The 112,610-nt window shown below is 44.2% G+C and overlaps 2 protein-coding genes and 1 long non-coding RNA gene across 3 annotated transcripts; 2 read left to right on the top strand and 1 right to left on the bottom strand.

The window, feature by feature from the left end:
• The first annotated feature begins 11,075 nt into the window (after positions 1 to 11,075).
• LOC306790539 lies at positions 11,076 to 13,021 on the top strand. Its single transcript, XR_013772708.1, has 3 exons — positions 11,076 to 11,161; positions 11,827 to 11,924; positions 12,185 to 13,021. It is a non-coding gene; the product is annotated as an uncharacterized lncRNA (long non-coding RNA).
• Positions 13,022 to 14,985: 1,964 nt separating this feature from the next.
• Positions 14,986 to 93,253, top strand: LOC306790535 (transcription factor IIIB 90 kDa subunit-like). Its single transcript, XM_079286883.1, has 19 exons — positions 14,986 to 15,130; positions 16,594 to 16,802; positions 19,164 to 19,244; positions 21,434 to 21,607; positions 24,712 to 24,743; positions 27,499 to 27,571; positions 35,586 to 35,735; positions 38,156 to 38,249; positions 38,478 to 38,604; positions 39,683 to 39,722; positions 40,017 to 40,109; positions 43,527 to 43,850; positions 59,897 to 59,958; positions 60,504 to 60,585; positions 60,738 to 60,793; positions 62,683 to 62,948; positions 83,167 to 83,218; positions 90,114 to 90,273; positions 91,963 to 93,253. The coding sequence occupies exons 2-19, from the start codon at positions 16,619 to 16,621 to the stop codon at positions 91,992 to 91,994; spliced, it is 2,082 nt and encodes a 693-aa protein (XP_079143009.1). The 5' UTR covers positions 14,986 to 15,130; positions 16,594 to 16,618; the 3' UTR covers positions 91,995 to 93,253.
• Positions 27,795 to 32,104, bottom strand: LOC306790536 (BTB/POZ domain-containing protein 6-B-like). The gene is made up of 4 exons (XM_079286884.1): positions 31,204 to 32,104; positions 30,492 to 30,582; positions 30,178 to 30,296; positions 27,795 to 29,602 (listed from the first exon to the last, which is right to left on the bottom strand). Exons 1-4 carry the CDS (start codon positions 31,608 to 31,610, stop codon positions 28,570 to 28,572), a joined length of 1,650 nt encoding a protein of 549 aa, XP_079143010.1. The 5' UTR covers positions 31,611 to 32,104; the 3' UTR covers positions 27,795 to 28,569.
• Positions 93,254 to 112,610: the final 19,357 nt, after the last annotated feature.

Genomic DNA, 112,610 nt, shown 5'->3' on the forward strand with positions numbered 1-112,610 from the left:
ACTCTATCAGCACATGTTCAACACTTTCTTTACAGTTGCATATCTCACATTTATCCCACTCTGACTTTTTCATGATGTATAAGGTGTCATTGAGTCCTGTATGTCCTAACCTTAATCTACTTTTACTTCCATCACTTCTCACTCTGACTGACGTCTGGATTTTGTTATAATTTCTACACTTATTGTCATTATTCCACATTTCCTGCCAAGATGTAATAATTCTTCGCTGTATTACTGATTTTGCTTCTGACCTCCCAAAACAAATTTCTAAAATATAATTTTTGTTTAATGCTCGTTTGGCAAGTTTATCTGCAACCTCATTACCGAACACAATACGTGATAAACTATGCTGTGTTATGTGATTTTAATACTGAACACAATATGTGATAAACTATGCTGTATTATGTGATTTTAATACTTAACGCAACATGTGATAAGTAAACACGTTATATTTGCGATAATTACACATAATTCTACTTCCAAAATATTGAATGAGACCACTATGAACTGTGGTGCCTGTGTTATATTTGTCAAATATGGGGAAATTATGAAAATTATAACATAGTATACATCATACACTATATTACATGTGTGTTATGTGTCCTTACGTAATCACATATATTATTCTGATGTACATTGTATATCTAGACTTGTCTAGTCTTTAATTGCTATTGTTAAGTTATTTGACTTGTTGAAAATACGTATTTTTTATTTTAACATTTTCATACAAAAAGAACAGCATAACTTTTGAAGATACAACCGTGGTTTGACTAACTCACTCTGCTGAAGCATCGTAATAACTTCAAATCAATAAATCAATGAATGTAATACATATATTTTTTATTTAAAAGTATAAAGTAGCACAAAATGGACAAAACATTTCCTTCCTTCAAGGTGAGTTTAGGGGGTTTGTTCTCATTAGTAAGCATACTTCATAAGGATCCCCCCTCTTTCAATATTCCTTAACTCTTTATGTTTGTTTATTCAGATATTTTAGTGAAGGAGCCCTCTGACGTTCTGTGTCCGGGGCTTTTATTGTGAAGGCTAGAACGGAAAGGGTAAAAAACGGAAATGCGCTAATTTTGACGATATCGGTGGAATAAAGTTGTTTCCGTTGTCAGTGCTCGATACGTTCCAGCTGCCTGGTTCGTTTTTACGGGCACAAAAACGTGAGCAGCCGTGACTGAGTCGCTGCTCCCGGGCCCGTATAGTTCGAAGCGTCGATTAGCATCATAGCTAGGCTAACATTAGCGTTTAGCAGGCTGTAGCCAATCAGAGTCAGAGGGGCGGGTCTTCCGAGGTACTCCAACACATGCGCAGAACAGATCGGGCTTCTGGAACAGATCTGTCACTGACAGCCTCGGTGTTATTATCTTAATACTATCATAATATGTGCATCATAAGTCTCATACTTGTATTCATCTTTTCATTCTTTTATTTTTTCTTTATGCATTGTTTCTTATTTGTCTTGTTTATCTCTAAATGTTTTTCGTTTTTTTTGGTTAAAGTAGTTTAGTTTCACTTTTGCTTCTCTTGTGATGCAGTTCTTTTTCACCCTCTAAAGGTGTTGTAACTGGGTATTTTAAATGTCTTTATTAATATCACAACAACAAAACTAAACAGAACAAAACTGATCAGAATTTTCGTTTTTTGGAGGCGTTTAAAAATGTTTTGTTTTTATTATTTTTTTCACTTGACTATGGACAAAAGCTGAAACTCGACCTGTATTTATCTTTCTCTATTTTCTGAATTCATAAATCTATCAAATGGAACAAGTAGACCGTTACTCAAATGCACATATAACAAATCTAGAGTATGTGACTCCTGCAGATGTTGCATTGACTTGATACAACTACAGTCAGATCAATGAGCTCAGCTCGGGTTAAAAGTTGTTATTCTAGCGCTGATTGTTGAGTTAATGTGATTAAATGATGGAAATTAACTCAGTTGTGGACATTTAGAAAGCAAAGACTCACATTACCCGCTTCTTATTGGAATATAACGGTCCAGTTCTACTGGTCATGTTCTGCATTATAGCTCCATTCTGACTGGATTTACTTCTGTAGAGCAGGACCTGTTAACTCCAAGTCATACGTGTGTGTGTGTGTGTGTGTGTGTGTGTTTGTCTGTGTTCCAGACTGACCAGGACTCAGTATGTCTGAGAAGAACTCCTCAACAGACAGCTCTGGACTTCGTGACAAGGAGTAAGTCATTATACGTGACTTTATAATTTAAGTATCTGTGTTAGCTGACGTGCTGCTACGATATGTGACCTGTGTAGACGTTAGAAGAGTCATTATTGTTCCTCAGTGCATTTCTGGTTTAGAATCCTGCTTTCTTTTCTTTTTGCATTTAAATTTGTATGAGTCCAAACACACCAACACCATACACAGATACAAAAATGAGACCTTACAGACAGCAAAACAAAACAAAAATAACTCATTAACAACAATCAAAAGAAAAATAACAGCAGAGAAAAAGAAAATAAAAAAGTAAGAATTTAAGTAAATACATGAATCACTGAACTGAGCTGAGTCAGTAAAATCAACATCCTTTTCTGGAAGATCAAAACGACGACCGCACTTTCCGGGCGATAAGCCGCACCGGCATATCGGCCGCACCTGCGGATTTTTAAAAGAACAAGGGATTTTTCCACAGATAAGCCGCACCGGGCTATAAGCCGAAGGTGCGCAGGTGTCCCCGTTGAATGACAAGATGCTTTTAACAGTACTTGTAAAAGCCATTTTGTTGTTTTTGTTTATGTACAACCTCCCACCACATGGGGTGGTAGTGGCGCTGTGAGTCAGGCCACAGGTAATGTAATCAGTGGGGTCATTGGACACAGGTGTTGCTCATAGGTAGAAGCAAACAGTTTGTGCACGTGCAGATGTAACAAAGGCAAGTGTTATGATTTACTGGTTTAATGGAGAAATGCATGACTGGAAGAGAAAGTGGTGAACTCTGATTATGTGAGGAATAAAATACCTATATTCGAAACTGGACTATGTTATTTATGGCACACGTCAGAACAAGCATGACAGCAACCACAGTGACTTTTTTTTATTGGGAAGCAACGGTCACTACAATAAGTCAAACTGCTTAATTGAGGAGATCTCTGCTGGTGTTTGACTGCGTTGGAGGGCAGCTGGTGGAGGCTACTGATCATCTCGTCCGTTGGACCGGAGCTGCGGGAGCGCCAGAGAGAGTCGGTGAGCCACGGAGCTGGTTGGAGCTGTTGAAGCACCAGAGGCAGTCTGTGAAGCGGCGGTGGAAGAGCGCACCGGAGCTGTTTGGAGCCCACTGGAGCTGTTTGAAGCGCACAGGAGCAGATTGGAGCTGCGGTTGTCTCACGGAGGAAATAGAACGTAAGAACAACTCTATGCAGTTCAACGCCAAGGTATGTGTGTCGCTACCTCCAACAAAGGAATGGCCATCGTTGTAATTGTGTGCACACATGACTTTGCGCGTAAAATCCAATGGTATTTGGCATTTGGTGACAGTATACATGAACTGAGCGCGTATTCACAAAATTGAATGTGCGTAACTGACACTGAGGATCACGCTGCCGGTTCTGAACTCTTAACTGAGACAGAGCCTCGGGTTGAATCTGGTGTTATGAACTACACTGTAAAAAAGCGGACTGTTAAATTGACAGAAAAAGCTCTTATGGAAAAGATTGTCAACTTGCAAAAGCAAAGAGAGGGGAAATTCCAAAGAGCACACAATCTCAAAGAGATACTTGTTGATTTGATGGGTGATACAGGTTATGTAATAGAGGTAAACTGTACATTTGAAATATGTTTTCTGTGGTGAAGCAAAATAAATACATGAAACGTTGATGGGGTTGTTACCTGAAGAGGTGGATAAGCATGAAATGTGGTATAAACTAAAAATGCTCAGTGTCAATGACTTTATTGCTGATGTAAACAAACGGTGGTTTTGCTATGAAAGTCACCTCAACAGTGAAGGTGGTGATCTTCATAATGAGGGGGATAATGTGAAGCCTCAGGAAAGCATTTCAAACGCTTCCATGCCTGAAGAGAGAAAACACCCGCTCATTCTAGCCAAGGACCAACATATCTCGACTCTTATATTCCGTCGTATCCCAATCGCGGTTAGCATTTCCCCATTGGCGGTAATGTTACAATTAGCTTAGAAGCTAGCGAGTCGGACATGTTATGATGTTCAGAGTAGAAGACAACTTTAGTACTGTTAAAAGCATCTTGCCGTTCAACCTTTTTTGTTAACAGTCCTAGTGAGAGGTAGGTCAAACGTACTTCATCCATATTGTAGCGACCCTGTCAGTAGCAGAGGGGAGGAGGGGGTTAACTGTTCTGTGTCGGGAGCTAGTAAATGTTGCGTTAGACCGGAACCGGGAGTTGTGGTTGTGGAAAACACACTGTACGAATAATGTTCGAGGGAGTTGCTCGGCAATAAGAGCGACGGTTTCTGTGAATAAACCCCTTGCAAGGACCCTGTCTCCGACTCGTAAGTGGAACATTACAATATTTATGTTAAATGTGTTGGCGGCGCAAAGCTACGGGAAAATCCGTATACAAGCTGCACCGGTGTATAAACCGCAGTCTCAAAGCGTGGGGAAAAAAGTAGCGGCTTATAATCTGGAAAGTACGGTATTAAATGTCAGACCGTTGCACCTTTATACTCATCTAATAATTATAATAATAATTAAGTGAGGAGTACGGGGGAAACTACTTTAAAGAATGAACTTTTCCTGAACTTCTCTGATATGTCTGCTTGGTAGTTTGTGTATCCAACGGTTGCTGTGAGTGGATATCTTTTGTTGTATTCTCTTTTTATTGAGGAAAAGCAAACATTTTACATAGAAATAACAATCATATTTATCAATATAAACTAAAATACAAGAAATAATTTCAAGACATGATGCTTCAAACACACATACACACTTTAATATACAAAAATGGATATTGTTAAAGTCACTACGACTATTAAATGTGAGACCTTTGCACCTTTATACTAAACTAATAATAATTAAAGTGAAGAGTACGGGGAAAGTACTTTAAAGAATGAACTTCTCTGATATGTCTACTTGGTAGTTTGTGTATCCAATGGTTGCTGTGAGTGGATATCTTTTGTTTTATTATTCTTTTTATTGAGAGGGAAAGGCAAAACAATTTATCGTCTTCAAACATACATACATATACTCATCTGTATGCCAATACACTTGTCTCCATATTTACCCTTCAATCAATCATTTCGATGAAACAATGAAAGAAACAAAAAGCATATAGCTGCTGGTGAGGGTCTGGTTTCTGGGACATGAGACATATGGTTCGACCAGGAACCCGAAAAATATACATTGAGCAGCCGCCCTATGGGCCCACCGCTCGAAGGGATATGCGGAGGGCTGATTGGGTAAAAAGGCTAAAGGGGATTCTCTGCTGTGTGAGTTTTCATGTGTGCCTTTAGAGCTCCATTGCGATGAAATCCTTTATCACAAACTGAGCAGCTGAACGGTTTCTCTCCTGTGTGGATTCTCATGTGTGTCTTTAAATTTCCGCTCTGTAGAAAAGACTTATTACAAACTGAGCAGCTGAAAGGTTTCTCTCCTGTGTGGATTTGCATGTGTCTCTGTAAATGTGAACCACGCTTAAAAGATGTCTTACAAACTGAGCAGCTGAACGGTTTCAATCCCGTGTGGATTTTCATGTGTCTCTGTAAATATGAACCATGGATAAAAGATGTCGTACAAACTGAGCAGCTGAAAGGTTTCTCTCCTCTGTGGATTATCACGTGCATCTTCAGATTTCCTTTGGTGCCAAATGTTTTCTTACACTCTGAGCATTTAAAAGGTTTCTCACCAGCACTACATCTTGAATCACTGACAAGGACTTCATCAGGTTTCGCAGAGTTTAAACCTGACTGAGGTTCTCTGGTCTCCTTCCAATCATCAGTGTCATAAGAGTCTCCAGTCTTGTTATCAGTATCTGGTTCTGGACGTCTCTCTGGATGTAAGTTCCTGTCTGGTTCTGGTCCTCCACAGTCCTCTCCATCAGCTTCTGTTTCCATCTGTTCAGTTTGTCTTTGATGAAGCTGTGAGGACTGAGCTTCCTCTTCATCGTCACTCTTCACAGGAGTGAATGAGAACTTGACATCAGCCTCCTCCAGCCCTTGAAGCTGCTCTCCCTCCTGACTGGTCCAGAGTTTCTCCTGTTCCTCTTTAATGTGTGGGGGCTCTGGGTCCTCCTGTTCCTCTTTAATGTTGATGTGTGGGGGCTCTGGGTCCTCCTGGCCCTCTTTAATGTGTGGGGGCTCTGGGTCATCCTGGTCCTCTTTAATGTGTGGGGGCTCTGGGTCATCCTGGTACAGACTGGATCTCAACTCCTGCTGCTCAGGGGGAACCTCTTCTTTAACCACCAACAGCAGCTGGACGTCTGCAGGAAAACAGTAAACATACACAGAGATGTTACAAAGAAATATTAGTATTGAGCAAATAGTCTCCTGTACATACACCTTTTTTCCTGCCATCATTCCCTCTCACACTCCCTGTGCACAGTTACCAAACAGACATGCCAAATTGTGAAGACACAACACACCAGCAGCAATGAGGTCATTAATAGTTTGCATGGCAAAAAAGTGTGGCACTGCCCAACATCGTTAAGAAGTATTCAAAGAACCTGCATCAAGTCCGGCTGAGATGTGATCATGTGGGCAGTTATAGTTGACTACTGTACGTAAACCTGCCACCGTAGAAACAGTGGATAGAACCTTCAGAAGCAGCCACAACGTAACCGTGGACGTGCGTCAGAGGTGCGCTCCGTTTCTGAACCAATAGCACTCCACCTTGGTAGTCAGCCGCAGAGAACATCCACGTAAAGATGAAACTAAACTGACAATAACTGACACAATCTGAACTAATAAACTTCGTCTAGAGACTGCTCTCGGGAACCTACAGGTCAAGGTTGAACCCCCCCCCACCCCCTCCTACACACAAATGTATTGAATATTTTTTCAAATAAAAAAAAATCTTCTACATTCTACAAAAGCACATTTTTCTATAACTGTTGTAGTATAACCAGGAGGCAGCCATTGATGTATGAAATCATGTTGGTCATGCTTATTCCAATACAATTTTGCAGAAATTATGCAGAATTTCTTTCTAAAATTACCATGGTAGTATAACCAAGAAGAGCTTAGTGATGTATGAAGTGTATTTGGTTGAACTACACTGTGCGACAATGAAGATATTGAATATTTTTAAAGTATGTGTAGCGCACTGAAACATGTAATATCCTATTTCTTGCTGATTTAATATCAGTGTGTCTATGTAAAATAATTTGCTTTAAATATGTGTAAGTTCTTTAATATTGGTATTACTTCAGTAGTTAACATCACCAAACTGTATGCTTTCTAACTGTGAAGGGAAGAAAGTTGTTGTACTGACCCTTCGAAGAAAGCACTGTCTCTTTAAGAGTTTTTAGAGAACGTGATGTATGCAGGCTGAAGGCAAAATGTGCTTGTACTTAACCATGGGATTTGTTAATTAAAGTTGCAAAATGAAGATGAACGTGTTCTTGGACACTTCATTTTAAGGGTGCAACATGTCTTTTCAGCATTGATCTTTAGACTCTTCTCATGAGGATGTAGCTCGTTGTCCACCTTACTACGGTTACAGAGGGGCATTGTTTGTGTTTTAACAAGCCTGATTAGGCGCAACAGACGGGAGGTTAACGTCATGTTGCCTTAGTGGTATCAGAGTAGTACACAAGTACATCAGCACAGCATCGGACCCAATACACCAATACTAGTATTGGTGCATCCCTGCATTAGAACACAAGTAAATCTGAGCTATCAATGTGGTCTGATGTGATGAAATGTTTATACACAATATATAGAACTAAAGACATTACTAAGTATTATATTATCTGGTTCCAGAGTATCAATGGAACCAGATAATATAATAATTGAATCAACTCGTATGTGACCATGAACATAGGAACCACTTTAGAATTCAACAAGCTGCAAAATCGACGTGGTGTCATCAAAGAGAACAAACTTGTACTTTAAGTGTAAATATTTTCAGTCATCTAGAAGCTGAGAGAACAGATCAGAAGAAAAAGATTCATTGAATCCACAGTCTCACTTAGAGTGACCATATCCATAACACCAAAAAGGAGGACACTGCGGTATTTAGTGAAGCTGTGAATAATTGCATAGGACTCTGGCGTGCTCCCCTCTACAATACAACTTTGTTACACTTCAAATATATATCCATTTATTAGATATTTTCTCAATTCAAATGTATGACATTGAAATATCTCCGAATTAGGACAGTTAAAAATGTCTAATTTTCAGTATGGGCGGAGTCAACGATGTCCTCAACACATACATAGTCATTGTCTGGGCTTATTGAGAAAATAGTTTTTATAGCACCTTAAATATTGTGATATTACCCATTTTTGTCCTGAACATATATGCATTCGTCATTGTGTGGAATTGAGAAAAACATTTTTATAGCACCTTAAACATTTAAAAATTTGCCATTTGAAGATACAAATTCAGTTCAGAGTTTTTGCTTCGTAAAATATCTTAATTGACTGTCAGTCAGGTATTAACTTCCAGCAACCCTCAAATCAAAGTGACACTTTACACACAATTTAGGTGTACTTTCCCTCTTTCTGCATTTCTCAGGAGATGCAGGTAGCATGTTGTATACTTCATGTGAATATAATTAATTTAATCTCATTTCCATTATGCAATGTGTATACTTTGTTGGCATCTTATTCTGAAAACCGGATGTTAGTCTGTAGAAAACCGGAAGTCGTCTCACGTAAATCTTTCCGCTAACTTTGCAAAGTCCTTCGCTCGCTCCCGATCTGTTCAGTTTGGTTGCGTTTACCGTGAATTTTAGCATATAGGTGCACTAAAATGTAAGTGTCTGCTGAGTTGACCACGGAGATCTGAGTGTCTGCTGACTTGACCGCAGTCTTTCCTCTGAAGCGTCACGTGAAGCGACGTCGGTTTCTGATTATTGAGGCCGACTGACAGCTGTGATCAGCTGTCAGTCGGCCTCAGTGCGTAGATATGACGTAGCCAGCACGCGGAGCCTTGTTTACGTTTTTAACCAATGATATAGGGCTAGAACCTAACCTAAGCCTATCAGATATTTATTTGACAACGCTTTTAACCAATCATTTGTTAGACTGCGTTCCAGCCAAATATTCTATCGCGCCGCCCTTTAGGCCCAGTGGAACTCCAAAAAGGAGGACAAAGACGCCGGACAGGGCATTGAAAATCCGGACTGTCCGGCCTAAATCCGGACGTCTGTTCACCCTAGTCTCACTCCAAACTACATTAAAAATTATCAGCCGGAGCATGAACAGAAGAAATGAAGAGAACCAACCTGTTCTGTGTAACAGCAGCTGAGGGTTGTAAACAGCGTCCAGTAGTTTCTGTTGTCGCTCGTTCTGCTCGTTTAAACGAGAGAGTTCCTCCGCGTTCTCTGCCATCGTTCTTTCAAACAGACCAAATATCTCTTCAGCAGCCGCAGTTAGTCGCTGGTTGACTAAACATCTCAGCATTTGGACTTTAGACATTTTCACTGAACCACAGAAACGTTTCCTCCAGACAAACTCCGTTAAAAACACCGTTTATTCTTATTAACCTCTGACTAGCGCTGTGTTGATAACGTCCGTCCCCGTCGGTCTGTTTCCAGCTAGCATGCTAAGCTAAATGCAATCCCTTTGTAGGCTACCGGGAGATGAGTCTTCTTCTTCTGCTTCGTCTTATTCTTTGTTTATTGGCGGACTATAAACCAACGTTTAAGGTGCATGCCGCCACCTACTGGACCGGAGTGTGTAACATCATGACTTTATAATCATGTTATTTATAAATTAAATTAAATAAAAAAGGAAAAATGATGATAAACCAACCAGAAGTTATATTGTTGATTAAACCCGTTCCATTCATAAATTAAATGAAGCCCTTTTAAGCTGAACTTGTTTGTCCCCTATCTCTAACAGTCCTTTGATGCTCCACTCCCTTCCTAAATCTATCACTCTGCCCTTCAGTCTTTCTCTTTCCACACTGAACTTCCTCCACTCTATCAGCACATGTTCAACACTTTCTTTACAGTTGCATATCTCACATTTATCCCACTCTGACTTTTTCATGATGTATAAGGTGTCATTGAGTCCTGTATGTCCTAACCTTAATCTACTTTTACTTCTATCACTTCTCACTCTGACTGACATCTGGATTTTGTTATCATTTCTCCCCTTATTGTCATTATTCCACATTTGCTGCCAAAATGTAATAATTCTTCGCTGTATTACTGATTTTGCTTCTGACCTCCCAAAACAAATTGTTTAATGCTCTTTTGGCAAGTTTATCTGCAACCTCATTACCGAACACAATATGTGAAAAACTATGCTGCTTTATGTGATTTTATTCCTGAACACAATACGTGAAGTAAACACATTATATTTGCAATAATTACGCACAATTCTACTTCCAACATATTGAATGAGACCACTATGAACTGTGGTGCCTGCCTAGGTGTTATATTTGTCAAATATGGGGAAATTATGAAAATTATAACATAGTATACATCATATACTATATTACATTTAAATTATGTGTCCTTACGTCATCAGTCACATATATTATTCTGGTGTACATTGTAAATCTAGACTTGTCTTTAATTGCTATTGTTAAGTTGTTATTTGACTTGTTGAATATAACTCTTTTTCATTTTAACATTTTCATACAAAAAGAACAGCATGACTTTTGAAGATACTAACTCACTCTGCTGAAGCCTCGCATTAACTTCAAATCAATAAATATATTTTTTAAATTTAAAAGTATAGCACAAAATGGACAGAACATAAAGCACACTCCCTTCCTGTAAGGTGAGTTTAGGGGGTTGGTTCTCATTAGTAAGCATACTTCATGAGGATCCCCCTCTTTCAATATCCCTGTATGTTTGTTTATTCAGATATTTTGTTGATTTTCTGAGTGAAGGAGCCCTCTGACTTTCTGTGTCCGGGGCTTTTATTGTGAAGGCTAGAACGGAAAGAGTAAAAAACGGAAATGCGCTATTTTTGACTATATCGGTGGAATAAAGTTGTTTCCGTTGTCCGTGCCCGATACGTTCCCGCTGCTATGGACGTCGTGACAAGGAGTAAGTCATTATTACGTGACTTTATAGTTTCAGTATCTGTGTTAGCTGACGTGCTGCTACGGTATGTGACCTGTGTAGACTTTAGAAGAGTCATTTCTGGTTTTAAAATCATGCTTTCTTAGCTGAGTCGGTAAAATCAACATCCTTTTCTGGAATTATTTATTTCAAGATCCTCAAACACGTATACATATCCTCATCTGTATGCCAATACACTTGTTTCCATATTTGAATAGTTCAGTTTTGTATGCAAGATAACAGGTATCTTTATGCATGGCAGTGGCACTAATAGGCCATCACAGCTGACAAGGTATGTTTATAAATGGCAGTAGCACGGCCACCCTGCTCACTGTATCTTGCACATGTTTAAAATAAAAACATGAATATATGAACCTGTGTATTATTTGAACAGCTTAGTATTGAATGCACAATAAGAGGTATACCGGTACATGGTACTAGGCCCAGTTTGATATAAAACACAATTTTACACAATGTATATATTTGGGGGTCCCTGCTCCATCGCTCTGTCAGTTTGGGGGTCCTTGGCCTGGAAAACGTTGAAGACCCCTGATTTAGATTAAACAATGAAAGAAAAAAAGCACATTGAAAAAGTTTATTCATTCTCCTTTATATTGTTTTATAATTAATGTATTTCTCTCGTCTACCAGGCGGAGGATGGAAGGTGAAGGTTCCTCTACATCTGGTTTGTTGCCTGAGAAGAAGTCAAATGGTCTCATGCTGATTTCAGGAAGTCTTGGTCACAAAAGTAAGCTTTTAGTCACGATACAATGTAACTTCGTTCATTAGCATTTTACACACATGTTTGTTCAACTGGTTAAACACTTGAGCTGAGGACACAGTCTCCTCCTGATGAGGTGAAATATCAGCTTCCAGATTTGAGACTAAACCTGCAAAGGGTGGAATGCACTCAAATATAATATTAATAAGTATGTTTTCTTCAGTGTATAATCACAAAGAATCATTGTGTTTCTGTTACCTCAGAATAACACATTTATATCTACATAGGGGACATCTCCCTGGAAAGGCGGTCAGATTTCTAGCGGCCCAGAACGGATGAACCCCCCCCCCCCGGCTCCAGAGAGGTCTCCGGACTCCTCAAGATGTCTGAATTTGGACGGAGACGTCACCGAGGTCGCCGTCAGCAGCCGTCATCCTGCTGCTGCTTCCACTCATTCTAATCCTCCACCGCTTCCTGATGAGAAATAATCTCTTTCAACCAATTTAATCAAGTTAAACACCAATAATGATTTCTATAGTTATGAAACCTGCTTCAGGTTTAGCAGACGATACGATTTGGTTTACACATGCGTACATCAAATGGTATATATTCTATTCCTTTTATAAAAAATAAAAAATGGAAAACTATACATGAGAATATGGGAACGAAAGTTACAACATTTTAAATCATATACTATATTACATTTATATTATGTATTATGTAATCACATATTCTGGTGTACACTGGTGTCTAGACTATACTTGTTGGCTCACTTTATCTGGTAACGGTCTTTAATTGCTATTACGTTTTTATCTCTTTTATATATGTATATAGATGTATATACATATTTACGTATATTTTCATTTTCAACTTTTGAAGATTGGGTTGATTAACTCACTCTGCTGAAGCCTCATATTTACTTCAAATAAACCTTTAATACATTTTTTTTAAATTTAGAAATATAAATTAGCACTAAATGGAAAAAAAGTCAAATACAAATACTTCAACAATAGTGTGAGTACATGTGAGTTATACTTACAGTCCCCCACTTGTTTGATAACACAATGTATAAATCAACATGCAACAAATAAAGGTGATGTAAACATGGTGAATGTAAAATGTTCATAAAGAAACAGACACGTGACTTTATTTTATTGTTGGAATGCTGTTATTGAATATTGTTATCCTGTTTCTTTATTCCACTATTTCTTCCGTCCCCCTTTTTTTGAAACTCTTCTTCATTTTTTAAGCTACAGAAACCGTTCAACTATCAAAATGTTCAGCTCCTTCAGCTCATCACTGCTATTTCTAACCTTTAAACGTTTTGAATGATTAAGCTTTTTGCAACTTTTTTTTGAATGGGTTTCTAAGGAGAAGATTTTCAAATCCTCTTCAACTTCTTCAACTTTCAAATCCTTCAACTTCCTCATACTTTCAGCTACAGACACCATTTCAACTTCAAAATGTTGCCGCGTAATTCAGCTTTCCGATATCTTTTAAAGTTTTTGAACTGCAGCAATTTAACTTATGATTTTCAGCCCTTTTCTGACTTTATAATGGGTGTGTATTGCGCAGCTTAGAGTGCGTGATGTCACCGCTAGAGTGAAGAGCAGCTTGAGATTCTTGTGAAAAAAACATTTGTGTTTTGCCACTGTGTCCACAATCTTCACTCTTCATGCATCATTTCTGGATGTAAAAGTAGCTAATATTGTCCTTGTTGTAGAAAAATGACTGGAATCCCACAGATTTCCACATTTGACACGGAAGCCGTTAATTGAGAGGAAAACCAACTTTCTGCTCCATAGAGACCAATGTTAAATTTTACTTCAAAAACATCTTCCACAGAACACGGTACCCCATTTCTAGATCTTTCCTGTTTCTTTAGCTCAAAATTAGGCTTTTTTGTTGAAATAATGAATGCTCTTACTAATACTGCGACAACTACTACTGCTAATATTTCTAGTATTACGACTACTACTACTACTACTACTTCAACTTTTGCTACTATTTCTACTGCTGCTACTGCTATTACTGCTACCATAAATATTATGACTACCACTACTGCTATTACTACCACTACCACTACTATTATTACTTATACCACAACTGCTAATACTGCTATTCCTGCTACTATCAGTATTAATAACCAGTACTAATACTACTACAGCTATTAGTACGACTGCTACTAGTACTACTACTACTGCTACTTCAAAAACTGACTTTACTATTACTACTACTACTACTTATTATACTACAACTACTGTTATATAAAATACTACGACCACTACTACAGCTATTACTACGACTACTGATACTACTACTTCTAATTACTAATACTTCGACTACAACTTCTACTACTACTGCTACTACAAATATCACTGCTGCTACAGCTAGTACTTATTCAAATGCTACTAATACTTATACTGCAAATAATACTTCTACTACAACTTCTACTACTACTACAACAAATATCACTACCGCTGGAATTCTTTTAAGCTACAGAAACCGTTCGAATATCAAAATGTTCAGCTCTTTCAGGAGAGGGGTGATATGACTTCATATTTGTAATCTTTCAACTTTTTGAATTATTAAGCTTTTTGCAATTTTTAAAAAATTGGATATCTATTTTCAGCAATGTTTTTGAGATTAATTTCAGCTTTCAGCATTCCAACGCATTTTCAGCAGGAAATGCATTTTCTAGTTTTCTATATTCTACTTTGTTGTATTTTCTTCCTCATTGAACATAACAGTCTATTTAACAGCAGGGGCATAAGAGGTGCATTTATATAAGTAGGGGATTGCCGGTGTTAACTCTTTATATGCTAACTGTGTTGCTAATTTTACATGTCCCTAACTTTAAACATACATTTTAGAATACTAATCTCCCTCACGTTTTAAAAAAAAGAATCCACTTTTACTATTATTGCATAAATTAAACAACATCTTGTCACCGCGCCACCCCCTCCGGCCCGAGTTGGTCTCGTCCGTGACTCGACAGCATTAAACGCACGTGTTGGGTGTGTTGTGTTGAGGATTGCAGCGATATTACAGCATTTAGCGAACCTCCGCGCGCTGGCACGTCGCCGGTTACACTTTAATCACAACAGCGACAAGTGTCCCAGTCAATGAGAAACACCGTCACAAGCAGAGTAACGGCAGAAAACACTCTAGGTGTGGCGGGGTGACACGCGTGTTAGCGTGGCAGCAGACTGCTACCGTTCACCGGACTGAAGGTACGTTAACACCGACACACGTTATGTGTGTTTTTAACTTCATGTGAGGCTGCTGTGATCATTACACACTCATTCCATCATCTACCTGTCTGTCAAAGTGTGTGTTAGAGTCCGTTTAGGGGGCTAGCCCCGTTAGCTTCGTGTCCTCAGCTGTCAACGTGTCCACTGCTCCTTTTAACCGTTACCAGTTAACGTTAAATGACTAATAATATAAATTAAGATCCATGTAAGGGGTGAACACGTGGCACACTTCACGGCTGTGGTTGGTAACTTTAGCCCGTAAAGGACTCGTAGTTCGGCTAAAAGAGAAAACGCTGAGCTAGCCTCTCCCGGTGCATTGCCACGTACGTTAGCTAAAGCCGGCTAACGAGAGCAGATGAGCCGGTGAAGTTCTGCAGAATCACTGCGAACGATTCATGAGATGAACCCGCAGACAGCGGAGCAACGACTGTGGTACTTTAAATAAGTAAAAGTAGCAATAATACACTGTAGAAGTACTCTGTTAGAAATAAAAAACATGCATTTTGAGTCCTACTTAAGTATAAAAGTACGAGCATCACAATATACTGAAAGTACTAGTAAAAGTAGCAATACTACACTGTATAAATACTGTTACAAGTAAAAAACATGCATTTTGAGTCCTACTTAACGTAAGTATAAAAGTACTAGCATCACAATATACTGGAAGTACCAGTAAAAGGAGCAATACGACACTGTATAAATACTATGTTACAAGTAAGACACATGCATTTTGAGTCCTCCTTTAGTGTAAAAGTACTAACATCACAATATACTTCATGTACTAAAAGTAGCAATACCACACTGTAGAAATCCTCAGAGGTAGATGCACTTTTTACTCTTCTAAATCCTTCTTCTTCTTCTTCTTCAGCCAAATAAACTCTTAAGTCCTCTTGGATCATCTGGAAACACATCGTCACGAAGCTGAAAACAGCTGTTTGTTCTTTTTAGAGACACAAACGTGTGCTGATCTTACAGAATAAGATGCAATATAGTAGACAACAGGATATAACAGAGTTAAAATGTAACATACACATGAATGCAGCAGTGATATTAATCCAGAAACATAATGCATAACAGTGAAACACTGACATTTTACTGTAATAACAATACTTTACTTTAAGTACATTTAGCCTACAATACTTTTACTGAAGTAAGGTTTACTTTGTAGAGAAGTATCTTCACAGCGTTGTAGTAATTAGTAGTAACTACAGCTGTCAGATAAATGAAACAATGAAGTACAATATTTCTCTTTTTGAAGTTTAAAGCCTCGTGAAATGCAAATACTCAAAGTACAGATACTTCACTTTTTTACTTTTAAGTACAGTTGTTGAGGAAATATTTTGAGGTACATTCAACTAATGGAACAGATAAAAATCCATAAAATATCTCCAAAAAATACACCTGAGGATTTAAATTACTCTCATTTATTTTTTCCCCATCAGGCTTTGAGGCTCGCCGACTGACACCATGAGCTCCAAGGTGTGCAAGAACTGCGGCAGCTCGGACATCGACGTGGACCAGGCCCGCGGAGATGCCGTCTGCATGAGCTGCGGCTCCGTGCTGGAGGACAACATCATCGTGTCCGAGGTGGAGTTCGTGGAGACGGGAGGCGGAGGGTCGGCGGCCGTCGGACAGTTTGTCTCCGCTGACGGTGAGAGAGACGAACAAATGTCTCGTATTGTTTTCTATCAACGTAACCGAGTTCAGTTACACAGGAACTGTACTCGAGTACACATTTGAGGTACTTTTCTATTTCCATGTCATGACACTTTTTACTTCACATCCATCTGACAGCGTTACTTACTTTAAAAAGGAAAATGTAACGTCAAAAACACGAGGAACTTTTAAAATAAGATGCTAAACCATACATCAATTAATCAATTAGTCAATCATCACTCAACGTTTCATGGTTTCAGCTTCTCAGAAGTGATGATTTGTTGCTTTTATTTGTCTTAAACGATATTAAACTGATGAATGTTGAGGTTTGAACTGTTTGTTGGACAAAATGAAACAGTTAAAGTTGATACTTAGTATCATAGTTTCTATTTTAAGAATTTTAATGAACCAAGCAATCGGTCGATTAATGGAGAAAACAAACAGATGAATCCATTATGAATATAAATACTTAGTTGCAGTAAAACTCTGCTTTTACATTAACGAGTAATAATAATGTAAGATAATATTTAATAACGTTCTTCTACTTTTAAACTTTAAGTACATTTTCACGATTATACTTACATACTTTTACTGAAGAAACATTCTCAATGCAGGACTTTTACTTGTAGTAGAGTATTTTTACTGTGTAGTATTCGTACTTTTACTGAATTAAAAGATCTGAATACTTGTCCTTCCTCTGGTGGTAAAACATCTGTCTCATTGTTGCTCTGATAGAAACATTTAACAATATATTCGATGATAAAGACAAATGATCGGAAGTGTTTTTGACATATTTGTACTTCTTTTGCTCTTATTAAATTCTTAAAGGATAATTTGATGTGATTTACAATAAGAGAGAATACGTGGGTCAGAGGTCAAAGTTTAACAAGCTGAAGATTATCTGATCAGCTGAACCCTTCTATATTTATTGATCATCTGTTAAAGATGTATTTTACTGGTGTTTGTTCCTTTGTGGGCGTTGATTGTGTAAGACGGACGTTCTTCTTAAAGGAATACTTTACTCCCAGTGACGATTTGTACATCAGTTATTAAGTCTAAATAAATGATATAATTGTTTTATCTTGATGGCCGTCATCAAAACCCTGAATTTAACTTCAGTGATCGTTTATTGTGAAGCGCCCTGAGAGGAAACACTTGAGGCAAACATGAGACAAGTTTTAATAAAAGTTCATGAATTGTTTTGTTTTTAAAGCTCCACAACGAGCTGTTTGTCGTAAACTGTAAATATTAATTCTAACTATTTTATAATCCTTCTGATATTTTGTTTTAATTAATGCAACTTAGAATCTCAGATGATTGTAAATGATAAATATCACTTCCTGTCTGTTCTAAACTATTTCTGTTAAATTAGACTTTTAGTTAAATGTTGTTTTTATATTCTCAAAATAAGATAAAACTGTAAAAACAAATGTCAACAAATAATATCACCGGTTTCCTTTTTAAGTCCACCTCCAAACGATGACGTCCTGCAGCTGTTTCTAAGGAAAGAATTGATTTTAATCCTAAAAAACAAGTTTCTGCTTGTGTGTTTGGTGTTGAGACTCTTATCTAAACGCTGCTCTGAGAGTTCATGTTAAATATGTGTGTGTGTGTGTGTCCGTGTGTGTCCGTCCACAGCTGCTTATCCGTGTGTAACATTTACCTCCAGATTATCTTTAACCTTCAGCCTGCAGGATGTCTCTCTGCAGTCTTGGTTGTAGTTCCCTCTGACGTCCACTAGAGGGTGCTGTCTGATAACTCTTTAATGACAGTAAATAGGATATTATTTGGGTATAATGTATTATTGTGGACTCAAACAACTGTTTTGTTTAAGTTTGAATACATTTCATCGACAAATAACGATTCATGGAAGAAACGAAAACAGGAGATTTTTTTATTTGAGGAGTTTATTGTCCGGATCTGCTTTTAAATATCGTCATCATTAGTTCGGACCTGGACTACAGATTATTGTCTGTAAAACTAAAAATATGAAAAGAAAGTCCAATGTGAAGTCTGCAAAATGCTAATTCTACAGTTTGAAACTCTAAATATTAAATTAACTGTAATGTAAGAAGAGTAAAAACGGCAAAGTGACAGATTCAATGACTCAGAACGTTTTAACGCTTTAAAAGTGATTTAAAACAATAAATCATCCATTAAAACAGTTACCTGTTAATTTATTTCATTATATTGTTCATCTGTAATCTAAGTTTCAGTTCAGACTTTCTGCTGAATGGATAGAAAACAATGTTTTAATGTCTAGACGGGCCCAAACTAAGTTATTCCGGTTTTGTCTAGAGGAATCAGAATCTAGTTTTTGTAGTTCTAATGTGAGTCTTTGTCTCTTTGTCTCCAGCTGGAGGGATCAACCCGTCTTTTGGGGACAACCACTTCTCAGGTGTGGGCAGGGAGTCCAGAGCTCAGACGCTGCAGAGAGGTGAGTGACCAGCAGAGGGCGCCGCAAGTCTTCGTCACGTCTTCGTCAGTCTGTTCTTGCTAAACTCTTCAGCTTGTGTTAAACACAGACCTTATTCCAGACATTCATTTATATTCATCATTTTTTTAATAATACTTCGATGACTTGAGACAAGGGAACAGGAAGTGACTCATTTCCGGGTTTTTGGACTCACTTCTGATGCGTTGACGTGAGAGATGTGTTGTCAAGTAAAGCAGCTGCAAACTTCATTGGTAATTTTTCCGTCATCGCTTTGTTTTGAACGTCCTCACGCTGCTTCTCCGATGCTCCGGTGCTGTGATTCTCCCTTCAGCAGCAATCAATGAGTTAACTTTAAAACGGGTCGTTACAATCTGAATATTACTTTTTGTTTCTCCACGTTTGAGATAAATTGAACCCAGAACAGATCTCTCTTTTAGAAGCTGACAGCTGGACAATAAGACGACGCTCTTCGTGAGACATTTAAGTGTATAAATGAGGAGACTTTCTACTTCCTCCTCTTTTATTTGTTTTTTTTCTGTGTCTGCAATAAGCCAGTGTGAGCTGCTGACATCGTCCATGTCCACACATTTTCCTCGTTCTTCTGGGGGCCCTAGAGGCCTCGAGGGTCGTCTGGACCCCTGGACTCTCATCAGCTCGAGTATAGAAACACCACAACAACAACAACTCTGTAGAACAAGAGAAAAGATGCTCTTCTTGAGGTGCTGAAGATGCAGAGCTGTCAGACTGCAGCAGACACTGAGTTGTGTGTGTGTGTGTGTGCGAGCGAGCCAGTGTAGCGGTGGGAATAGCCTTGTCATGCTCTTTCTCTGTGTGGGTAGATTTATGACGGTTTGTGAGTCTGCAGGCGCCTCTAAGGGAGGAACAGCTCTTCTTCTTTCTGTCCTCCATAAACTTTCCCCAGCGGCCGTCTGTACCACCTCCTCCTCCTCCTCCTCCTCCTCCTCCTCCTCAGTCTCACCGCCGACTGATTCTTATCAGGGAGCACCGACCCCACCTCTTCCTGTGTTTGTGTTGGACAATAATGCATCACCAGTCCCTCATGTATCGGTGCATACAGTGTTTGGACGCTGTGACTGGAATTTAAATGTAGTTTAAGATTTACACTTTGTCTGAATCACAAAGTGGAGCTGCAGTAACACCCGAGTGTCAGATTCCCATAAATCCAGACGTAGAGCTGGAAGGTGTTTGAATACACTGCTATGAGGAAAGATGGCCTCTGTGAGTCTAGTTGTCTTAATATTAGCAGTGCATCAAGTGAATTGTAGTTTTTCTCAGCACGTCTCGGCCATGTTCACTTTAAAGTGTGAACATCTGCATTTCTGTGACACCTGGTTAGTTTTCATCTGCTGAAAGCTCCAGAACTACTAAATGGACGTCGTGGTGAGATTGTTTTCTTAAATGCCGCTTCGTCGTCATTCTGTTCTCAGCTCGAATGACGAGACGATTTAGAACGGGAACCTGAGACCCAGACGTGGTCGGGGCGTGTGTGTATGCGTCATGCTGATGTTGAAATCTGCTAGTTTCAGATCTGAGAGTTAAACTGAAACGGCATGACGAGACACGATGAGTTCCGAGCCGCACACACGCACGCACACACACACCTTTGTATGAGCTCATCTGAGGTCATACATTCTACTCGCACTCTCTGCAATTAAATTGACGCTTTGCTAAGTCCCGCCCCTATAACGCAGACTGGCCAGTCATAGCGTAGCTCCGACCAGAGTCCGACATCTGTCCGGTTCTGCTCCACCCACTCATCAATGCTCTCAGATTTTGTTACTCCATAAAAACCATTGGAGCTAGCTTTAGTGTCTAAAGGTGGAGCACACGTACGTGTGTTGACATAGTTATGCTGTTTTTCTACATTTGTGTATTATGAAACCCTCGTGTCTGGACTCGTTTATACGCTTGGTGTTCATGTGCTCGTGTAATGATGTCTGTGTGCATCAAAGACTGGTTCATGTTGGCATCGGACCACATTTCTGTCTTTCTAAATGGGCACAGTGTCAGATTAGATGAGCGCTTTCATGCATCTAGAAGATAAATCTCTCTTTGCCTAAATGTCTGCTTGTTCTTCCTCCTTTCTACCGATAAAAGCAGATGAGATTGTGAATGCTTGTCTGCAGCGTTTTCTGTGAACTGACCCGCTCTCTCATGTGTCTCTCCAGCGAGACTGAACATCAACACTCTGGGTCACCAGCTGCAGATGAACAAGCACTGTCTGGACACGGCCTTGAACTTCTACAAGATGGCGCTCATGAAGCACCTGACCAGCGGACGCAAGAACTCCCACGTGGTCGCCGCATGCCTCTACCTGGTCTGCCGCACCGAGGGAACGCCGCGTATCCTTTCTGATCATAGACTTGATGACCTAGAAAGTGCATTCAACCTTATGATGCACGTGTGTTTGTGCACAAAGAAGAACGTGCCTCATAATGATCAGCAGCGGGACGAGTATCTATTTAGTGCTGCGTTTTTTGTTTTTCCGTTTCTGGTTGATAAGAGTTGAAAAAGCTCCACTCGTCACGTTCACCTTTTACCCAGCCGTCCAATCACAAGGCAGGAGGGGCGGGACAAATGCCTCAAAGGAGCAACTGTCACATCACACGTGTACAACGTGCTGAACAACGACGATAATGGAGGAGAAATGAATACACGTAGATCGGTCCTCTCTCGTTACATGTGTCGACATTTTTTACTTCTGCAGATATTTCGTATCCTGTCAATCGGGATAAATGAAGTAATTTGCACAAAAAGACATTAGTACCGCGTGTTGTCACCTGCACCGCCACCGCTCCAGTTGCATGTCTCACCCCTCCCTCTATCGTGCTGTTCCTGGTCTCCCTCTACGCTGTCTGTGCCATAAACACGAAAAATCCGAAAAAACGGCGGACTCGGCGAATTAGATACTGTACAGCAAAGAGGAAAACTCACGTCTGAAAGGAAACCCAATCAAAGAAACGTGTTTCCTGCATGCACCAGGAGACGCTTTTCATTTGATCGCACGTCTTTAACGGCCGAGAACGAGCTTCACGTTAAAGTCTGTCTGCTGTTGAACTGGTGGAGGGCGGCACATCAAAGTGTGCAGGGGACGTTTGATGTGAGCCAGCGGAGGCCTTTTCTCAATGTTTCATAATCTGCTAACGGCAGCTTATTGACGTGGAGAGCGTTGCGTCGTCCTTTTTGTCTTGAGCAGGACGGCTCTTTTGCTTCGTGTCGGTTTTTACTCCTGACTCACTTCGCATCCGAGGATGATGGGGTTGCGTAACGGCAGCGCGGGGCGACCGGGATGGGTTTACCCAATGAAAGCAGGCCGCAGAGGGTGTAATGCCTTCCTGCTGCATTGTTTACTGTGTGTGTGTGTGTGTGTGTGTGTGTGTGTGTGTGTGTGTGTGTGTGTGTGTGTGTGTGTGTGTGTGTTGCTGGGGTAAAAATAGCTCTGCTCACTTCCTTTTCGACAGCTGAGTGAGTCTGTAATGTTTTCACAGCGGGAGAATCAGGGCGAAGGCAGAAGGAGAGCAGAGTGTAAAAGCAAACGTCCGTTTAAATGTGGAGTTTAATTTAAGGAGGTCCAGACTTTCATCTCCTCGATCAGGCTGCATCCTAACGCCTTTGCTTCCTTCGTCCTTCTATCCTTCTTCCTTTTCTGTCCGGCTTTTTTGCCTCTTTATTTGCCCATTCGTCTTATCCCCCAAAAAACTGGCACAACACAGTATGTATCCACAAAAAACATCGTACAAAACAAATGTCATCACTCGGATCAATCAGCTCATGGTCCAGCTGTTTCAGGATGTTCCCATAACATGAAACGATACCAGTTGACATGAAAGACCTCTCTTCGTTTCTCTCTGACGGTTCGATGACCGAGTCGACTTGCTTTATTTCCGGTACACAACCTCTTCTTCTTCTTCTTCTTCTCTGTTTACTGGTAGATTACAGCCATGCCGCTACAGTAGCCTCTCGTGCCAACATCTGACCTCATTCGCTCCAAACCAGTTGATGGAAATTCCCCATAATTTGCACTCCTTTTCCCTGTTTTACGGTCCTTTAAAATCTGCTTGACAATTGAATAGAAACACGACTAAAGTAGAGCCGGGATTATCTTTTCCATTTCATCTGCGCCGCCGCTGCTGCTGCCGCTGCTGCTGCCGCTGCTGCTGCCGCTGCTGCTGCCGCTGCTGCTGCCGCTGCTGCTGCCGCTGCTGCTGCCGCTGCTGCTGCCGCTGCTGCTGCCGCTGCTGCTGCCGCTGCTGCTGCCGCTGCTGCTGCCGCTGCTGCTGCCGCTGCTGCTGCCGCTGCTGCTCACTCCGTTGTGAAGCCCTTTTCATTTTATTTCAGAGGAGCCCCGCTAATCCGCGCCTGCAGCCCGGAGACAGGTGCACCCGTCCGAGCATGGGGGGGTTGGTCATTGTGGGGGGGGTCCAGAGGCAGTCGTGTGAGTGTGAGAGCCGTCTGGTCAGAGGTGAAGCTCCAGTGTCTCGTTAGCTTTCCTCTCACAGCTGCTTTTATTTCAGCTTCAACGTCAAACCGCTATAAACGCAAATAAGGTCATTAATAGTGTGTGTGTGTGCATGGGGGGGATTAAAAAGATTTGTAGCTGTAGAATTACATTTTCACAAGCTCAGAATGTTTTTAACTCTTAGTTTGCTTCCACAGCTGGAATATGTGTGGCAGTGGAAAGTCCTGAAATCTCCTTTAAAGACATTTAAATGTTTTTCTGTGAGAATGTCTGCTTGAGTGCAGATGATTTAAATGTTAAACGTGTTTATAAGACGTAACTGGATTCAGACACGGCTGAGCGTCGGATTATGTTTTATTGTCTGGTTAGTGCAAACGCTTTGTCATTTCAAAGGAGACGTGTAGAATAAAGTGTTCTATTTTAAATTGGTTGAATTTCTGACTCAAATGTTTGTCAGACACGATGTGTTCAAGGACCGTCAGATAATCGGATGTTGTTTTACAGCTTATGGCTTCGACAAACTGAATGTTTGGCGAGTTGTTAAAGAAAACAATATTTTTTTTGTTTTCTGAGTGTTCACAAACTTGAACAACGGAACAATTAACGAGGGTTATTTGTTCTTATTTGTATGAAGTTTTCAGTTTACTTGGAGCATCTGAGAATCCCAAAGGCCTTGAAAGCAGCTGCCCTCGTGTGTAAATCAGGTTTATTGATCCGATGGCGTAAAACTGGATCAATGTCTCATTATCTAGTCGTACAGAAGCGATTTGAATCATAAAATCAGTCTTTTAACACGAAGGCTGTGGCTCGCTGCTTCAGTTCTTACCAGGTACGTAAAGTTTATTTTCATCTTGTTTTGATTCAATGCGCCTGGAGTGTGAAAACTAAATGGACTTCATGTTTGTTCTGTCTGTCTCTCTCTCTTCTCTCCCAACTGGTCAAAAAACCGATTCTTGTGGTTTAGTTTCCTTAAGCGGTTCCTCTCAGACATGCTGCTGGACCTCAGTGATATCCTGCAGGTACGTTTCAAATCAAACCCACAGCTGTAACTTAAAAAGCACATTCTTGTCTTGATTTATCAGAAAATGGTGAAGGAATGTGATCTCGGTGGTCTACAAATGTCTTGTTTGGTCCGACCCGCAGTTCAAAAACCCCAAATATTCTATTTGGTGTCATGACAGAGGAGGAGAAGTTCTCACACTTTAGAAATCTTTATTTAAATACCGACTTAAATGATGAATCGATGATCAAAGTAGCTTCAGGTTCATTTTTGTGTTCAGACATATTGACTCATCGCTGCAGCCTTATTATAAACGCAGCTGAGTTTTACTCGTTGATTCAACAAAGGTTGTAAAAAGCTAAACTTAAAATAAGTTTTCCAGACTTTGAAGTCTTTAATTCTCATTTATTTTAATGTGTGGCGATGCCCACCCGGTTACAGCAGCCACTTAACTACACACTCCCACCCCACAAGTCCCATCATGCACCTCTGCTGCCTCACCACTCGGCCCCTGCAGCCGTCTTGCATCCAGACTTTGTTCCGTGTAATTAAACTGACTCGTGTGTCTTTAAATTTAGAAAGCCGTCTCCGTCCACCGGCATATTTAATAGCAGCCGATTCACGGTGAGTCAGGGGTGTGGTGGGACATTTCTCACTCACAGCTGGTCGGGCGGGGGGGGGCGGGGTATTTTTATGCACCCAGCTGTCCTGGAGGAGCCGGACGCCCCCCCACCCCCGTAGTCGTCCACACCCCGGCATGAGGAGGCTGGGAGTGGATTTGGAGAGGATTTTGGGTGGGTGGGGCTGCTGCTGGGACCACCAATCACTTGTTCTTATGGATCCACACCCCGGGGCCACTCGGGCTGCTTTGCATTGTTTGGATGAATGGGGAGCTTTCTGCAAAGCTAATGACGTAGATGATAAGCACATTGAGATCAATGCTGGAGGAGGATATCAGCTGTTTGTCATGCTGCTAATGTGATGAGCTTTTATTCACATTCAGTCGCATGCTCTGAATGACACACACACACACACACACACACACACACACACACACGCGCGATGCATATCTCTGCACACATGCAGATTTATTTTGAGCAACAGGTGCTTTTGAAAGCCAGCATGCAGAGGATGAACTCCACATTCAGAGTCTTTGTCTGTCGGGGTGTCCTCAGGCCACCGACGAGCGTTTACTGTGACTAAGATATATTATTTAAACTGTTGCCGGTGTACAGAATCCTCTCCTCCCAAAGAAAAGCACGTATTTCTTCATTTTCACGTTCAACAACCGTCCTAATCGAGTCGGATTGTGTTCAGACGATCAATTTGTGCACGTTTAACAAAACTCAGCCGTGCTGCGAGACATCAGAGCTGTGAATTCTGGTCGTGTGACTTCTGTGAATCGTCTGGTAGCGTGGGTACTGGAACGCACAGCAAGGAGTACATTTTTTGGGCTTGCACACAAAGAAACGTGGTGCTTGTCGCAGGTCGTTCACCAGCTGAAAGACACTAAATGGCGCCGTAGTCTGGAGAGTCGGTCTGAAGGAATGACGGACATCTGACCCGAGTTCACGACCTGATCCTGAACCAGCTTTCACTGCCCCTCTGCTTCTCTGCACCTAAAACTTGATTCGGGGCTGTAATGCTGATGATCAGTGCTGGAAGTGATGGATGTGGAGCCCCGTGGTCTTTGTTACTCAACAGTATTCATCAGGGGATCCTTTCAGATAGAGGATTTACTGCCAGGCCTTCTGGAGGTGTTGAGGGTAAAACACAATGAAACATCTGTGAGAGGAGGTGCCAGTCTGATAACCCCCCAATGACACACTCGGCCTCATCCACTGGCCTCCAACATCCTGCAACACACCAGGTCTCTAGTTCCTCCTCAGATCCTGAACCAGGATGTTTAAAGTGGAAACATTTCTCAAGTCTATCTGCCTACGAGGGTTTACTGTAATGTAATTCACAAGTCTCTAATATTTAAATCTTCTCTTCTCTGCTGTTGGCAGTAATGTTCCTCATAAAATGTTTTGTATCCGATTGCAGGCGGTTTGAAGACGTTCTGCACTTATTAAACCAACCGTGTGATTGTTGCAGCCGTGGGCTTTGCTTTAGAAGTCTTACTTTTGTGTCGTTTAAACCGGTTAAAGTCGTTGACCATCGTTTTTTCTCTTTCTGTGGCTCGAATAACTTTTTGTTTCACCTCAAAGCTCAGCCACTTATGAAAATACTGAAATCTTAATTGTTTTTGGTAAAACTGTCACTGCAGAGGTCTTCTAAAAGTCACACTTGCGGTGATTTAAATAGTGACGTACATGTAAATCCTCAACGTGGTCAGATGACTTCAACGAGCCAAAATAAATCACTATACATATCTAATATCTGAGTTAAAATATCAAGAAACATCGGTGCAGAGACTGTACTGTATCTGTCACATCTGTAATCTAGATACAAGAAATGTGCAGATATTTAGACCAGAGATCAATAGAAAGAGCTGCGAGTCTGAGATGCATGAGGGGAAAACATCCCTTCAAGTGGGCCATAGCTCAGCTTTAATCACACATCCTTCACCCTGCAGGTCGCTTATGCAACCAGAACACTTGACCTTATTTCACAGCCTAACGGCCTGTGTCTCATCCAGCATCTTGTGAGGTCTTAATGTCAGCCTGATGCTCCAGCTGTAACTCTACAAGTGGCTCTGAATGAGTCTAATGGCGCCTGGAGTCACTTGGGACGTACAGGATCATGTAAAACAACCCTGCTCTCCTCCACAGGTGAACGTCTACATGCTGGGAAGAACCTTCCTGGTGCTGTCCAGAGAGCTGTGCATCAACGCCCCGGCTATAGGTACACACTCACCTGCTTCTGCTGGATGCACTGTGCTGCACTCTGCGGAGTAGAGCTTTTAAACTTGTGGGTCCGCTCTTTGGCGGATGTCTTTCATGTAGATAAGTTAGTGTTCATGAATACGGCTGCAACTACAGAACATCAGCGACTAATCTCTCAATTATTTAGGAAGCGTTTTGTCTGTTTATTGCCAGAAAATGTAGTTTTTTACTGATCAGCTTGTCTGACAATGAACAAAACCTTACTGAATAGATCAGAATCAGTATGATGATACTCCATATGAAATCATCCACAGCTCAGGAACCAGGTGTTCTCATAGAAGCTCGGGTGTAGTTCCCGCTGCAGTGACCAGAGGGCGCTGCAGTCCCTCAAATCAAGACATGTATCTCCGATCACATTATAACCTTTTATGTTTCATCATCAGGTGTATCAGCATTCTTGTACAGAACACATCTGGTCATCTTTAACAGCATCAAGCTGCTAACAGGTTTCTTTTACAAAAGACAACGCTTGTGAGGCCGTCCTCTGAAGTGCAAAACAACTCTGCTTTCTGACAAGATCGCTACTTTTTTTTTTTTTTTTTGCATTTAGAATCTTAACACTACATAAAAGGTTGCTCCTGGTGTAATGTTGCTGCTCAGACTATAGTAACAACATTGCATATATAGACTTGCAATCACACAATTGTGAAGCGGTCCCTACTAGTTCCAGTGGCGGAGCTCAGCTTGATTACATAACTACAAATCACTGTATTAATGTTGTTCCTACAGCAGCCGCAGCCCTGAACACAGAGCAAATAACGTTAACTCAGTATTTAAATAAAAAACATTAAATTAAATAAGATAAAACCACAGCTCCTTGGCATTTTAAAATAGTCTCTCACTGAACTAACCAGGCCGTTTAGTGTGAGTCAAGTGTCTTTAATGCTACATTACTCTGAAGGCTGGGAGGCCAAAGGGAGGAGCCTCAGTTTGTTCCCGTCAGCAGTCCGGAGCGGCTCACGCGTAGAACACGAGCTCTGGGATCTGTCCTCCCTGTACTCCGGTCCCGTTGGTGCTGTCGGAGGAGCACTGGAATTGAAATGTCACCTTCCCACACTGCACCTCTGTCATGCCCTCCTGACCGAAATAGCTGAGTTCATTCCCGTCCAGCACGACGCTCACCGTGTAGAAGGCGTCCTGCTCCACCTGAACGGGGTGCTCGAACCCCACCGAGAACGTGCTGCTCGACCCGTCCGACACGAACTTTGTCAGGTTCTGCGCCAGCGTCACCCCTTGTCTCTTCAGTTCGATCTTGGCGCTGTACTCGGCCTTGCCGCCGCTCGACCCGTACAGCCCCAGACCGGCGATAAAGATCCTCTTGTCCACCGCGAACTGAATGCTGTCGCAGCGGCCGCGGTAGCGCCACTGGTTGCTCCGGTAGGCCGAGGACTGGAAGCGGTGGCACCTCTGCGGCACCAAACCCTGCCTCGCAGCCAGAGGGAAGTCCAGGTGGGGCTTTTTAGCCGCGGTGTACCACAGGAACACGTTGTGCGTCTCCTCCAGTGTCAGGATGTCGCATTGCGCCGCCCCGTCGGCGAACTCCTCCAGGCTCATGGAGGGGATGCGCACCAAGAACAGCGCCTTGCCGAGCACCTCTCTTCTGTTGCGGGTCGTCGGCCCCATACACTGCCGCTTGCACTCCGCGGCGGCCCAGTTCATGACGGCCTCAAACACCACCACCTCCTTGGTGTTGAGCGTCTCCCGCCGCAGGATGATCTCCAGCGTCTGCAGGTCGATCTCGCAGAAGCCCTCTGAGCACAGCGCGAGCTCGGCCTGGGCGTCGATCACCTCCCAGCAGCGCTGCGTCAGCTCGGGCTCCTCGAACAGGCGGCTCTGGGAGAGCAGCACGCAGGCGTTCTTGGCCTCCAGGCTCGTCTCCAGGAAGGTGACGCAGGCCTTGGCCAGCGCGGGGACGATGTACTTCTTGGCAGCGTACAGGGTGGCCAGCACCGTGTCCGCCTCCAGGTCGATCTCGTCGCTGTACATGTACCTGTGAGGCGGAAAATAACCCTTTAAATCGCTGAAATCAACTCACTGGCATGAAGAGACAACTATTACAAATAAGACAAGTTATGGGGAACGTTAGAACCACATTTATTCACTTTGGATCTTTAAAAACTCTGGGAAATGCTCATTTCCTCTTTTCTCATCTTAATTTCCACAAATAAATCAGTTTTTTTCTTCCTAAAGAGGATTGTGTAATGACTTCACAAAAGGCCCAACATGCAACAGTCCGTGGTGCTGGCTCAGCCAATGCTACTGAATGAGCAACAAAAGGCAGGATATTTATAACTACTAGTCTGCATACATTCCCCCCCCTCAAAGAAAATTGTCAGGCTGTGGATGACGGGGAAAAAAACGTTTGTAGTTGGACAAAGAGCGCTGAGAAAACCAGCAATTACTGAGCGCTGCTGCTGCCCTGCTCTCCAGCGCTCCCAGCACTTTGGCATGTGCATCTGCTGCTTAGCTTTGGATGAGTAATAATATGCTCTGAAGTGACACTGACTACGCTTGTCATCTCTCCCCTTCTGGTTTTGGCTGCGTGAGGGATGGCGAGTGGCTTACTTCAGCAGAATTAGAAAAGCAGCAGGTTCCACATCTGGGATATGGATCTCCGACTCCTCCTCCGCCAGATCGCTGTAAAACATGGCACAGAAGACCGAGCTTCCCACGGCCAGCACATACTGGGAGGGGAAGGAAGGGAGGGAGGAGGAGACATATGCAACCAGAATCACACTCAAGTTCAATAAAGGAGCAGGAGGAGCTCGTTCCTCCTTTTCAGTAGCGTCGTGCTGCAGAGACACAACTTCTCTACTCGCCTCAGATTAAAATGAATGGTACAGCTCTGCCTTCGGTCATAACGTGTAACATGTCCTTACCTTGTGTGCTGGGACCTTCTGAGACCCCCCCAAGGGACCCACAATGAAGTGGACGTCAGCCATCAGCTCATTGTTAAACATCAAGGCATTCCTAAAAGCAGGAGCAGGATTCACCAATAAGCCTCCATCAAGTATTGAATAACAGCCAGTCCTCCCACACTCCCTTTGCCCAGAGACACCGGATTTACAGCAGTAGGGCTGCAACTAATCATGACTTACATTAATAATCGACTGAGTTTTTGGTGTTTCTAGATGGATGTTACACTGAAACCCCACAGATACTCTATCTACAATCAAAACGTCACAATTAAGCAGTGACGTCTTTAAAACCTCCCTTTAAATGATGAATCAATTCATCAAAAATCATATTGATCTTTATTACAGCTCTGTAAAGTCAAGCAACCCTGGAAGTGTTTTCCTCACATGCACATTTTAAAACATTAAAAGTAGATGCTGCAGGAAGGAAGTTTCAAAATAAAACTCCACTATGGAGTGACTGCTGAGACTACAGCGCACTTTAAATCTTAATTTTTTATTCCCATCATATTAACACAGTGGCCCGTCGTTACTTCATAATGATAGTTAATGAACTGTTATGGTCATATATAGCTCCTCTATAAATCCTGGCAGCGACTTTTAAAGCTACTGCGCGCACACGTGATATTTACGACAGTTTAAGACATTCTATTTTCTTCATGTTTTCTCCAGTTACCTCTCTCTCAGTGTCGGGTGGCTGCACTGCCAGCTCGGCGGGTCCACGTTGTTGTTGTTCAGCTGGGTGGTCGGTGTGGTCGCTACGCTGCTCCCGCCACCACCGCCTGCCACCTGGCTCACCTGCACCTCCTTGGTCTTCTCGGTGTCCGCCACCGTGGTGCCGGTGGACAGGTTGGTGTTGTTGGGGCTGGCGGCGGGGTACAACTCCGCAGCCATCTTCTCCTCCTCCTCCTCCTCTTGCTGCTTCTTCTTCTTGCTCGTCAGGGACAGAGTCAGGATCTCATAACATACCGGCAGCTTGGCCACCTTCTTGGACTTTTTCAGTGTTTCTGGAAGTAGGAGCAGATAAGTCAAACACCTCATGATCCCGCCATGATGGAGCAACCTGCAGTCTGCCGTTGGCATCGGCGCAAGCTTTAATATCCGGTGGAATCGCTCGGTTCGCTGTAAATGAACCAACTGTACAGAGAGAGAGAGAGGGTTTCTTTCCGGGCTCCTACAGCGACGCTTTAAAACTGCATCGACAGTGAAGTTTACACGACAACATGTAAAATATCAGTTAGTCCCGTTTTCTTCCTCCGCTTCCAACTTTCGTACGCGGTCACTTTTACCCCCGTTTCCTAACTGTCACCCAACAGCCACCTCATCCTCTCTGAGCCGGGGAAATGTCCACGGAGCGTCGCTTGTTTTCCCTTTTCTCTCCAGTGAGTGGGTAATCCGGATAGTCGCAGCTGGTATTCAAGTCCTTCCCACACCCTCCTCTCCGTTAATCCTCACCGATGTTTCCCCGTCTTTATGCCGAAACCAACGGTCGACCGACACGGAGCTGCTACGGTGTCGCGTTCAGTTCTCCCCCGAAGTAAACACTCATTTGTCGGAGAGTTTTAAGGTCTGCTTCATTTTCTTCGGCTTTTTTTTTTTTTTTTCGTCGTGATCCTCTCGGACGCCCAGGGCTAGCAGAGGTCCAATCAGAGAGGAGTCAACCAGTGACGTCAGGAGAGCCGAAGCACCTCCCCCCGGCAGCTCCGCAGAGTGCGTCACCGGGCCAAACCGCTCCGCCTCTGTGCCCGCTGATTAGACCCGGTGGAAAGATGAAAAATAAAAATAACGACGTTTAAATATGACTGTACACTAATGAGGATGAGAAGTTGACCCAGAAACGTGAAGTAAAAAAAAGTAGTCCCATCTTTTATTCGAGTAAAAGTAGTAATACTACAGTGTAAAATACGAGTAAAAGTCCTGCATTCAAAACCCGTACTCAAAAGTAAAGGCATCAAAATATACTTAGACCCGAAAGTAAAAGTACTCATTTATGCATGATTTATTTCAGAATAATTTTTTTATATATGTATATTTATATATATACTTGTGGATGTTGTTTACACTGTTAAAAACTAAAACCTCTAAAATAACCATGAAGTTTAATCAACACCTCACTAAAACAGTAAAGTAAAAGAACAGCCGACACATACAAACGTATAATCATTTTATAAATATAAAAATCTATTAAATTCTACTTGTTTTTACCACTTTATAAAACCCAAGGAAGGTTTATTTGTGCAGCACATTTCAGACACAAAGGCAATTAAAAGAGATTATCACAAAGCATGAAAAACGTTAACATGGCAGAAAAAACATAATTTATATAACGTTATATTAGAGTAAAATTACAGTAGATTTAAGAAGTGCAGAAGTAAAATAATTTAACATATTTAAGTGCTCTATTTAAAAGACCTATTGTGAATGTACATATCAGTCTTTGATGATTTATCTTTGTTACTGATGTGGATAACTGACCAAAGAAACGTGACACATCCAAACATTTGATATCAATGATCTCAAACATCATCAGTATTCAGCCAGGTTTTCACTGTCAGCTGTCGCTAGAAGTCCATCAGAGAAAAAGGAAACTGAGACTAATTTCTACACCCACAGCACCAAAGACCAGAATGCTTTGCAGTATAAGTTTGGTTTTTTTGAGGGAAGGGCGCAGCTTCCCCACAGCTGAACGCTAACACTTTTAAAGCTGTTCATGCGTCCCCGCTCCCACATTCTGATTTGAAAGGAGCGAGTTCACGGCCCCCCCTTTTCTCTGGAGGTGGTCGGAGTAATTTGGGGGGAATGTGTGGAGCAGAAGCAGAAGTAGGCGAGGCAGGTCGAGGGGAAAGTGGGTACACGGAGTAAACTACAGCGCTCCATCACAGAATGACTCGTGGGCTGTTTGAGCGTCACAGATTGATTCTGTTCGACAGTGAAAGAGGAGTGAAGGTGCATTTTATTCTCCTTAAACAGCCTCTTTTTCCTCTCTGTGGGGATCTGGCCTGGTCCAGTATTTGCAGACTCTCCAGTTATACGTGGAGCAGTGATGGCGAGCTCTGCAGACGTATCATTACATGGTGCGGGGGGGGGGGGGGGGGCAGCCTGGATCTTATTACCAGCTGGCTCTACCAGCTCTCCACTGGACTGCTCTCTTTAAACGCAGCCACTGACTTCAAAGATATTTGAGTCCGCTGTCAGAACCGGGGCACGGAACTCTACTTTTCTCTTTGTCTCCGGGCTACAGTGGAAAGACGATTCCTCCTAATTTTAGTATTCGATTTCTTAGCATGGCGAAATCATTGTTTGAATAATAACAATAAAACCTGCCATGCGGTTTGGTTTCAGAAGCAGGTGGTTCTGATAGTTTTCTTCTCTTCAGCTGCAGTATTTTCCATAACGTTTATGATGTGACACACTGTGCAACGTTTCTCAGAGACATTCGAGAGACAGGAGGACTCGTGATTGGAAGGTTGCCCGTCTAAATCCTTTCGCCAGCTGCAAAAATCTGGACGGACTCCGACTGAGAAACGGGCTGCTCTCAGAGGTGCACTTGAGCTAAAAATGCTAATCCTCAAGTTCTCCAGTGGAGCCAGTTAGCAGCCGGCAGTAGGAGGCTGGTTGAACTGGGAAGCTCACGCGTGCTAGTCGCTTTTGACCTGTATGTTGGGACGGATTGTGAGACCACAGGCCCCCATGATCACAGACATGTTAGGGGCCCCTCACCCGTCCTACATAAGAACAGGAGCCACAGATTCTAGGAGACATATTTTTTGTAATTTTGCATCTCTTTGTAGACATTTTGTCTCTCTGTGGTTGTTTTGCGTCTTTTTGTTAGTTTTATTTTTATTTTTGTAGTTTTGCATCTTTTTTGACTTCCTAACACTGTTACTACTAGAGGTGACTTCAAATAACCCGTTGGGCCCCTGGGCCGGAGTGTGTGTGTCCACTAGGCCCTTGTAGTTTTCTCTGTATGAACTCAAAGCACACAAACTGCATCTTCTTTGGTCTGAACCAGAGTGGTAAAAAAGATGACTTGACTGCAATTTGTTTTTGGTTTTTGTTTACTGCTCCGACACAAACCAGGACGTGTAAACAAAAGTCACATGGACACACACGCAGGCTGTTTATTGGACAGAGGTTTGGTCAAAGTGCCATCCTGAGAGAGTTTTGGCAGCAGAGCCAAACAGATCTGATATCGTTCTCTGAAACTGTTTCATGATGGAAGTGTACGCTCTCTTTGCCGTGATTTATCCTCTCCAGTTAATCACACGAGACGAACACTGAATATGACTCGCAGGATACTGAACACCATGAAACCAGGTCGTTTACCGCCTTTGCTTCAGATTATATGAAGCAGTTTTCACTCACTCTATCATGTACTCAATAACTTACTCTTCAGTGAGCCTGGAAAGTCAGATTTGAGCATAATTATTATCCATCAGTGACGGGGGAACCTTGTTTTTTTTTTGCAAGATAAATTCACACAGAACGTCGGACACATAAATAAAATGGTGACGGTTCATTTTAGTGCAGTCTTAATGATTTATCTGAGATGAGGATGCACTCAGAAAATGAACTTCTCTTTAAATTTGGGCTTTTGACGACATAAATTGTGTCATGTGTGTATAGTATACAGTGTATTTAATGGTGTTGTGTGTTGGATGTACCGTTGCCATACTTGGGAGAAGCCAAAGACAAATTTCCACAGAGGTGGACAATAAAGTCAACGTATCTTTCTAAGATACAGAGGATTGTTTTTAAATGTTTCTCTCTCTGTGCTGCAAGAAATCTTTTAAAATCTTCTTCTGCATCCAGACAACCCATCACTTCTTCTTTCTTCCATTGCCTTTATTTCCCACCAATATAATTAGATTTTAAAGAAATGTTTTTGAGTTAACCTCCTAAATTCAGACAAACACAAAAGGTCCTACAACCTGTTTTGTTGCCTTAAGGAACAAATGCTCCAGACTTTGAGCGACTGGCTGAATCTGAACGTGCACTTACGAGATCACTCGTACGTCCGGTTCGACTAATAAACCCAACGTCTCCCGTCTCCACCAGACCCGTGCCTCTACATCCCCCGCTTCGCCCAGCTGCTGGAGTTCGGGGAGAAGAACCACGACGTGTCCATGACGGCCATGAGGCTGGTGCAGAGGATGAAGAGGGACTGGATGCACACGGGACGAAGGCCGTCGGGACTCTGCGGGGCAGGTAACCATCAGACGGTGGTGGCGGCGTTGGATATCTGGTGTCGGTGCTGCTGCTCTGGGAGATTTGTTTTTCAGAAGCCCGGAGGCTCCGAGCTGCAGGTCTGTCATTGGAGGATTCCTGGTTTCAGGCCTCTGAGGACACAAAGTGATTAACGCTCTCTGCTCTGCTGGCATCCGACATCAAGGTGCCCTTAATCAGGATACTTCAACCTCAGATACTCTGAGACTATCAGTGATTGTAACTCAGCCTGACACCTCTTAGTCTAAACTTACCCTACCACAAGCTCACTCCCTTTACCGGGGGTTAAAATACGTAGATTTCATGAGAATCTGGTGATTGTATCGGTGTGATGAAAGGAGCTGGAGAAAGAGGGAACAAGTCAACAATAAGATGCAAACCAGAATGACTGAGAGCTTTTTGAAAGGAGTGTTTTTGTGACTTAAACTGCTTGAAACGCAAAATGTATTCGGAGCAAACGTTCAGCATCGCAACAAGCAAACCTTCCTGTTAGCTCAGGGAGCAGAATTAGCTTTTAGCATCTAGTGATCCGGTCAGATTTGATTATAATGCAGCTGTCAAAGCATTGAATGCACAACGATTCTCGATGTATCACATCCTAAATCTTCTCTGTTACTGCACATGCAGCAGTTCTTTTTTTATTTAGAAAGTGCTTTCATAAATACGACTTCAATAGTCTATTCTATCAAAAGTTACATCTTTTCAATATCAGTATGTGTGTGAGCCCCCTCAGTACGTAAACATTACAAAAACTAAACACGAATCTTTCTGCAGTGCTTCACATCTACAAAGATGAGATGTTCACACAGCAGCTCTAACACAGGGCACTTCCTGAATGTCTACAGCATTTTACACTACATGAGTTAGCTTAGCCGCCAGCAGACATTTCCTCACTCATAGCGCTTCTTCTCTGACTTGGTTGAAGTCACTTCGTCTCCCATCGGGGTTAAAGACACCGCTGTTGAATTTTAGCCAGCATGCACTTTGTTTCAGCCGAACATTGTTGAACCAGAGCAGCTAATGTTAGCGGCGAAAGCAACAAGTTGAAAAACAGAAATCAGAGGAGAGACACACGAGAGCAACCGTAAATGTCAGCAAAATGATGTTTTGTCACTGCATCGATGCAGAATCGTTCACGTTCGCGTCGCCATGCATTTTAAAATTGAGAAATCTCCAAACCTCGAGTGGATAGTTTTGTACATAAACTGGTAAGAAGGAAACAGTTTTATGCTTTCCTGGAAAATGATCCTGTTTCCCTGAACAGGAGAATGACACGACATGTTTCAACTTTTGTAGTCGTGGCTTCACAATAAGTTGAAGTGCTGCACATCTGCAGGTGCGTTTGCATTATTATGTGATCAGTTTGTCATCGTTTCTAAGCTTGTAATAGATGATCTTCTTTAAATCAGACTTCCACAGAGGGGACCCAGGAGGCCCGTTATCTCTGTGACACGATGATCTCTCAGATTCTTCTGCCAACTAGGTCACCGTATGTATTTGGGCCTTTTGTTGATTATCTGCCAAAGAGACGAGCGATCGAGGCACCTGCCTGAACGTAAGGCTGTTTATCCTCCGCTGTTGATTTTCCTCCCGCTCGTCATTGTCTTCCTTTTGAGTCTTTTGTGAAACCGCTGATATCTGCCGGTGTCGACCCCAATGCACTCTGCTTTAATGCATTGGCGGCCAAGACGTGCTGGAGTGGAATCAAAGGGGGGGGGCTTCCTGCGTGTTTTACGCTCACGGTTTTCAATTTTAGTTTTTTTTCTTCCTCTGTTCCTCTGCTGCATCGCCTGAATAATTAATCCCTCATCATAAATCATTGAGAAGGGATATCGTCAGATGGAAGACGTTTCTTCCTAAATATGATGCAAAATAAACGTCGCTGTCGATGAACCACAAACATGTTTCAGGACAAAGAAGGCCATGAATGTAAAGTAAGCAATCAGTCGATCCTGCTTTAAAAAAAAGAAAACGCGCGACTTTGAAGTGGTTTCTAGGTAACGGCAGTAAAACAGTTTGAGCTAAAAGCCATCACTTCAGTCCTAAAGGCTGTTAGAAGTGTGCAGCTGTCTTTTAGCAGCTCTTGAGCGAGGCAACTCTAATGACGTTTATGTAACTGTTCCCCTTCAAGGCTGGCGCTGCGATTCATTGCATAATATTCGTGCTCCCGTCGCTCCTTTTTAAAGCCGCTTCTGTGTGGCCTTTCAGCTCAGGTCCTCCTGAGACGCACGAACACCAAACCTAATATTTGACCCTGTGTGTACGTTTGTTACATCAGTATGAGTGTATCAACAGGTTTCATTTCCTAAACGGGGAACAGAAGGAAGACTTTTCTATTGTGAGACATGCTGGAGCCAGGTTGGTTGAATCTCATCACATTGTGTTGTTCTTTCTGTGTTTAGCTCTTCTGGTCGCTGCTCGTATGCACGACTTCCGCCGCACCATCAAAGAAATCATCAGCGTTGTAAAAGTGTGTGAAACCACGCTGAGAAAAAGGTGGGTGTGTTTGACTTGGACATTTCGCATTTAAAAGCCAGCTTGTTGGATGATGGATGAAGTTTGATAGTTGTAGAAAATTCTGACCGTAAAATGATTGAAGATGGAGGCTTCCTTACACGGGAGTCAGAGCCAGAGATTGCTGTTTTAAATGAACTGTGGCATCGACCCAACTTTGCGTTTCACCTTAGTTTGATTTGATGATTTTAACTTGTCGCCCTCCATTAGACTGACGGAGTTCGAGGACACGCCCACCAGTCAGCTGACCATCGAAGAGTTCATGAAGATGGACCTGGATGAGGAGTGTGACCCGCCCTCCTTTACTGAAGGACTGAGGAAGAAAAAAATCAATAAGGTTTGGATTCTAACGAACACTATCGGGGAAAGAAAACAAGCTGGCATGTGTCGATGTAAGGGATGGCAGTTATATCCATCTGTGCTGTTATATCCAAGAGTTGCTGCTCCACCGCTGCCTCCATCTGTTAGTTAGGTTGTGTTATTGCGACTTTGGTGAATCAGAACAAACCCTTTAAAACAAAAAAGTCACAAAAGAACACCTAATAAATACGTCTGTCAGGTAAAATCACTGTTTTAGTCAATGGAGACTTTGATGAGCACAGATGAATAGAACGTCTACCGTGTGATACACTGACTAATGCGTACCTCCACTACACTTCAAAACATCCAAATGATCCGTTTGTGTGTCGATATCAGAACTAAATGTTCACGTCCACAGTTTTTCATCTGTTTTTATCAATTTAGATAATTGCTTCAGAGATTACCCATTACCCCCTCAGGGAATATTACAATTTCATCTTCTACTGTATGTTCTTGATGACTACGTGTTGCCTTCAGGCCGTCTCCAATAACTAATGAAGAGTATTAACCTCCAAACTGAAACCGTCAGAGATCACTGTTCTCTACGTCCTCTCACTTAGCAGAGAGGAGCTTTCATCACATCTTTGGAGAATCGCGGTTCAAACAACGATTTGTGATTTTTACTCTGACTTTTGTGCAGTTTAAACAAACACGATACGATGTGTCGAGCTTTAAAGGTGCTGGAAGGCGTCTTTGTTTCCTTTTGATCAGATCCAGGTTTGCTGGATCAATCTTTTTGTTGCATCTCGTTGAGACGCCTCCTGAAACACGGAGTCTTCCAGTTTAGTGATGTTCATGTCATGTTGAGTCTTTTTTTTTTTTTTTAGTTGAGCTATTTTAATTCTAACGTATTTTTACACAAGACTTCCAGCTCAGTCATTGCGCACATCTTCTCTCCAGGAATGCGACGAGGTTCCTAGAAGATACAAAAGGCAGAAGAGTCGTGGACCAGCTATCAGAATGTTTCTTTGTTTCTGGTTTCACTCTGCAGTCGTCTGTAGTAACTGTCGAAGCTTCTCTCTGGCTCAACTCTCCCTTTGTCTCCGTCCCTCTAGCTGGAGGTCGAGCTGAAGAAGAAGATGAATGACGTCGAAGGTATGAATGAGATATCCTCGTCTGGTCTCCGGCACCTCGAATGCATCTTGACTCTCGGGCTACTTGTTCTTCGTCTTTGTCTTCTTCTTCTTCTTCTTCACCCGTACATCATGTTGCAGCACTAACATACAATAGTCTAATTATGGGAGATGTAACTTAAAGGGTTAGCATGCAAGATAAGTCTCATTTCTTTTCAGGGACATGAGAACTTTCTACTCTTCATTGATGGTTGTAACTTAGTTTGAACCAGGAATCATTCTGTTTGTTCATGTGTTCTATCGGTGTCCTCAACAGATGAAATTCAGCTCTACCAGGATGAAATAGACGCAGAGCTTCAGAGCTGTCGACCCAAACTGAGAGGAGTTTACGCCGCCTACGCTAAAGAAGGTACGGAGCAGAAAGTGTTGTGTTATTGAACATATGAGGAGAGTATGACGGTCGTCTGAGATTAAAGTCACGACTTTAGCCGCAGTCTGGATGAAAGAAGTGTTCTTGAGGTAAGGACGAAGGTCCTGATGGATCCGTTTTTTTGTGTTTTATTTTGTGTTCTTTTATAAAAACAATGCAGACATCGGTGTACGTTATCGTTATGTGAGACACGTTTTACTTTGCGAATCGGTTATCAGATGAATCCTAAAGAAGTTTCCTGAAAGATACACGTGTTTTCTGTCATGATCTTTTTGTGAAAAAGTACTTGCATAGTTGTTGTATTTTGCACACTGCGACTCTTGTTACCTCAGTGTTTGTTTCATGAAACAAAACAAAACAAAACTTTGATTTAAATCTCAGAGAATATCAGTTTTATACTTGTAATATTACCCCCCTATGGCCTTTACATGACATCGTACTGAGCAAAAAGTAAATGAGAAACAAAAAAGAATACAAAAAAGCAAACAAATGATCAGAAAATCAAGGCATATTTGCCTAATTTACAATACGGTACATCCACGTTTATGTAAGATCTGTCTCATTTGCTTTTTCTCCCAATTCTTTGTGGCGTGGTATAGATTAGGTCGTCTGTTGCAGAAGACTCTGTTGAACGTCGATAGAAAGGCCGGCAGTGGGTCTGTCTTTTGACTTGATCGGTGCTGATTCCTTCCAGAGAGTCTGAATAGAGACCGGAACACACCCGGGATTTCTCCAGCAGCAGAGCTCAGCGCCAGTTTGTTTAGACTTCTTTTTGAGAATGATTTTAAAAAGTGAATCGAGTTTTTCCAAGGGAAAGACGCGTTTGTTACTTATTATTGAAAATCACTCCCCATCTGCCACCTTGTGCATATACACCCTTCACCGTTGTAATGTTTTGGAGTGTGTAATACAATATATGTGCCTTAAAATATACCCACAACTCAAGAAATCTAGTATCCAGAGTATGGATAATCAAGTTTATCTGAATCTTAACTCAACAATGGTACTCGCCGATACACACGTGGACACGACCCCTTACCCCCCACACACACACACACACACACACACACACACACACACACACACACACACACACACACACAGAGGCCCACCCATGTAAAAACAACACACATCAGAGTGCACTCACTGTCACTCTTTCTCTTTTTCTGTTTCTACCTTTGGCTCTTTATCTCTGACTCTTTTCTGTTTATCTGTCTCACACACACACACACACACACACACACACACACACACACACACACACTTACCCCCCTGTTTCCTCACAGTGGGTGATGGGGGTGGGGGGGGGCGTCTCAGGCTGTCACTGATTTCAGGCGCGTTGCTCTTCCAGCTGCTGCTGCTGCGACGCTTTCAAAGATCCGTCGGCGTTTCTTCTTCTTCTCTCCTGATTATCGAGTTGCTTTTTCTGACTTGTGTGCTGAAGTCTGTGTGAGGACATTTTAATTGAGGCTGATTGAAGGACACATTTTTAATTGGATACCAGGACCCGAGTGCGGACGGACTAAATGATGATCCCGTTTATTTTGTCTGGATGTGATTATTTAGCACCATTTCTATTCTCAGTGATTTTAGGAAACGAGATCATCTCACTGTTTGTCATTTTATATCTAACGTTTTTCGACGACAGTGGTTCTAAATGTAAATCTGATGTATAATTATACAATGTGACCAGATACTGTAGCTTGTTGTTTATTAAACCGCTGAGCATTGACTGTCTAATGCAGGGGTGTCAAACATACGGCCCGCGGGCCGGATCCGGCCCGCCACGTCATTTTATGTGGCCCGCGAATCCGCCAGAAAAAAAAAAAAAAGATTTTTTTTTTTTTTTTTTTTACAAAAATTTAAAGTTAGATGTGAAAATAAAAATATCCCCATGGTCGAAATTATGAGATAGAAAGTCGAAGTGATGAGATGGCATGTTGTCTGTGTGCCGACATTAAAACTATCACAACAGGTGGACAGGAGATGCAACAGCCCATAAAGAGGATTTCCAACAAGTTTCTCAACATGCGTACTTCTCTGTACTGAAACGTCATCAGTCTCAGCCCAAGTACTGTTCCAATTCAAAGTTCACATCGAGCCAAGCACGGCCCTAATGCCCGGATGTGGCTCACTTTGCCCATTTTACCCGGGATGCATCAGAGGTGACTTGTCTGTACTTGGGACAGCCAAATATCCCAGAATGCATTTTGCACCAGCAACAGGAAACAATGGCAGAGGAGAAATCACACAACTGGAAGTACGTGTTGTGGAAGTCACAGATATCCCGGGAAACTAAACTAACTATGTTAGGAGTACCGTAGTTACATTTACACCGTCTTACATTTACAACCGGCCCTTTGAGGGCGACCGTGATGCTGATGTGGCCCCAGAGTGAAAATGAGTTTGACACCCCTGGTCTAATGAGATCCAACATGGTGAAGGTGAAGCAAACTCTTATAATTATTTAAAAACATGACACATTTGTCATTAAACACATAACTAGTTGAGTGACCTTCTAGTTACGGGACATTGTTAGAGCCTTTTCTCACTCTACTGAGATTCTATCGGCTAAACGATTAACTTATTAATTGAAAGAAGTGATTAGCAGATTGCTTCATAGTCGAAATAACCTGTGCGCAATTTAACTTTGATTTTTAGGTGGTTAAACCCCAAATGTAAAGTGTACATCAGCTACTCTTGCTGTGGTTAAATCCCTAAAGATCAGTACCGAACTAATGGAGGAGCTGCTCGCCCTGAAACGGCTCCGGCAGTGTCTTAGAAAACACAAAAGAACACAAAAATATTGTATTTTCTCTTCATGAATTTTTAAAAGAGTTGTGACATTTTGTAAAATAAGCTCTCGTGGCGAGAATTTAATCATAAAATCAATACCACTCTCTTATTTGTCCATTAAATATGAAGTGACAGCCTGGCGGTAGGTAGCCTAGCTTAGCATAAAGACTGGAAACGGGGGGAAACAGCTAGCCTGGCTCTTAAGGTTAAAAAACATCTGCCTGCCAACGCGTTTAAAAGTCACTGATTAACATGTTCAACATCTTGTTTGTTTAACTTGTAAAACAAACAGTAAAGTATATTCATTTTATTTTATGCTAATTAGTAAATGGTGAATACTGTGTACAATCAAAATATGCATTGGAACGAGCTTTAAACCGGTCACAGTCGATCTCAATAAGATAATAAGAAACTAAAATCCTTTGAATTTCACAATTTGACATCTGATTTTAATGCGTATTTGTCTCTGAGCCCGTTTGGTACTTAAATGATCCAAACACTGGCTTCCTGGCTTGCTGATCTGATCCTGACCCTGGTGTCCCTTGAAAGAGATAAATGAAGCATTATTCCTGAATCACACTCTGCCTCTCCTTCTTCCAGGCATTGACAAAGACGACGGTGACGGCCGCGCCACGTCGCCTCTGATGCTGGACTGCGAGGAAGCCGAAGCAGAAGACGAGGACGTGCTTCAGGCCGTGGCCAAACACTTTGGCAAAGAGCTCGGCGAGCTCACGCTGGAGGCCCTGATGAAACTGGAGCAGAAGGGACCGGACCAGGAGGAGGAGGAGGAGGAGGAGGAGGACCAGGAGCTAGAGGGGGACATCCCAAAGAGAAAAGCCCCGTCGCTGCAGTCCATCCTGGGCCCCATGCCCACGGCGGCCACTCTCGGCCTCCCCGAGGGCATCGGAGACGGGAAGGGGAACGGTGAGTGCTGCCTGGTTTTTAATCTCTGCTTCAATCATTCTTCGGCAGAAAACAATCGATTAATTTGGTATCACTGAACCGGAGGTTAGATGAACTACACTGAAGCTTTTTCTTGGTTTTCTCACCGATTTCTTATTTCTGTGGCATATTATTCTCTCAAGCTTTGTTTTTAGATTTGTTTTTCTGAGACGTCATCTGTTCGTGCTTTGTAATACTTTTCTTCTTTTTGCACTTTGATGTGTCATCGGTGTGATCCAAGCAGAGACTCTACTTTACACTCAGCAGTTGGAGGAACCTGGTGCTTTAAAAGCAACATCTCAGGCTTCATATTGTTTGACTTAGCAGACGTCTTTTCTTCTTCCTGAAAGCAGCAGAGCCCTCGAGGACGATCTGATTATGAACGCTGCCGTTCATCCTTGACTGTGTCTGGTACCTACTGTATCCCCATAATAACCCCTAATCAAGTTAAAGAATGCTCTCCCAGGTTTAATTGTCGTAATTAACTCTGCTCCAGGATGAAATTGGCTGAGCTGCGTGTGAAATTTGTCATCCCTTATTATGTTTCACCCTTTTTAGAGCGCCGCAGTCTGATAGGGAATGTGTGGGAGACGAGGTAGCACACTTTCTTAACCCTTGAGGTGGTTGACGTCTGGATCTGTGCCAAAATACTCCAAGTTGTTGTTGTTGTTGTTTTGCAGCACATTGAAGTGCGTCTCTCTGAGGGGTTGTCTGGCAGTTATTCTTGAGTGCAGAAGCAGAATGGTGGCATTTAAACTCGGATGACGAAAAGGAAGTGCTTTTGTGGGTTCTGATGGTCGTCGGCACTGAGCGACAGCGGGAAGAGTAGAGGAGAAATGTCAGAGCGTACAGGTCCAAGTGTAACAAAACAACTCTGTCTGTTTGTATTTATTTAAAGGGTTCGTTCAGATTCACCGAAATCACACAACAGCCCCCCCCCCCCCCCCCCTTATCTGGGTGTGCAGAGGCGTTGATGGATGTGAGGTAATGGTGCCACACAGCTACATCTGTCCTGATGGGGAACACTGTGTTTCATGGCTCTGAGGGGTGGGGGGAGGTGAAGTGTGTTGTGATGGATGGATGTTGTGAGGGAGGCGGTGAAGTGGTCTCATGTTTGGAGAACACCCTGTAACTTAAAGGTCACCGGTTCAGAGCCTCTTCGTGTCCATAAATATCATTTCAGATCTGATACTGAATTTGTACTCGTTATGTGCATCACCTCCTAGAATCATGCAGACGTTTACTGTTCAGCCGATATATGTTCATGATCAACGACATATTTTATTCACACTATTTATATTTGCACTCTTCCCACTTTATTGCAGCTGCTTCACGGTAATTTCCCTTCAGATAAATAGTTTTATCTTATTTTTCCTCAATGATCACCTACAGAGGTTGAGAGTTGTCCTCAAATATTAGAAATCTTAAGATGTGTGGACAGAAGACTTTAGGTGTGAAGAGGGAGAGGACGATGATGACAGTTAATGGTCTCTAATTTAAACCTCTTCACGTCGAACGTCCCTTTAACAGCGTCATGATGAAATATATTGACCTAGAAATGAACTACAATATGGATTTGTTCATCTGTAATCCTTTCTAAGAAGCGCATCTTAACGGGATAGTTTGGATGTTTAATATTGTGGTTGTATGAGGTTCTTCTCTATAGTCCATATAATACTGCTGCTGGTCTCCCACCAACCCTGATCGCTTAGTTTGTGACTTTGGTGAATCTGAACTAACCCTTTAAAATGCCAAAGTCACACTTTATAACCGATGGAGGCAGCGATAGACCAGCAACTGTGAGGTAAAATGACTTTCTATCAATGGAGTCTGGTAGAAGAGATCACAGTCACAAAGGGTCTCACTGACTGCAAGATAAAGAAAACATTCTAAATATAGCGTACACTTAAACTGATTTAGATTCTTTTAGGAGTCTAAAATACGTCCACAGCAGAACATTACTTTCCTCTCGTGCTGGTGCTTCTGTTATAGTGATAGTGATATAGTACTACACTGACTACCTCATACAATCCAACTTAAAAACATCCAAACTATCCCTTTAAAGCTGGTTCATAAAACTGTATTTCATGATCTTAGATTCCTGTTCATCTTTACGATAGAAAATAAAGATGCGTTTTGGAAACGTTTCCTAAAGAAAGGCGCTGATCCATTCACTTTACGACACTTTCCTGTTCCACATGGAAGGTTAGAAACCAGCCGCAGCTCAAACCACCCATTAACCCGACGAACATGTCCCCCAATAACACCACCGACCTCATTTCATCAGGGGGACGATCCAGCATGCACGAGGAGGTTAAGAGCAAGAGGAGCCACGATTACCAAGCTGCCATGAATCACCGCGCTCTGAATCATAAGCTCTGTTGATTGTAAATGTGTCTCCCTTTTCATATATATATAAATGTTGCAGAGGGATGTTGGATTGAGTCATCCTCTTCCAGTCGGCGTATCATGAAGGTCATCGTCCGTGGCCATGAATGACAGAACGGGCATTAAAAGATGAAGCACGGCTGTGATTAAAGGGTTAATTGTTGGCCGGTGGTACTCGAGGCTGATCTCACCGGGGAGCTGTGTGATTAGAGGCTCTTTAGTCTGCTTCTGCAGTGTGTGTTGGTTCTCTTTCGGTCCTTATAACAGACTTGTATGACCAGCCTAAGATAACAAGGCTCCTGATTGGTCAGATGCCGTGCTCTCTTCATACCGAGTAAAGAAGTATTCGCGATGAACCGATCCGGAGAGGAAATGTAACAAAAGTGCTGCTTTTCTGGAGCGTTAACGCGCAAATAATTCAGAGGCGTTCCATGTCGCCGGTTAGATCACATGTTCTCACGGGAGAACCAGAACCAGGACTGAGCGGGGCAGACTGTCAGACCCTGTTGCAGTAACATGAGGTTTTCTGAAGGGACTCTGGTGCTCAGAGACACTACCACTTTAGTCCACAGGGACCACCAGAATCAACACGAAATATAAGTTACGCTTAGTAACTTTAAAGTCGCTCAACAGTAAAAAACACAGAATAACGCGATGGCTTGAACCTCCATGTTTGCTGTGTATTCTTGTTTTTTAGTCTCTGTGTAATTTGGCGTTATTGAGAAGCAGTGAAAAGGCAAAAACAAATGTCCTTAAAGAACCTCTCGGGTCTCCTCTTTATTCCTGAGACCGTTTGGTCGAAACAGACAATTGGTGTTCAGTTGTGTGTGTTTCCCGCTTGGTTCCGTTTGTCTGTGTGTCATTTCATTCACCTGTTTAGGAGCAAACATGTGCGATGTAGTGAAATGCTGCTGTGGATTCATGCTGGTCCTGGTTTGGGTTCAGTTATTTCAGCTAATTGTGGTGGATTTGGGAAGGCTAGGAGGGGGGCTCGATCTTTGAAGTATTAAGTGGACAGGGTGCCTTGTCATTAGGGCCGAGCCTTTCATCTGTACTCTCGCGTGTGTGTGTGTGTGTGTGTGTGTGTGTGTGTGTGTGTGTGTGTGTGTGTGTGTGTGTGGTACATTGTTGGTAGAGGGCACTGGAGGAAGAGAGAAGCTGTAATTTAGGATTCTATCGGGAAAAGGAAACAAAGTAACAAAGACAACAGTTTTTACAACACGGTCACTGTATTAAGGAAACACGGACGAATTGTTTACGGGACATTCAACCTTCATATCATCATAATACATTTAAAACGTGACTTCTTTCTTTAAAGGGCTCGTATAAAGGTAATAAAATAGTCCATGACTATAAGATTATAATATATTGTATTGAATATTGAGTGTATTTTAGGGGAAGAGTCACAGTTTGGCATCTCTTATACCGTTAGCATCTTAGAATGCAAGTTTGATTCATTGAGCTAGCTGCCGTTAGCTCACTTTGTTGATTCATAGCATGCTAGGTAGCTAGCTTTAGCCTGTAGCATACGTGCTAGCCGAGAGAGCGGAGAGGAGCAACAGCTGAGACAGAGTATGTTAATATGTAATTAAGATGTGTGCATTAATAAAATGGTAGTAAGTTTAATGACTAGTGAGGGTAGCCACGTTTAATCTACCGTTTCTATCTTCTCATCAAACTCTCTGCTTTAATACAAAGTCACTGACTGCGGCTGTAACGAATGCTGAAAATCAAATTGAAAAAGTTATTTATGCGCAGGAGAAAGTTAATATTTGTCCATCAGGCAAAAATAATCACCTTCTTGTCAGAGTAATGAATAAAATGAGCACTTTCTTCTCTTACTTACCCGGTACTCACAGGAGAAAGTAAAATGTCATCCCAAACTACCCAATTATCAATGAATTACGTTTTTAATCTGTAGAAGTAAAAACTGGAGTTGCAGCATATTGTCCTCTGTTCTTTCCTTTTAGATTAAGAACTGTTGATGAGCTGAAGCAGCTGTTCGTCCCTCGTTAAACTCTTTGTTCTTTCTTGTCTCCCTGTTTCTAACCCGCTCCCTTACTGACGGCCTGTCTGGAGGCCTTTTCATTAACTTGTGCCGTCGGAGGAGAAAGTGAGAGCGGCGGCACCGGCACCTCCCGGATGACTTCGCCGCCTCGGCCTTCTGGGAGCTCGGCCCCGCACCATTAGAGCAGCATTGATTGAGGCGCACAGTTTTTCGCGCGGAGCACTTAGTTCAATCAATGACGTTTGCACTGACCTTAACTACCTCAGCGAGCACAGCTCCTCCGGCTCTTGTCAAACCACTCTGCCGGTTTTTATTGCCAGAAAGCTTCTGGGCGGGGGGCAAAGGGCCCGTTTGAAGTGTTGTGAGCCTCTAGATCTCAGCCTGTGAAGAATCCATTTCATTTTTTTTAAGGTCTAAATTGGTTTCGCGCCCCGTTTTTGGAGCTGCTCTGCAGGTTTTTCGTTGTGTTTAAGGAAGCCGCCATTGCTCCCCAGACATGAAGTTGTTGTGTTTGAACATTTCTTCGTCCGTCCGTCCTCCTCGCTAACAGCAATTACTGCAGCGAGTCGTAGCTCTCAGCGATTCGGGGGTGTGGCAGCAGCTCTCTGACAGTCCGCTCTGCTGAGTCAATTGTAGTCCTTTTTTTTAAAATGGGCAACATCTGTCTCATCTCGCAAACAAAGTACATGTGTAATCAGTGAGCTTCAGGAGAGAGCCAGGCTATCTGTTTCCAGTCTTTATGCTAAGCTAAGCTCACCGGCTGCTGCCTGTAGCTTCATATTCATCTCAGCAAGAAAACAAATGAGCTTAGTTTCCAAATCTTTCCGAACGTAAACACAACGGACAATAAATGGAGGTCAGCAGAAATGAGCCAGGTGATGTTCAGATACAGTGATAAGTCGATAACGTAATCATTGTGACAGGCGTAGGTGTGATGTTTACGGGTTTGTGTTCGACATCATGTCTGTGTGTGTGTGTGTGTGTGATGGGGGAGGGGAGTTGAAAGACATGAATCTCAGCACCTGTCGGATAAATATTTGATTTGTGGTATTGTTCAATCAACAAGAAACCTGTGGCCATCCTCTGTACAAAAACAAATGCTCGTTAATTAACAATGACTCATTACTAATCCATGAAAGCTCACAAATGTATTAATTTCTCCTCTGCTGCCAGGACAGCAGGGCAGGCCTGAGTGTTTAGGAGGCCCAGGGCGGTACAGTAGAGCGTGATGGACATATGGCCGGATGGACACGACCCCACAGGAGGAGGGCGACAGACAGGCGGTGACGGCGCAGGGAGACAGGCGGTGACGGCGCAGGGAGACAGGCGGTGACGGCGCAGGGAGACAGGCGGTGACGGCGCAGGGAGACAGGCGGTGACGGCGCAGGGAGACAGGCGGTGACGGCGCAGGGAGACAGGCATCACCGATAACACGCAGCAGAAACACCAGAGGAAGAAGAACAAAAAGTCGAATGTTTATTTCAAGCTCTCTGTGGACGGCCGATCATATGCTTTCAGTGAGTCGGTACAAGCTAAGCTGTGTGTGTGTGTGTGTGTGTGTGTGTGTGTGTGTGTGTGTGTGTGTGAGAGTGAGCGAGCGAGCGAGCATCAGTTTGCAGTCATTCTCTCTCTCTGGTGAGGCGGCTTCAGCGGCCCGTCACAGCAGCCGGCTGTGATTGGAGATGATGTGCGTCTTCTGGCACGGGGAGAGAAAAAACAGGAAGCCGTCTCGTCTGCCGCCGCCAGCCTGACGGGAGATGACAGCGACCGTTTAGCAGGCAGGCAAAGGCGGGAAACTGCTCGCCGCTGGCTGCTACGTCACCGCAGATTTCACCATCTCAACCTCCCTCCCTCGTCCATCTTTACGCAGCAGGACTGGGGATGTTAGCAGGGGGTCCCTCACAGGACAGGGACTCCAAATGTCTGAATATTAGATTTGCTGAAGAATAATCCTCTTGTACAGACTGTGAGAATATAGGGCTGTTGTTTTTCTGGTGAGTCTAAACTGATTTGGTATTCATGTCTGATATTCTTCTCTTTGGGACGAGGTTTGAGTGGACATAATTTGGACAGCACAGACTAATGTGGTGACTGAGATGCAACCTGGAGAGCTGCGATGGGTCGGCCTGGGCGGCGTGTGGTTTCATCTTGTTGGTAGTTGAGATGAAGCAAGCTGAACGAGAATACGTAAGGTGGTTTTGTGCAACCTGTTCTATTTGAAGGAACCCTTGTTGTGCAGCTGACCACATGAGTCATGAACCAGTTTTAGTTTTAAACAAACTAGTGGAACAGTACGCGGCTGAATGAGCCTCACCAGAGAACGAGAAGGGTCTGAGCGCTGGATGTCCATATCCATGGATGAAATAAATACGTTCTATCTTTTGAAAGCGTCAGACTTTCAGCTGCTTTTGGTTCAATTCAAATTGTGTCCATGTGTCAAAGCGGCCTCGCTCGGAGCCGGAAGGAGAGCGGAGCGTCACAGTTGATGTCGTTGAGCCGAGGTGTTTCGGTCCTCTTTGGATGCGGCAGCAGGAGGACTGAAGCTGAGGGAAGCTTGTAGCTGAACGGTCACTCTGCAGCGTCTTGTGAGGAGGATTTGAGTCCTTCTTGGGTCTTCATTCTCATATTGACATTCCTTAAAGTTTTTAAGCTGATTCCTTCTCAACTCTGGAAACGGCGCTTGTCAAAACAAACTCTCCTCAAGGTCCAATAGCAGCTCCTCTGGAGTTCGTCCAGCTGTCGGGGAATTACACATTTTATTCTTTTTCTCAGCATTTGAAGGACTTCTGGTCCACGTTGTCTTATCATCTGTCACTGTCGATATAAATCCTTCAGGCTGTATGGACGGTATATCAACATGTTGTGTATAAACACAGTTTGTGGAACACCAATCGTATTGTTGGTACTTTTGAATCACATTTAAACATTTTTAAGCTGTTAAGAATATACCATAATGCATTGCAGCGTTTCGTCAGGGATGTGACTCCACGTGTGCTGCTTCTCATCACAACATCATTGTTCAGTGCATGTGAGACACAGACTGCTGATTCATCAGCGTGGTAACAGTAACATTTGGTTAAACATTCTTGTGGCAGTCATCTGACATTTCAGATGTTTGGATTTCTCGTGCACAACAATGCTCACATTTAACAGTTCTCCGTCTTTTTTGTGACGGCGTTCTTGAAATTCCTCCTCCATCAAAGAGTCTTTTCAGTTCATCTCCGGATATTCTGACATTGTAGACTCACTCAGTGCTGATGATTAATTCATCCTCCTGCGACATCACAGAATGTCCTGGAGGTAAAAATATAGGCCGACTATTGAAGCGGGACAAAATGACGGGACGTGTCTTTGATCTGAGACATTTACTCAGAATGTGGAAAACTTGACTCGCACTGTTGAAGAGATCCGTCACTTTCAGTGCAAACACTCGTCTGAGAGGACGCACACAGGCACACATGGCAAAGGAGAGGGAACTGAACAACAACATGGCTGCTCATAACAATGGAAACAAGTGATGTAATGTCTGCTGATCCCGTCTGAAACTGGACTGAACTGGTCGTGTGTTTACAGGACGACAGTTCAGTTTAATCTGGACTCCAAATACATCTTTACTCGTTTGTTGAAATGCTCCAAACAACCTTTGTTTCACTGCCCACTAACCAACAGATCTTCATGTGTGCAGACCATAGACTAACAGTCGTCACCCATTGGTTTATGTACTGCAGTTTTAAAGCCTCGAATTCGGCGATTTCACCGTCGCCATCTTGGATTATGGCCGTCGCCATGTTGTTTTTTTGTCAACCAATGAACAGAAGTTCCCGAATTTAGAATGCGGAGGAATGACGTAAAGATGCCGTAGCCCCGCCCCTAAAGCATCCCCTGCTTTATGGTCTGTGTGACTCTAAATGGACCATAATGTACTAAATGAACATCATGCTGTATTGAAGAAGACTTGAAACTAGAGATTGAGACATAAACTCATGTTTACAATGTTTACTGAGGGAATAAATCAAGAGAGAAGTAGAGTCATTTTCTATAGACTTCTATACAACAGTAGAGAGAATGCAGCTTGAACACATGAAGCATCGGCTTCACTCGGCAGAACCGGAGGTTGCTGCTTGGTTCAGACTGAACGCAAAGTCAATTTTTCCTTTTTGAAAAAGATCTGTCTCCTCCTTCCAACTCATGTAGCTGTGCCGTTTAGTTTGTATGTCAAAAACAGAGTCAAAAAAGTTCAGAAAGAATAAAAAAGGCTTAAATTTACCATAAAACGTTTCCACTTTGCAAAGGTGGAAGAGTTACTCTTTGTTTATCGCCTCTTCTCCACCAGGTGTGTCCAGGTGACCCTGTGGTCGAGGACGCGGTGTTGCACGTGTTCACAACGGAGACAAATCAATTCATTAAAATATCACAAAGCCATCTGACACGGCAATGAAATGTCATGACGTACCGCAGTCCCTGATGCTCGTTTATTAATCTGATACATTCACACTACACAAGCTAATTAAAAAGTCAAACCCAGTCTGCAATTTAATCAACCAAAGTTTTCTATTTCTACGTAAAACTTTGCTCGTTTGGTCGGAAACAAACCTGTTAACAGTTCAAAGTGTGAGTACTTCTGCCCCGAGGGTTATGTTTACTGTCTGGTTTGTCTTTTAATTAGGATATCTCAAAATGATTAAGATTAGTTTTTAGTGAAAGTTGGAAAGCTCTGGGTGCAGATCTGAATTAAGTACATATTGGTAACGAAAATCAAATCTGGCCCTTAATGTTTTTGCTGTTTCTTAATAAAGTGCTGCGCATGTTTTGTAACTTTGGAAGCACGTGCAGACTTTATCTGCAAGGCAAGTTTATTTGTATAGCACATTTCAACAACAAGGTAATTCAAAGTGCTTCACATGAAACCATTAAAAGCATCAAAACATAAGGCAAAAGAAAAGGAGATTTAAAACATACATTGAAACAATAATCGATGTCTCCCTGAGACATTACGCTGCACGCAATCAACCATACACTGCCGCAGTTCTGCAATTACTCGCACACAAACCACGTCTGGAAAAGATCTCTGCCGATCTGCGTTTCATAGTGTACGCCTTGCACGAACTCGGTCCCGGAGGAAATTGCGACATATTGTGCAGTCCTTTTAAAACCATTAAAAGCATCAAAACATAAGGCAAAAGAAAAGGAGATTTAACAGCAATTAAGAACAGTGTAAGAAATAAAATGCAGTCGTAAAATGCAGAAATGCAGGAAATTGATTAATATATTAATTGAATGTGGTTCAATTAAAGGCAGCAGCAAACAGAGAAGTCTTCAATCTTGATTTAAATGAGCTGAGGGTCTCAGCAGACCTGCAGCTTTCTGGGACTTTGTTCCAGATATGTGGAGCAGAAAAACTGAACGCTGCTTCTCCATGTTTAGTTCTGACTCTGGGAACAGAAAGTAGACCGGTCCCAGACGACCTGAGGGGTCGGGATGGTTCATAAGGTAGCAGCAGATCAGAGATGTATTTTGGCCCTAAACCATTCAGTGCTTTGTAAACCAACAGCAGGATTTTAAAGTCAATTCTTTGTTGGACAGGAAGCCAGTGCAAAGACATCAGAACTGGAGTGATGTGATCCACCCTCCTGGTCTTAGTGAGGACTCGAGCTGCAGCGTTCTGAATCAGCTGCAGCTTTCTGACGGACTTTTTACAGAGACCTGTAAACACACCGTTACAGTAGTCCAGTCTGCTGAAGATAAATGCGTGGACAAGTTTTACACATCCTGTTGAGACATAAGTCCTCTAATCCTTGATATATTCTTCAGGTGATAGTAGGCTGATTTTGTAATTGTCTTGATATGGCTGTTCAGGTTGAGGTCTGAATCCATAACTACACCTAGATTTCTGGCTTGGTTTGTGGGTTTTAACATCAGTGACTGAAGCTGAGCGGTGAGTTTCTTGACTTGCAAGATTAGCTTTAAAATTGATAAACATACGTGTAATTCATGGCACAATTCTAATGAGATAAAAACAAATATCCGTCTTTCTCCGTTGACTACTGTACGTATTATTTCAAAAAATAAGGGAGGTCGGGAGGTGATGTTGTAATGGGCCCTCCCGTGTCAGTGAGGACCGAGCACTCTATTTATTGCCTCGGCTGGCTGGTTATTTCTCCGGGGCAGAGCTGGCACCGAGCCTTATTACCTCATGCTGCTGCAGGGGGGGGGGGTTATGTGTGTGGTTTTTTTTTTGCATTTAAAGCACTTTACTGAAACTGTGATAGATGTCTTGGCATGAGTGCAACAGGAGAACAGGAGGTGAAGAGTGAATGCTGCGGATAGACCATGGCTTCACTGTTCAGATCACGTTTCTCTTCATTCTGGAATAAAAGGTTCTTCAGGTTAATTAGGTTCTCTCTTAATAAGTGGACTCTCATTGCATGTGGCAAAAATCATTACAATTACGTGACATCTGAGTGTCGTTATCAACGTTTAGCGCTCCCTTAAAATATTCCTGTTCTTTAATTCATGACATCTTTATAATTATTTAAAAATCCATGAACGGGAAATGCTGCAGATTCAAAGAGGCAAAGTCGTAAAATAAAACATTAAATGTGTATTTGGATGTTTGCTTTTCACTGGTTTGAAAACAAGACGATGTTGTGGAAGTAAAATAGCCCCAAACCTGTTTTCTGGTTATAGCTTTCAATATTTAGCGATTTGTTGTCCTCATTTTACATTATTTAAAATTGAATAATTGGTAAAAACGTAGAAGCAGTTTAGTCACGTTGAGGTTTCTAGGTTTTTTGTAAAGTACTCTGCAGTGTTTCGTCCGTTTTATCTCTGTGCAGAAGCTCATTCTGCTGCAGTCGCTTTCACTTCTACCTTTTCAACCACCGTCCCGTCTAAAAGAATCCTGACAAATTGAAACGTCTCCCTTCATGTCTCCCTCTCCTCCCTGTGGCGGGAGGGGGGGGGGGGGGGGGGGGGCGGCGTGTAGGAGAGGATCGGGATTGTTGCTGACGTCAAGCACTGTGAGTCTGGATAATGTGGGCTCCTTTTTGAAGTGTGGATGATGGGTGATCCTGCACACAGCTCCATTCATCCTCCACCACACACACACACACACACACACACACACACACACACACACTCTCACACACTCACAGTCTTTGTTTTTTGTAAAGGAGGCGGCGGAGGGCTGGAGGGCTGGAGGGCGAGGACGGGAGAGGAGGAGTGGAGCAGTCAGCATGAGTTTTTTTTATTCCTCCTTTCCTGTCTCCTCAGATCTTAAATGAAGCGGGATTAGAAGGAGATCAGTCTCCCTCCTCCTCCTTTTTGTCTCAACGTTTCTCCTCTTTTCTGTTTTTGTCTTCTTCCTCTCCACGTCTTACCTCTCGTCCTTTTGTGTCTCCTCCTCTCAGCTGCTCTGCTCGTTGCTCCATGTCTTCCCTCCTGCTGGTTTTCTCCATCAGTCTCTTTGTCTCATTCTTCTCTCTTAATCTTTGTCTTTCTACTTCTTCCTCATTCTTTCTCCCCCATTCTCTGCTGTTGTCGCAGCATCTCTTTGGCCTTTTCTTCTGCAGTTTTTCTCCATTCTTCTTCCTGTCTCTTAAAGGACACAGCTGGCGATATTTGTATTTTTCTTGTCGACATGTCCCATGAAAAGAGCACAACCGTGTCGTCTTGTTAGGCTGACGATGGGATTTAGACGTCACAAAAGTCACCTTCAGCAGATGTTTAAGGTGTAAGAAGTCTCTTGAAAAGTCCAAAACCAACTACGAATTGATCTGCTGACAAGTATCGTGTGTATTCAAAGCATCTTTGAAACTTTTTGTTTATCATTTTAGTATTTTAAGCTCAACTTAATTCTGGTAAATTGGGACCAGGTTGTGAACATTAGTCGACCGCTGAATGCTGTGGTTTCGTCTAAATTTGAGGTTTCATTCGCTACAATTATTACGTTATTATTATTAGTTATTTGCAAATGTTAGAAGCTACGCTCAAGCCTCTGTTTAGGTTTGTGAATGAAGTTAAGAACGTCTGTTCTGAATGCAGCCTTCCTTTGTGTGGGAGAGCAGAGAGTTTGAGCTCATGAAAGGCTCGACTCCAACAAAGATGGATTGAAGCAGGACGTTTCAGTTTCAGATTTTGGTCTTTTAATATAGTTTGAGTTTTTGACTGACACACACAGGCATGTGTGTCTCATGGTGCTGTACGAGTTTTGTATTTGCCGCAGACAGACTCATTTCTTTAACAGTCTAACTGTAAATACTCACTAGAGCATCAAATGTGTATTAATCCGCCGCTGCAAATAGTTCCCATCGAATGTTTCCTCCTGTTTAAGCGACGTTTGCTTAGAAACTGCACTGACTGCAGCTGTTTTTGGAGACTTTATTTCAAATGAAGCCACATATTTATAATACGTTTTTAAAAGTTTCGGGTTGAGAGCCACAGACAGGAAGTCAGATCTTACTGAGATGCATTCTTGAGTTTGGTCTTTTTCCTGAGATTTGTTGACACCAAGAAATATAAAGAACACCACCAGCCTTCTCCTTTGATCTCTCCGTATCTCTCTCTTTCTATGTTTAGCTCAATCTCTCCCCCTCCCCCTCTCGCTCTTTTAAATCTCTTGTTCCCTCCCTCGCCGCCTTCAAAAGGCCGTCTCCTTCACCTGTTAGTGTTCCTTCCTGCAGGGCACATTTCCTCTGTTTCTTTGTGTTTTCTTCTTTGGTATTGGAGAGGCCTCTGCGGTGAAGCATCTTATTCTCCTGACCACATCAGACAGGCCAGCCGCCGCCTGGGACACAGCGAGGTGTGGGGGAGGAGGGAGGAGGGGAGGGTTTAGAGAGGTTCACCTGGGGTCAGGTTACCTGTCTGTGAGGAGAGAACATAGAGGATGGATCAAACTGGCCTTCCTTGGTTTGTCTTCAGGCCAAAAATACATTCAACTTGGCGTCTTCTCAGACCGCTGCTGAACTCTCCAGTGTCAGCGAGCGCGAGTGTTCTCGCTGCGACGCCACATGGAGGCGCTTCCAAGTCGTGACGAGTGAAGACGCCACTCGGACAAGTACCAGTACCAAGTCACCGGGCCGCCCAAACAAACCCGTCGTCTCAGACGTCATTCAACACTCTGTGAAGGATTTAAAGGTCTCATGGCAGTTTGTTTTCATTATCGATTCATGCGACGAGTATTTTCTTCATCGGTCGATTGTTTAGTCCATAAAGGTGAACAAACACCCGCTATGATTTCCCAATTCCTACCATCTCACTCCAGCTTTTCCCTTCATCTCGTGTATGAAGCATTTTCTTGCCTCCGAGTGCTCTCTGTTGTAGAACGGATCCTTCTCTCCTCTAGCCTCAGTATGAGGTTAGAGATGCGTTCCAGATGGATTTACTGACGCGAGAAAAAGATGTTTGGGGAATCCTGTTTCTCTTTCTGTATCGATATGCAGACGGCGCTGGATCTCTGAGTTACTGAGCTGCTGCCAGAAGACCTCGTGCTTCTTCTGTCAGCCTGGACAGCGAAAGGAAACTAGTTTCTCCCCTCACGGTCATTCCTGTTTTGCCACTATCTTGGGTCCGTTAACGAGATGATGAAATCCACTTCTTTTTATCGTCCTTCAGCTGCTTCCAGTGATGAAGGCTGCAGATATTTAGTTTTCTGTTTAATAAGGAGACGTCCCGCTTAATGCAGCATTCACCTGTCGGATGGTGTCACTGCAGCCGCTTCGTTTTCAGTCCCATGTTGTACACGGCTGAAGAGTCCGGCTCCAGACCTTCAGATGGAATTCCTTTTCTCTTCACCTTTTGTCAGGTTTTTCATTGTGGAGAGGCATTTTGTTCATCTGCCAGGACATTCAACGAATAGAAAAGGACAAGTTCAGCCAATCAATCGAAACTGTGACGACTAAACCACGAAGCGCTCAACTCGTAACCAGCGGTGAGCGTAGGCCGGTACGGTCCAGGTCTCCGTACCACTAAAAGATGTAGTGTCGCAGTACGTAGTCCAGGGAAGAGGAAACCGCAGCTGTGTGCAAAACACGCATTCAAGAAACGCAACTCCTAACGTCGGATCCATTAACAGTTAGCTTCCTCTGCAAAAGAGGTTTTTTTCGGGTCTGTTTGTACCAGGGAGAACCTCCGTTTCTGAAAAGCAATGCTGAAGTGTCTGAAAGCTCCACTCGACATGCAACAAAACACTGACGTGCGTTTAGATTTGATCATGAACACCGAAGTCAGATGAAGGACTTCCTGACTCGTGAGCGCTTCAATGCACCGTTGTCTTCACACTCTGGGCGGAGACCTTTTGTCCCGTGACGTCCCCGGCTGTCTCCTCTCTACAGGGCCAGTAAAAGGACTAAAATGCAGAAAAATTAAATCACTTTTTCCAATCTTATATTTCTACCTTACCTTACCTACACCCAATATATAATTTGGATCCTGAGGTCTGCAGATTCATCTTTTACGCTCACCAAGAACAATTTCTATGAGTTTGATGAAATTAGCGAGTGTAGATATATCAAAGCCAGACTGAATAATAACTCCCTCCCTTGGACCGGTGTTATCAGCTCTTAGTCTCGCTGTCGCTGCCTCCCGGAGCTGCCAATCTCTCACAGGGCTTTCTCCATCTTATTTCCCCCCCGGCTGGGCCCGACAGATAGCGACTGACCTGTCTCTTCCCTCTGGAGCGGTTTTCCATTTTTAAACCGCTAACTGAACTCAACTGGCTGACTGGATTACCTCCGCGGCTGTGTCCCGCCTCCTGTCTGTGCACCTGTCTCTCCGGTGACTCCGGTATCACGTCTTTGAAGATGCCGCCCTGTTCGGGGGGGGGGGGGGGGGTTGAACTCGAGGGAGGAGGGTCCCCTGTGAACCTGCCAAAGGCAGAAAAGCTGACGGAAGTTAAACGACTGCTGTTTGCCACCTCGTAAAAACATCTCTCTCCATATTTGCTCCTTGTGATTGACCGTCTGGTGTCTGCAGGCGGCCGGAGACGAGTTTCACTTTGTTCCTAAAACATCTAATCAAGGCGGAGGATCTTTGGAGTGAAAGCTGTTGCATTTCATCGTGATGGTTTTCTTCCACTCTCAAAGCCGCCACTCACTCCCTCCTTTTTGTTTCCTTTTATCAAAGTCAATCACATTTTCTTTGAACCTTTTTCTTCCAAAACGTTTCTTCTCCTGGGGGAATTCAACTGCCTCTTTCTTTTCTTTTATCAACACATTAAAAATGCCTGTGTCACTCTTGCAATCAGCTCCATCACGTCAAGAGACTCGGCTGAAGAACGGGAGTCGGGGCGCCGCAGTGTGTGAAAGATGCAAATTGCCGTTTCAGCATCTCCTGAAAATATAAAGGCGCTGCTGCAATCTAGGAAGCGCATCGTAATTGAAAAGGAAGCGTGTTTCAGGTAGATCGGCTTTAACGCGAGTTAAGCCTATTAACGTCTTATCAGAAGTCGCAGTGCGTTTATTAACCCTCGGTGGAAGATGCTCCACCAGGAAGAAGATGCAGCAGGATGGGTTTTTTTCTTCCACCATCTGCCGTTTCATGTTTTGTTCCCTCTGGGACGTCGACGCTACCGTGAAAATGTGCGCGAGAGCAAATGTTGTAAATGTGTCCGTTGTGATTGTTGTGTCGGTGACAGATGGTGGTGCTGACGGCGGGGAGCTGGACCTGAGCGGGATAGACGACAGTGAGATAGAGCTGGTGTGTACCTCAGGTTTATCGCGCGCACGCTCCTCAGGTCTTCTGCTTCCTGTTGAGCTAAACTCTGTTTCCTGAAGATGCTTTATTAGACTTATTAGATAAATCACATCTGTTCCTGGTTTAAACTCTTATTGTGATTCATTTATAATGTTATTGTTTTCCATTTGTTATCAGGACGTTTTTGAACATTAAAACAGATTTTTGGGAAGTTAAAGTTTGAAAATAAGTGATTTTTTAAAATATTTTTGCTCTTTTCTTTTAAAATCCTGCACTCATTGAACAAAAAAAAAAAAATATTTATAGAGCACAAATTTATCGAGCACAAAAAACACACATTGTAAAAATCTAAAAGGAAATATGAAATCTAATCAAATATGACAGAAAACTAACAATCAAATTGGATGCATGTGTATTTTGCTGTAGATTAAAGGATGTATGACCACATCATGACGTTGTATTGGATCGCATTATGGCACATGTACATACAGACAGCTTAGATTAAGAGACAAAGTATTTGTCCAGTCATGTGATTGTTCTCGCTGCAGTATCTGCTGAATGACCATGAAATCCAGGTGAAGACGGCGCTGTGGATGGCAGAAAACTCAGACTACCTCAAAGAGCAGAAAGGTACTTTTATTTGCCCGAGTCGTCCCGAAATGCTCCTTCGTGTCTCAGTATTTGATCAGCCAAGCAGAGTTAAAACCGTTCATCTGAACCTACCGGAGTCCTGTGTTGATGTCTCAGGGGTTTTAATGCTCGTTTCTTGTTTCTGCTTTCAGAGAAGGAAGCAAAGATAGCGAAGGAGAAGGAGCTCGGGATCTACAAAGAGAAGAAGGTAACAGCGTTCAGCTTTCACAACTTTAAGACCCAAACTGTTCAAATGGTCTTTGAGCGTCTGTTCGTCAGAGAGAAGGCTTGCATGTAGAACGTTGATCAGTCGGTTTGTTAGCAGAGAAAGAAACGGTCGGATGAGATGCAACACAAATGTATCCAACCTCCAACATCTGCACCCCGTCATAAAAGCAGTATTATCACCTGAACATGTTGTTTCTTACTCTACTCGTGTTATTTCTGGATCTAAACCGGTGAATCTCAACGTTTGTGGCTCCCGACTGATGGGTGCATCTCCAAAAGGTCGACTTTTCAGCCCTAAAATCAAGAGCTTTTAAATGATTTAGTTCTCTTAAGTATGGTAATTGCCGAACTCGAACCGGGACCTTTCACGATGACTCTGTCAGCATCCTGCATCTTTGGCTACAAGAACCACATGTTTTCATATTTATTTGACACATTTGATTTTAATCTCTGAGTCAGCAGCCAACCTACAGTGAATCTACAGGGCCGCACGGATTAAGATTCAGCCGACTCGGCACTATGGATCAGCCGGCCTTTAATCTGCTCAAAGAATGCCTCCAGGGGTCCTGACTAAAGATTCATTTCATTATCGATTACTCTGTCGATTGCGTTTCTACACAACGTCAGAAAACTGTAAAACATGCCCGTCACAGTTCCCCAGAACTCAAGACGATGTCTTCATATTGTTTTGTCCAAAACCAAAAGATATTCAAGTTGTAATATATGAAACTGAGGAAAGCAGCAGTTTGCCAAGCTTTGATTTATTTCCTTTGACATATGATTCACAGATGATCATAATTACCTGACGATTCGCTTCATTGACGCTAAAAGTCCAAAAAACAATTTGCAGTCGTCAGAGATTCTCAGACGTCCGTCAGGTGGGCAGACAGACGCGTCTTTAGTCATGAGGAGACTGAGACAGATGCAGAGAGAGACAGACGGATAATGAGATGCACTGGACACAGTGAGTCCTGTCACACTGGTTCCCGCTCATATCCCATTACTGGTTTTGGCACCGGTCCTTTGTTAGACCCAACATCTGTTCACTGGTTTTAACTGGCTGGATTAACTGCAGATGTAATGAGACATGCAGCCTCCTGACAGCCCCGATCCAACGCTGTGCTTTCACCGACAAACGACTGAATGAAATGGAGGTTCTCGTTACGTGTCTGACTCTTAACATCCCGAGCTGCTGTCATAAAGGGATCAATTGACTGTCGGCGCAGGATTTACAGTTAAATTGCCTGAAATTTCAGAAAGTTGTGGGATTTAAAACCACGTCGTTTGTTGCGTGAAATGTGTTTTCAAAAGTTAGTTGTCAGTAAAGAGAAAGTGGTCTGATCTGAAGCGGTAGTTTGTGTGGCGTGAATGTGGAACAACTGAATGAGGTGATGACTCCAATCTGAGGTCCTAATTGAGATAAATGGCTGATTACAGAAATGTGTCCAGCTGTACGTTTGCTTGCAGATGATGTTCCTCTGGAAAAGAAATCTCTCCCATCTGCGACCTAATTGGTCTAATAAGAAAACAAAATATGTGCAGATAGCCTTCGACCCTCGTCTGCTGTGGAATTGGAGTAAATTGAGGGAAGATCGACTACAAGCTCCTGATTTGTTTTAGAAATGTGTCTCAGCCAGCGTACCTGCTGAACGTTAGCGTGTTAGCACGTTAGCATTAAGTACAGCCTCGCAGCTACAGATGTTTTGTTTTCTCGTTGGTCACAATGGTGGAAATGAACTTTCGCACTTAAAAAAAAAAAAGAATAGAGTTGAGTGAATATTCTGTTTAGATATGTGATTTATTCATCATTTAATTCATGAAGATGATTTCATACAAACAGTTGCCCGTAACAGTTGTCCCCCCCGACAGCCCAGAGGACCCTCGAGGAAGCACCCTCCGATCCGAGCCAACACCGCGGACGAGGCCATCGGGAAGATGCTGGAGCAGAAGAAGATCTCCACCAAGATCAACTACGACGTCCTGAAGGACCTCAACATCAAGCCCCCCGCCAGCCCGGCCCACAAGGCCGAGTCCCCGAAGACGGAGCCGTCCGCCGCCAGACTGACGGGACGCAACCGCAATCCTCCTCGAGCGCCGCTCAGCCTCAGCACGCCGCTCAGCAGCCTGGGGAAGAGGTTGGTGGACGGCGCCCTTTTATGCTTTTTTGTTTTTCCAGGTTTGATCGGCGTTTGTGCCTGCTTTCTTTAGAATAAACCACCAAATATATTCCGGTTTATCAAAACCTTTTAAGAACATCTTGGCTTTAATTGACCGAGAGATTCAGCTACTTTTTCCTCAACTGAGAAAAGCTCTTAACGTCTTTGACGAGAAAGCCACTAAAACATCTCTGAATACAAAAAAACACTCTCACAGCGTTTCTCAGAGGATCCAGAAGTCGTTCTGGGGAATGAAGAAATAATGAGGACAAATCGGGGTTCAGGGAACGAAATATCAAAGCTCCTAGTGTTGTAGTTTAAATGATGACATTTTAACTGTGTGTGTGTGTGGGGGGGGGGGGGGGAGCCAAAAACAAAGATGGCTCACGGTGACTTCGTCTTGTTTTGGGCTTTTTTTCTTGCACCAGTTTTTGACATTTTACAGACTTACAGATTGATTAAATGAATCATTAGTTGAACTGAACATAACGTACTTCTTCTGCTGCAGTTGGGAGATACGATCGACTCTGACTAATAGCTGTCTGGTCAATCAATCGCTTCATGTTGCTGTGGACATGAAGTCCATATTACAAAAAGAGGATTGAATAGATAAAACATGAAGGAAAACGTAAAAAAAAAGACGCTATAAACATGAATTCATCCCGTCATTAAAGGGATAAATGCACTTATAGGAACTCCTGTACAATCCGAGTTCCCCTTTAAGAACAAATCCTCTCTTGAGATCCTCCTCCTGCACGTTCCTCTCTTTTCCTGATGCACGTTGAGTAAACAGGACCTCGTGAGGCTGCCGTGCTGTCGTCTTCAAGATGCCCGTCATGTTAAATACTCCAGACTTTAATCAGTTAATTACTCTGTTAAACACTGTTACCTGCGAAGTCAACCAGCAGCTCCTTCCCTACGCTTAGAAACAACACCTAGAGTAGATGAATCCATTTTTAATTACGTTTGCTCAGTCCCTCAAACCGGTAAATAATCCTCCGAGCAAACAGCAGATGCTCGACTGAGTGAAGGCGAGATGGACGGAGAGTGTTTGCTCGTGTCTGCAACGCCGGCCGCTCCTCGTCTGCCAAACACCAGGTTTTACTTTCTGGCACGTGACGGCGGCTTGGCTCCGTAACGATGAGGCGGCACTTCTCCTGTCGCCCAGAATAATCGCCTGCGACAGGAGGACAGATGCTCAGGGTAGTGTGTGTTTTTTGGTTTCTCTCTCAACTCCTGTGGGATTTTGTCTCCGTCCACCTTCTCTGCCACAATTTGCCTCTGGCTGTTTCCCCCCCCCCCTCCTCTCACGACATGCATTCACAGGCCTGACCCACGGCCTTTCAGACCACTCTAATGGGTTTTCTGCAGCGAGGAGAAAAGCTGCAGTTAGTTTGGTGCAGGTGGAAATTGGTTTCCTATGGTTCTGTTTTTAAAGCCCTCTCAGTTGATGTTGGTTTCAGGGACCATCTTGAAGCTTTATAAGAGTCCTGTAGAGGCAGCTGTTTAGTGATTAAGGGACCCCCCATCCTCCATCGTGGTTCGTCTGGTTGCAGTTTGCTAGACCTCCGTAAACCCTGTCCTGAGCTCCGTGATAATTCACCGTATGTGGTCTCAGACCCACCGAGCAGTTTGATAAGTCGGCTTATTTTTGCATTTCATTGCAGTTGGGAGTCTTTTTAGCACCAGTTTCTCTTCAAGTCAAATAAAATGCATTTATAAAATGTTCTTTATCTGAAGTTGTCCATCACTCGACACTCTCTACAGTGTAAACAAATACAAACAAGAGAACAAACTGAGACTTTAAGAATTCTGTTGGTGTACAAAAGAAGGTAAAACGGGTCAAATATGGAACACTTTAAGCACTTCTCCGACTAAAATGTTTCATAAGTTGTGCTGATGATGATTTATTTGGAGGGCTGTGGCTCAAGAGTGAGTTCTTTATTCTGAGGGTTTGTGGTTCAATCTGCAGCTCCTCCTCTCCACGTGTCCTTCAGCAAGACACTGGTCCCCAAACGCCTCGATCCACCACTGGTGTGGTTTCCAACATTTGGCTTTTAACCAGCCAACGATTCATTGGACGTTTCTGTTATTACAGACAACTGAAAAACAGACAGTAGAAAATGAAAAACAGAGAAATGGGACCAAAAAGAAAAACAAACCGAGAACAACGGAAAATATAACGGATGCTTATCGATACTACAAACCCTGAAAATACAAAAATCTAAAGATTTACAAAAGAATGAAGAGTACAGAAGGAGAAATATGCACGGTACAACATAACACAGAAAAAATGAGATAAAGAAACACAGAAAAACCTGAAAAATTACACCGAAAAACAGCAATTGAAGAACAAACTGAAAAGAACTAAAGAAATAGAAAATTAACTTCAGATTTTCTGAAATCTGAAACCTCAGATTTTGGACCAAAGCCAGTAGAGAGCCTCCGTCTCAGGGGATCGACGTCACACTCTTCCTCCTCCTGATGATTGATGACTCAGGTTATGACACATTACAGCACTCCCCATTTAGAAGGTGGTAACGTGATGCTCCATTGATCGGCGCGTTCACGCCCCTCCACAGGGAGGTCAGAGGTCGGCGGCGGTGCTCCAGCAGAGTGTCTGTCTGTCTGATGAGGCTTTAATCTGCATCCTGCTGCTCGAGTGTCTCGTTCATCCTCGTGACAACGCTGAAGGACGGACCGTAACGGACGACAAAATGAAAACACTTTTATTTTGAAGGGGGACACAATGGATCATGATGGAGCTGCACTATGAATCATCTGAAGATCACCATCTCATTTATTTCTGCATTGGTGGAGAGATCCGTTGCATCGAACGGACCAGTTCCACCTTCTGCTCCTCTTTAGACAAAACGTCTGACTTTGTTTCTTGACATCAAAAACATACTACTGTTGAAAAGTTAGATTAAGTTATTCTTTCTGTCAATAAGGTCTTTTTTAACAAAGATTTGTTTTTTAAATAGGATGATTTAGTCGAGAAAAGTAAGTTTTGACTCCAAAAGAAACTTCCTGCTTTTATATACATATTTTTTAATTCATGATACTATATTGATCCCTTTAAGGGGGAAACGTGTCTCTGCATTTCACCCATCCCTGTATATAGGGAGCAGTGGGCTGGGGTTCAGTGTATTGCTCAGGTATGCTGTGACACGTCCCAGTCGAGGATCAAACCGTTGACCTTCCGGTTACCAGACAACCCTCTTAACCCAGTGAGCCACGGTCGCCCCTAAAACGATTAACAATCTGCAGATTAAAGGGCCAGTGTGTAGCGTCTCAGGGACCTATTGGCAGAAATGGAATATGACATACATTTTTTCATTGGTGTATAATCACCTGAAAGTAATAATTGTTTTTGTGAGCTTACAATGAGCCCTTCATATCTACACAGGGAGCAGAGTCCACCATGTTGCTCCACCATGTTTTCTACGGTAGCCCAGAACGGACAAACCAAACACTGAGGCCAGCGTGGTTCTCTACGTGGAACTGTAGTTCAGCTGCAGAGCGGCACAACTACATCCTGCCCACTGAACGTTGATGAAAAGAATCGGCCGTCCCTCAAAGAGTTGAGGAGGGAACACTCTCGAACTCTGACGTTGAGTTTGTTTTCCGGTGCAGAGAGACTGAACTCTGAGGTTAGAACTGTGATGTGCTCAGCTGATACTCCGACAGTGCTGACCCTGCATGTCTGTTGTGAACTCTGAGGAGGAGCTTTGCCACTGAACCAAACCAACAACAAGCGACGGACGCCAACAGAGCTGAGAGGCTACTGGATTTGAGCCGCTCCAGTTGGCTAATGGCCGCTGCATCTCCTCCATGAATGAAGGAGCATCTCCGGTTTCATTGTTTTGGCTTTCACCTGTCTGAAGAAGCGGCTCCACCCGCCACAAGACCTGTCTGGAGTTGTGTTTTTATGAATGGACGCTCTCTCCTGAAGTGTTTCGACCCGTTTGAATTTTTAAACATCGTGTTCCCGTCTCTCGTCAATCAATCATTCATCGGCGTCGCTGTTGTGAATCATTCATTCTGCACTGTCTTTCATTTTCTTTCTTCCTGAATGGGGGAAAAAAATAAAAACTCACTGCATCCATTTATCACCAACATCGCTGAACTCTCCACTTTGTGGCGTTGGATGCACAACAATGTTGTCAGACCCCTGCGCTTGTGTTTCTTCTCCAGCAGCTCCACCCTCGAGCCATTAGGAGCAGGAGAAAATGCCCCGAGGCCTCGCGAGGCAACAAGATGGTGATAATCGACCCCGTTCTCTCATAGCGTGTCGCTCGTAGCGCTGGAATGAGAAACGGACAAAAAAAGCATCTCAAGCGGCGACCGTTGAGCGACAGAATGGCCTCTTTCAGGCCCCGGTGGTGGAGGAGCAGACCGTTGCTCCGGGCCCCTGAAAAGGTTGTTGTGCCGGTTATTGAAAAAAGAGAGAGAGAAAGAGGGAGAGACCTATGGACGTGCAGGAGAAGGCCTGCTGACAAGTGTGGGCATTGTGCCTTGTTCTGAGGCCTCGCTGAGGGGGCTACACTGAGGCATTGTGGTCCGGCCTCCCTCCTCTCCGCTCCAGGCTTTTTGCTCGTGTGGATGCTCGCTGAAGATCAGCCCGGAGTCTTTCTCTTCTTCTCTTGCACTTAATATTTTCTCTTCTTCCGGCTCTTAAAATGCAACACAACAATCAAACCAAAGACGCTCTAATTAATCACCGATCTCGTGTTTAACCTCAACTTTTGTTTTCGATGTTGAAAGACTTGATCTTTTTCTGTTTGTTCATGTAACTGGACTGTGTTTCTGCTCTGCTTCACGTCATCGACACATAATCCCTCAAACATTAAGTGTGCTTGACCTGCAGAGGTCCCGTTACTCTTTGTAAGTCCTTTTCATTTTAGTTGCTGCTAATTAGTTCTCACGAAGATTATAAAAACAACAACCAGCAGCTCTGGGAATCTGTTGACATCACACCGCATGAGAGGATTCTAACATCCACTGAGAACGTCGCATCATGACGGCTGCCGGCATGTGTTCATGTGGGAGTCTGAGTCAGTGGGGGTCCTGGTCTTAGTTGATGAGTTTTTGTGTCGTGAGGTGTTGGTGTCTCGTACAAAGGGAGCACATTTCTCTGCAAACCGCACCATCAAATCAAACATCCGACGCACCTTTCAAGGATATTCAGTATGATTTTTGTAAGCGGCCTATACGCGGTCTCTACTCATGTTGGATTTGATGTTGTTGAACGTCTTCTCCTTTCTGCCCGTCAAGACATCAGAAACTCTGTGAACGTTTGGTGAAAATAGTCCTTTGAAGAGAAAAGTGTTCGTATCTTTCAGTAATCTCGAGATCTGTTGTCCGCTTCAGGCGACCACCTGAAAAAGCAATTCCTAAAATCAATCCTGCTGCCGTCATGTCTTCTGCTCTAGAAAAGTGCTCGCTCTCGCTCTCTCTCTCTCTCTCTCTCGTGCTCTCGCTCTCTCTTTTCCATCACTCCCCCCCCCCCCCCCCCCATTTACCTCCCATCTTTCCTTCACTGTCCTCTTTCAGTGTCTCTTATTGCGTTCTTGTTCTTTCCTCTCACTTTAGTTCCCATCTTCTTTCTCTCTCTCTGCTCTACATCCGTCCCGGTCTTCTTCACACTTTCTTTATCTATAGTTTTTTGGTTTTGTCCTCCTCTCCTCCTCCTCCCGTCCTCTGTTCTCCTACTTTTCTAATCCTCGGCGTGTCGCTCAGTTTAAAGCCCTCAGCAGCAGCTCTGGGCTCGTTGTATCTGCACCATCAGGTCCGCTCTCGCTTTGGGCTTTTTGCAACTAAAGAGTTCTTTTTGCCTTTCTTTTCTTCTTCTTTGTGTCTTTCATCTCTTCTCTTGATCTCTTGCCGCTCAAGTGTTTGCACTTTACAAAAAAACATGGTGCGAATTAGCCTCACTTGACTGGGACAAGTGTGATCACAGGACTTTGAGAATGAGCTGCAGGGCCGGTGTGACGGCGTTCGATGAGAGCAGTTTGAGAACAGGAAGACGTTCCGGCTCGGTGTCTTCGGCAGACATCTTGCTTTACTTGTTGTTTTCAAAGGTCAGAGAGGATTTCATTGAGTAGATTACATGAACTGGAGGCTTGACGGACTTCTTTTGGGTGATGGAGATTTACAAGCGTCGAGAGAAGCCGTTTACTGGAGCGAGGGTATTTGTGACGTCTCTTCGAAGTTAAGAAGTCTGCTGAAAAGTTTGATTTGATTTGATTCAAGGATCATTTATTTCCATTTTGCAGCACAGGGTTGCACAGCAGAAGGCCGATGTAAAACAAAGACTTCTACAGTAGCGCATCAGGTCCGTTCCTGATGGGACGTTCTTCACATTTAGCACAAACGTCCACCGAAAACTCAAAACAAAGGTTTATTTATAAAGCACGTTTCAGAAGCCAAAGTGCAAAATAAACGCGTTATAAAAGCACATTTAATTACAATGAATAGAAAATACAAACGAGCTAAACTAGGATTCGACCGGTCATTGAGGATGAGTTTGTTCCCCATTCTGTGAATACAAACTGAACACTGCTCCTCCGTGTTGGGCTTTGACTCAGACCGTCCACAGACGACCCGAGACGCACTGATCAGAATTCAGTCGACATATTTCACATTTCAATAATTCTGACCAAGGAGAAACTGAGTGTTGCCGTCATACTGTAACCGGAGGAGTACGGTGGTATTATTGCGCTGCCTCTAGATAAAGAGATCCGTCTCTTTATCTGCTAAAAGCTCCTCAGTGTTCAGCAGCTGCTCTGGCTGGTTACACTGGGTTTATTAGAGCTCCTTTGTTACAAACGACGAGCTGAAAGAAGCTAAAACGCTCCGTTGAGTTGAGGGGAACTTGAGAATGAGAAGCATCACGCTCGTCCTTTGATCCGTTGTTCTGATTCAAATATTGAAGCTTTAAGGTTCGTGTGTACTTAGATTTTTAGAGCCTCGTCTTCACCATAAGAGGTGACTTTTATCGTTTCTCAGAGGTCCAGTGTTTCTTCAGCTGTAATCGCCTCTCGACCTCTCGCGTCCTCAGATTATCTGCTTCTCAGTTCATTGTCTCCTGTAACGTATTTCCTGTTTGAACTCCGATCATCTTCGTCCCCTCTTTGTCAATTTGCCTTTTTTTCCTCAACTTAGTGTCTCTACTTGCTGATGACCGGCCTTCAAAGCTCCGGCCTGCAGCTCTTCTCTCTGTTATCCTGTCCTTACGTCACATTTCACCTCCTTCCCTCCCTTCCTCCCCTCGTCTTCATCTTTCACTCCTACTGACTCGGCCCTTCACACCCCTGCTGTACTGGACAGTCTTTTAGTTTTCAAACGTCCCGTTCACTTCTCCTTCTTTCTGTTTCTAACCCCCTCCACCTCCTCCTCCTTCTGTCTCTCCTCCCTCAACCTCCTGCAGGCAGCTGCCAAACAGACCCTCCCTGTTCCCTCCATCCCTACTGGAGGATGGAAAAGCAGTCTTCCAGAAATAGCCCAGATAATTGCCCTCCAGTGATATTTTTTCTCTCCTCTCCCTCCTCTGCTTCATCTGTTCTTCGCCCATTCAAAGCCTTAAAGACTTTTTTTGGAGAAAGAAATAAAAAGAGAATTCCTCACTGCATAGTGAGAGGAGGAGTCGGGGCAACCTCTTTGGTCTGTGTTGACTTTTCCAGAAATGTGAAGTCGGACCCACACTGAGCTCAAACTGGAGAGCTCAGCAGTTTTCTGGCCAGATGTTGTTCTCCACGGCCGAGGGGAGAAAAAAAAGGAAATACTTCCCATTCGGGTTTTTCAGCCTGTCGGAGCAGGTGTCATGAGAAAGTCAAAAAGTCATCCGAGCGTTGGAAAAAACTTTACAGAAACAGGAAAAACTGAGTTAAATCTCCAGCCGCAGTGAAGGTGGAGGGGGGGGGGGGTCGGACTGCAGTCTGTCGTATTTTCCTGCCGGGTGCACTTGATGGAGGAGGATGTTTGTCCTTGTTATGTGACCAGCTGTGTTAGGGGAGGGTGTGTAATTTGTCTGTGGTTTGCAGCCCCTCCCTGTAAGCCTCTGAGCCCCCCCCCCGTCCTTCTCCCCCCCTTCCTTCTCCTCCCTTGCAAACTGTGACCAATGACCCGTTGGATGCTGGTGGAGGTTAGCAGACAAACAGATGGACGGCGACTCGCTCTCTCTCTCTCGGGGGTGTAACATGTTGTGGTTTGACGTCTCTGTAACATTCAGGACCGAACACCGCTTTTACTATTTTTCCTCACAAATCTGTCCAGTAATGCCATGACATGCTAGCTGGTACATGCCAGAGGCTTCTGAAGAGATCCCACTGCTTGTCGCATGCTAAATGAAGCACATTTACATCCTGGTCTTTCAGCCTCCACTCTCATCCGGAGAGATGCTCACACACATTCAATCCCCCCCCCTCCTCCTCAGACGAACCCATTCCTCATGAAAACAGAGAAATGAGAGCACCTCTTTGATTCTGAACATCCGGCTCTGCTCGCTTAGCAGCGACGGCAGCTTTTCCCTTCTGCAGCCTTTTTAAAAAAAAATTTTTTTGTTAATCCAAACAGCTTTTCAACGGCCAAACCTTTGTTCTCCAGCGCGGCTCACACTGTAACTAATGGGACAGCCGGGGCTGGAATTTTCAAAAGGGGGAACTCTAAGAAACTGGGCCATTTGGAAAACATCCCAGTTTTTATCCACGGCTTAGCCGCGGAGAAAAAAAGAAGAAGAAAAAAGAAACTGCCCAGCCAGCCACCGAAAATGTTGACACTGTAAGAGTTGATACTGTTGTGGTAGTTCACGGCCTCACAGAGTGAGCGTGGCTTAGCAGCTGAAGACTTTCCACCCAGAGGAACGCACTGAGATACTTCCTCTTTTGTCCCTCGCTATCGTCACTCTCAAGTCGGGCTCCACGCTCTTAAAAACCCCAAGATGATGGATTCGTTACATTTTTTAAATATTGTATTCCCCTTCCCCGCTAAGTTTTATTGACACCATCCCCCCCCAGCTATTGCCAGTTGTCAGCCAGTGGCTAAACTGCCTCCCTCAATCGCCTTTTCAGCTCAGGCTTAGTCTCATTGGCAGTAAGCTGATTAGGAACGAGCCGCTAAGCCCGGCAGAGACTGATAGCCTAACAGAGAGAGTCGCGGCGGAGTGGATGCGGGAGGGAGGGAGGGTGAGACAGACAGACAGACAGACGGGAGTGAAAGTATAGAAAGTGAGACCGGATGGGGAGGCTGAGATTAATAGATGGGAGAGGGGTGTAACATTTTGTGGTTTGACGTCTGTGTAAGATAAAAACACACCGGTTTTTTTTAAGGAAAGTGCAAGTTCGAGCTGAGGAGGACATGATGGAGCAGCAGCTCCAGCACATCTGTCCTAGTCTGACCCCCGTGATGCAGAGCAGGAAGTCTGGATCGGCCAACAGAGAGTCGTCAAGCGTCACCGAAGCCTGAAGGGCAGGACAGACGAGGAAGAGATAAAAGCCAACGCGTGTGCTTCAGTTGTCATGAAAGTACGTTGAATAGATGAGTGAGTGTGTTCAAGAGAGATAAAAGAGAAGACGGGAAGGAAGAGATGAAAGCAGAGGGAATTTATCCTAAAATGTTGATGTAAGAGAGGCTGAATCGAAGACAAACTAGTAAAAATGTTCCTGAAACAGAAAAACAAATCGTTCTTTGCTAGTTAGTAGTTGGCTGGAAGAAAAGCCTCCTATCTGGATGCAATTTAACACTTTCATTTGCACTTGAGGTGGCTTTACATGAGACAACCAATTGGTATTATTGTTGCTGTCGCAAAGACAACCGGATCGCTTTCCTATTTCCTCCGAGCCAAAAAAATGTAGCGGCTTATTCAGACCGTCAGGCAAAAAGCAAGGAAAATCGTCAGATATTATATTGTAATTCATTCATGTAATCACAGCCAACAGCAGGAGGTCTCTCCCTCGCTGCCACCGACACAACCACTAAGCTTCATTTTAATGTATTCGCAAAGACGGCACCGATATGCAAATGAGCGTATGACGTCATTTGGCGACTTTTAATGACTTTTGGAGCTCATGGTTGCTACTTTTATTTTGTCTCCCATAGACTGTGTATAAGGAGTGGTTGTCGTCACTCTGACGTCACCCATTGGTTTGTGGACTGCAGGTTTGTTTTGTACGTCGCCATCTTGTTTTTCTGCCACCAGAAGTGACACAAGAGGAAGTACAACTGAACGCTGAATAAGACATTTTTAGGCAACTAAAATGTTACAGTTAACTACCAATGAGTAAAAACAAACTCTGAAAGGTTTAAAGTTGTAACACGAAAACACGGACAACTCTGTAATAGAGACCTGTCAATCACAGTAGCCCCGCCCTAAAGCATCCCCTGCTTTATGGTCTGTTTGACTCTAAATGGACCATAATGTACTAAATGAACATCATGCTGTATTGAAGAAGACTTGAAACTAGAGATTGAGACCATAAACTCATGTTTACAATGTTTACTGAGGGAATAAATCAAGAGAAGTAGAGTCATTTTCTCATAGACTTCTATACAACCAGAGGAGTCGCCCCCTGGTGGACACTAGAGAGAATGCAGCTTTAACACATGAAGCATCGGCTTCAGTTTTCATGAACTGGAGGTTTTGCGCTTGGTCGTCCGCCATCTCCTCTACTGGGGATAGTGACTGCAATGAAGTTAGTCTGATTCTCTTTGGTAACTTTTGATAGCCTCTTCCTGTTTTGTTGCTCAATGCTTGACTCACTTCCTTTGTGCCGTAAATGGAGCCTTTATTTTCCTGGAGATCACGACAGAACTGTATACTGAAAACGAGGCTTATTGGAAACCAATCTTAATGCCGATGATGTCATTATTAAGTAAACGTTTATTGCACAATGTAATGGCTGTAGAATAATGAAAAGGTAAAGCAAAATAACTTTATGATCTGTTGCCAGTTTGAGTTGTTGGACTACGTGTTGAAGTGGGATCAGTGTTTCTGATGCTGTTGAAGGTTGTTCATAGTCCAGCGATTTTGCATTAACGTTTGTCTAATATTCCGACTGCAGATTAATCATCATCACAGTGAACAAAATAACGTTAACATGGCATTTGTATGGAAATGAGGATTCATAGATTGTATCTGTTAAAAGAACGGCGTTTATGATCAGGAGAAGCACGACGACACGTTGTTGCTTTCTCTTGTCACCCGTCGGGCGGATGTGGCTCAGGTCGTCCTGTAGTCGGAAGGTCAGCGGTTCGAATCCCCGGCTCCTCCTGTGCTTGTTTCAACGTGTCTTTTGGAAAGATTCTGAACCAAACTAGAGGCTCCTTATTAATGCAGGTCTCTTTACCATCTGTACATCACCCTGTATGTGCTCAGTGTGTGATCAAAGAGTTAGTGTTGGTGAATTCATTAACGCATTAATTCCACAAGTCAACAGACATTTCATACACGGTGCACAATGGAGAGTCCTTGATGTGTCGTTATAGTGAAGGTGACTGAATCGACTTAAATCTGCTTATGACTACTTCATAGTACATTTATTAGTTGTTGACATACATATATTACATTAGTATTAAAAAGAGTACATCATCATTTTAGCTAAAGTGAATGTAACTTCTTTGGTAATACAAACTTTATTACGTTATTAAACGGTAAAGCGTGTTGACCGAACTCGAGGCTTCAAAACGTCAGTCCACAAACCAATGAGTGACGTCACGGTGACGACGTCTACTTCTTATAAACAGTCGGTGGACTCAACGCGGAGTCGCGAACTTGGTGTTCAAAGGCTGACCAGGTGTGACACAACAACACGATGGAGGACGAGTAGGAGCTGAGGAGGGTGTTTCAGTGAGCAGAGGAGGAGATGTGACTCAGCATGAGAGCAGAACACGAGGTTCCTCTTCTTGCCTGTGTGAAATACTGTTAAGTATAGTTTGATGCAAATACTTACTTTCAGACTTTTGCTTTCGTAAAAATGAACCATTCGGTCACTAGGACGCCCCAGAAATATTGTTTTACCTTCATTAGCATAACTGCACAAGATAAAAACAAAAAAATTAGCAAAACAAAACCCAAACATTTAGGAAAATTATGACAAAAAGAGGATTTTTCTGCAACTGAGGCTGCAGGAAAAACTCCAGCTTCATCTGTGTGTGTGTCCGTGTGTGTGTGTGTCCGTGTTTCTGTGTGTGTGTGTGTGTGTGTGTGTGTGCGCGTGTTTCCTCGGGGAGTGATTTATTCGCGGCGGCCGTGTCGCGCGGTGAGCTCTGACTGCGCGTCCGGAGCCGCTCCCTGCTGCTGTAAGCGGTCTCCGTGGAGACCGAGGTCTGCCGCCGTCGGCTCAGTTGACGGCCGGTTGACCTCCGACCTCCACCAGTGACTTGACTCCTCCCACGGAGCTCAGATTAATCGCTGCTGTCACGCAGGAAGCCGAGAGCTCCACACTGTGAACGGTAGCTCCCAAAGAGACCACACGTGATACTTATATTACTATTTATCAAAGTTATGACTAAATATTACTGGTTTATGTGTGACGTAAACGACACAAGTTGATTCATACAGCATATATATATTTTAGATTTATATTTGTTTGATGAGGTGACCTTTTAAAAAGAAAGTTGTTTATCTTTATTCATAAAACATTTGTGCACAGAGAAGGTGGAAACATATCAGAATCATTTACTAAATACATTCAGCAAAGATACCTTGTGAACATGACAAAAGTTATTTAAAATGACTTCATAGAGAAATTAATAAAGAAGTTGATCAATGCAATTTGAGCTGAAATGAATCTGAACAGAAAATTAAAATACAAAAAGTTTTTTAAATGGAATTATTGTTTACTGAAAGTCGTTTTTGTTCCTGCTCTTCAGACGGACGTTTTCTCTGATAGTGTAGAAAATAAAAGCTAAATCTTTGAGTTTTTGGCTCTAAAGAAATAACACCAACATTTGAAAACATCATCTTGACCTTTAGGACGCTGACGACCATTTAAAGAAAATCAGCTTTCTGCCATTTTATAGACTAATAATTAAAAGATGAGTCAAGACAATAAAAGGGCATATTCATCAGTGACGACCATTCATTATATAAAATGTTCACACTTGATGTGGTGATTGGCCAGTTAATACTTAAGAACTCTTATAATGAGATCATTTGAACAATAAGAACGTCCAAGGATTCGATTATGGAACTTTTTTGCTTCACATTAATCTTGTGTGGTGATATCGATGAAGCGGATCCTCTCAGCAGAGATCAATTAACTCAGAAACTACAATCAAACTGTCCTTCAAGTAAAAGCTTTGACGGTCAAATCAAACGATTTAAGTTGCACTAAATCTAAACTGAGATGAAGTGAAACCTGAATGACGATGAATGGGAGAAAACCATCTGCCGTCACTAGGAAATCATTAACACAGCCACCGTGTTGACAAAAGGCTCTGAAGACACAGGACTGAAGTGCTTTACGGGGACAAAGAACACATGTGATCATGCAGACAGTAACCCGGGAGACGACGCGAATACAAGTCTGCAGGGAAGTGAAACGAGGAGAAGAACATCCGATGAAGTGAGTCTGAGCCGAGGAAGGTCTGGAGTGAGGGCTCGAATACTAAGACGACGCCACTTCCTGCTGATGGTGGGAAACTCGTCCCACACGGAGGCATTCCAACTTTAAAATGCTCCCCTCCTTTTGATAAAGTTTTAAGTCTGCATAATTAAAGCAACGTGTTTCCTGACCGAAATGTCAATAAATCCCCAAACTACGCAGGACTCGCTGCTGCCGTTTCTACCGTAATATTAAAAAAAGGTTCATCTCCAGTTACATAAAACATAATGAAGCAATGCATCAAATGACAAAGTGAAAATGTGACAGAGAATTATCAGCTTTACGGAGCTTGATTGTGAGTTTCAGCTCATTGTTTGTCTTTCCGGCTTCAACTTTTCTCTGCTGGTTCACGCTCAACTCTCTCACAGTGACGTTTATAGAGAACGAGCTGTAAAAGACACTGAACACGACCTGCTCAGCAGCAAACAGCAGACCGGCTCAGTTAGCGACGAGCTGGTGAACATAGCGGAGCGTTTAGCAGCTAAACAGACATTTTCTCAAGTGAACACACGCATGACTCCACATTCATTTTGATAATTGCTCTGAAATTCTCTCAATCATTTTTTACAGATTTTGTCGTAAAACGGCACAATATTTGAAACGACAGCTTGGTGCGCTGCGTCTTTCTCTTCTTCAGTTGGTTGATTGAACCTCATTCCGTCTCTTTTTGTCTTTCTGGTCAAACCTCAAATGGCGTGGAGGGGTTTTGGACGTCCAGCCGCTGGATTTATCCGTTTGCGACATCAGCTCCTGTAACCTGACCTCTGACCTCTCGGTGGAGGCTTCAAAGTAACATGTCACATTGAACAGATATTTTAAAGTTTACACACTAGTGTGCTCCTAGTTTGATCTCTGCCAGGCATAAGCCTGTGGGGAAACCATGTGTTCGGTTATGTGTGCGTGTGCGTGTATCTCTCTGTCTGTCCACAGCTCATCTCTCACACTACTGGACCCATCAACTTAATATTTTCGGTGGTCTTTTATGACTGTATGCTCGAGGACCTCTTGTGGTTGTGGCAATTCACACTTTTGAAAAACCTGTTTTATTGACCGTTTTTACAGTATAGCTAACTCCTCACTTCTCTTAAAGGGCCAGTACGGGCCGCAAGTGATCAACAACTAACAGCAATCAGCTGGGCTGACAAATAAGTAAAGTAAAGCCTTTATAGACTGTTGTCTTGTTGTGGCTCATCCACAGAAGAGTTTGGTCTCATTTGAAACGGGAGAAGCTGGCGATTAATTCCATACCCGACAGGTAGTGATCCACTAAGCCACGATACGATGTGAAAAGTAAAATTGTGTTTTTGTTATCTGTGCAGCCATTTGCCCCGTAGGGATTGTTTTTTACAGGCTGAAAACGAGCCTCATGTCGTCTGCTGTAGGTCACATTGTGGCCTTTGTCGTGGCTCAAACTGCCGTCCGTTGAATTGTTTGGTTTCAGGGATCTGCAGAGTAAGTCCGTACCGGCAATGTTATGATCCGAGATGAGTAAATCACAGTTTTGTCTGTCGTCGCCGCCATCTTGACTGTAAGGGAGCATCGAGTGAGATCCAACTCTTATGTTTCGAGGGAGATGAACGTCTGAACTCTACTGAGTGAACGTCTCTGGATGTCTTATGCACGGCCTGCAGATTGGATGAGCGATAGCGGAGGACTGTTGTGCAGCAGAATGTAGAGTGTTACCTGGTTCCAGTGATGTAACGGATATAAAGCTGTGAGGGAGTGTGTTACAGCAGAAGTTCCATTTAGTTTCCATGGTACCTGAAGCGATGGAGGTGTTCAGCGCTCCCGCTCCGTACCCACCAGGCACCTCGTCTTTTAAAAGCAGCACTTAACAGATGCTTGTGGGAAGCCGCCGGTAATAGTTACTGCTGTTGCTATGGAGCACCAGAATGAACTGCCTCAGTGCTCCCCGGATACAAACGTTATGTATTTAAATGCACGTGATGATGGAGATTAAGGAGCGTAGACTCATTTAATCTGGAGCATCTTTTAAAAGAGTGTCCACATACTTTTGCCCAAATAGTGTATTTATATCTCTCAACTTGAACTAAGAATGTTTTATGGATATTATTTGGTTTTCATCTATTTTTTTCATATTTCAAAGCAGTATTTTATTTTTATGCTAATTCGTTTTTTATTTAATTTGCAACACACATTTCATTCTTTAAATCATGTTATTATTTCTCTATATTTTGAGTCCTTTCATCTCTTCAGCTCCCCATTTGTGTGACTAGTGGTGTGTAACACTGTGATCCTCCCCTCTGGTCATGCCACCGGCCTGTGACGACACACACACACACACGCATACACACCACAGTCAACTCTGCTTAGCTTAGCTTAGCATAAAGACTGGAAGCGGGGGGGAAACAGCTATCCTGGCTCCTATAAGAATCCAGCTCAATATTTATCATATTGTATCTGGGTGGTTTAGTCTGTTCTCAAACAGTCATGTGACAGTTCTTGGTGGTCTTTATCCATGATGATAATCTTTTAACTCCTTCCTCCTTTGTAATTGCAAAGCGAGCTTTAAATTTAAATATTTTACCAACAGAAAAGTTGGTTGGATTTTCTTTCAGAACTCCCAACATAAAGTGTGAAGCTCTCATCTCTTTCTTCATCCGCTCCGTACCGTGCGGCAGCTTTCCAGATAGGATCGGTGAGATCCGGCTTAGTTTGGTCTTTGTGGTACAAACCTAGAAGACTAACCTCCGCTCGCACACGAGCTTTTACTTTTCTTTATCATCTCTCAGTCATTGACTTTGCATAAAATTAATTTCCGGGTCGAGCAGAAAGCTACACGCTGGTTCTGTCCTTTTAAATACACCAGTGATGGAGAGGTGGTGGAACTGGTTGTTGGTGCTTCCTCTACTCCAGACGATGAGGATCGAGTGATGCAGTGCGACAAGGTCATCCATAGAAAGTCCTCACAAGTATAGTAGAAGTAGAAGAGTGATTCAGAGAGTGTGTGTGTGTGTGTGTGTGTGTGTGTGTGTGTGTGTGTGTGTGTGTGTGTGTGTGTGTGTGTGTGTGTGTGTGTTAAATGGGGTCAGTGTTGTGTGGACCGGCCAGAGGAGAAGAGAACACAATCGGTTCTTTTGGCTGAATTTGCGTCTCCTGCTGCCAAGCTGCACACCAGGCCCACAATGCACTGCAGCCTGAATGGACACAACTCTTATTTGTGGGACTGTGTGTGCGTCTGCATTGTGTGTGTAACTCTGTATGCTCGTGTGCTTTCGTGTCTGGGAAACTGTGAGTGGGCACCACAGTTGCGTGTGTGGGTTTATTGTGATTATGCCTGATTTAATTGCGATGAAGGAAGCTCTGTGTGTGTGTGTGTGTGTGCGTCTCAGAGGATCCAGTCCCCAGCTGGAAAATCGAGTTGGATGCTCAGATTATTATCATCATTTATTTACATCCGAGCTCATCGCAGAACTAATTTCATTCAACCCCCATTTTGCAGATTATTCCTCCTCTTCCTCCTCTTCATGTCACTGATTGGATTATTGCATGAATAATGAAATTATTCCCTCTTTACTTTGGTTTGTCTCTGCCTATTTGAAACACAGAGGCCGTGATAGGAAGTAGAACGAAACAAACACCAGCGAGTGAGATTGAAACCAGCGTGAGTCGCGTCTCGCCTCGATGCTAACGAGCTGAACCGCATCGTAACGTCAGGAAGACACTCGAACAACAAGCTGCGCCGCCATAAGAGCCATGAGAGGACAGCGGCAGCTTTATCGATATGGAAATGGCTCTAATGCAGGAAATGAAACCACCGGGGAATCGAATGTGGAAATAGAGTCTGTATGTGTGCGGAAGAGAGTTTGTATGCAGCAGCTACTGGTTTCATTCTGAAATCTCAGTGTCAGAGACTCTGAGAATTAGAAATGAAAATATTTGTAAAACGGAACAAGAGGATCAGTTTGGTCCAGTTTGTGTGTGATCGCTGTTTCTGATGATTTTTAAATGAGTTTCCTGCGCGTTCTTACTTCACGTCGAGGATCGTTCCTGCTGAAAGATCGTTGTGAAAGATCCTCAGTAACCCGGACAATATTGATGGAAGAGCCAAAGAAGCCTTTTGAATGACTGACTAATGTCGACTCGCTTTAACCAGATATCTAACCCGCTGCGTGATGAATGAAACCCAAACTAACGGCAGACGGTTGGTTGACTGGGAGCTGCATGCTAACAATGCTAACAATGCTACAGCACGATGAGGACGATGTCTCAGCCATCCGTAGAGCTTCACGGCTCGCCTCTTATTTTAATCTCATAACCCTCATTTTTCTCCTTAATGAGCATTAACCTCTGACCTCTGACCCCTCCTCACTATTGACCAACAATAGATTATTCTGTCGAACCCCCCACTGCACAACGCTTTGTCGTAAACAATAAGAACTTGTGAAGGAAACCTCGTATGATAAACACTGATGTTGGTGTTTCTACGTACGGTTACGTTGGGACCGCTCGAGTTGAACTGAAACCAGTTGAGTCTGTGAATGAGTGGCTTCAGCTTTAAGAAATGAAACCTTAATATTAGTTCTGTGGTTACATTTTCTCCTGATCATCGGCTGTAGACTTCTGTTGGATCAATAGTTCGATCTAGAAAATGTCAGAAGTCTTGTTTTGAAACGGAGTAAAAAGCTTTCACTCGACCATCGAAATAATCTCAATATTTTCAGTCTGTCGATGACTTGTCGTTCATTCTTTTTTTTTTTTTATCGGCTCATTAAAAATGAAGTGTTGGTGATTAAAAATACCTTCCTGCTCGGAGCAGCTTACCTGACAGTTAATCCCGCGTATTGATTGTTGATCCTCGTGTGATCGCTCAACGCTCTTTTGAATGTCAAGAGTTCCTCTAAAAAATGACTTCCTTTCCTCCTCCTATCCTTTCTTCTTCCAAACCTTCCTCCTTCTCTCCTCCTTCCTTTCCATATCACTTCCTTGTAACCTCCTTGCCTCCTCCTGTGCTTCCTTGAACCCTCCGGCCCTCTTTACATGGTGCCAGTCCACCTTATTATTTGTTCACTTGGTCCTTGGTGCTTCCTTCTCCTCCTCACCCTTTTCCTCACCTCTCTGCTTGTTTGCTTACCTTCCTCTACTCCCTCCCTCCCTCCCTCCCTCCCCTCCTCCTCCCTCCCTCCAGGGTCAGGGCCCAGGGGAGCGAGTATAGTCCAGCACATGTACTCGAGCCCTGAATAGTTCTCAGCGGGGGAGTGTTTCGCCAGCCTGGCAGGGATTTTCTAATGAGCTTTGAGGAAAAGGAGGGGGGGGGGGGGGGGTGAAGATGGCATGTTACCCATCCTCCCCCTCTTTCCTTACCCTCTCTTTCCTTCTGGTTAAAGCAGATTAATTAAAAGCTCACTCGCATTCTCTCTCTTATCAGCGAGAGTTGTGCATTGACTGTAAGCCTCCAGGGAGGGCTCAGCACCGGGCCGGGTGGGCAGGGGGGGGTCCTCCGGGAACGATGCTAATTCCGGACGGAGGGCGGCTGCTGAGGAATTACCGGCGGCGGTACGTTCATCGCTGATTATCTCTGTGGCGGTCGAGGGAAGAGATCGTGCTCACAGACAGACAGTCTGCCTGTCAGTCACAGTTCTGGTCTCATTTCACGTTGCATCGCTCTCGTTTGTTATTCGAGCCGGTCGCCTGAAGCCGAGAGCGACTCAAAGAGCAGCCGTAGTAATCGAAATGAAATCCTCAATCTTTATTGTGTCAACAGTAAATCCTCTAATGGATATAGATATATAAATATATATATGAATACATCATAATACTGGCTGCAAGGAGCCTAATAACACACAGCTGTGCTCCTCAAGCAGGCGGCAAGAGTCAAAAGTAATTGTTATACTTAATGACAAATAATATTACACGGATTATTGATATTTATTATAATGTCACCAGTGCCTGCCATTGAACCGTCTGAGGGATTGAAAATAATGTTTTATTTTAACAATCACTCAAAACCACATCATCACAGCGAGAGCTGTAAGAACCCTCGTTATCCTCAGATCTCCCTCAAATAAATCCAAAGGATTCCGTTCAGGTTCCGACGCTCTGCATTCCAGAGTCTTCTGGTGCTCTTCCTCCGTCGTCGTCCTCGTGCTGAGCGGCTGCCTTCAGGCTGCCAACTCCAGAAAAACAAGGAAACGGAAATATAGGACGAGAAAAGTGGTGTGACTGAGAAAGCGTAGTCTGAACTGTTCGCACAGTGGAAGATTGTATTGTCCTCTGATGTCTGTAGGAATATGAACATCAAGAAGAGTATCAAAGTATCGGAATGCTGGTTCTGGTCCTGGTATTACTTGGATTGCCCAACCTGTGTTGATGGCAACAAGTTGCTGCTAAAAGTGAAAAACACATGTGTATGTGTTGTGGCATTTCAGGTTTTTTTCCATGTTTTTTCACTTGCGTGTCCTGCAGATTGCATTTACATGTTTGTGTGCAACATCTTTTACATGTGAGGTGCACAGTAGTGCATTAGGATTGTGACACTGTGTCGAATAAAGAGTGAAATAAAGGCAACAACCTAATGAACGCACGTCAGTGTGTCGGTGTGTTGACGGCGTGTTGTGTGGTTTGTGTTGCAGGTTGCAGCCGTTCATCACCGGACAGCCCAACAAGAAGCTCGCTGTGGAGCAGGTGAGCCGCCGCTCGTCTTCACCACTTCTGCTCTTCGTCTCCGTCACTCTGCTTCACCCTCTACACTTAACACACACACACACACACACACACACAAGAATACTCAGTCACACAGTCCATCACTCGGACAGATAACTTCCCTCTTCTCTAACTCACTCACTCACTCACTGTGTTATCTTCTCTGCCTCACTGTCCCGACGAACAGCTTTCATAAAGCAGCTCGAAAAAAGGAACAATTTCTTTTGTCAACAAGCAATAACTTGTATTATTATGAGATACAGAAGTATTTACCGCATTAACAAATTAAAAATAATAGAGATAAATGAAACGAGGAGCAGGTCAGACAACTAAAACATGATCAAATACACTTACAGTACAGTTATGGTTCATTGTGACGACAAATACTCAGACATTTATCAAACGTGCATACAGAAGGCCGTTTAATCAGCTTTTGATTGTTAGTCGCTAGGAAGCCCATAATAGAAACACTTAAGTCCCGCCCACACCGGAGGGGAAAACCAAGTTTAGAAGGTTCCTCGCCAGCAAACAAGAGTTACATGTGCAGCAAGCATTTCGTCCAAATGTAAGTCGAGCTGAAGCATTTAGACTGTGCAACTTGTGTTTTAGTGGAATGTGGATAAAACGAAAAGCGATGCAGTATTATGTTTGGAGGTACCGTGGCTAACATTAGCTCGCTAACAGCTAACTTCTTCCATCCCATGATTTTCATTAGTAGACACAGGATGCTGAAATAATCCTTTGACATGCTTTCATCTGATGTTTTTAGCATTTCAGCCACAGACTGTATATAAGAAGTAGTCATCGTGACGTCACTCATCGGTTTGTGGACTGATGTTATGAAGCCTTAAGTTCGCCGTCGCCATCTTGGCTTTTTTGTATACGATGAACGGAAGTGACCATATCTGGACTGAGGAGGAGTGAGACAGAGACGCCGTATACGTCTCTGGTAGAGACCTGTCAATCACCGTGTAGAGAAGCAGTCATTTTCTCATAGACTTCTATACAACTAGAGGAGTCGCCCCCTGGTGGACAGCAGAGAGAATGCAGCTTTAACACATGAAGCTTTGGCTTTACTCTGCAGAACCGGAGGTTGCCGCCTGGTTTCAGCCCTTGTTTGCGAACTGTTTCGCTGATTGTTTTTAGACTCTCCATTTCGGTCTCTTTGGCCGTCAATTTTAGCAAAATTTTTTAATTGATGAAGCCACCCATCAATGTTCTGCTTTTCTTAGTTCAGGTGGCATTCACTGATTCATGATATTACGAGGAATCTTTGTTCTTCATATGTTGCTGGGAATAACTGACAGCAAATGTGATATAAATGTCAATGATTGAATGTACTTGATATATAACTGGAGGCCTTAAAAAGATGTTAAATATGCTCCTCTGTGGTATTAAAATGCCTTTCACAGTCTTTAATTGAAGAAGACTGCAGAAAGCCTGAGTTTAGTTCTGTGGCGCAGAGGAATAAAACATACTCGCACACAATACTTGTTAATATATGACTATAAGAAAAAGGTATAGAGTGTCTATCTGCATTAAAAGGCCTCTAAACCCAGAGGCTTCCTGTCTCCAGCTAACAAAGCTGCTGTAACAGACCTGGAGTCGGGCTGTAATTCCCCGTCAGTCTCTCCACGTCGGCCATTAAAACCTAATTGCTGATTGCTCAGATCTCCTGCAGAGCAGACGGGGAAGAATAAATCTCCACTCAGGCCGTGTGAGAGGTGAAGCTCACTTTGTCTTTGTTTGCCCTTCCGTTATTACTCCCCCTCCTCCCTTCCTCCCTCCGGGGCGTTCACTGCTCCTAAAAACCTCTGACAGGGCCTTAAAACAAATACGGCCTTAAACTTGGACATAAAAATGCCTGAAACAGCACTTTTAGAGGTCTTTTTTTTTACCACCCTGCAGCGATGGCTTCTGTTGGCCCACCGTCAGCTTCCAGATGAATCCAGAGTGTGTGTCCTATCTGCTTTACTAAAGCCAGTCAGACTTCACGTCTTTGAACAGGAAGTCCTCATTCTCCATTCGTAGCTTCACAGCTTTCAGGCCAGTTTCTTTCCAGCTTTGTTTCTTAATTTTATTTTAAATTGGACCCAAATTCAAACACAGGTAGCTTCACATCATCTTCAAAAGTGTCTTCCTGGACTTTATATTCACTCGGTGCGGCTCTTTTTTTTATTTTTATTCCCCCATATCTCACTTTACACATTCTAACGGTCATGTCTTCCCTTTCTGCTTCACGCTGCTTCATTCTTATTTCTAATGAAAAGAGTTTCCCGTTTCATCATTCCTGTCGCGTTCCTCTTCATCGCCACATAAAGAAGTAAAATGGCAGAAGTTATTTCTAGGAGTTCTGTGTTTGGGAAGGACGGACATGTAAGTCTTAACAAAAGTTTGAAAAAGTTACACGCCTGTGGACATTACAACTGAGAGCGCGTCTGAATGATGGGAGTGTTTGATCATGGAGCAGTGACCTCCGTAGCTCCCGTTCATTTATTTTCTCCCATGAGGAAGTTTTATCCAAATGTTGCCGTTATCGTGCTGATTTCTAAATGCGATACTTTAAAGTGCGCATAAATACAGAGATGAACGAAGTCTCCCTCTCTTTTCCTTCTTTCCTCATCATTTCACTTCATGCTTCATTCCCTCGCGTCCTCCTCCTCCCCTCTTCCCGCTCCGCTGCTCTCCTCCACCTTTTTATATTTCCTCTCTCCTTCCCCACATTCCTTCCTCTCTCCCCTCCTTTGTCTCCCCCCCCCCCCCATCACTCTGCTGTTGGCAGCTCTGAATGGAGGAGCTCGGGGAGCCCAGGCTCCGTCAACCAGGAAGAAAACACGACCACGAGGGGCCGGGTCAACAAGGCTTGTTACTTAGCAACCCCCCTAAACCTCCTCCTGGGAACTGGAAGCAAACGGCCGTCGCTATTGGCCGAGGCTGCTCCTCGCTCACGCTCCTGTTATGTAATGTTGCAGCGACGGGGGTCACGTTGAAAAGAGAGGTTTGCCAGAGTCGCTCTGTCTTGGAGCGCTTAACAACAAACTGATTCTCGTTTCTTCCTCTTCAGCGACTCGGTCATTAGTCCGTACATTTCTCTAACAGGCCGAGGGAGGAAACGATCACTTTACAAGTCGGAAAAACAAGTTGATTTCTGCCAACTGAGAGCGGCCCAGCTGTTCTCCGCTGCCCTCGTCTCTCTTCTTCTTCTGCTCCCTTGAACCACGTTGAGGCTGAAGCTCCGGTGGAGGCAGCAGTCGACACAGTGAGAGACGTTGGGGATTTTCAGAGAGGCTTAGAAATGTGAAAGGGGTGACGAGGTCACGGGAGAGCGGGCTTTGAACTGCAGACGGTCGCTCTGGCGTTTGCAGCGATAGTCTGCTTATGCAAGCAATCGTCTCAGTCAATTGATGGCTGAGTCTGTTTGAAGTTGGGTCCTCAGAGGAGCTGCCGGCGGTAAACCGCATGACGCGGAGTGTTTTCAGCTCGGCCTGTAGGAACGCACTGACCTCCACGGTAGAGCCGAGATGCAGAGGGACGGACGAGCTCTGATCGTTCGCCGCTTCCTGTCGTGAAACAAATGTAAATGCACGAAGTTAGAAACGCGTCAGTAACGGGACAAACGAGCAGGACGTTATCAGAGACTTCAATGAGATGGTACTACTTAAGAATAAACGTTTCAACGACGAGGCAATGAAAGTGCTTTACATTAGACATGAAGGCATTGAGACAGGATATAAAAGAAACATTAAATAACCTCGTAAATAAGCTCAAATACGGCGGACGGTGCAGATCTCTGCTGTAATGTTTGATTGAATGAATCTGTGCAGACGCGTGTTTCAGCTGCGTCTCATGGCCGTTTCAGTGACTCTGAGCTTTTATTTGGGCTTCAAGTCTGCTGAGCAAACAGCAGACCATAGTGTAAATCAGAACGCTAAATATTTTTGCAGTTTGGTGCAGCAAGTTTAGCCGTGGACAGACTCAGAGATGCACACATTCAAGCACACACACACACACAACCGATCTCATTGTCCCCTGGCAGAGATACTAATAATACGGATTAAATGGTAATAATTCTTTTTTTAACATGAAATGACAGAATGACGAGATATGAATAAAAAGGCCCAAATTAAACTTACTAATTGCTGTTTGATAGAAACATTTGCATTGTGGATTAATGCAGCAAATCGAGTCTGTTCTGCATCGTGGAAACTTGTTTAAAGCTGATTAATCCTTTGACTCCATTGATGATGCAAATCATGTCCAGAACAAAACGTGCTGCTGGTGATTTATATCCTGGAAAAAAATAGAACGGGACGTGATTTAGATCTTTCTGTCGTTCATACTTTCTGGTTGTCGTGCGGTTTAACAACACTCTGAGAAATGGCTGAACGAGAGCATTAATCCAGACTGCGGTTTGCTCCGTTAATTTAGTTCTGCCAGTCGCTCCGTGCGTGAGTAAACTGCAGGCGATCGGATGTCAACATCCCATAAACCCCTCTGAGCGGTTGCTTCCCGAAGTTGCTTCGAGTTGCCTTCTCGCTCCTAACGAGCAGTTTTCTCGTTAAAGCGCCGAGGCTCAGTGAGCGAACAGTCGATACTCCAGAGTTTGAGTCTCTTCTAACATGCGACACGATGTTTGTCGTGGAACGTGATCGCTGTATGAACATGGACGTTGATGTCTAACAGCAACACAAACATCTCGCTTCGTCTCCGCTCCATCTAACCGCTCTCCCCTCCTAATTAGTCCGGAGCACCGTGTTTATCTTCTCTTTTTAATTATCCTTTTCTACGTATGTCTTCACATTGCTGCCTGTGTTCAACGGCAGCTAATGAGCCGCCCAGCGGCTGTGATGAGGAGCCCGGTGAGGTTGAAGTCACAAAGGACAGCACTGGGTTGCTGTGGTGGTGTATTTTATGCTTTTTGATTTTGTATTGTTTGGTCGTGGGGCAAAAAGAGCTCAAATCTAAGGACATAAGAAGCAGAAGAAGGGCAGAAAAGTGGGAAAGAACCAGCCAAAAAAAGAGAATCGATGTGCGAAGGAAGGAGAGAAGGATGTGGGTGGAATGAAAGAGAGGAAACATAAAAGAAAGGTGGGAGGAAAGGAAGGAGGCGAATTGGATGAAGAGATGCCAGAAAGGAAGGGCCTCAGCAGGGACTCCAGCAGGCTGTTGCTGAGGAGAACAGAAATATCTCTCGTCACACTGTGGAGCCTCCACCTGCTTCTGCTCCGGCTTCATAATTAGCCCCGGCTGAAAGGAAAGCGACAACATGCAGGTTTCCTTTTCAGTCGCTGCGGAAAAAAGACTTGACGGTAGATTTGCTTCATTCCTGAAGCCGAACGATGCGCAGAAAGTCTGGTTTTAGATATTTTATTAGTTTCTCTCGCCTGAAGGAAGGTATAAATGAAATCCTGCACGCCGTGCACGCCTGTCCCTCTCTGGTGTCACGGGTTGTTTGTCTTTTGATATCTGTACAGTTCATCACTCGGCAAGATAAACACGGCTCGGATGGAAGTCGCTCTTTCAGAACCGCGTCGGAGCAGATGAGTGTTTCCTCCGAGGGGAAATTTCCTCTGTCTGACAGCGGACGAGTTTTATAAACCGAACGTATTGAATCGGTGGTCGTAAGTTGATTTGGTGTTACATTATTACATGGCGTCTTGTACTGTGGGCCACTACAGTCATCCTGATTGGCTGGCAGGTGTCTGCTGTTGTATTCTCTCCAGACCCAAGAGAAGAGGGGACATTCCCACAGAAATCTACGGAGCAGAATGGACAGAGCGGACATTTTTACGTGTAATGTGTCCACTGTGACCGTCTGAGAGCCGGAGTTCAGAAGTAAAATTTAACAACTTAATGCTATAAATGCTAACTTGTTACAGCGTAGGGAAGCACATTGCTGTCGCCAGATGAGTGACAACTTTGTTTTGACTCATTTTCTGTCGTGTAGCGTTTAAGTATCGTGAAATTAGCAAGCCAGCTAGCTAACCGTTGGACAGATGGCTGGTTAGCTTGCTTGCTAGTTCCACCATGCTATCGCTACATCGGTAACGGACAATGAGCCGAACGTTTGCTGCGTCCTCGGACATTCTTTTGTTCTCGTCAAATGACCACGAGAAACGGTTGAATGTCAGTTCTACTCTTATTCTATTTCTATGACCCGATGGTAGGATTGTAGGCATCGTATTTTACGTTGTTTGGTTCAGTTTTGTTCATTTGATGGAACTACCGTCCTCTTTGTGGGAATGGAACCTTCAGACACTTGTCATCGTTTCCACTGCTGGAAAAAAGCCTTCATTCTATCCCACTGGTGCCAACATTTCCTCCCCGTGTCGGGCGGCTTGTTTTCAGATTTAAAAAAAAAAAAAACTTCTCTATTTCTGTCTCCCAGCATGCAACTGGAAAGACTCTCCTGGTTGCCCGGGGGGGGGGGGCAGAAAGGGCTTTCTAATTACATTTTTCCTTCACACTCGCCCCTTCTTTTTTAATTCTCTCTTACTCTGAAGGGTATCGTCCCCCCGAGGCTCTGCTTTATTTCCGACCCTCTCGTGCTGAACAAAGTGCGCTGTGGACGGTGCGCGTTTTAAACCGTGGAATCCTACACGAGATGATAATGTGGTGTGAGATAACAAAGGTCGTGGTCACGCTCTGATGCTGTGTTTAGTCGTATGCGGGGGATGCTGCAGCAGATGAAATACCTCCACCTGCCCTGAAGCTCACCCCCTCCCCACCATACTGTTTATTATTTTTATCATTTTACAGGAAGTGGGCTATATGAGATCAGATCTGGGTTAGATTTCCCCGGGGCGGCGGGGGGGAAACTGGTGTCACGCAGAGGAAAATATTAAAAAGTCGTCAACAATATTTCCCGTTTGTCCAGATTGCCACCTCCAGCCCCCTGCCGGTGCCCGTGGGAGCCCCCGCCAGCCGAGTGGTGGTGGAGAGCGGGCCGGTGGTCTACGACGACGCGGCCGGCGAAGAGGAGGAGGACGAGGAAGAGGAGGCTTGTGTCAGCGCCATGGACCTGATGGGCAGCAACGGTCGGTCGAAACACACACAGGGTTCTGTTGTCAGGATGTCTTCAGACGTCTATCCGTCACTTGTTTATTCTCACAGATTGAGATTAATGTTGGTCTGTAAGTCGTGACACAAACAACAGTGTTCCCAAACGGAACAATAGAAAGCAACACACGCACAGACTGAGGCGTGCATCAGGTACAGTCTATGGGACGCCAGGGTCACAGAAACATCGATGGAGAACGAGCTCTACCCAGCATGCCGTTCAACCGTTTAACCCTCTGAACCCCAAAGCAGTTTCGGGGCGTTATTTCACTCCTGTCACATTTTCACTTCAAACTATTTGAAAATGAGTAAAGATTTGAGTAAAGATAGAACTTAAGAACCTGACGGAGGAGCAGAAACCTAAATATTTCACCAGCTGGTGGTAAGTTAGAGCTATTCGAATTATTTTTAATTATTCTTTCTGATGATTGGCAGATTATCAGTTGTTTATTGTAACGACACGCTGAACAAAATGAAGAAATGTGAATTCTTGACTTTGGTTCTGTGGCAGTGAGCTTCCTGCAGCACATTCAAGTCTAGTTCACACCAACGGCGTCAGACGGTTTTCTCAGTCGGACGCCGAGTGTCTGCACTGAGAAATAGTTTGAGTGACTTTTAAATTATTTTTCATGAATCAGCGTCCGCGGGTCACGGGTCAGACTCCTGCAGTGTTTTAATGAGCCCCCGAAAAAGATTCAATTTCTTCACTTTTACGTGTCTGCCTGTTAAGATTTAAGGTCCCCGGCTCTGCCGCAGTAAAAAGCGCTTAATTGATTCCTGTAGGGGAACTCTTTGTTTGTGCTCCTGCCCGCTCCACAGTGAGGTCAGAGGTCACGGCCCTCCTCAGAGCTGCCCCTCTGGAGGACGGTGGAGCCGGACGGAGACTAAAAGCAGACTCCCTGTTTTACATGTTACCAGTCTGCATTCACACAAAGCAGAGCGTCTCTGTGGACGCTGTGTTTTCAGAAACCTGAGACGTGTTTTTATTTTTCTTCCTGCGACACCTCGTTTACATGCACTTCCACTCTCCGTGACGCGGGGGAGTCGGCCATTAAAATCAAAGTTTCTGTCTCCTGCTCACGGCGTAAATAAAGAGGTTTTGGTACCGAGACCAAAAGTTTACTGTATTCAATATCTTCCCTCACTCTGAGGAATATGAACCCGTTTTTAAATGATGTTTGGCCAGACATGTTGACATGTTTACTTCATAAACAACCCAAAGTGTTTCATATAAGGCTTTAAAATATATTGCAGAAAATATAGAGTACAACAGCAATAGTGCTGTGTTCATTTAAGGAAATAAAGTGCGGCGGAGAAAAGTAATTAAAGGCTCTGAAAGGCAAGGCAAGAAAGTGACTGAATTTGACTAAATGGACCATAATGTACCAAATGAACATCATGCTGTGTTGAAGAAGACTTGAAACTAGAGATTGAGACCATAAACTCATGTTTACAATGTTTACTGAGGGAATAAATCAAGAGAGAAGTAGAGTCATTTTCTCATAGACTTCTATACAACCAGAGGAGTCGCCCCCTGGTGGACACTAGAGAGAATGCAGGCTTTACTTTTCAGAACACGCACATTAACGCAGCGGTGATATTAATCCACAAACATATATAACAGTGAAACTCGTGCATCTAATCCCTCCGTGTCTTTCTCCCTACAGATTATGGCAGTGATGTCGATTACGAGGACTGATCGTAGCAGCGGTCTTCTCCGGGTTTTTAATCCCCGTCTCGTACGGAACCATTCTGAATCCTCAAGTGCATCAAACGTTAACCACCGGGGACACACAATGGCAGCAGCCTCAGAGCGAAGCTGTGATGGTAAGAGCAGTGAGGAAGTCCCATCGGGAGTGAACGGGACGGAAACTAAAGCTGGACACAGATCCTCACTCCTTGTACCATTTGGCATCCCAGCTGGACCGAACTGGGAGGACGCACCGCTTGGATGCTGACGGAGAAGTTCAAGTGGAAATGAGCGATGTGGTTATGTTCATCATTGTGGGTCACAAGCCCACAGCGATGAAACTGTAAAATCAAACGTATTCCAGTAAACATTGGTTTGTTGAGACGCAGGTCCGACGACGTTTAGGTTCAAACTGTCAGACGACTAGGATCCAAATAACTGCTGTTTAAAGAAACACTTCTCCCACAAAATGACCATTTCTATATGAATTACTCGCCTCTTCCCGCATGCCTCCACGGTGAACAGAGAATCACAAAAACATCCGTTTACAAAGATGATTGTTTGATGGGGTTGACTCGGCATGACCGTGTGCATCTAAATGTATTTAGTTGCTTCAGTTAAAATGCATGAGTTACGTGTTGATATCGTTTCACACGTAGCCTCCGTTTACTTCTATTCAATTCCTCCGTTTGTTTCTTGAGTCTTCGGTCACGGTGGAGGTTTAAAATCTAATTTCACTTCAATAATTCAAAGTGACACAGTGCGAGTCATTCATATACAAATGCTTATTCTTTTAAATGACTATTAATGTGAAGTAAGAGCCGGCTTCTCATAGAAATAAAGTGATTTAAATGCTGCTGAAACATTTATAGACGTCGGTGTTTACTGAGTTGACAACACTCGAGTGCTTCCTGATAACCGACTCATCTCAAAGCTAGCGGTCGCTAACACACCTCTGAACAATTCATGAATCCAAAAAATAGTTTCAGACGAAGTTAGTTTTAGGAATCAGACGGTTCGATTCGCATTTAAGTTGCTTTTGATTTTTTTTTTTTTTTTTTTTGATGGTTTTCATTTATGAGATTGTGTCATTTGTGTTCAATATTCTTCAGCCGAGCCGGGGTTGTAAATACATTCTCTGCAATATTATATTTTCCACGCGAGTGAAATGGACCCCGGTCAGAGAAGAGATCTATATTTTGTATTTATGCTTTTGATGATTTTGCTGCGATTGAAAGTTAGATCTGCATATCGTTGTGTGCGTTCGCTGCTACAGTAAAGACTTCACATGAGGGGAAAAAACACCCGTTTGTTTCTTTTTATTGATGTTTAAAAGTCTCATTAACTCATGTTCACTCTCTTTTTGTTGACCTGCTGGTGCGTGTGTGTGTGTGTGTGTGTGTGCGCGTGTGTGTGTGCGCGTGTGTGTGTGTGTGTGTGTGTGTGGACATTGTATTTTTCTATGAGAGCGATGACAGTTGAGGGAATGACAAAAGTCTAACTTTATTGGTGAAATGAGATTTTTAATCTCGTTCACCTGTTTCTATCAACTTTTTGTTCTTTTTTTGGGCAAAGTGTTTTTTTTAAAGATCCCTTCGTTGGAGTTTCTTTGTCTCACCCACACGGTTGTGTAATCACTTTTTCCTCCGTCTTCTTTTCATCATCTCTGCGTCGAGATGAACTCGGGCTGAACTCTCATCGGTGACAGACAAACGGCGCCGTGTCCGTCCGCGACCCGACACCTCCCGCCATCGCCAGCCGTGCTTTTGATCAGATGAGCCGTTTCGTAGCCGGATCGCTTCACGCCGGCACCGTCTCCCAGTGTGTCTGAAGGTATTGTTGCCTCCAGAGATATCCGGTGTCTCCGGGTGTGAGTGAGGAGATTCAAGAGAAAGATGAGTCACTTCTCAAGAGTGGGAGGAAATGTGAAACTGAGGAGGCTCTCGCGTCACACGAAGTATGTCGAGCCTTTACACGCGAGGCCTTTTTTCACGGTGCGTTACGGAGAACGCGTTATTGTCTCGGCGTCAGCCAGGAGACACGACGTGACCTCGCTTTGGAGACGCGTTTCAGGCCTTTGTTGAAGTCCTTTCATGGGATTATGCGACTGTCGTCTGCTGATGCAGGTTTTTTGTACACAGAAAAATTGAGACGGAGGAAACTCTTTGTGTTGCTTTCAGCTCGCTTGTGTCCTTTTTATGGCTGTAAATTTCTTTTGTCAAACTACAAGTCACCAAAGTCTGAAATATAAAATCCGTCACGTAGGAGGTTGAATGATCTAACAGCTGTTCTAGACAACATGCATTTAAAAAGTGCTGCAGGAATGAGTCTTAAAACACAGAAATGTTCCTCGTCTGAAGTCGTTTTTTGAATGATCTTTCGGTTAATGTCTGAAATCAGTTCTGTGTTTAACACTCGCTGAAGAGATTGTAACGTTTAGTTGTCTGATATGAAACGGGTCAGTGAACGCCCCTCTGGTGAATCTCAGAGTGTAAATGAGTCGACGAAACGTCCTCACTCGAGCACTGTCCTCCTTTAGCTTAGCAGTGGACACGTTTCTGCTGTAACCTGAGGGGAATGTCCCTTCTGTGTCTTGTGTGGGGGGAACCAGTGCAATGCTCAGAGGGGTCAGCCAGTATCATCAGAACGACTTCAATTAAAGCAAAGAGAAATGTTGATTTTGGTGAGAAAACATATCGACAACTTGGTGTTTCACTTAACTTCTTTATTTAAATTATTACTCTTAATAGAATACCGATAAACACATTTAACAACGATGAAAATTCAGGTGTTGCAAGTGTTGACCAAAAGCTACAACACTGGTGTTGGACAATAAATTGACGAGTCATGTTTAATTTGTTTTGCCCAAAAACCACAAGTTCTACCTCAAAGTGCTTCAGCGTTGACTTTCAGTCCTTAAAGAAAAGGAGTTTTTAAAGGACCTTGTTTTAACACGCAGAAAAACACGAAATCCCCGGATTCGGTGGCCGTGACCGGTTCATCTGAAGTGCGGCTGAATCCGCCCTATTAACAGATTATTAGACGGCGTGAAAATGTCAGGCGTGAGCCTCGAGCCATCTCTGGGAATTTTCCGTCTTCACACCCGCCGACATCCGAACCCCGACTTGAAACACGCCGCCGCTGCGGGCCCTTCTGAAACAGACCCCTCCGCCAGTGTCCCCCTCGCCTCACACGCCCGTAAAATCATTTCATGGTTTATGAAGCGGTGTAATTGTGCTGTCAGCCCCCCCCCCCATCTCAGTTTTCCACCCACGTCTTCTCTCCTGCACGCTCTTCTCCCCCCGAGGGCCGACTGTACCTACGCAAAGTTTTACTGAAACTTCATCTTCCTCCGACACCAAACTTCTACAGTCACCTTTACAGTGCAGCCGAGGGAGGGAGGGAGGGAGGGAGGGAGGGAGGGAGTTGAGCTGCTTAGTTGTTGGAATGCTGTTAAGCAGGAAATGCATTTTCTAGTTTTGTTTGTGACCTCGCTGCCCTTCCTCAGTGAGAGAGCCACGGCCGGAAGGATTCCCTCCGCCGCCGAAGAGAAATGTCCTTTTATGCGAGTTGTTGTTTCGAGCTGAGCCAGATTTGTCTTCGGCTTCGAGCGAGACTCCGAGGGAAGATGTTAAAAAGAGAAAGCTCCTCTTCCTGTTAACTTCTCCTCTTTCCTGTTTCCGTCCGTACACAGAGACGAGAACAAGCACTTTTTTTTCTTTTCCTCCCGAGGTGTTTTCTCTTCGTCTTCACCTTTGTCTCACTGTGTTGCTCTCAATCCAAACGTCCGCCATCTTTTCTGTTCCCTCCTCCAGCGTCCCTCCCTCTTCTTGTCCCTTTCTTCCATCAGCTTCTGTCTTGACTCTCTCTCTACCTTTCCCTTCACTTCGATTGCTTTCCATCTTTACTCCTCTGTCCCTCATGAAAGCTTCTCTCCTTCTCTTTTCTCCCTCCAATAATCTTCCTCTCTTTCTCCACACCTCCTTCAACATCGTCCCTTTTTACTTTTCTTTCCTCTCTTCTGTTTTTGTCCCTTGTTCTTCCACTAACATCACCTTCTTTACTCTCCTCCATCTTTTATTTCCTCCCCCCTCCTCCGTCTGACAGCTGCGGTTTAGCCACAGAGCTAACTTCTCCCCGGAGGCGGTTTGTGTGTTTCTGTGTGTCGGAGTTTGAATCAAAGGCACCTTTGCTGGGTGAACACACCTCCCTCACACACAGCGCTGCACTTCCGTACTTGTGAGGACTCGTCATGAACGTAATGCGTTCGCTGTTTCCTGACACTCGATCATCGGAGCAACACGCCTCGCCTCAAAACCAAGAACTTTAAAGAAGCCTGGACCAATAAACTGTTCTCACTTTCTACATCTGCCCTTGTTTTTATGAACAGTTTCTCTCTTCAAACGTGTCATCTGAAGACAAATGGTCTCACTTTTCAAAGCGGTCATGGCTTCCCACAAACGTCCACATTCTCCAACATGTTCACAAAGTCCTCATCAGTTACAAATGTCCTCTGTTTCCAATCCTTGGTTTCTTAAAATAGAAAACAGAAATAAAACCTCCTCCTATTCATGTCTTCACTTTTCAGAAACAGAATCTCATCTCTGCTCCTCATATGTTGCCGCTTGGGAAGCCTCTTGCGTATAGCTTGACGCAGACGGTTTGCGTGTTAAGGTTGAGAAACTGTGGCGGGAAGGTTGAGGCAATAAAGCTCCCGGGAAAAACTAAAATAAGTACGCTTGTAGCAAAACGTTAGCTACGGACGTAATGTCATGTGACTCAGCCACCTGGCATCACATGATGTTACGTCGTTAGTAAAAACTCTTGGAAACATTTGGTTTCACATGGGGCACGAACATCGGCCTCCTGAGTGAAAGTCCTGTTTGTTCGACCCAGTAAAAAGAGTACTGGGTTGATTTGAGGAAAAGATCACGTTTGTGGTTAAATGAAGTACATTTGTTACATAAAATAACTACGTTTGCTACGTAGCAAAGTACGGAAGTTAAACAAACGAAACTTAACTGCTAAATAAGTCAACGTTGAGCTGGTTCACTGAGGACACTAACGGCGGTCTCCTGGGTGAAAGTCCATCCTCCTCCCACCCGCTATGAATGGACTTCCTCGCTCTTCATACCTCCGTTGCTCTGACCATATTAATATCTTAACTTTCTAAAAATGTCCCCACTTATAAAGTGACCTTGCTTTGTATAAACATTCGCACTCTCAAGGTCTCGAGCTGAAACTGGTCCTCACAAAGACAGACGTACAGGAACACACACACACACACACACACCTGTTTCCCAGGCCCGGACCACGCTGCCTCGTTTCTTGCCAGAGCAATTTTCCTAATAATTCCCCCCCCAACCCCCTTCGGCTGCCCTCAAACTCTCCTCCCCCTCTTCCTTCTCCGCACTGCGTTTTCCTGCATCAGCACATCAAACTCCCCCCCCGCAAAACACCACAGCCTCCCCCCCCCCCCCCCAGTTGCCTTCCTCACCCCAATTATTTCCCGGGACCTTAGCTTAGAGGGATTCTCTCGCCCCCGCGCTCTGTTCTGTAGTCGCTAACCTTCCCTTCGGTGCAGGCGGAGGCGTCCATTGTGTAATAAATGCAGGGAGGCGTCCATGTCTTCTGTGGCGTCATCGGGACGAACGCTCCCGACAGGTAAATTAAGACCGTAACAAGAGTCCAGTGGGAGCTTCTGAAGGACACGACCGCCGTCGGCTTTTAAAGACCGTGTTCTCAGCGTTCCCTCTTTCTCACACTGAGGTCTGTTGTTAGCGTTGACCGCTCCACCTTGCATCCTTACGAAGAAGAGTTCTTAGGAAGGAGCTTTTTGAAGTGAGTAAATATGAAAAATGCACCGTGGAATTTAGTGTGGACGACGTTCCCACAGTTTCACTGGCGTTTAGAGAACTACGGTGGCCTTCAGGTAACGTGAAAGCGCCTCTCCGGAGCCGGTGGTTTGTCCTTTCTGGGCTACTGTAGAATGAAAATTAGATATGAAGGGCTCATTGTATGCGAATGCTTCTTAGTTTCAGGTGATTATACACAAATGAAAACATAGTTATGAAAATTATATAAAATTTCTGCCAACAGATCCCTCAAAATGCTACACACTGGCCTTTAAGAGAGAGAGAGAGAGAGAGGTCATGGCTGTGACGCCGTCCAGCCTCTTTGCTCCACGGCCGAGCTGCCCCCCCCCCCCCCCCCCCTTCACAAACATAAATAATTTTTTGGCTCGGTGCGTCACGTCGTAAACCGACTGCGGCAACAGATGAGTTTGGTGTTTTTGATATATGGTCCCGTCTCTGTAATTGAATTCATTGAGGGATAACTCCCATGACGCACAGGGACACGTTCACATGTACAGACGTGACCTGTGCATCTGGCTCTCTCTCACACACACACACACACACACACACACACACACACACACACACGTGTGCAGGACTCTAACTAGTATAACTAGATGTCTAACTAGTATAAGAAGTAGATATGGGTTATTTAAACCCAAAGAATGATCTTTTCCTAAACCTAACGAAGTATTTCACGGTGAAGAAGTCTTTAGCTTGTAGTTCATCGTGGTTGGTTGTTAGCCAAACTCTTTGTAGCACCATTGACTGAAATGGTTGGCTCCGATGGTTCCTTCCTTCCTTGCTTCCTTCCTTCTCTCCTCCTTGTTTTAGAAGCGAGGCGAACGGAGCTCCTCGGGGCATACAGCGATCTGAATCAGGCAATCAGATTTGTAACTGGGTTGATCGGAGATGCGGATACGTTGTGTACAAATTGAATATGTAAATGTGGATTCTCTCTGGATGTGATGAAGTGAGATTCAGGAATAACAGGACCTCACATGGAAAGAGCAGCGGGGCGATGAAACGTATGACAGGCAGCAGATTTACAGTGAAGCCCTGATGGGAAACACAGAGCAGCATGACGTCAGTCTCCTGTTGTGTTCATTTAGAGAGTGTGTGTGTGTGTGTGTGTGTGTGTGTGTGTGTGTGTGTGTGTGTGTGTGTGTGTGTGTGTGTGTGAGAGAGACGGCCCCATGGTGTTGCTTTGTAGCAGGTGTGTGTCTGCATCTGAGAGGGTGCGTTTTCCCTTTTTTGTGGTGTCTCATAAGAGGTTCAGGTGGTGTGTGTGTGTGTGCATGTGTGTGTGTGCACCCCCTCTGTTGTTTTGTTTGCAGCCCTGTAATTACCTTGAGTCGGATCTGCTTCTGTAACACAGGTGGGAGACAATTTAATTACAGGGTGGGAGCCGTGCCCACCTGTGTGTGTGTGTGTGTGTGTGTGTGTGTTTTAATGTATAGATGAGTGTCTGCATGTGTGTCTCTTATGCAAACTGTATGCTGAAGTTCTGCATTTTTGTTTTTGCAGTTATTTCAGATTGTGTGTGTGTGTGTGTGTGTGTGTGTGTGTGTGTGTGTGTGTGTGTGTGTGTGTGTGTGTGTGTGTGTGTGTGTGTGTGTGTGTGTGTGTGTGTGTGTGTGTGTGTGTGTGTGTGTGTGTGTGTGTGTGTGTGTGAGATGCCATGATGGGGGGTGGGCGGGCCTGAGTGAGATTGAAAGAGACAGAGGAAGACAAAGGGAGGGAGAGAGGGCAGGTTGAACACCTGGCGCCTGATCTGAGGCAACATGATGGAGATTAAAAAGATCATGAGGGGGATTTTTCTCTCCCTCTTTTCTTCTCTCCTCTCTCCATCTCACCTCTCCTCTCCCCTTGTCTCCTCTCACCATCCCTTCTCTCCTTTCCTCTTTCCTCCCATTTTCTTCTCTTCTTTCCTCCTCCTTCCTCCTCTCCTCTTCCCTTAACGTCTCTCATCCCCTTCTCCTCTCTCCTCACCTGTCCTGTCCGTGACTGTCAGTTGTCAGAGACCTTAAAGAACTCAAGGTGTGCTTCATCGTCCTCGTTGCTAAGCAACTCAAAGTTTGACGACCTCTAACGAGCTTCTGTCGGTGCTTTGCTCCACAGAAAGGCGTCGGACGAGTCCGTCTGTTGCTGGTTCCAGCAGCAAGACGTCAACTTGAAACCAGCGCCTGCTTCTGGTGTTTTTAAGCGGAACGTTCATCTCATTTTGTTGCATTGCCGACTATGTTGCTGTGAGACAAACCCTCCAGCATTACGATAACACAATTGGCTCACACATCTCAGCGAGTGATGCAGTCGCTTGTGTCGGCGTGAATAAAAAGCAGCACTGGATCATAAGAGGGTGAGAAAGTCACCGCCATTGGAGGACGCAGCTGGAAGTTAATCTCCGTCTACGTCGCCCTCCTCTTCCTCTGCTGCGCTTTGAAATCCTGACAATTTTTGTAGATTTCCAAATCAGACAATCTAACAATCACGCCCACTTTGTGCCGCAATTGGTTTTGGTGCAAGCTCTCGTTTTTCATTCTTCACTGAACGACTGAACGACTGAATAACGTGAATAACATCAGGCGTCGTCTGATGTGTTCACTTTCAACATGCAGAGGCTGTTGCATCTAGTTTGAGTTCTTTCTTAACAGGCTTAAAACTGTCACTGGGTATGTTTCACCGTCCGAGCCGGCTCACTTCCTGTCTGCTTCCCCACACACTCCGCTCTCCTCAACTTTCCAACTTTTACTGGACCAAATGGATCAAATTCTGACGATAAAAAAAAAGTTTGACGCTCATAAAAATGTATTCACCGTTTTACAGCCGCTCATTTCCCAATGATTGTGTCGAGGGGGAAACGATGCTCATGGATCTCATGTTGCAAATCGCAGCTGACATGTTGCACGTTTTGGTGAAACGGACTCCTGGACAGCTGCTGCCAGACTGCACAGCCAACAGTCCGTGTTTCACTTTGCAGATTCACCAATACAGCAGCGAGACATGACCGATGACTTTTGATTTAAGTTACAAAACCCTGCGATCTGTTCTTCGAACTGCATCCCTTGTCAGAGTTCAGAATGTATGAGCTTTAACTCTGGTTCCTCAGAGACCAACGCCCGACTGGGCCAGGACCAGTGAAGATGCAACACATTCTCACTCCCAACGTGTCGAACACAGACGCTCGGTCAGCGGCCATGTGCTTCAAACTACGACGCTCCAGGTTCCCTTTCAGCCTCAGTTCAGGACGCATCAGTTTCCGCTCGTTACATGCATGATGTCTTTTCAAAATAAACGTCCGTGTTCACAGGAAACAGTTTCCGCTCGTTACATGCATGATGTCTTTTCAAAATAAACGTCCGTGTTCACAGGAAACTGTTTCCGCTCGTTACATGCATGATGTCTTTTCAAAATAAACGTCCGTGTTCACAGGAAACTGTTTCCGCTCGTTACATGCATGATGTCTTTTCAAAATAAACGTCCGTGTTCACAGGAAACTGTTTCCGCTCGTTACATGCATGATGTCTTTTCAAAATAAACGTCCGTGTTCACAGGAAACAGTTTCCGCTCGTTACATGCATGATGTCTTTTCAAAATAAACGTCCGTGTTCACAGGAAACAGTTTCCGCTCGTTACATGCATAACGTCCTCTCAAAATAAACCTCCAACGTAGATTTCCTTATTTTTAAGGTTTACTTTGGCAACAAAACTACTTTGTTCGGTTTCGGAAAAGATTGTTTTTAAATGGAGTTAAAATAAGAATGCTTGTTGGGTAACTGGTGTTACTTAAATAACAAAGCTCTGGTAAAATAAGTCAACATGGACTCACACGGGACATGAACAGCGGCCTCCTGGGTTTGTTTGACCCGTCCGACCTCCACTCACATCCGCGTACTCGAACTTTCTCGCTCTTTAAACTTCGTGGAGCGCTGAGCGTCTCATAAAGGAGGAGTTTACGTCGGAGGTCGTTGAAAGGCCGGTGTCTCTCATCTGAAAGGTAAAAATATGATTGTTGAATCTTTAAACATTTAGTCTGTAGAACTTTTTTTAATTTTCTCAACTGAGGATTTACTGTACCAATTACCTTTATCATCAGTGTTTAATTTAGTCTCTCTTCGTATGTTTTCATGATGGCCTACTTTGTTTTACCGTTCAAAGCCCTCTCTGTCAGCCAAACTCATTTTGAGCTTCAGTCACCATCCTGTCCTCTCTCTCTGCTGCATGAATGCCAACCTCGTGGCCCGGAAACTCTGCCAGTACACCGCGGCCCGTTATTTCTCCACCGGTCAGCGGCGGGTCCGCTTCAGGGAGAGGATTGAGTGGGTTATGCACGATCAGCACAAAGCCCAGGCGCTCAATACACATAAAGAATTTAATATTTTACAGACACAAGAGGCACAGATTTAAACCAGTGACCTCAACGCGGTAGGAGAAGATATTCACATTTTCAAGACGGAAGCGGATCAACGGATTGACTGCAGTCACTTCTCAGTGAACACAAACTGACTTCGTGTTTCTGGAGATGCTGGCAGTGTCGTCACATTTACGGGATTAGTTCCTCGTCGTTGCAGACGGCGGCTCCACGGTATTGCACTTCTAATGCGGCTGAAGCTCCTCCAAATGTCCAGATCTGTAAACACTTAACACAAGCTTTGTGCCCGGCGATGGAGATGAAGCCAAATCCATTTATTTACACCGTCTGAGAGAAGTTTGGTAAACACTGCTTCTATTTCCTCTCCAGTTTCGACTGTTTAGGACTTTGACTTGGTGATTGGTGCGTGACATGAATACAGTGCAATAGTATAAGACCGAATAAACAATGAGAATATAAAAAACGTACAATAGAATATGACAAACAAACAATATAAGATTATGTGAAATAAGTTATTGAAATGTTCACCGTCTGAAGCATTTCATGAACAAACAGTAAGACAAGAAACAAAGAATAGTAATTGGCAGCACTGAAACTCACCACAGATGTAACGGTGTATAAGTTTGCCAAAAAGTAAGCGTGATCAGGTTCAGGATCTATTTTCTTTCTACCTATAAGTCTGGTTTATCTTGAGTGGCCGGGTTATGATTTATGGAAAGAGACGATGCGGTTGAGTTTTTCAGACGGCGCTTTGAGCATCACAAGCTGAGTGCCATGAAGTTGTGATGTCAGAGAGAAGGCCGACATCTCTACGGCCGATATCTCCAATAACACGACGGGTCAGAATGCGTTTTTGATTTTGGGGTGGACTGTCCCTTTCATTTTCACAATGCTTTTATATTTTATAAAATTTCCTGCTGATACTTGAAAATAAATGTTTACAGTAAAAAATAAATATGGTCGTCTACCACAGTTTTTTTTTTATTCGCGATTGTCGTCGATCGTGCATGTATTGCGTATGCTGTATTTAAATCTATCTTCTCTTCTACAGTTCAGTTTTTTAACCGAAGTGACCGAGTGGAGAGCAGAGGCAAGTTCATCCCAGAAGCTTTGGCTCATTGAGCTGCAGTGTGCCTGCCTTCCTCCTCCTCCCTCCTCCCTCCCTCCTCCTCCCTCCCTCTCCCCCGCTGCCCTCCTCTCTCCTCCATCACTCATGGCCGATCCCGTCAGTGATCCCTTTTAGAACAAAGCTGATAAAACCTCAGCACCACACAGCTGCGTGTGTCCGCCGTTACTCCACCAGTTCTGCATTGTTCTGTTATTTGATCAACAGCGTTGTTGCTGAGCGCTAACGGCTGTTTCCATGAGATCAGTCGGTCAAACAGTGTGGTTGAAACATGTGTGATGTGTTTCTCCGTGGGTTTGTCTGTCACTGCTGACGCTAACTACCCACTTCTTTGTTTTGGTGAAATAAAGAACACAAACGGCTGTAATACGGCTCAGCTGGATGCTAACATTAGCACTCCAACTTTCTGTGGTGAACTGAGGGGTTCGACATCTTCAGGTCAGATTTTCCACCAAAGTCATTCGGTTTCACCCTCGGGGGGACCATGAATACCTCAACATGGTAACACATCTGATTCTATTGTATGTTTCACACGACATGAGAGACACGGCACCAGCAGCTCGTGTAACACTTAACAGAGAGTTCCTGCTCCTGACAGCATGCTAAATGTAACGCCTCACTTCCTGTTGGGGGGGGGGGGGGGGGTCATCTGCATGTTTTAGTCAAGAGGATGACATTTGTTATCTCGTTTATTGCTGACTTAGTTATTCGTTTAATTTATTTTACACAGTTTAAAAAAACACACAAACGCAACAGAGCAGTAATATCAAAATGTAAAATTCTAAAATATTTAGTAAACAACGACATAAAAAGGACAAAAGCAGAACATTGGAAAACAATTGATTGATTATCAAACCAGTTGCCGATTGACAAATCGATTGGTTGTTGCACATTGATTATTGCTTTACCACAAAGTCTGTTGGTTCTAGTTTAGATAAGCGCCAAATAAACATACCAACACACAGCTGTGTATAGGCACACACACACACGCAGACACACACACACACACACACACACTCGCAGACACACACACACACACACACACACTCGCAGACACACACACACACACACACTCGCAGACACAAACATGCTGTCTGGTCTGCCACGCACAACAACAGAAGAAGAAGTGAGAGTCTCCTTCTGTTGGAGCTTCCTGTCGCCGTCTGTCTCCCCTCCTCCTCCCCCTCCCCCTCCCCCTCCCTCCTCCTCCTCCTCCCTCCTCCCCTCCTCCCTCCCTCCCTCCTCTGCAGCTGTACATCCAGCTCCATTAGCTGCCTGCGTGCCTCCCTCTCAGCAGAGAGATCAATCATCCCCGGGCGGCTGCAGACTCCCCCGTTGGCGTGGGAACGCTGCGTTATGAGCTCCATCCCCGTGACCCTGCCTTGACGCTCTGCGGTGAATGGCGGCTTGTCGGCGAGCCTCATCGCGCCGCCTTCCTCCCACTTTAGTTTGTTTGCATGTATTGTTTTCCAGACAATGACCACAGAGGCTCACGCACGCCACAAACAGGATGTGGTGTCATCAGTTAATGAGTCCAGTCTCACCTGAGCGTCTGCAGCGAGCTGTTATCAGGGACATTGTGTTCAGGAGGATGGGGGGGGGGGGGGTTGAACACAACAGTGAGAGTGGAGGTGATAACTCATCACTGCTGACAGCACGGATGTTGAACCTTTATAACGCCAGAGAGCGTGCTGTTATTTCACTAAAGAGCAGGTTACATTTAAACTCTGTGGGCGGACGTTCGATCTCTTTCAACAGATTTCTGCTCATGAATGCAGAAGCTGTCGGAGACGAGATGCGTTGTATCGAAAGCCCTCTGGTTTCTGTTGGTAGTCCGAGTAGGATTGACCAATCGAGCTGCAGCAGGCTTCAGTTGAATCACAGACTGTATGTAAGAAGTGGACGTAGTCATCGTGATGTCACTCTGAGACGAGCCGGTGAACACAGCGGAGCGTTCAGCAGCTGAAGAAACAGATGTTTCCCTCAGGAGGTGCTGGAGACCAAACACGGAGCCAAAAGAGAGAGAACATCAGTTATTACCATCGGCTGGACAGAAACACGAGTCCAAATGGATGATAACGTTGTCTGTGTGTTAATGTGACACGATGATTTCTGCAGCATCAACATGCTCATAACTGGGAAGCTGCAGGTAAACGGCTCCGGCATCGATTTGAGTGTAAACAGTAAATGTGTGTAAAAACAAAGACGGACATGAAAACAACTCTTGTGTTGACAGAGGATTGCCGTCGGAAACGAAATATCACACCGAGACGAGATGAAACCCCGCCCCCGCAGGTCCTCAGCAACATGTTTCCCTCACGCACTGTACATCAAACCCCCCCCCCCACACCCTTTAAAATGGTTTCTCCCCTCCCCCGGTGGGAGCTGATTCATGAGCCCGTCGTGTTTATTGTGCTCTGTGCAGGAACGAGGGTTTGTTGTGCTGCCTCCCTGCTGGGTTCAGCAGATAAAGACTCGGTGCCTTCAACCATCCTGCACGTGAGAGGAAGATGATGACATGATGACGAGGAGGAAGAGCGAGCTTGATTGATTGAGGTCATATTTTTAGATTTTTTTACGGGGTTTTACGGGGTTCCAGACCTGCCGAAGGAGTCAATTAGTCTGAAGTTCTTCCACTAATGGATTATTTCATTACTTTCAATCATTCTGAGTTTGAAAAGGATACAAAAGAATACACTTCATAATCATGTTGACGTCATCCTGCTTGATTTACAGGCTAATATCGTTCTAAATTCTAAACTGTTCATATAACCTCAGTTTAAATTGGCTTTTGATGCCATCGAACAACATCAATATGAACACCTTCAATTATTTGACCGCTAACGATGCTAATTTCTCATGAACTCGCCCTGACATTCACCGTGTTTACGCCGTCATCTGGCTCACCCGACCGAGACGCAAAGAGAAAGTCACGATGAGAATACAGAAACGTTCTCGCACGAGGTCCGTAGCTCTTGTTGTATCGTCGTCTCTGCTCCAGTGTAATCGTGAAGTGTGAGGAGCCGCGGCGTACGCCGTGAGGAACACCACGAGTGTCGGCGGTTGAATTGGATCCCATTAGCCCGGCGGGTAACTATTGATTTATGATCCTCAGTAAACCTGTGAACCCTGAAACAGACTCCAGGCGAAGAAAGAGCTCATTATTGCATTACTGGGATAGTGAGTGTGCCATGAGGCACGATCCTATTAATATAATAACTTAGATATTGGAGGTGTAGTTCAAAGGTATCACCCTCTCAATTATTCACACTTCTGAAAACATGCCTCATAATGTAATATTTGATGTCATTTCCTCTACTGTTTTTCGTTTGACCCATCCACCTCCCCACCCATCCGCCCTGTTACGTGGATTACATACAAATGGCTTTCAGGCAGACTTAATGAAGATAAACCAGAGACACAACACCGTCTGAGCCGCGGATCTCTTTCTCGGTCCTGCGTGATGGACAAGTGGGAGGTTGGGAGCGGACAGCGGGTGAGTTACGGGTCCCTTCTCCCCGTCCTCGGTGGCTGATGTACGGCCCTGTAGAAAGCCGCGGAGGATAACATTGTTCCATCAAAGAACAAGCTATAAGCTGACAAATCAAAGGTGTTCCACTGATGACACCACTTTGGCAGACTGAAGTTGTGACCAAATGCAGTAAAAAATAAATAAACGTCGCCATGAACGTTTAGCAGCCGGCTCTGCTTTTGCTCCGACCATCAAATGAGAATGACGGAGAGGGGAACATAAATATCAGAGCTACACAGACGGGTCGGGGGTGTGTCTGCCCAATAAAGCCAGAGAGCTCCTCCAGCGAGCTCCTCCAGAGAGCTCCTCCAGCGAGCTCCTCCAGCTAGCTCCTCCAGAGAGCTCCTCCGGCGAGCTCCTCCAGCGAGCTCCTCCAGCTAGCTCCTCCAGAGAGCTCCTCCAGCTAGCTCCTCCAGAGAGCTCCTCCGGCGAGCTCCTCCAGCGAGCTCCTCCAGCTAGCTCCTCCAGAGAGCTCCTCCGGCGAGCTCCTCCGGCGAGCTCCTCCAGCTAGCTCCTCCAGCGAGCTCCTCCAGCTAGCTCCTCCGGAGAGCTCCTCCGGCGAGCTCCTCCGGCGAGCTCCTCCGGCGAGCTCCTCCGGAGAGCTCCTCCGGCGAGCTCCTCCGGAGAGCTCCTCCGGAGAGCTCCTCCGGCGAGCTCCTCCGGCGAGCTCCTCCGGAGAGCTCCTCCGGCGAGCTCCTCCGGAGGAGCTCCTCTAGCGAGCTCCTCTAGCGAGCTCCTCCAGAGAGCGCCTCCAGAGAGCTCCTCCGGCGAGCTCCTCCGGAGAGCTCCTCCGGCGAGCTCCTCCGGAGAGCTCCTCCGGCGAGCTCCTCCGGAGGAGCTCCTCTAGCGAGCTCCTCTAGCGAGCTCCTCCAGAGAGCTCCTCCAGAGAGCGCCTCCAGCGAGCGCCTCCAGAGAGCTCCTCCAGCTCCTCCAGAGAGCTCCTCTAGCGAGCGCCTCCAGAGAGCTCCTCCAGAGAGCTCCTCCAGAGAGCTCCTCCAGCGAGCTCCTCTAGCCATCGGCCGTCTCAGATTGTTATTATGAGCGTCTGACAACATCATGGAAAGAATTATACAACGTAATATTATACCCACTGCTGCTGTTTTTATTGGTGGTAATCATTTTTCGATTGTTATTTATGCTGCTACTGATGTTACTTCTCTCATATGGATCATATCTGTCCTGTGGATCGACTGTGTTGTTCTGTTTTGTTCTTCATTCTGTACACATGACATCTATTGCACGTCTGTCCATCCTGGGACAGGGATCCCGCCGCTGTTGCTCTCCCTGAGGGTTCTTAAGGTTTGTTATTGGGGGAGTTTCTCCTTCTCTGCTGCGAGGGTCCGAGGACGGAGGACGTTGTACAGACTATAAAGCCCTCTCAGGCAAATGTGTGCTACTGGGCTGTATAAGTAAAATAGAAATTGAATTGAAACTGCAGAAACATGACGCTCTGGTTGTGTGTTTCCTATTTCTTCCTTTGGAACATGCAGCATTTGTACTCTGACTTGTTTTTATGTCACTTCTCAGTGAGAGGTTAATTTATTTAGAAGATTAAAAAACAACAAAACTAAAGTTTTTTCCAGCAGAACAGCACATATGAAAGTGGAAAGTGTTTTTCATGTCGCATAAGACCAGAGTATGAATGAGGAGTGAGTCTGTTAACAGTGGGGTTTTAACAGCCTATAAGCAGCCAGGAGCCGTGAAACACGGCGCGTATAAACCTTCAGCGCAGGTAAGAAAAGAGAGAAAAGACAACAGTTCGGAGTGTGTTGTGCTCATTTGTCAGCAGGGAGACGTAACTCTGCAGCTTCAGTCAAATCCCCCGCTGCTCTTTCCCCCTCCTCTCTCACTCACACACACACACACACACACACACACACACACACACACACACACACACACACACACACACACACACACACAGCTCCACCGGGGTACATCCAGCAGGCTCGGTGCACATTTCCATGATAGGAGTTGAGATGACAGCCGTGGGCACGTAAACGGCTTCTGTTTGCAGGAAACATCAATCACACAATGGTCGCCTCCCAGGTGGCAGTGACCTCTGGTGACCCCGCAGCTCTACCACACTTCCTCCGAGAAGACTTCCTGTGTGTGCGTGTGTGTGTGTGTGCGTGTGTACTTGTGGTATTTACACAGGAAAGCCTGAATGTTTTTGTTTAATCTACGGCCAGATTTACTCCAGCATTAGAGTCCCGACGCTGACAATAGACGCTTATAGAAAATAGAAAATGACTTCCAGCCACAAGCCAACGCTTTTTAAAATTCTCTTCATGGTAATAATCAACCAGTCTCATTTATTTTTGTTGAGGCTTTTATTCTGAAGTTTTGCTTGTTGACGGCCCAAAAATGCAGCCAGAGTATCTCCCAAAATAAAAGTTTTCTATTCTGCGAAGTGAAGATCTCAGCAGAGAAGGTCATTGGAAGTGAGGCCGTTAATGTTATGAATATTAATATTAAATTACGATAAACTGTGAGTGGCTCAGAGTTCTGCTTACAGCTCATGCAGGGACTTTTCTTCAGCCTTCACGTTGCTCATTTCTGTTTTACGATCAACCAACAGGTCACAAACAAGAGGATAAAGACAAAGGAAGCAGTTCAAACTGGAACAATCGGTTGTGGTGGCTGCATGCTCTTTAGGTTCACTGGCAGGAAATGAGAAGCAATGAAAGTATTCAGATCCTTTCAAAGATAATATCTATAATGCAGAAAAGAAAAGCTCCATCACAAGGTTCTGCATTCAAAAGGATGATACACAATGACCCCTGTCAGCTTTGTATTGTGACATATATTTAGATATATATAATGTATATATATATTATATATATATAGCCTTAAAATATGTGGAGTAGAAGTACCAGAGAGTTAAAAGTACTTGTTAATCTGACTGAAACAACTACATTACACTCCTGCTCTTTCTTTACATCAGGATCTGTACTGTATACCGTTAATCAATCATCTGTTATTCATAAAAAAATCAAGAGCCCTGATTGGTTTATTGATCGAAAAGGGGGCGTCGGCTAAAACCAACAACAGGTGTCCAATTAGTTCGTTTTTTTCAGACGGATCCAATGAAGTCTTTTGATTTAGCGAGCGAGCAACAATCAGGACGACGCTCCTGAGGAGCAGAGGAGGAGGAACGGACTTCTAAAGGTAGGAATCCATATTCACCCTGCGTCTGTGATGTTCTGATTTTAAAGGCTATAATCATCCTCAACATTCAGGACTCTGCGGAGGTTTAAAGCCAGACGTGGCTGCTCCAATGTTCCGGTGGTAAAGTTGGAGCTTTCAGTTTGTTTAGCTTTAGACATTGCATTGCTCTGAACATCTGATCTGGTATTTGCCTCAGTGAAACATGTATCAACATCAGGAAGTGCAGTATGAAAGTATTTGCAACGTAAGATGTCATTTGATTGGGCGGCCTGGTGGCCGAATGGTTAAAGTGCCGACTGTATATTAACGCTCGGGACCCTTCTATTGCTCCATATTAGTTCTACAAGTGTCAAACAAAGCTGAGCACCTTTTAAAACGAGTGATCTGTCGTTTGGTGAACATGAATGCACCAGTTACCAGTGAAGTTGAGTTCATGGTGCAGATCATTTCACTGGTCAGCTGCTGTCAAAAGCTTTTACTGCGATCCACTTTGCATCGTTGTCGGCAGGAACAATGTGGACGGTTTCTGTGAACGTGTCTGTGCTGGTTGTTCCTCCCACACGCTGCGTTGTAGCAACGGAGGAAGTCAATGCAGAGGAGCAACAGAACGTCGCCTGCAATCAGATGTAAATCTGCTGCAGCTCGGACACAATCCAGTTGATTTGAGATGAAGGAGCAGGACGAGCGGGTTGTAGTTTCTCTCCGTCGAGAGAGCATCAAAGGAAGATTGGTTGTGTTTCAGAGATCTCATCTCGCTGTTATTGCACGTTGTAGGAATGTGATGTTTCTCATCAGGTCATCGTCGGGGAAACGTTCCTGCTCTGTTTCTGCATCGCAGCAGGAGAAGAGGGAAGCTGAGTGAGGACGAGGACGAGGAAAGGTGTTAAGACATCCAGAGATCAGTTCAGATCCAGTCGGGGCCTCATCCCCTCACCTGGAACTCTGAGAGACAATGACGGGGATTTGGAAAGTAGCTTCACCCGGTGTGGTGTACGGAGAGCCTGACAGGGTGCAGATTGTCATCACTTCCCCTGCTGACAGGAAGTCATTCCCGTCCTGACATCCTGAGGAAGTCTTGAGAACCGCTTGGTCCTCGGCTTCCCGTCAGCACGAGCGTGGAGGAGAGAGGGGAACAACGAACGAGGGGAAGAAAATCAAATCAAAAAGAAGGAAGTGAACGTTTGACCTCCTTACTTGTTCACATGTTCAGTTGCGTGAGCTGGACGGCTCTGCGTTCAGGCAGCAGCGGAGAAGTCGCTCTCTGGGCTCGTGTCTCACCCCTCAGGGTTTGTCCACACATGACGCAGGACACACGCTCACATGTGCAAACACGAGCACTAAAGATGACCTCATGTTTCAACATACAGACTTTATTCCAGACCGGGGTTACATGATTTATATCTCTGAAGAAGCCTCGTGAAAAACGAATAAGACCGGAGAGGAGAGGACGGGACGGGACGGGACGGGAGAGGACATGAGAGGACAGGACGGGACAGGAGAGGACATGAGAGGACAGGACAGGACAGAAGAGGACAGGAGAGGAGAGGACAGGACAGGAGAGGAGGGGACAGGAGAGGACAGAAGAGGAGAGGAGAGGACAGGACGGGACAGGACGAGACATGAGAGGAGAGGACAGGAGAGGACGGGAGAGGACGGGAGAGGACGGGAGAGGACGGGAGGGGAGAGGAGAGGACGGGAGAGGACAGGATGGGAGAGGACAGGATGGGAGAGGACAGGAGAGGACGGGAGGGGACAGGAGAGGAGAGGACAGGAGGGGACAGGAGAGGATGTTATTGTTTCCAGAGAAGGAATTAAGAAACGTATGGAAAATAATTGACTTGATGCTGGACAAGTTTGTACGTTATCACATTATTGTCATATTAGCCAACCCTACTAAAGTGTTGGGTACAGTCATCGGAGACACTTTTTACATCGTTGTAATTTGTAAGCTTCAGTTTAACAGAAAAACATATCACGATAAATATTGAAAGGAGCAATTGTTACTACAAAAACTATAAATTCTACGCTTTCAGCGATCGTTGTTGTCTTTGGAAACGGCAGGTGATAAAAACAAACGCACCTCAAGGTCCGTGAGATAATAGACTGAATGGCACAGGAATTAAATAAAATACATATTTCTCTGCACGCGCCTCAAACTGCATTTGCCGGTTCAGTGAAATAACACGACTCAAAATCCACTGTAATGAGATTATGAATCCGGACAGGAAATGAAATCCTGTCTTTAAACACACACACACACACACACACACTGAGTGAGAAGTCTTCCTGTGAGGCAGAGTGACAAATTAATATGTCAGCCGCTGTCTGCTGCAGACTGTTGACTGTCAGACACGAAAAAAAATAAATCCCAAAAGATTGACATTATGTCACCTTCAGCAGAGAAGGCCACGAGTTTAGTCCAGCTCCATCGTGTGTGTGTGTGTGTGTGTGTGTGTGTGTGTGTGTGTGTGTGTGTGTGTGTGTGTGTGTGTGTGTGTGTGTGTGTGTGTGTGTGTGTGTGTGTGTGTGTGTGTGTGTGTGTGTGTGTGTGTGTGTGTGTGTGTGTGTG

The sequence above is a fragment of the Melanostigma gelatinosum genome (assembly GCF_949748355.1).
Source record: "Melanostigma gelatinosum genome assembly, chromosome: 16".
Lineage (NCBI taxonomy): Eukaryota > Metazoa > Chordata > Actinopteri > Perciformes > Zoarcidae > Melanostigma > Melanostigma gelatinosum.

Excerpts from the sequence above, each read along its gene's own strand:
- LOC306790535 (XM_079286883.1), top strand. The coding sequence starts at position 16,619 with ATGAGCTCCAAGGTGTGCAAGAACTGCGGCAGCTCGGACATCGACGTG. Across the intron at positions 38,605-39,682 it reads GGAAGAAAAAAATCAATAAG|CTGGAGGTCGAGCTGAAGAA; the intron begins GTTTGGATTCTA and ends CCGTCCCTCTAG. Across the intron at positions 90,274-91,962 it reads GGACCTGATGGGCAGCAACG|ATTATGGCAGTGATGTCGAT; the intron begins GTCGGTCGAAAC and ends TTCTCCCTACAG.
- LOC306790536 (XM_079286884.1), bottom strand. The coding sequence starts at position 31,610 with ATGCCAACGGCAGACTGCAGGTTGCTCCATCATGGCGGGATCATGAGG. Across the intron at positions 30,583-31,203 it reads CACCCGACACTGAGAGAGAG|GAATGCCTTGATGTTTAACA; the intron begins GTAACTGGAGAA and ends TCCTGCTTTTAG. Across the intron at positions 30,297-30,491 it reads AGAAGGTCCCAGCACACAAG|TATGTGCTGGCCGTGGGAAG; the intron begins GTAAGGACATGT and ends TTCCCCTCCCAG.